A 144,179-nucleotide genomic window follows, 5' to 3' on the forward strand; every position below is an offset into this window, starting at 1 on the left:
CTGTAACTAGCCATGAAAAGTTAGTAATAGAGAGACTTTGGCAATGGAAGGACTTTTATCCAGGGGTAGAGAATCACTGATACTGAATTCAGAGGTCATAAACATTGGACACAGGTATGTTTTCTAATCTTTATCAGCACATAGTACATGGTAACATAAAATTGCCATACCAGATCAGACCACGGGTCCATTGAGTCCAGTATTCTGTCACCATCAATGGCCAGTCTCAGATGTCTCAGAGGAAAGTACAAGAAACTGCAGTAGGTAGCTATGTGATGACCCGTCCCCAGAGAAGTTTCCCCCTACTCCGCCACTCTCAATCTCAGCAAGGGTTATGGTTTTGTAGTTAGGGTATTAACCTGGGACTTGAGGGAAAGGGTTCAATTCCTTGCTCCAGCAGAGACATTCTGTGTCTCTGGGCAAGCTGCTTAGTCTCAGTGACTCAATTCTCCAAATGTAAAATGGAAATAATGGTACTTCATTGCATCTCAGGAGTGTTGTGAGTTTGGGGATTGTGACGGGGTATACCAGAGCCTCTGAGGACCCCTGCTGGAGGCCTCATGACCCTGCCATACCCTGCCCCAGAAAAGGGCAGTGGAGAGGGTCCTCCAAGCTGCCTATAGTGGGACATGGCCAATCAGGGCCCAGAAGCTTAGTATAAGAAGAGCTACAGGGTCAGAAGAAGTTCAGTTCCGTGCTGGAGCTGAAGGAGGGTGGATGGCTGATAGAATTGCAGAACCTTGGACAGGGCAGCACTGCCAGAAGCTGGGGAGTCCTGAGCTGGTTGCGGGGACTCCATTAGGACAAGGCCCTGAGGTAAGGGTGAAGAAGCGTGGGACCATGGGGAAGTGGCCCAGGGAATTAGAGTGGCAGTGTGATATAGATAATGGGACACAGTGGATGGCAGCTATCTATAGGGTCCCTGGGCCAGGACCTGGAGTAGTGGGTGAGCCTGGGTCTCTCCATTAGCCCTGGGGGAAATGTCCTGGACATTAAGGCTCCCCAGTGGGGGAACTGAACTGTAGTGGCCCAGCTGGAGAGGCTCCCAACGGGCTAATGACATTGTCTGCAGGGAGGGAGCTCTGGGGCACTGCTCTCTCCTGGAGCAGGGACAAACAGAGAGAGAGGACATGCATATGTACTTGGCCAAGGGGGTGCTCACGAGAGGTGAGTGTGCCCTGTTATATAAAGGACTGAAGACAATAGTGGGGGCTGTATGAGAGAGGCTTAACGTTAGATTTCTCCCTCTTTGTTGTTTTTTTTAAATGTTTATTATTATAACTTTGTATTCTTTATTAATATTACTGAGCGCAATGATCTCCTGTGGTAGTGAGTTCCCCAGTCTAATTGTACACTATCTCAGGAAAGTATTTCCTTTTATCAGCTTTTAGTTTGCTACCTTTCAATTTCAGTGGAGGAGGTGATGAAAGGAAATGTGGATTCTGTAAAGATTGTGAAGCCACATTCATCCCTAGTGTAACTCCACTGAAGGACACAGTTACCCAAGAGGTAGCCCACATGTCTTCCTTTCTGAAGCCTATTAGCATTTGCCTTGTAGCAGGATAAATCCATGCTGGAGAGAATCAGGACTGTTTCTTTCCAAACCCAAATGTTAGTTTTCTTGACTCCAAGTCAAGAGGGAAAAGTCTAATACAGAATTGTGTCCTTTTCAGATAGCAGATTCAGTAACTGCAAATGCATGAAAAATACCTTCAATGAGAAGACCCCATGGTTAGCCACTGCTTTTGAAAGTCACGGGCCAGTGATATGTACAGCAGAAGAAAATATTCCCTATTGGCCAGAATATGTCTTCAGATCCTTGAAGGTCTTCTTTTAGACCAAAGAATCTAAATCTGATCATTCAGATAAATCCCAGGCTTTACATGTTGGGGAAATTGAAATTTGCCTGTTTTGTTTAGTTTCAAACTGTACTGGGAGCACTCGGCTAGAAGAGGCTGAAAAGTGAGCTTGATGGGGCCTCTAAGTTGAGTTTGGCCCAGTATCGCTCCTGGGCATAGGATGGATGGATCTGTAGCCTTTTGTGTGCTCATTTCCAAAAGGCAGATGCTGTCACTGTCCAATATATATTGACATCTGTGAAAGATTTCAGGGGAAAACTTCCCAGGTGGGATCAGTAGCAAGGCTGTTTGGAAGTTTTCATAGCACGGTGACTGTAGTAACAGTTCTGATAAGGGAGGGATGCGGGTGGATGTGGTGATAGTACCCCTTCCCCCTTTAGTACACATTAAGATGCAGTAGGGGGCATGCAAACAATCAGAGCTAAGAACACAATGTAAAGGGAGCAAATGACAATAGGCATTTCCTGAATAGGAAACTACTCAAGAACTTGTAAAGTCAATTTGACCATTTTCCCCAAAGAGGGGAATGGTGGTTACTTTTCTATCTGAGGCCTGGTCCTACATGGACCTCTCCATCCTTCCCTCCCTCTTGTTCTCCCCCCTGCCCCATTATTCTTCCTTCCAACTTCCTTTCCTCCTTTTTTCCCAACTTCCACTACCAACATTTCTTGTCACCCCCCTTGGCTTTCATTAATGTGAACAAAAATCATTTACAATAAATTGCCACTTTAAGAGCCTCACACTGATCTTGAACATTCAAATACACTCATGAACTTGTGAAAAGCATGTGTCTGTAGCCTCTGTATTTTAGAGAGAGAGAGGGGCTGACTTTGAGGAATGATGAGATTAATCAATCATGAACTTCCCAAAACAGTTGTTGCCCTCAAATCCCACAGTTACAACACAGTGGGCCTGCAGTTATCCCCCCTTTTCATCTCCAATCCTCCAGTGAGTCAATGTGAGCCTTTAAGGGTGACCGCGGCCTTTCAGATGGTAGAACAGCGCTGTCATTGTTCAACAGATTTTGGCACTTTCTGGATATGTGGCAAAAACCTAATCAAACTTGTTTGTGAAAGAGAAAACAAAAAAGGAAAACACGTGTTTTAAGGCAAAAGCTGCAGAGAGTGGGGATAGAAAATGAGACAGAGAAACAAAGCCCTGGGAACAATCAACGCTAAATTGGCTTTGATTTAGCTATTTAGAATGGATTGAAAATTACTTTTGATTGCTACTTTGCTTTAATGACTGGGTGTGTCAGGAATGAAGCTGTTCCCTTCTCTAATTGAGCTAGTGCATCAGGAGGAGCTAGCCACCCTGAGTATGTACCCATCTGAGGCACTGGGCATGTAGGAGGGTGACTAGCTGCTCACACCACTATGCCTAAACTCTAGTTTTAGGACATTGGCTTGATCACAGCTAGCGCTGGTATGTCTCCTTGAGCAGAAATGTACACGTCCAGTGCAACATGTAACTCTAGCCTTAGTCTCTTGCCTCAAGCACTAGAGACTCTTGCCTCTTGTATTGAAGATGCTGGGTTCAAACTCCACGAATGGCCCAAGCAAGATTCGCTTCAAGACCCTGTTTGTTTCCATTAAAAATCCAGGGGACTCTTTGCAAGCATTGGGGGCCTAGCCAAATTCCAGTTGGAATAAATGATTGCAACATTAAGGTTGCTGATTGCTGGCCAGAGAGGAAACCACTGTGCAGTTAGTGTTTTTTAGCTTGTGACTTGGGAGACCAGGTTTCAATTCCCTGCTCCATAACAGACTCCATGTGTGACCTTGGACAAGCCAGGTAGTCTCTCTGTGTCTCTGTTCCCCATCTGTGAGATGAGGACAATAGCATTGCCCCAGAAGGGAAGGCAAATAATACTTTACCTAGATATAAACTGTGAAGAGTCTTCCTGGTGAGTTCTGAACTTACTTGAACTGAACCTTGAGTTTGATGCATTTGTGAGATTCAGCCCATGCTCACAAGTTCTTCAGCTGAGGTGGTTAGTACAACTGGAGAGATAATGAATCTACTTGTCTCCCCCATCAATCTATGTAGCCTCCCTCACAAGAATGCAGGCTTCGTATTTACCATGCAAGACTATGCTGGATGGGGGGCCTTGCAAATAAATCCACTGGCATTCCATGGTGCCAAAGACACAGGTCAGTTGACAGCCTGGGAATGACGAACTGCAGCCACAGAGAGCTGAGGGGCTCCATGCCTGCAGACGCTCCAGGTAAACAAAATGACAATGTATTAGATATTCAATTCAATGATTCCACAGAATTTAAAATAATCAAATTTTGGTGTAGACCTGTTTATAAGCCGACCCCAGTCCTTTGATTCATCACTTTTTTTACAAAAAATATTTGGCTTATGAACGAGTATATACAGTACTTCACAATATACTGTGTCATTTCAGAAAAGAATCAACTTTTCCACTCCTTGGCTGTAAGTCCAGCTCCACTCTTGCTATCCTGTTCTTTGCTTCTTTTTGGCTTGAAGTGCTTCTTAGATTTGATGTTCCTGTGGCTGTATCTCTTTTCACTGAGTTTATCCACACGTGGGGTTTCTTCACCTGATGGGCCTCACTTGTCCATTAGGCACCTTTGAACTGTATTCCAATAGATGTTCAAACTATCTGAACAGCGTGATTAGGTCCTATGTAGGTGGGCTTCTTTACGGATTTCAGGATCTGTTTTCATCTGACCGCTTTTTGGTCCAGTTTCTTTTTCATCGATTCTATTTCCTTCCAGGTTTTTTCCCTTGATACTCTCTCTGGTAGGTCATAGGCTCCCCCCTCCCTGCCTCCTTCCCTTCTCTAAGAGTGCCTGCTCACATACCCAGGTCTATTCCTCCCCCCCCCCCCGACTTGAAACCTTTCTTTTCTTTCTTTCCTTCTCACTCCTCAGTCCCCTACTTTTATTCTGCTGATCTTCTTTTATTATGTCACCTCACCTCCTACCCAGGCTCCAATTCATTCCCTAGTTCAGCATCTTGATTCTTTTCCTTCTCTACCCACCCTATCAGGGGGATTCCGAGTCACCTCCTCAGCTCATGCTGCCCTCTCATGGGCCGTCTCTCCCCACAACAGCATTCAATGTTAGTTAGTACCAGGGTGTGGGTTACTACACTCACATATGTCCTCATTCTCCTCTCTGGGACAGGCACCAGGTGGACTGCATCTCTAATGGTGCACCACGACCATCAACTCCATGATGCATCACCTCCCCTCATCAAGTGTGAGGGGAAGTGCTACATTATGAGAGATGTAGTCTGACTAGGAACCCTGGTTTATAGAGGAGAATCTGAACTATAACACCCATAAGGCACCACTGTTCAGACATTTCCACATTGAAATATTTCAGTATTTTGCAAAAAGTTGAAAGCTTCCATGGAAAAATTATACAGAAGTTTTTGATTTTAATAAAATTGTCTCCCTCCCTCCATTCTGACTATTTATTTCTAATCTGGATTAATCTTGGAATGTATACATGACTATCAGTGGTCCGACTTCCAGTGTGCATGACATCTTTCTCATTGTCCATAAGGGCATGCATCAGCGCCCTCTGTACATTTTCTAAAGACCTGACTTCTTTAAGAAATACTAGAAATGAATAACAAATGCCCCCAGAATATGAAGGCTTTGAACCTTTGGTTCCTCTTACAAACCACTTCCCGCTTAACCTCCCTCTCATTGCAAGATAATTAACCTTCACTTCTGTTGTGTACCCTCACTTTCAGCGCAGGACTCTGCATAGCTCCAGTCATGGTCAATTATCTGGCAGGAGAGGCCCACAACAGTGGGGGCTATTGCTTAATTGTTGCGGGATCCTTATGCAATGTGCAACTGCTGGGGCTCATTTACCATTCTGACACATCCAGAGCACCCTGCATCAGGAGTCCTGTGTACTGGACAAAAGTTAGAAAGTAGCAGTACTGTCCCTGGCCAAAAGATCATTAAGATACACATCTCCTTCTAGTGAACATCACATAGATGACCTAGACAAATCACTCAAAACAAGCAGCACTCTTTTGTTCTGCCTCGTTGAGGCTTTCAGATAAAAAGAATTTGAGTGGGCTCAAAGTGCCAGCTGTGATATGAAGGGAGCAGGTTTAAAATCGCTCTCTGAGGCCACAAATCCTTAATGATGGGATCTTTCATTGGTCTTTAGAACATTTGAGGAAACTCAGCCAGCTAAAATTTTTGTTGATTACTTCAACAGAGGCCCTTTGTTCTTATTAGCATGCAGAATAATTAAGCCGATGCAAGCAAGTCCCCTTAGCTGTATACACAATTAAATGTTAGACTGTGATTAAGCAGACTGTATTGGCACAGAGAGCAACCTATTCACTTCATCAGAGAGCCATCACTGCCTTTAACTTGGTTTCAACCTCAGCCTTACTTTTTGTTTTGGAAAACAAACTTTATAGACAACAGAATGGTCAGCTGTATCAGTTGGCCTAAAATGAGGAGTGACTGCATGTTAGTGACAAATTGCAGCTCCTGTTAACTCTGCAAGGGGTTTTTCTTGGTGATTTTTAAAGGTTTGCATCTCAGAACAGTAAACGGAAAGAACGAAACACCAATGATATGAAAACAGACACTCTAAGAAGGGGATATGAAAGATATTGTCTTCCTTTTTTTAACAGTGGGGGAAGGGGGAGGCAGAGATATAAACACATCTTAAGTGGTTAGTATACAGGGCAAAGACCAAGGTGTGGTCTTTTCATTTCATCTTGTTGAGAAGGTTCACTTTTTCAGTAGCTGCCTCTAACTTCCTCATTCACTGCATGAGTTCATATGCAAAAGACAAATTTCAAAATAGAAAAGTTGTATGGTCATGTGTTACCTGGAGCTTTGTCAGAAACAGACACCCTCTGATCAATCAAATTTCTTAAATGCATTCACAACTTTCTTTCTTTGATTTAACTTGCTAGACTGACCTCACACTTGGTAAAGCACCCCTATCCTTTCATGTATTCATACCTGCTCCTGTATTTTTCACTTAATGCATCTGATGAAGTGGGCTCTAGCCCACGAAAGCTTATGCCCAAATAAATTTATTAGCCTCTAAGGTGCCACAAGGACTCCTCATTGTTTTTGCTGATACAGACTAACATGGCTACCACTCTGAAACCTTTCTTTGTTGTGTTACTAGTCTGAGATCCGGAGGAACATATCTGTCAGTCAGAACTCTTAGTCTTGAGGGATCCCAGCCCTAAGCATCCCTTTTTTAAGGTGGAATTCTCTCCCTGTTCTGGGAATGGTGAGTGACAGTATAGTACTGAGTCTTTCCCATTCAAGATCCAAGAATTCTTAGTTAGACTCTTACTTCATTTTCCAGCTGTTCTAGTCACAGAACCTTGTTCACCAGGAGCAGCACACAGAAGGTAATAAGTACAGGAAGCATCAATAGATCTGGGGATTGGAAGAGGGCCTGCAGGAAGGAACCAGTCAGTAGGAATGGGTTATCCTGATACCATGTCTCTTCAAATATTAGTGCCTCTTTTGAGATTTCCACTTTGGCTATATCTCCTCTAGGAAAAGGGGTGTCTCTCTAATGTGTTCACATGTTGAAATGCTAGTGTGAACATGGAAAGTTGCAGTTTTAACATGTTAGCTGTTCAAGAGTGAGCTCTAGAGGAGAGATTGGATTTACCTTGACCAGTTTACATGCATAAAACTGCAAGAGCTTTGACTGCATTTTCTGAATCATGAATACCTCTCTTATACAAACTAGACATCAACTCATTCATCAGGCCACTGAATTGCCATGAGATCTAGAACTCATCATACTGACCCAGTTTGGATTCAAAGTGGTGTCTTACTCTGTGGCTATGTCTACACTATGGAGCCTACACTGTCATAGCCCCCTAGTGTAGATGCAACCTACACTGGGTGAAGGAGTCTCCTGTCAGTATAGGAAAACCAGCTCCCCAGTGATATTGGCTAAGTCAGTAGAAGCCCTGTTCTGTTGACATAGCTGCATCTATGTTGAGAGTTTTGTCGGCATAGCTATGCTGGTCAGAGCAGGGGTGTGGTTTTTTAACACCTCTGGCCAATGTGGTATGCCGATACAAGTGTAGACCGAGGCCGTGTCCAAGCTACAAATTTATGTTTCACGTTGTGTTGGCATTCAGCTGCTGCAGTTAGTGCATTGCTTGTGCATGTGCATACTTGGCTCCTTGTATCAGTAGTGCACATACTCACCAGGAGCATTTGTATTGATGCAGAGTGTGGTGAACCATGGGTACGTATCCCACTGTGCAACTCGCCACCATTCAGTGCACTGTCTTCTGGGACGTTTTGGCAGTGCATGATGGGGCTACAACAAGTTGTGCAGGGGTGACTGGGATCCTGGTATCAACTTACCAGTTGAGCTATCTCCATCCCATAATGTTATCTGTAGGCCATAATTTTCATGCCTCCCCCCAAAATCCCATGAACCTGCATGGCTCTCCTTGCTAGTCACCATCTGACAGAAGCATGCAGCCTGCACAGCTCTGCACTAATGATCCTGGAGTATTTGCAGAGCTGCAAGAACCAAATAAGTGGAGAAGATTTCTTGGAAGGCAGATGGCTGCAAAAGTAAGAATCAACTCAAGGTGGTTGGTGGCATTCATGGAGCAGTTGCAGCTGGTGGATTGCCACAAACCCTGACTTGTGGGATCACATCATAATGCAGGTTTGGGATGACAAGCAGTGGCTGCAGATTGGGCTGAGCTCACCCCAGCCCTCCGGCACAGGGACACCAAAATGAGAGCTGCACTGAGTGGAGAAGTAAGTGGCAATCTCACTTTGAAAACTTGCAACATCAGATTCCCTACTGAGCAGTAGCAGTTTGGAGTCAGGAAATCCATCATGAGGGTTGTTGTGATGCAAGTGTGCAGGGCCATTAATCTCCTCAGGACTGACTCTTGGCAATGTGCAGGACACAATGGATGGATTTGCAGCAATGAGGTTCTCAAATGGCAGTGGAGCAATAGACTGCGCACACATCCCTATTTTGGCACTAGAACACCTTCAATAGAAAGGGCTACTTTTCTATGGTCATTCAAGCACTGGTGGCTGATCAAGGCTGTGTCACTAACAGCGGTGTAGGCTGGTCAGAGAAGGTGCATGTAACTAGCATCTTTAAGAGCAGTGGACTGTTTGGAACACTACAAGAAGGGACTTTCTTTTCCCAAATGGCAGATTGCCATTGGGGACCCCCAGCCTACCTCTTGGTCCCCGGGCTCACACAGCTGTACAATGGCCCGCTTAACAGCACCAAGGAATGGTTCAATTACTGGCTCAGCAGGTGCAGATTGACATTTTAATGCACTTTTGGTCATTTGAAGGGATGCTGGCTGTCACATCCCCCTGTATTCTTCATGGAAATAAGCTTTTATGCTATGAATATGGCATAACTAAACTGTATTTGAAGCAAGATGGGTCTTGTGAGATCATTGGAAGGGTTATGATTCACCAAATGTGATTATCCTATTTGTATGCATGTGTCATTGATGTATCTGAAGTTAGGAATATAAGCTCTATATCAATTACAAAAGTGTTTGGATCTGGGAAATGTCCACCAGACAGTAGGTAATCGGCCTGAATGGGCCATTAGGAAGAACAATAAGACTTTGAAGATACTAATCTTCTGCGTTCCTGAGAAGCTTCCCAGGTTGCTGCTTTGACCTGACAGGTCAGGTGATCCTGTCTCCTGGTACTAGGACTTCCCCTCCCCCCCCCCCCCCTTTGGCTTTCAATGGGTTTTTTTCATTAAGGGAGGTCAGACTAGGAAACAAAAGATTCACACCATATGTAAAGCCTATATAAGACTGGAGAGTGAGTTAATCATGGTCACTGGTTCTTCACTGAACCCCTGCCCAAGGTGACTGCTATAAACACCTAAGACTCTTCTGGGGAGAAGGACTGGCACCCAGGCTGAGAGAGGTCAGCCCATGAAGGGTAAAACTGGAGATTTAAGCTGCAAGCAGTGCAGTTTACCTTCAAGAAACTCTGCAACCTGCATAAAACAATATCTAGGGTGAGAAATTACTATTTGTAGCCAATTTCTTTAATATATTAACCCTAGTTTGTGTGTTTTTTGTTTGCTCAGTAATCTGTTTTGGTTTATTTGCTATCCCTTATCACTTAATCTGTCCTAGTAGTTAAAAAAGTTGTCTTTGTTTTCTATAAACCAGTTTGTGCAATTCATATGGGGAGCGGGGAGGGGGCCTGTACATATCTCCCTCCATGGGGGGGGGGGGCAAATTTTTTTGATCCCTAAGCTGAATCCTCCCACACAGAGCTGATTTCCGTCTGTCTGCAGTTGGGTGTGGCCTTAATTGTTAATGTGTGCTAGGGAAGGCTTGAGGGCTTGACATAGCAAGGACAGGGTGAGGAATCCCTGGCTGGTGGAACAGGTTGGCTCAGTGGGACCCCAGTACATCAGGTGGCACTCTAGGGGGGTGTCCAGCCCTCACACTGGAATTCTTTACTCACAAGATTGAACCTCAGGGAGAAAAATATCCCAATAGTTATAGCTGCCTGCTGTGTCCTGCATAATATATATGAAGCAAAGGGTGGGAGTGGAATGGCTGTCTGCTGAACTGGAACAGTCAAATATGAGGGTTATTAGAACTCAACGCAGAGTAATATGGCTCAGACTTTGGAAGACCATTTTAACAGTAAGTCAGAATAGGGTGGTGTAAGGTGCTCTACCTGGCCCTGCTCTTTTGTGGCCTGGGAGGAATCGTATGGTTGCTGTAAATGTAGGAATAAACATTGTCATTGCATCTATTTTTTGTTTGTGAATGATCCTCTGAGTTGTGTGACACTGTGCAGTAACAGGTAATTTGCTTTCAGAACAGTTGAGTACTCAGCAGAATATGTTGTGAACAAATAGCAATGAATTATGTTCCAAATAATAGGAGTTTATTCTATAACAAAATCAGTACACAGAAAACCATGCAATTTTACAACAAATACATTTAACCTTAAGTTCTGTTCTCTTAATTTATTATGAAGGGGAAAGAACATGGATGTCCATTCCAGCTACACACTGACCTGTGACAGCCAGGGTTAATGTGAAACTGATTCTTTACTGTTCCTCTGATGCCATGAGGTAGGTGTGTGTGTGTGCACGCGCATATGTATAGGGTGACCAGACAGCAAGTGCAAAAAATTGGGACAGAGGATGGGGGGGGGGGTAATTGGAGCCTATATGAGACCCAAAAATCAGGACTGTCCCTATAAAATCGGGACATCTGGTCACCCTATATAGGGAGGTCCTGATAGAGTACTCAATAGGCTGCAGAAGGAGGTGAGCCTGAGATTGTTGAACCTGCAGGTTCAACAGAGTCTGCAGCATCTGTTATTGACACCTGAGATGGCTCCTTATGTCCTGATACAGCCCCCTCTCCTTTTCCTGCTGGGACTCCAGGGCCTTTCTCCTCTCCACTCTTGTTCTCCAGGTTGTCCTTAGTGTTCATCTTCCAGGCTCTGTACTCATGATCCAGTGCAGCACAGGCTTGCAGGATTTCATTGAACATGTCATCCCATGTCCTCTTCCTTATCTGGCTCAGGCATTCAGTGGGTGTGGAGGGGGAGACACAGATGGCTGCAGTGGCAGCAGCTGAAGAGAAAATAGAGGTACCATTATCAGGGTCTTCACTATGGAGAATGAAACTTAAGATGCTGAACTCGCTCCCCTTGCTTGCCTAAAGGTTTAAGCACTACATTTTCACTTTTGCTTGGGATTGCTTGTGCACAGCAGTAATCACAGCACCATCCACCATTTGAGTATGGCCTGCCAGGGGTTGGGGAAATGAGGAGGTAATTGCTTGGTTGAATGATTCTTGTTATGGCACTGAATACTGGCACCATTTTCCACAAGTGGTGGTGATGAAAGCCAGTGGAAATCTTAGCTTTCTGCTTGACAAGTAAATTTTTAAATGTTTTTGTTAGGATTTCGGTGCAGTCAGGGGATATGGGCAGTGGTCACCATAAACAGGATGGTTATGATAGCTTTGTTTGTCTCTGAGAGCTGATCTCATAACAGACATCGTTGGGATGCGGTAAATAGTTCCCAAGTTCTTTCTAGTCAGCATGTGCTGGGTATTATCTGCAAGCTTAGGTCATGGGAAGTGCCTAGTCTCAACAGCAGGAGACTTGCCAGTGTAGAATTCCTTAAAAAGTGCCTAAGGAAGGAGGAAAATAGGACTAAGAAAAGCTGCTGTAAATTTCAAAGTCGCTATGAAAAGCATTGTTTTGTTTCAATCACTATTTTACATTGAACAGAATTTTCTATTTAATGCTTGTAAAAGCAAGTGCCTCTAGATGGATTTTCTTTGAATGAATAAAAAAAAAATTCATGAATTTTTTTCTCCCTCATGTGAAAATGATCCATGACTTGTACACCAATCCTTGGAAACAAAATAGTAGAAGATTTTTGAATACCAGGGAGTTCTAGCATATTTTGACATAGGAAACTCAAAGAGACTGACTCTCTCCCGTGCCTTGCACCTTGAATAGTCATTTACACTAGTGTAAAATTACTGTAAAACACTGCCATTGTGAATTGGTAATATATTTACACTTGTATTGCATTGGTATAAATGATTCTCCATTCAGGGCACTGGACAATCACGCCCAAGTCTTGTAAATATTCTTCTGAGGATGTATATTGGCGTTGTTCTGAAAGGATAGCACACTGCTGTCTGGATGCATTTAATTAATGTGTATTTTGTGAGGTTCCACTTCTGACATGCACCAATATCCTTCCACCCAAAGCAGGAAATGTTTTCTAATAATACAGAAAAAAAATTGCCCTGAGATATACTTGCCCATGTGGTGGTCTCACAGCAATCAATGGAAGCTGCATGTATGTACCCAAGAGTAGAACTTTTATATTAAAGCTGTATTTACTATTGAAACTTCCTCTTTCTACCAACCTTTTGTGAAGACTGGAGTGGTAATTGAAGTGCTGCCGTTTAGTTATTAGATAGTTACAATGTCTTTATTATAGAAAATGTCCTTCTACTGTGCCAGTGGAAGATATAGCAGAAAGAGCAGAGGGCTCAATATTAATAAAAGTGTCCTGCATTTTTGTAGTGCTTTTCATTCCAAAATATCTCAAATGCTTTACAAAGTATGTTCATAGGAATTCTTTCACTCACCACTGAAATCCAGTCACCTCTTGCTATAACAGTGTGCTGCATCATGTCAGTATCACAAAACCTTCAGGTTAGGAAGTGAAGAATAAATACTATATTTGTTTGAAGCTGCAGGGTTTAATAGGAAAGTCCTATTTCTCCCAGTTAGGAATGTAAGGGGTGAATTTCACCCCTGTGCAGAAGGCTAGAACAAAGCTTAAGCATCACTTAAGTCCCAGCTGAGCCTTGAAAATATTTAAAGACTGAAGTCATGTATGGGTCTTGTACTGACACTCTGTGTGGGGAAGAATGTAATCTCGGATGAACCAATTCCACTAACAGCACTGAGTCAGAAACATTTAGGTAACTGGGGATCTGTCCATAAAGTATGTGGCTTAAAAAAAAAAGTCTGTACCTTCTAATGTCAGGTACAAAATGTAGCAGTACAAAAAAATTTTCAGCCTTTTTTGAAAGTTGAGGTGAACTATTCAGAAGGACTAACACACCTCAACAGAAGAGACTCCCATGCTCTTTGGGAAAGTTGGCCAATAGGATTTGTACATTGTTCTTGCTATAATTTCTGCATCTTCCCTTAAGGCTCAATCCTACAAGGAGTTGAATACTTTGACTCAATCCATCAAAACACATATTGGATTCAAGTGAGGCTATGTATGTGCATACAGTTAAGTATGTGCTTAAGACCTTTGCTGGACTGCAGTTTTGTGGCTCAACTCAGTCTTAGGGCCAGATCCTGCAACCCTTTGCCCCTTGGAATACCCTGTTCATCCCTTACTCAGTTAGTAGTCTCACTGACTTCAATGGGCCTGTGTAAAGAATAAGGGCTAGCAATGAAGCTTCTTTTGGTTTGCACCACTTTGAGAGAAGAATCATAGAATATTAGGGTTGGAAGAGACCTCAGGAGGTCATCTAGTCCAACCCCCTGCTCAAAGCAGGACCAACATCAACTAAATCATCCCAGCCAGGGCTTTGTCAAGCCAGGCCTTAAAAACCTCTAAGGATGGAGATTCCACCACCTCCCTAGGTAACCCATTCCAGTGCTTCACCACCCACCTAATGAAACAGTGTTTCCTAATATCCAACCTAGACCTCCCCCACTGCAACTTGAGACCATTGCTTCTTGTTCTGTTATCTGCCACCACTGAACAGCCGAGCTCCATCCTCTTTGGAACCCCACTTCAGGTAGTTGAAGGCTGTTATCAAATCCCCCCTCATTCTTCTCTTCTGCAGACTAAATAACCCCAGTTCCCTCAGCCTCTCCTCGTAAGTCATGTGCCCCAGCCCCCAATCATTTTCGTTGCCCTCCACTAGACTCTCTCCAATTTGTCCACATCCTTTCTGTAGTGGGGGGGAGGGGCCCAAACTGGACACGGTACTCCAGGTGTGGCCTTGCCAGTGCCGAATAGAGGGGAATAATCACTTCCCTCAACCTGCTGGTAATGCTCCTACTAATCCTGCCAGACACAGACACATCACACTAGTTTAGCTGAAGGTGTGATTTAAAACTGATTTATTTAAATTGGTGCAACTCTGGATGTGCACACTCTTAACTCCATTTAAACCTGGCTTATATATTCGTTTTCCCTATATATTTACAGGGGCAAGCTAAACTGATGTAGCCAGTTTTAAACCAATATTAGTGGTTGGCATTGGTTTAAGCTGGTGCAAATTAGTGTGTGGATGAGCCTCCTGTCTCCTTTATTTTCACCAGTTTATAAGTAACGTGCTTTTCTTTTTCTCCTTTCCTCTTATCACCTCTTCCCTTCCTTTCATTCTTTGGCTGCAGCAGTGGATGTTCGTCAGAATACTAAGAAGTCACTTTTCAGTTTTGGGGCTATCAGGATATAGGTGGAATTATCACCAACACATACTGTGCTGGTTCCTATATATGTGCCTGAGGAGAGTGTGTGTGTTATTTCCGTACTTGTCTATTTCTAAATTGTTTAGCCCCATTTTAATTCAATAATAAGCATCAAATGGTGTGGTTCAGTTTATGAACAATATCTGTCTCTGTTAGGCCCAAATCCTGCATTAAGGCCTTGCAGTGCATTGTCCAAAGAGGATTTTTAAATACGTCTGTTTTTCTAGGAGCTACATCTCATTTCAGTTCCTTACACTCTGCATGCTCCTTGGCTCTCATGTTGGCTTTTCTGCATTCTGTTGTGTCTCTCTCTAAAACATACAATGCCTGAACATCAGCTTGCATAAAAACTAAGCAGACCAGAAAACCCCCGAAAGCAAATATATATATTTTTTTTACTTAGAAAATTATTTCAATTGAAGTGAAAGCTCGTCTGGCATAACTAACAACAAAGCAAATAAAGTTCAAACCGAAATGGCATTTCTTCTTTAGTCAAGGGCCTGTTACCATTTCAGCTGTCTTCAAGCAAACTTGTGCATTATCATAGAATGTAAAAATGATCAAAGTAGTTCTTGAAATGTCGTCTTTTCCCCCACGCTCAAACAAGTTAGTGAAGTGAGACTCCTGTGTGGACTGCAGCATCTCAGCTCTTCCAGGGCTGCCTGCTGCTGGCTGCCAAAGGGGAGAGCTGGTAGAAAATACAGGCAAATATTAGCCTCCCTTTCCTTCTTGCATAAAAATTAAAACTTTAATGTAAACTTTGCTTACATTTTGATCATTCAATAAAGGTGGGAGGAAAACCGCAGGCAAGAAATCACGATAACTTTTTGAAAAATATTTGCAAAAAAATCCAGTGACAATTGCAGCTCTGACAAAGTTTGACTAATTTGTCTTTTATCAGGCATGTCCTATGACTTCAGTGGCCGACTGTATCAGCCCCTTTTAAAATCTGCTCCTATGGAAATGAATGAATGGGAGCTTTGCCATTGACATCAAATGGGAGCAGGAATCAGCCTTTACAGGTAGCCCTACACTGCGGCTGAGAGCAAGCCTCCTAGGCAGACTTGTGCTAGCAGGGCTTGAGCTAGCCTGTCGTGTGCCAAAAACAGCAGTGTGGATGCTGTGGTTCTGGCAGAAACTTGGGCTAGGTGCCTGATCTCCAACCCAAGGTGACGAATGGGCTTGAGAGCCTGAGCTACTATCTGAGCCACAGCATACACGCTGCTATGGTTTGAGCGTTTGCTTCTTGAGCCCAGCACTGGGAAGCTCACGTCCAGCTGCACTGTAGACATGCCTTAACACCTCACTGTGTGGGTGTTGAGCATCTTGGTAAGGAAATAAGAAAGAAAAGAGAAGTCATCTTGGAGAAGAGGGAATGTCAATTCACCCCAATCCAGGAAGAGTCAACACCAGTTAGTGTAGTCTCCATGTGAGACGCATTTAAGCTGCACTGAGGGTATGTCTATGCTTCAGTTAAACACCTGGGGCTGGCCTGTGTCAGCTGACACGGACTCATGGGGGCTTGAACTACAGGCCCAAATTTCTTCACTGCAAGTAAATATCCCTGCAGCCCGAGCCCTGCAAGCCCAAGTTAGCTGTTGTGAGCCTGCTTATGTATAATTGCAGTGTAGACATAGACCCTGAGCTCAAGTGGGTCTTGAGTGGTGCATAGTAGTGCTGTGAACTGTCTCCCATTACAGAATTGAATAAAGGACAGGGGGAATCTTTACTCTGAATGCTATTGCTGCTGTTAGTTGAAAACAAACCTGTCATCTTAGCTGAACATATTGAATTAGTGGCGCAGACATCTGTTGAAACTTATTCTCCCAGGTTAAAATAATTGCTTCATTTTGTCTTGTCTGGTTCATTTTCATGCTCAGTTGTGGTGTGTGGGTGGGTGTTTTTTTTTTTTTTATATATATAAATGTTAGATAAGGGCAGGGTTGTGGGTATATGCTTATGCTTTTGTTCATAGGCATTTGCATTTTCATGATACTGTACCCAAGTAGCAGAAGTTTCCAAAACCTCAGTGCAGGAGAATAAAACCAAAACAAAAGGAATAAATGGAAATAAGGATTAACTGTGGTGATTTTCCTTCCCTCAATAAATCGAAAAAATCCTGGCTTTTATAGCAGTGGGTAATGCAATAGGCATCAAACAGTGCACCGATATTACATAAAGGCTTCATGTGTTATCAATTATTCTTGAGATATTAAAAATCTGGGTTGTGAAATGTCTTTAGCTTCTTTCTTGTTGGAAAATGTATGAAGAGGGGAGGCTTAATACATATTAAAATATTTTAAAAGGGTATTGCAGAACAACACAATAGTATTAAATGAGGTAGTTCCTTCTCCTTTATCCGTCCTGCATGATTTGGGGATGTGAAAGTCAGACAATCCATGTTCTATGATGGGGGAGGGGGTGTTGTGGGGTGTGATAAATCATGCAGCTTAATGTGCTATTGAAAGGTGCTCAGACTACTGTGATGAGGGTGGTTTAAGAACTTCTAAAGAATAGACGAGCGTGCGTTCTAGTAGTTAGGAAACAGTTTCTTTAGTTTTATAACATGGTCCCTTAAAACTAAGGAAAGTGGTTTATTTGGAAATGAATATAAACAGGCCAAATGAAATAAGAATTTTATGAAGAGTTTCCAATGACATCTTAAACCCAAGGTTCGAAGAGTTTCACTATTTTTACCTCTTCCAGGTTTTAACAGTTTACCTTTCCAGGGTTTAACATTCTGTTAACTCACTTCCATGATAGATTTGTGTGTGTCTCATATTTTTTTTTTCTTTTCCCAAAACCTTCTCGTGCTGGTATTTTTAAATTTGGCATAGATTGACTGTTATCAGTATTTTCCAAATGATCTTGAGTTGTAATCACTATGTAAAGAGATCTCTGTCGATCTCATAAATGTCCAGGCCTAGTCAGTTGTTAGTTGGATACCACACATGGATGTTTGTGCTTTGCTTATATGAATTACTCAAAAATTACTTATATGAGTTCACTCAAAAAAATTACTGGTTTTGAGTGAACTGCTGTACTTGCCAGAGGTGAAACTCACCTCTGCAGAAAGGGCTGGTACAAGACCACTGCCCTGCAGTGGTCCTGTGCTGTTCCTTTGCACCAGGGCTGGCTCCAGGGTTTTGGCTGCCCCAAGCAGCCAAAAAAAAAAAAAGCCGCGATCTGCGGTGGCAATTCGGCAGGAGGTCCTTCGCTCCGAGGCAGAGTGAGGGACCGTCCGCCGAATTGCTGCCGAATACCTGGACGTGCCGCCCCTCTCTGGAGCGGCCACCCCAAGCACCTGCTTAACAAGCTGGTGCCTGGAGCCGGCCCTGCTTTGCACAGAGGTGAATTTCAACACTTGTGAACTGGTGGCCTAGCTCTATGAATTGGAGTCCATTTTCAGTCCTCTGCTCTAGCCATTTGACCCAAGGCATATTTTAATTGCTTTGCATTACAAAGCAGGAAAACATTTTTGTCAGGAGCACTGAGAAACCCCAAACAAGGCAACCCAGCCATTTCTGTGGCTTTCTCCAAGAACCATAGAATTCGTGTTTCTATAAAAACCAGTACACTAAGGCCCAGATTTTAAAAGGTATTTGAGCCTCTGAAGATGGAGGTGAGTGCCCAGAAGTATTTTTAAAATCACATTAGGTGACTTGTAGCTTTAGGCACCCAAAAACCTGCCCCTACTAGACTAGCAAATAATGCACACAGGACATTTCTCAGTCCTTAGCTAGGCAGAGCTCTCATAGACATCAAAGGAAGTTTTGTTTAATGCATACTGTAGGATTTGCTCCCCGATTGGCAGACTTTGACAACTTCGACTTTTCTCTTCAAATACAACTCTGCACAGGAGCATGTCCTCTCCGTAGGATAACAACCTTCTAAAAACATACCTGTTCACCTGTCAGATCAAGCCCAGAAACACTGCAGCCAGTTGTGATAGCTGTTCCTCTACCAACAAGTCATGATAGGAACAGAACTATGGCTCTTGAGATTAAGCAACTTCAATGGGCCACCTGTTTGCTGTTTCACCACTTCTAACCACTCCTTAGTTTATCTGTTTGCGCTATCCTGCTTGCTACTATCTCCAGCTTATCTGGTTGGAGTTAATATAATTTTGTCTTCAAAATTCTATCTTTAATGTGATCAGATTTAGCCAAGGGGAAACCTAAGTAATGACAACCTAACATGCTCATAGCCCAGGAGACTCCCTCCTATACTCAGTTGGTTAGGAACCACCACCATTTAGGCAATGTGGTCTAGTGACAGGGCTCTAGGATGGGAACTGGATTTCTCTTACCAGCTCTTACTCACTGTGTCATTAAAAATCCCTGTGCTTCCGTTTGCTCCTCAGTTTTAACCGAAATAAGACCAATCTCTGTAAAGCAATGGTGGTGTAGGTATAGAAAGCACTATACCATTGAGTTATTACGATAATGTATAAATTAGATTTTTCTGGATAATTTCTGCTAATGAATCTCTGAAAACATAGTTGAATCAAATGCCTTCTGCCATGTACCCTCTCACTTTCCCCCTCTTTAAACCCACTTTAGTAAAAGCAAACTGGCCCGATAGCTTCCCCGCCCCACCCCCATCTTCTGTACTTCAATACAATTTAAAGGCTCCAGCAAAGGGCTTAGGGTGATGAAGCAGCATAATGGGAAAATGCAATCACTTGTGTGTAAAATCATATTAACCCCATTCTTTCCGGAGTAATGAGCTGAACTTCAGTTGTAATTGGGAGAATCTAAACTTTAATAGACTTAATTTGAATTGTTTTTACATGCCAGGTAAAATCCGTGTGTACCAGTATAACATCAGGAGAAGAGTGAGATTAGCCACAGTGTAATAGCACCCATCATCGGTTATTAGGGTAATTCACACAGACACGTAAAAAAAATGTGGAAATGGCAGAAGTGCTGAATAACTTTTTTTTTTCCCCACCAAAACATTTATTGGCAATTTGGACATCTAACATAGTGAATGCCAGTTAAAATGAAGTAGGATCAGAGGCTAAAATAGAGACAGAACAAGTTAAAAGTTACTTAGGCAAGTGAGATGTCTTCAAGTTACCAGGGCCTGATTAAATACATCCTAGAATACTCAAGGAGCTGACTGAGGAGATATCTGAGCCATTAGCGATTATCTTTGAAAAGTCATCAAAGATGGGATAGATTCCAGAGGACTAGAAAAGGGCAAATATCGTGCCCATCTGTAAAAAGGGGAATAAGGACAACCTGTGGAATTACAGGCTAGTCAAATTAATTTCAGCACACAGAAAGATAGGGGGGCAAATAATTAAGCAATCAATTTCCAAACACCCAGCAGATAATAAGGTGATAAGTAACAGTCAGCATGGACAAATGTCACATGGGGAGAACCGGTAGATGTGGTATCTCTTGACTTTAGTAAGGCTTTTGATACTGTTTGCTTATGAGAAGGTCAAGTGAAACTAGGGAAATACAACCTAGTTGGAGCTACTATAAGGTGGATGAATAACTGGTTGGAAAACTGTTCCCAGAGTAGTTATCAGTGGCTCGCAGTCAAGCTGAAAGGGCCTATCTAGTGGGATCCTGCAGGGATTGTCCTGGGTCTAGTTCTGTTCAATGATTTAGATAATGGTTTAGAGAGTACACTTATGAAGTTTACAAATCATACCAAGCTGGGAAGGGTTGCAAGTCCGTTGGAGGACAGGATTAAAATTCAAAATGATCTGGATAAATTGGAGAAATGGTCTGAAGTGAATAGGATGAAATTCAATAAGGACAAATGCAAAGTACTACACTTGGGAAGGAAAAATCAGTTGTACACATATAAAATGGGAAATGACTGCCTAGGAAGGAGTACTGCAGAAAGAAAATCTGGGGGTCATAGTGGATCACAAGCTAAATATGAGTCAACAATGTAATGCTGTTGCAAAAAAGGCAAACATCATTCTGGGATGTATTAGCAGGAGTGCTATAAGCAAGACACAAGAAGTAATTCTTCCATTCTGTTCCATGCTGATTAGGCCTCAGCTGGAATATTGTGTCCCGTTCTGGGTGCCCCATTTCTGAAAAGATGTGGACAAATTGGAGGATGTCCAGAGAATGACAGAAATGATTAAAGGTCTAGAAAACATGACCTATCAGGGATGAATGAAAAAATTGGGGTTTTTTTAGTCTGGAGAAGAGACTGAGGGGGGACATAATGATAGTTTCCAAGTACTTAAAAGGTTGTTACAAGGAGGAGGAAGAAAAATTGTTCTTGTTAACCTCTGAGGATAGGCCAAGAAGCAATGGGCTTAAATTGAAGCAAGGGAGGTTTAGGTCAGACATTAGGAAAAACTTCTTAACTGTCAGGGTGGTTAAGCACTGTAATTACCTATGGAGGTTGTGGAGTCTCTATCTTACCTGCTCTTAAAATTACCAATGATAAACACCTATCAGGGATGGTCTAGTAATACTTAATCCTGCCATGAGTGCAGGGGACTGGACTAGAAGACCTCTTGAGATCCCTTCCAGTTCTATGATATATACCATCTATTCATGAGGAAACCTGTGCAGTCAGTAGTGGCTCTTAAATCTCTTCCTTTACTCTCGCAAATGGATTTAGTTAGATGGGACAGTAGCTCATAAGTGATCATTTATACTGTACAGAGGCTTCTGTTGAAGCATTTTCTCGTTGGGGGGGGGAGCGGGGGGAAAGATATTCCAGAGCTGTGTGTCAGATCCACTTCCAACTGTGCTGCTACAGGTTTTTAGTCGTTTGTTTGGTTTGTTTTGTTTTTTTGGGAGGTACCAAGCAACCAGGACTCCAATGAAAGTTGATGTGAACTGTGGATGCCCAGATTCCTTGAAAATCAGGATTTCACTGTTTTTTAGGCTTGATTCTGCTCCACATGAAAGCAGGGATGGCGAGTTATATGGGCCTGTGGTGCCTGGGCTCCCGCAATATTCAGGGTCTGGGGGCCTGGCTTCACCCATGTTTGGGGCCGGGTCTCTCCCCTGGTCCCACCTGCTGCCCCTGAATATCCCCCAGCCCCCCACTTGCTGCCCCCACACACCTGCTCCAGAGCATCCCTGCCTCAAGTCTCCCTGCAGCTCCGCTCCGTGGCTCCCAGCATCAACTGCCACCACAGGGTCCTAGTGCCCCCCTCTGTCGACTAGTGCCAAGGCAGGCTGACCCTGACCCTTCCCTTTTCTGGCAGGACCCTCCCCCAGAGCTTGCTGCTGCCAGCGGGGAGAGGGCTGGGGAGAGTCCTTGTCTCTGGCCCCAGCCCCAGGGCAGCCTGCTTGCACCCCTAACTCATCTCCAGCCCCACCCTACCCCAGAGCCCACACCCACCGCACCCCAACCCTCTACCCCAGCCCTGAGCCCCCTCCTGTATCATGAATCCCTCATCCCCAGTCCCACCCAACAACCCTCACCCTTGAGCCCCTCCCAAACCCCTCAACACCAGCCCCACTCCAGAGCCCTCATATTTTTATATTTTAAAAATATATATCGGCTTACAAGGCAGGTGTGCGGGGGCAGGACTTGCACCTGTTCTGGGCACCACCAAAAATTATACAAATGTGCCACCCCTGCTTGAAAGAGGTTTTCCATTGACTTAAATAGGAGAGGGACTGGCCCCTTAAAACTAAAAGGACAGCAACATTCTACCAGTGCTGACAAACTAGGGCTAAATGATGCCTTGAGAGGAACATACAGGGCTCCTGCTGATTTCGCTGGGAGTCTCGTGTGCGTGCTTTGCACATTCTGATCTCACCCATATATGGTTAGACCAAGGTCTCTATACCCCAGCATCTCCCTAAGGCCTTGATTCATCAAAGCCCTTATGCAGCCCATCAGGGTAATCCACTGGTGGGCCACAAGACAGTTTACATTGACCATCCACAGGCACGGCTGCCTGCCCAGTGGCTGAGCAGCCATTCCTGGCCAATGGGAGCTGCAGGAAGCAGTGGCCAGCACGTCCCTGGGGTCCATACCGCTTCCTGCAGCTCCCATTGGCCAGGAACAGTGAATCGCAGCCACTGGGAGCTGCGGGCGGCTGTGCCTGCAGACGGTCAATGTAAACAAACTGTCTGTGGCCCACCAGCAGATTACCCTGATGGGCTGTGTGCAGGCCACAGGTTGCTCACCACTGGCTTAAGCACGTGCTTAAGTCCCATCAAATTCAGGGGGCTTAAGTAAGCACATGCTTACACCAAAGCATATGATTATGGGCTAGATGAATAAAATAAGGCAGGGCTTTAGGCCCTGATTCATATCTTGCTGTGGACACAGTTTTTGAATCAGAACTTAACTTACTTTCACTGGCAAAGTGTACTCGCAGCTCTTGCGGCTGAAGACACACTCCCATGAGCTAGGTTGCAGATCAGGGTTTACTCTGTTGTCCAAGTCTGCTGATTTGGTTTAAAGGGATAATAGCAGCAGAATTGCAAATAGGTCTAACATTTATTTCTTTAATTCACATATCACATCACTGAGAACTTCTTGTTTTGAACAACTGCAGAGTTTATTAATTTATAAAACCAGGTCAAAGTGATAGAGCAAGTACATAAATAAGTACCACATCAGGCATATATCCTGTGAAGACAGTGAAAAACATGATGATATTGTGTATTTTATTGTCTTAAATGACCAGAGACTGTAAAAATGCAGAACTTCATTTACTAAATGGTGCTTATATTTTTGTTTTTCATAAGTGTTTATTATACAAATAAATACACAATTTGAACCCCACTTGTTCTGTCACAAACACAAGACTGTTTGTCTTCCAAAAAAACAATACAAACACTGTACACTTTTCACATAATCTTTGTTCAATCAGCTACTGCTACAAACATACTGTACCAAGAGGTGAGCCAAACATAGCCACGTGTTTGTCAGCCAACCAGAATACTATGATGCCTCAGGATGCCTTCCACTATGTCTTCATCAGAGGTATGTTCATGTTAATACATGTATTATTAGTGGATTTATAATAAATTTTACATTTCTGCAGTGCCTTCCAACCCAAAGGATCCCAAAGTGTGTTACAAATGGCTGCTCCCACAACTACACTGCATGGCACCCACTTCTGGTGTGGAACACACACCTGTTTAACAGTGCACAGGCGCACTACACCACAATTTTGGACAGGAGGTGAACACGACACCCATTTTAAACACAAAAGAGAATTTAGAGAGGCGAAGTCTCATTGCTGAATTTGGCATGGACACTGGAGTTAACTTACTCTCTTATGAGAACTGCCCTTGCATCATTTATAGGACCGTGTATTTATATTTTGGTGTCAGTGCCTTGTCGGGTTTCTAAATGATTTTACTGCCATCACAAGGATTCTTTTGTTCTTGCCAATCAAACTGGCTGCTGAAGGAGCTCCCTTCTGGCACACTATTCTGTTATGTATTTTAGGCCACTTTGGGCACTGTCAGAGAAGGAAGTGCACTAAAAAAACTGTTCTCTATCCTGGCATGGTGGATAGCTTGCTCTTTGCAGGCAGAACCATGAAGATTTTCTGTGTAGGAAATCATGGGTTTTCTTCTCATCCTTATCCTCACTTAGTCTCCCTCTTCTTCCCTATCACGTTCCCATCTCTCCACTCTCATTCTCTCCTTGCTCTTAGTCGATTACCCTTTCCATATACTCCTGCTGGCTATTGCAAGAAACCCTGGCAGGGATGGATCCTGCGCCACTGAAAGCAGTGAAAGGGGGTTGCCTCTTACAACCACAGCTGCTAGCAGGGAGAGGTGCAAAGGGATCACTATTGTGAACAAGGCCCTACTAAAAGGTTTAATATTTCTTCTACTGGAGCCTGAGTTGGGCCACTGGCATTAAGCACTGAACATCCAGACCCCTTAACCTCTTTGTTAAGATGCACATACCCCTGATGAAGACCTAGAGTGCCATCACTGGAAATGCAGGGCGGAGCAGAGAGCACAAGTTTTGCAAAGTCCCATGGGGACCTCCAAATTCTGGCCACCGCCATTTATTTCACTCCCTTTGAGGACCAAGTGCCTGGCCTCAGGCCACTTTTTTTAGAACTTCATTGCTGTTCAATCACGATAGGAAATGTTCCCGTATGCTTCTGAAACAGAAAATGGAGGGAAAGCAGCCACAGTCAACTTGCACCTCAGGAGTGAATCTAAGATGGTGTCCATGAGCTGGTGTGGCAGGATTTCCTCAGAGAAAGCCATGTTTTCAAAGTAATGGCCTTGTATATCAGAACAGAACTCTTTTTTCTGAAGGCAGACACTGGACAGACACTATCGTTCACCTGTGAACTGCAAATCAAACTGAGTGCCTTAGATTTCTTTTTGCATGAAGAATAATGGTCTTGCTGGTGCTGCACTAACTTAGTGGCTTGATATAAGTGCTCATTAGTTTGCCATTGGAGAAAGTTGTCCTTGAAGTTATGCTTATTAGTTTGCTGGGAGTTGAGAGGCCACCAATTAGAACCACGCAGAACACTCTTATTGCGACAATTACCATTAATAAATTAAGTGATATCACAAGACATTTAATGAGTTATTAATCACTGTGGGTTTAACCCTATAGGAATTTTCATAAATGATTCAAGTATTTTGCATTCTCCTGCTATGTTACTTTGTAAAGGGAGTTTATTGACCGAGGCTATGTGTTAACAGGGCCCACGAGAACGCAGTATTGGGGCAGCATGAGGGAGCTGATATTTCATGTAGAGAAGTGGATAATGGAAACCAAGTGAAAACCACTTAAAAGTTGAACGTTTTCTCAAATTGCTACATAAATGCAGTAATTCCCACTAACACCTTCTGGTTTGTTTATTTACTTAGAGTTTGTTCAACTGCAAGACATCATCCCCAAAGCAGTAGACTCGTTGGGAGTTTTCATTTAAATCTGGATTTTATGGCTCAAACACAAGTACTGTATCGCTTGTATTCTCTCCCCCCCCCCCTTAGAAAAACATGAGTCATTTCGACACCAGAAGTGGTATAAACTCAGCACAGGAAATAATGCTCTCCATAGCTCCTGCACAGTTATTAGGTGTCCTTCATTTCATTAGTTTGAATAACATGCCAAGTATTTTTTTTTTAATTCTGTTTTCTTTTTTAACTTTGCAACTTTACAAGGAACTACAGTCTCCCTTTCCCCTCCCCCCCCACCAATACAGAGCCTCCTAGGAGATATTTAAATGGTTGACACAAACCACTACACATAAAGCAGCAAGTTTGCTGTGCATGATGTGAATAATTACTGCATTATAGTTTTGGTTTTTAGGGCAACTGTTGACTTAAGCAAAATAAGCCTGCAGTCCAGCTGCAGATCCACGTTTTCATAAGTTTTCTTGTTTTCTCCCTCCAGTGCTGTCTCCCTTAACAGTGACCCTTTTCAGACTTTTCAAGGTACAAAACCTTTACCAAATCCTCCAGCTCAGTCCTGCACACTCTGCTTTCACACATTTGGCTGATCTGAGCTTCTCCCTCGCTAAATATTTTCCACTGGCCTGAAAACAAAAACACAAAGCAGAGAGACACTGACTTAGACAGAATGCAGAGAGCTTTAGAGTCACTTGCAAGCACTAGCCAGACAAACGCATTCAAATTGTTGATAGGAAGAATTAAAATATTTTCCTTTGGAAGGTTTGAAAATATCTCAATCACTTAATACATTCCACACAAAACTACATTAAAAGAATATGAAGGACCAGATTCTGATTGAGGGAGTGGGGGGGGGTGGGGGGTTGAGGGAAGGACGCTTTTGTTTGTAGCTGGGAAGGCCCTGGCTTGTAATTGCAGCATACTCTCAAGAGTAATTCTTTCAACAGCCGCAGTTGCCCTGCAATAGTGGAAGTCCAAGCATAACAGCAACTTGCTAGTGCAGAAGAACTGGAGAATAAAACTGACCATAAACAAGTGATATTGGGAGGCCAAGTTCTGTAGCCCAAGCTGGGTGAAATATAAATTGTACTAGTGGTGAAAAATGAATTTGGGTTTTTTAAACAGTCAGTTTTTAATAATCCAAGGTGTTACTAGGGACTTTGGAAAGGCATCTTTTAAATATGATTTATGTGAAAATAACCCTCTAATCATATGTTGCATTCTGATTATTTTATTTGATACTCATAAACTATTGATTCCAGATGTTGGTGGGAAAGTAGCACATTTATTTCAGTTGGAGGAGTAATGGAGGGCACGTTTCAGGGCTGAGGTTATATAGAAAAGTGGAGCCTAAGAAGACAAGACTTTTACTTACTCAGTGTTGTCCTTGTTATCTGCCTGAAGTAGGGAAGTTGTTCAAATTCGCTTTTGGATATCGTCTCAGTGTGGAAGTGACGTAGAATCCCTGTAGCAAAGCAGTAAGAGCATGTAGTTGAAACAAGCTCCTCTGCTCTGAGCTTGTTGTGGTGTTGTGATTGTGTGAAGAATTACTAGCATGTTGAGCCACATTGTGAAATTGTTTTTACCAATAATGTTTTAACCGATTCCATGTGCTCCATCAATATTTTTCTTTTGTGGTTTTATGACGGTAGACAGTATTACCAAGATCTGAGAGTTAGTTCCTCCTTTGCCCACATAGCTTCAGCCTTCCCTGGCATGAATGAGAGAGGATCAGAGCAGAGGCCAAAATCCCAGTGCCTTGGAGAAAAGCAGTTTGTCATGCTGACATTGGACATTGTCTTTTGCCTAACTGCAGGCAGCCAGCAGAAAATGCTCCTGCCAAACCACCAGAAGGGTTTGTGCCCTACTGGGAGCATAGGTCAGTAGGACCCCGTATTAACCAGCAGCCCTTCAGAGGGCTGTTCATGGATCATGATCTGTGTAACTTTAAGTGTAGTTTGCCCTTTAATATGATCTCAACTTATGAAGCTTTTTTTTTTTTTTAAAGGTAGAGACTAAAACCACTAAGTTGACACTGGTCTCAAAGCAATCTGTAAACAAGCCTAGCATTGCCCCAGTAAACTAAGTAAATTTATATCCTAACTTTACAGATCTGTGAAAGTGAAGTACAAGAAGACTGAATGATTTGCCAGAGGTCACGCTGTGTGAGTCAGTGGCTGAGTCAGGACTGGAACCCAGTAGCCTTGACTCCTGTGTCTGCCTATTTGCTTGCTCTGACTGTGTGACGACATTCCCAGATAAAGAGAGACTACAAACAAGTGAAAGTAAAGCTACTTTCATATTTAGCATTTGGACTAAGGCATTCTGAGACAGTGTCATCGCTTAGTAAATGCCTTCATGTAAAGGGCCTTTGAGAAGATAGCCAACATCATTCTTAAGGGAAAGAGAGAGTTGGTTGTAGGAGATGAGCCAACATAATTCTTAAGGGAAAGAGAGAGAGTTGGTTGTAGGAGATGAAGAGAAAAATAACATTGCCTCTCTTTATATACTGAATAACGGATCTATTTACACCCACACTTTTGGCATTTCCCTTTTTGGGTCCCCACTTGTATATTATTTCAGTTGAATTAAAAATATATTATGTAACTCCACTCTTCCCAAAGATTCCTTAAGGGTTTTTTCTTTCAGTAAGGAATCACTTTGCCCACTTTGAAATGTAGCATCCTCAGAGATAATACACTTTCTCAGGATACATAGTGAAACACATACTCTCTTATAGTACATAGCAATATTACACAAGTTCAGATTCAACATAGATTCCATGAACTGTAGGGAAGTTTGGCATTTGTTTGAGATCTAGCTTCTAGATCTGTAAAACCGAGGAGACCAGTCAATTAACTAAAGTAAAAGCTCAGGCTTTATTCATTTGCAGTACATACAACACTGATTATCTGAACTGGTAGAAACATCTAAACCCTTCAGATAATCAGGAGTTTGGACAATTGAAGGGACTGGCCTGAAAGGGTTGGAAGTCTGTGCTCAGGGTTAAGACTAGAGCTGGTCATAACATAAATTCTTTTCCCTTCCACAGAAAACAAGTTTTCTGTGAAAAATCAGAATCAAAAATATTTTGGTCAAAACCTGAAGAATTTTGATTCTGCAGCACCGCTATGGTCAGGGGTGCTGGAACAGTTTGTATCGTGGGGGTGCTGAGAGCCATTGAACCAGACTGTAAACCCTGTATATACAGACACTCCCCGACTTACGCAAGCGTTCCGTTCTGGAATGCCTTCTGTAACTCAAATTTTGCACAAGTCGGATACGTATACCCGACCATTACGCCAAAAAAAAAAAATACAATTCCTATTTCTAGCTTATGGAACTTTTTCCGTAAGTGCGGATTTGCATAAGTCACGTTTGCATAACCTGGGGGACGTCTGTAATGGAAACTACTTCAAGCCAGGGGGTGCGGTAGCACCCCCAGCACCTCCAGCACCTATGGCTATAGTGCTTCATGGGAGCTGTAATTTGGGAGCTGTGTGCTCCTGTTCCCCTCAATAGGCCAGGCTCACTGGTTGGCCTACATCTCCCTTGATGCACCACAGTCTCCCTCCCACCCCACCCCCAATAGGATGGTGGCATCGAACTGGCTAGTGTGTGCTACTTCCCTCTATTGGTCAAAATCAGAACTGCTCAAGTGCATATGATAGACCCCAGACTGCTAACAACAAGGGAGTTTGGCACAAGCATTAGCAATTTGTGCTTTTGTTGTAGGAGGACTGGAGTTCTATCTCTACTACCAGGGAAGTGCCAAATGCCCTAATGTAAAGAATTGGAACGGTTATAAAGTCCTGAGTGGCAAGAATTTGTAAATCTTTCCTGAGGCTATAAAAAGAAAAAAGCACTATTTTAAGATAACTTGATCTACTTACCTTTCCTAATTGTCCACACGTGTATTTCTATTTGAGGTGGCTTTTCTGTTTCCACTGCGATTTTTCTAATGGTTTCTCCTTCCTCCGTGAAAACAGATTCATAGACAGGAAGCATCTCTTCACCACAAAAGTAATCTTTGCTGTCAAAGCTCTGACTTGGCATCTCTTCTGTAAGCAAAACATGATACAGCTTTAATGTTCCTTGGAACTTACTAGATTTGTGCTGCCCAACAAGTTTAGCTTAATTGTAGAGAGGTCCTCTGAAGAGGTCTTTCAAGTCCTTCTCCAGCGGAGTCCAGATTTCTTAGTGAAATTCTGTTTTTGCTCTCCCTTTTTAATGCTCAGACGTGGTAACAATAAAACAATTTGGATTTTTATTTAGTATGTTTTATCTTAACACGCAAGTCAGACTTCAAGAAAAGATCCTGCTTTTTCTTTTTTGATAGCTGTGGGTGAACTTCAGGAGTTAGAGACTGATCTGAAATCTAGATAACAAATTCTTTACTTCTAGAGCATTTCCATCCCAGGTTCCTAGCCAGATTTTTCTGGGTGCCCTCATCTTCCATTGACTTCAAGAGGATTTGTGGATGCTCAGCACGTCTAAATGTCAGGCTTTCACTTCTTTACTTATTAATTGAATTAAGCCTCACAACCCCCCCTGTGAAGTAAAGTATCATCAAAGACTATTGAGACACAGGGCAGTTAATTGAGTCTCCTTACATCACAGGAGTCAGGGACACAGCTGGGACTTGAACCCAGCTCTCCTGTCTCCTAGTGCACTGAACCAGGCTCTCTTCTAATAACACATTGCTAGCAGGTGCTTTGTAAGTGACGTATGCATGTGGCTCTGACACTCGTTTTCTCAGAACGTTTCTGCCAGTGCATCACAGAACTAAACACAAAAAGGGGCTAAACGTGTTGTGGGAAAATTTTAAAGGTACTGATGGGAGTTAAGTTTCAGAGTGGTACCCGTGTGAGTCTGTATCAGCAAAATCAACGAGGAGTCCTTGAAATGGGCCACTCTCATTACTACTTCAAAAGTTATTTTTCCTCCCTTGGTATCCTGCTGTCATTTGAATTGTCTCATTAGACTGACCTCACACTTGGTAAGGCAAATCACAGCTTTTCATGTATTTATACCTGCTCCTGTATTTTCCACTCCATGCATCTGATGGAAGTGGGTTCTAGCTTATGCCCAAATACATTTGTTAGCACCTAAGGTACCACAAGGGCTCCTCGTTTTTTAGATGGGAGTTAGGCACCCGGCAAAATATTATAAGAGAGGTTAGCAAATTTCTAAGTATACCTCTACTCCAATACAACGCTGTCCTCGGGAGCCAAAAAATCTTACCGCGTTATATCGAACTTGCTTTGATCCACCAGAGTGCGCAGCCCCGCCCCCCCGGAGCGCTGCTTTATCACGTTATATCCGAATTCGTGTTATATCGGGTCGTGTTATATCAGGGTAGAGGTGTAGTTTGTTTTTCTTTACACATTTTTACTAATATCCTACAACAAGCTAATCAAGTGATTAGATTTTTCCCACAATGCTATGATAAGCTGTCATAGCATTAGTGCTTATTCTAAGGACCCAGTTCCATTATTAGCACAAATAATGTTATGAGCAAAACTTTTAAAACTACTGCCATGTTTTGCAAAACAAAAGCTTTATTTTAGTACAGTAGTGTAAATATTCTAAGCTAGAAAACAAATGGAAAGCTCAGTGAGGATTGTAAATGGGAAGGGATGGGAGAATGAGAGATGCTCATTGAATTATTGTCGGGGAGATAATGAATCTCTAGTTGGTGGGGAGGGGGGATACACTCTTCTGAAATAGATGTCCAAAAGTCACACAAATGCTAGAGAGAAGAAAAAGAGATCGGAAGGTTGGCCCAGTCCTCAGTGCCCTCTACCTGTGGAAATGAAATGAATGAGATGGCTTGCAAGATTGGGTGCTAGATCTATTATCGTGCCCAGATTTCCCGCTAGACAAAATATAGCAACAGATATAAAGTTGCTCATTTCATCATTATGATCAAAAGACCCCTTAAAATCCATAGCAAAAAGGCAGTCTGTGATCTATTCTTCGTTTTACCTGGACAGACTTTACAGCATTTTCCTTCTATTTTCTGAGGGGATTTGCAGGGATATTGATCCGGACAATGAATTTTCTTACATTCTTGTTTGGTGATGTTGCAGGTACACAACACACACTCTACGATTCCAAAGGCCCGGAGATTAGGATGCCACGATTCACCATGTGAGTATGTTTTTCCATTTGAAACACAGACTATAACAGAAAAGGAGAGAGGAAGAAAATGAATATTCATTGTATGGTAAGGCCCCAACAGATCTATAGTTGGACTACAACTTCTGCCTTAGTGCATTCACACTGGTTTGAGGCAATGTTTCATTCATGACTAAAGGACGCTTCTCTGCTTGGAAATGTATTTTTCACTAGTGATTTCTGGCCCAGCCCTACTTCCATTGATAAGTTTTGTCATTTACTTCTAAGGGAACAGGATTGAGCCTTTGATCACCTTTTTCTGTGCAATTTGGTCTAAATTCTGGCCTCACTTATCCGTGAGGGTGCCCTGGTATTTCAGCGAGTGAGATGGAGTGCAGAATTTGACCACTCTCCTCCAGCATGTGCCCATTTTTGTTGGGGACCATTTACTCCCACCAGTTGGCTTTTATGATCTTAGCTCCCCCCACCCCTACGAACTGGCTCCTGCCCCAGAATTTCAGCCTGGCAACCAGAACAATACTCTAGTTTCCTACTGAACCTCCTGCACAGCTTCTCTTGTCAGTGGGTAAACACTGTTTATTCAAGCTAGCAGCTGGGTGAGTTGTTGCCACCCATACACTTTGCTACTTTCCAGAGGGACCCTCCACTAGATGACACAGACAGAGCAAAGGAGGAGATGATTAGAAGATGGAATTTGATCACTTCCATATTTTTTCCCAAATATACTTTGGGTGTTTGTAGACTTGGTATTTGTAATTTCAAAAAACAAAAGGAGGCTTTAAATTGAAAGGCTGCAGATGATATTGAAATGTATCTAAGGACACCCATTACACCAATATCTGAATGCCTCCATCTTTAATGGATCTATCCTCACTACACCCCTGCAAGGCAGGGAAGTACAGCAGGCAAAAGGATACTGCACAAATTAACAGCTGGCAAAAGCAGACGCGGTTCGCACTGAAGTTAATGGGAGTAGTGCCAGTTTACACCAAGGCTGAATTTGCCCTATGAACCTTGCTTCTTTAAACATTCCATAAACACACTGAAAAATGCAGACTAACCAAAAAAGGTGAAAGAGAGGGCACTGTTTGATTTCAAAAAGCAATTAAAATCAAGCTTGGATATGCTGTAAATATTTCCAATTCTTCCAATATGCCATCATTTTTATTAATGCTTTTATTTGTAAAATATGTTCCTCTTTTGCCTGTAACTTTCGAAAGCAATTTAATTTTTATCTGTAATCTTAAATTTACATCTAACTGGTAACAGATGTGAGCAACTGGCTTATGTGTTACTAAGTTACCAAGATTTATGATGGGTGTTCTTCATAATGTATTGTCTTTCATGGGTGTTATACCATCATTTGGTTTAATAATTTATTACTTTTTAAACTCTTTCTTAAGAGCTGTTTTCATTTTAGAAGGGAAACAGTTTTTCTCTCATAAAAGCAAATGAAGTGTTCTCTGTAGACAAAACAGAATGATGAGAAAAAAGGGAAAATTTACATAAAACGGGATCAGTTACTCTATTGTTATAATTAACCTTCTTACATGCTTTAGCAGTATATTTATACTTTTTTTTTCCTGCCAGAGAGCTCCAAAAGCTTTACAAACATAAATTAAACCTCACAACTTCTCTGAACTGTAGTCAGGGATATGTTGACTATAGATACATTATCCCAATTTGCAGATGGATAAATGGAGGCACAGAAAGGTTAAATAATTAATTAGTCCAAAGTGACAGAAGTCTGCAGTCACTGTGAAAATAGAACCCTAGTTCCCAAATAGCCTGCTTTAACCACTGTCTGCATAGAAATGTAATTCTGTATCCAGGTAATGGCATCAAATCTGCATGTCAGTATAACTATTTTGTTTATTTTTAGATTTATAAAATGTATCTCTGGAAGCATGTGCATTAATTAATAACATTCTAATGGTAGAGAACAAAAGAAAGGACATGATCACCATTCTAATTTCCATTACAGAGATCTCTTAGACTCTCTCTGGCTAGCAAGCTCCTAAAGCTATCACTGATACTAAACGGCCCAGAGAAATGTGCTGTTCATTTGTCTGCTTTTTATCTGCTGAAACAAATCAGTTAGAAATTGCTTTGATGATGTCTTCATGTGTGAACTGGATGTTAGAGATATTGCACTGAGTGGAGATTCCTGTTTCTAGTTTCAGCATAAAACACTGGCATGATCTGAATGTGTTTTCATGGTTGTTCAGGTGGATAATAAAGATCCTATGGCGAACATTCCTTCTGTTAGTTAATACCTTAAAAGATTAGTTGGCTATAACACAAAGGCTTTTAACTCTTTGTGTGACATTCCTGAGTGTGTGCTACTCTGGGTTTTGTATATAGTTGCTCTTCTATAGCTAATTCTTCTATTACTATTTAGGCCTGATCCTGCAGACCATTATTCACTTAAATAATACTTACCTGCTACACAAGTAGCTCTGTTGAAATATATAGGAATTGAGTGCACTCAGCACCTTGCAGCATCATGCCCTTTTGCCAGGACATAAAATCTGCTGCCCCTTTTGAATTGGGGATTTGGTTATTCCCCCCCACCCCTCTTTTTTTAGTATAATCCTTGAGGAACATGGCTTAGTCATGCTTCTATAAAGGTTTTCCATATGAGCTTGAGGTCCTAATGTTCCCATAATGTAATAAGTCCTGTAAGGCTCTCAGAGGCTTAAAGACATTATGTTATGTTACTGGAATGCCTCTAGCTCTCAGGGCTTTGTTTTACATATATCTTTGATATGAAGTATTGATCTGTGAAAAACAGAATAAAAATTGAAGGGGGGGAGGGAGATGAAACTGCTGGCCTGAACACTAGATAACAGCTTTGTTCAACACAGATGTAAAGGGGGAAGTTCCTCTTTGCTCATAAGTGGGATATTTTCTACCCAGGAGATGGCTCGGTAAGTCTTGGCAGTAGCGAACCTAGTGGTAACACAGTAGGGCTTTGTAGCCTGAGATTTCTGAGGTAGCTTAAACACATGCCACTTGCATTCACACGGGTTACCAAATAGGAGAAAGCATGAAGAAAATAACCAAAAGCAGACTTTTCCATTCTCTGGATGCTAGACCAATCGGTGTGTGAATTTAGCAACAGATCCAAAGGCATCAACAGTGGTGTCAGCTGCTCGCCTTCCTAGTCCCAACAGAATAATGTGGTCTTTATATAGTTTCATGTAATACAGATTCTCAAAGTGCTTTAGCAAGCAATGTGGTAGTGCCTATGCGTTGCCTATGCATGGGCAAGTGCAGCATCCTCTATGTGCTCAGACACAATTGCCCTCAGCCAAGATAACTCTCCTGATGTTGTTATATTTTTGCTCTCTTACTGTACTTTTACTTTCTGACTTGCAGGGTTCAGTCATTTGCAAAGGGTCTCCCCTTTTATGTACTAAGAATTCAATATATGTTCCATTCTATGCATCCGAAGAAGTGGGATGTAGCCCACGAAAGCTTATGCTCAAATAAATGTGTTAGTCTCTAAGGTGCCACAAGTACTCCTGTTCTTTTTAAGAATTCTTCGAGAGCTATAAATGGCTGAGACCCGACTCCGAGTAGTATTGCTAAAAGGACTTCTCATTACCTCGTCCGTGCTTATGCTTGTTGTTAATGACGATCTGTACTATAGTTCCTGAAGCTTGCTGGGGGTCAGGTAGGACTCCACGGTTACTCCTGCCACTGGAAAATCTTGGAATGTTGACCACCTGTCGAGTGGAACTGGGGGACAGGTCGTAATGGGAGCGATGGTATGAATGCCTCTGTGTGGAGACAGAAGGAACAAGAATGTAAATGTTTCATTCAGTGAAGCAATTGGAGAGCTGAACTTTGTGTGTAAACTGTCTGCATTAAGGCTCCCTGTGCAGTCAATGTGAGTTTTGCCACTGATGTCAGTGAGGTGCTAAATCTCAAGATTCGCTTCTTCCTTGCTGGAAAGAGACTCACACAGTTGGAGGGATAGCTCAGTGGTTTGAGCATTGCCGCCCCTCCCCCCAAACCTAGGGTTGTGAGTTCAATCCTTGCAGAGGCCATTTGGGGCAAAAATCTGTTTGGGGATTGGTCTTGTTTTGAGCAGGGGGTTGGACTAGATGACCGCCTGAGGTCCCTTCCAACCCTGATATTCTAGGTGCTTGAGGTTAAACTGTAGGTATTTGACCCCAGGCATTATAGCCTTCTGCATCCAAACTACTTTTTACAGCATCCCTGAATATGGACCAAGTATAGTGCAATATATGTAATGATCAGATGCTGCCTGCCCTCCTGCTTCTCACTTCAGTGTAGAGCCAGAGTCACAGACACTCCTAAGGCCAGAGTCAACCACTGTTGCTCCGGATGAGCAGCACCTTGTTGGAATCTAGCTCTAAGTCCATCAGCTGAGAAACCTTGAGAGATCTGTAGGTGAAAATAGCCTATGTGGTGACTCTCTGTTTTTCAAAACAAAGCACTGTTGTTATTTTGGAGGATTTTTTCCAAAAAATACCCAAAGGCAGGACTGAAGATTGTTTAACTTCCTTGTAAGATTACTATTTTATTTTGAGCAACCCTAAGACTTACCATAGACCATGGACATGTATTTATTTTGTGCTCCAAATGCTTAAAAATTCCATGTGCTCTCTCCAAATTTTGTTATAAAAATCAACACTATTATTGATGGTTAATCTTCGCCCTGGAGGCAATAAAGCTGCCCCATAGATTGATCTAGCCTCTGGAGTGAATTCATACACCTCAGGCACGATACCTGGAGAATAAGTGTTATGACTATTGAAAAGCAATGCTCCCGTGGCAGACAAACCATTTATTCAGGTATGGTATGCACAAGTATCTGATCCAAAGTCTGCAGGAGTCAATGTGGGATCTTTCCATTAGGTTTGGATCAGGCCTTAGCTGCACATGTTTGCTCAGTAAAGTGCAAGAGAATAAGTAAAAGCTCCGTAACAAGATCCAGAGACCACCTGGGTCAGTCACATGTGCGTCCTGGTGGCGATGCACTCACAGGGCTAAAGTCTCCTTTGCCCTGCACCTGCTGTGGTTATTTACAAGGGGGCTGCAATATGCTACTGTTCTAGTTGGGTGGTAGTCTGCACTCATTCTGGAGCACTGCAAGGTACTTGGTTAAACAAGGTGCAGAGCAATGAAGAGTTAGACCCATTCACTGGGTCTATCGTCTTATAATGTGGCATTTTTTCCTACTGTTGTAACTATTGAATACTGGCAGATATAATAGTATCCAAACAGCTACAGCATATGACATACGACCTATATATTGCTAAGTATTTACTTGGTATTAGCAATGATGAATTTTCCAACATTCGTACTGCTCTACAGGCAGGGTCCCTGGCTGTTGCTAAGTCAGGGGCCACAGAAATGGATATAGAATTTTTGTCCGGCAACAAAATACACTGTGAACCAAGGAAAATAAACAACGTCCCCCCTTCCTCTGGTGCTAGCTTTTGTTTTAAACAAAGGACACTGGATTTTTTTCTAACAATCATTGTGGGAGATGTTAGACATCAGCTGATCACGGGCTGCCATCTCAACAGTCCATGAACCACAAATGATTTTAGAAGGAAAAGTAGAATAGTATAGTGAATGAGGAGGAGAAGGGATAGCAAAGTGGGAAAGAGGGATTATGGAAAGAGCAGGCGTGACAAATCACTACCTAGGAAATGGAAAACAAAGTATCCTTTTTGTAAGAGATGCCCATTCTGCCTTCATGAGCCATAATTGCTCACTCTGTAGTGCCCTCAGCTCCCTAGCAGCACCTTTTAGTTCATGAGAGCTGACATGTGAAGTGCAATAAATTTGTTTCAGAGCATCCTGTGTAAGTTTCTGTCTAGGGGGCCGGGAGAGGGGGCTCCAATCTATCACAAGAAAATTTTTCTCTGTCATTTCTTTAAGATCATCAGATTTTCAGCTGGGTACAAAGAGCTAAAGGCAAACAGAGGAAGATACAATGGAAAAAGGTATTGTCACTACTATGAATTTTTCTGCCAGGTATTCCCATGCCAAGGCAGAACTGGTGAAGAGTTAGAGTAATCATACCTTTTACGTGTGTGTGTGTGTGTGTGTGTGTGTGTGTGTGTGAATGGCTCAGCAGGAAAACAGGTTTTCTGATTACACAGGGCACACTTACGGCTTCTCTGTTGGCAGGTTGCCGGAAGATATCCCCATCAGAATGTTCCCATGATAATTCTCCATCTCCTGTGTGTGAAGTAAAACAAACAGTCATGGGAGTAATTGTGCAATGCCTTAGAAATGCCTATGAGAATTCTGCACAGCCGAATGAGACCAAAGACAGGCAGAGCTGTAGTGAGGTCACATCTTACTAAGACCCCATTACTTTTACAAAACATATGTATTATTTGTATCACTAAAGCTGCCATTCTGGGCAAAAAATCCATCATGGAACAAAAAGACAGCCCCTGAGTACAAAAAGCTTAAAATCTATGTGACATTTTCCTAGTCTGCTATGAAGTATTAGCCTCAGTCGATATTAAACTACACTTATCATATAAAGAATGAAGTACGTTTTTGTGTTGCATTGTCCTTAAGGGTTGTTTCCCCCTTTTTGCTTACTGTCGAGTTCACACCCTGAGTTACCAAATTTTATTTCCCAAATATTATCCTGAACCAATGAGTTTCTTTTTTAAAAAATTCAACACTCTGCCATTGAAATTATTTAAAAAATAAATGCAAGAGCCACTCTGAGTGCATTACTCCCTGGACACATAGGCAGGAGGGAGCCAGGTGCGGTAACATATATCAGGCTATATGAGAAACAGAACTAGTAGGACTGGCTCTAATGTCAGCCAGTAGATTCCTGTACCTCGGCCAACCATCATGAAGTGTACAGCTCTGCTGTTGACATAGACCAGTGGTTTTCACCTGTGGTCCATGGACACCTGGGGGCCAGCAGACCTAAGATTTCCAAAGGGGTCCACACCCCCATTTGAAGATTTTTAGGAGGTCTGCAAATGAGAAAAAGCTGAAAACCACTGATGTGGACAAACAGCCAGGAGAAGGAGTACAGGTAGATAGCCCTGTCCTCAGGATAGGGTTCATATCACTTAGGATGCTCATAACAAAGAAGTAAACACTAGAAGGAAATGTTGACTTGTGTGTTAGATGAATGTTTGTGGAATCAGAGATATTAGCTGAGACCAGGAGCTCTGGAAACTCCCTAGAAGTGGGGTGGGGGCACTGGCACCCAAACCTTGGCCCCACCCCCCTGTTCTGCCTCTTCCCTCTGAGGCTCCACCCGCTGCCTGCTCCTCTCCACCCCTTCCCTCCCATTGCTCACCCTTAAGGCAGGTCAAAATGGGAAGGCATAGACCTCCTACTTTTAAAAGTAATGGGGCCATGGCCCCCTCACCCTCGCTGTTCTGGTGCCCCTGGCTGAGGCACTTGCCATTTGTGCATTGTGATGTAGGAGGAATTAAAATGCTTTAGAGAAGCAACTAGAGGAACTTCAGAGCAAGGCTTTGGCCCCTCAAAACCCAACACCATGATCTGGGGGAATTTAGAAATGTAAATAAAAAAATCTCAGCTTCCATTTAAGTCTTTGTAAAGACAGCTTTAGAAATTTTATTGTCTAAAGACATGTAAGGATGACTTACAGGAATGGGGCGGGAGGGTTATCTACTGGGGAGATAGATTTGGAATTGAACACCCCCAAACTTTGGTGTTTAGATCTGTCTTTTATTAGATGTGTTATGCAATGTAAGCTTTATAATGGCCCCACATTTGCACCACAGAACTCCGGGTAGCAGCATGTCCCCCCAAATCAGGAGCTGGACTTTTTGGCTTGGAGCCATCTCTAGTCAGTAGGAAAAGGACTAATTTGAAAATGCAGAGGGCTTCGAAGTGTTCCGTTCATAAGTTACTAATATTCTTTGTCCTTCCAGGGAGTAGAAATTAACTAACAGATCCCTCTCCCTGAGGCTGTGCTCATATATCTTCATGCAAACGAATTGCTCAGGCTTGTGCTTCATAAGAATCGCAGGGGAAGGATAAATCAGCATGTGCCAGATTGAAAAGGACAAGGGTAGTTAGAAAGGAAATGTTACTTTTAAGAAAGTATTATAAATAATGAAGCATTTTAAAAACCACCATACAAACGCAGAGACTTTTCAAAGGCCATTGCAGGCTCTGAATCTCCTTTACTGCATAACCTGTCTTGCCTAATGCCTCCTACATCTTGCCCTGAATTTCCTACTTCTGATTAGTTTTTTTCTCTCTAGTGACTGTCCTCTCCTGTTTTAGGTGGCTGACTTTTCCAACATAATCCTAGTGCACTGTGTAACTAAGGCATGATGCTTTGTGCTTTGAAACTCAGTTTGATTTTTTTTTAATTATAACTGGTCAGTTCCAAAGCCAAGTCACCATATAAAGTAAAATTATGTGCTACCATCCCAGGAAACTAAAAATAGCTATCAGGGAACAGAGACCAGGAACCAGATGATTAGCTAATGTTTATTTTATTGCACACTCAACACATTGAATGTTAAATGGTAATCTGCTAGATCGCCTGCCATGAGACAGGGACCATCACCTTTGCCTGTCTGAGTGCAGAAAGCTTCAAATCCAAGTTGCCTAATAAAATGTTTCTATGTTTAGTGGGTAAAAATATAAGAAGCAGCAGCAGCAGCATGGCCTACTGGGTAGGGAACTGGACTGGAACTCTGGAAACCTGGATTCTGTGCCTGAGTTATCCCTGGCTGACCTGCTGTGTTCACCAGTCTGAGTCTCCGTTTCCCCTCCCCCTCTTCTTGGCTGTATAGACTGTAAGCAATATCTGTCCCTCACTCTATGTTGGTGCAGTGTCTAGTACTATAGGCATAAATGAACTACAAATAATATAAAGTATCAGAGGGGTAGCCGTGTTAGTCTGAATCTGTAAAAAGCAACAGAGAGTTCTGTGGCACCTTTGAGACTAACAGAAGTATTGGGAGCATAAGCTTTCGTGGGTCAGAACCTCACTTCTTGCATCTGAAGAAGTGAGGTTCTGACCCACGAAAAATAATATAAATGCTTCTTAATTTTCCAAGTAATGATACTGAGCTGTAAGGGTCAGATATTTAGATATGTAGACCCCTAAGAACACAGATAGGCACTTTGAAAATCCCACTAGGTGCCTAACTCCCATTGGTTTCAATAGGAGTTAGGCACCTAGGCACTTCTGAAAATCCCACTAAGTGATAATTTGCATCTTTAGGCAGCTATTTACCTTTAACAATCTGGTCCATATGCTTAGATAGTCCAGTGGTGGGTGACAAAGAAGCCCCAATATAAATATATAGGTAAGATACAATTATAAAGAAGGCCTCACCTGCAAAATTTGGAAGCCCAGATTTAGGATTTTGACCTTCTCCAGAATTAAGTTCTCTGTGTGTACGTGAGGGCTGCTTTGGGATCTAACACAGACTTGCTAATACAATACCAGAGATACCTGAATGTAGATTGGCACTTAATTTACTTGGGGGAATCGATCGTATCCTAAGAACTGTTTCTTTTTATGATGAGAGCAAGTCTGGGCACTTGCAGGATATATACATATTTCAAAGCTCATCTGCTGGAGAGGTGGCAGATATTTTAATACTTTGCATCCTTGTTTCAAGTCATTATCGTAACGTTGCTTCTGCTGTATTAATTGCTTGTTTCAATTTAGGAAAACAAAACAAAAAATGATACATCTGCTGAACTACAATGTTTAATCTCCAAACTCCCTCTGCAATGGGTGAATGTGCATGCTTGCAGACAGTATCCTTTTGCTTACATAGCGGATTTTACCTCTGCAAACTGGGCAGCAGGACTCTGGAACAGAAACTGGGAAAGAGCATGTTAATTTAGGGCAAGTCTTCAGGCCACAATACACGTTCCCTTCCTGCCATTAAAAACAAAGACAATTAAGAAATGGTTTCTGCATTGATTCATATGGTACTATGCATTTACATTTTGGGCTTGTGCTCACTACCAGGGAGATCCATGCTGCCGCAATCGATGCAGCGGGTGTCGATTTAGCAGGGCTAGTGAAGACCTGCTAAATCGACACCTGAGCTCTCTCCTGTCAAATCCAGTACTCCACCTTTCAGAGAAGAGTAAGGTAAGTCAACGGGAGAGTGCCTCCTGTCGATGCAGTGTGGTGTAGACACCGCAGTAAGTCGACCTAAGCTATGTCGACTCCAGCTACATTATTCACGTAGCTGGAGTAGTGTAACTTAGGTCGACGTACCCCAGTAGTGAAGACAAGCCCTTATATAGATTTGAATCTGGCTCTGTACATTTACATATGTGCCACTCAAGCATCTAGAAACAGGATATTGCACGGAAGAGTATTCCTTAACTGTCTTTCTAAAAACACAAAACATTAACAAAACAGGCACATTTCCTGAGCACTATATTCTGTACAATAACATACCAGGAGACTCAATCCACAAGAGAGGTATGAAATGAAATAGTGGAGATATCCTATCTCCTAGAACTGGAAGGGACCTTGAAAGGTCATCAAGTCCAGCCCCCTGCCTTCACTAGCAGGACCAAGTACTGATTTTGCCCCAGATCCCTAAGTGGCCCCCTCAAGGATTGAGCTCACAACCCTGGGTTTAGCAGGCCAATGCTCAAACCACTGAGCATCCCTCCCCTATATAGGTACAACACGGGCACTATCATAGTGCAAGCTCCCAACTCACTGCCCCACCACTGAGTTTCAGCCTTGACCTGGAGGGACTGCATTGAGCAGTGACCCAGTAGTGTAATCTCCAAGTCCATTCAGTACTTGACCTGTTGGGCCAGACGGCTACCGAGATGGTTCCTTAATGCAAAATTTGCTGATGACTTGATCAAATGAAGGTCCAAATGTGGCCAATGTTTGTCCAGGAAGAGGTGGATAGACTGAACCTATTTCAATTCACAGAGTGGCTCTGAACAGCCACTGGAGGGTGACACCTACTGGTCACTGCAATTCGAATTGATGATCTAGTGGGGTAAAGTTCTCTGGCCCATTGTCAATCCCATGAGCCATCCAGTTCCCACTTGTAGGAATCTTTATTGAATTTAGAATAATTCTGGCCTCTTTTAGAGAGCCAGTGTTGAACTTTCCATAGTCCGGTTGACATAAAACTATATATACTCCAAGTAGCAATATTCTACCAGCCACCTAACTAAGTGTGTGGAGTGTGGGGTCAGGTACAGAATGTTCACAACGGGGTAAATTTCGTCTACTGTGTTTGGAGTAGGAGGCAGAATGGCATTTACCTGGTGCTGCAAATTGGCTCAGAGTAAGCTTTTATATGTCACTGTTCACTACTGACTTTCAGCCTCCACTGCCCAGGTACTACTACGCATTAGTTAAAGTTCAATAAGCTGGTCTCCTAGCAAAGAGAATCTAGCAAAGCATACAGCAGGGTTCAATGAAATTCTTACTTACTGAGCAGCTGCACTGAGCACACTGGTTGGGTTGTCTATTCTGAAAAAGCCCTTCTGCCACAAACATTTCCCCGTGGTGGTAGGTGGTCCCATTGTATTCACAAGATTTCCCAGTGACTTTACTGCTTATGGAGAAAAGTGAATCCTCTGGAACAAATGAGGGGGAAAAAAAACATTTCATTAAAAAAATACTTCACAAGTTGCTCAATCCTGGGTGTAGACAACTGGGGGCTTTGGGAGGCTAAATTGCATTAATAAATAAAAGGAAGACTGAGTTTGGAAACTTGTTTATGACTTTATTGAAAGTGGGCAAATTTAGTCATGGTACAAAACTACTCATTACGGCAATATTAAACAGCTATTTTATTTTTTTTAACTTCAGAACCCCAGATTTAAAAAAAAAAAAAAGCTGACTCTGTCCCTGTTAGTCTTCGCAGATCTATAGTCAAAATGCAATAGCAGCATTGATAGCGTGATTTCAGACTGCTACAGTACTTCTACTGAAGGAGGTGTGTGTCGGCTTTGCTAATCACACTAGTGTTTGCCAGCTAGTGGGACGGGAGGCCATGGTTAGGAACTGACTTAGCAAAGGTTATGTTGTATGTAAGGTTTCTCTAGAGCGGGCTAAATATCTAATTCTTCAGTTCATTGGCAATTAAAAAAAATAGTGTCTTCAAGTTGACCCAAAAGCAAACTTAGAGGAAAAGTTAGGGGTTGGGTGGTGTCTATTTCAAGTCAAATGAAATGTTTCATTTTACCTAAAATAAAACTTTTTTTATTTCAATTTTGAGGATTTTTAATAGTTTTTAACAATAAAGTTGAAAGAAATTTCAAAATAAAGACATTTTGAATTGAAACATTTTGTTTCAAATGTTTTGAGTTTTTTGGAATTTTTGTTTAGCTTTTTTCAATCACAACAACTTGTGAAATGTTTCAATCAATCCAAATCTGCATTTTTTTGGGTGAAAACATGTTTTGAACAAAGAAATCACCCAGCCCTGGTTTCTCCTTTCGAGAGAACCAATATTATTTGCATTGTGGTAATGCCGAAGAGCCCCAGGCATGGACCAGTACCCCATTGTGTTAGGTTCTGTACAAATACAGAACAAAGAGACAGGTCCTGCCCCGAAGAGCTTACAATCTTAGCATATGAATCCACATTAGCAAGGAAGTATAAAGAACTATGTTAGCAACCTGTGGTATAGCTTACCTTCACCTGATCGCGAGGCAATGACACTGCTCTAATGCTGCTGCAAAATCATGTTGTCTACCCTGTGCAATGAGGGCATGGTAGAACTCGGTTACCAGCAAATATGCCCAAACATAGTTGTACCTTGGAAGTTTGTTTCCAGTGGCTTCTATGCTTGCCTCTTTTCCTAGCATTGGCCAAGGCTGTCAAAGTGACACATTTCATCTGAACTAAATGTGCATAATTTTGTTAAAGCTGATGTTTGGTTGCCTGCAAATTATTTTCAAATATTCAAATTAACCCATTACATTTGCATACAACATCACATACAGAGCTGCCCAGAACTTGGCAGCCATGGTCCAGTTCTGGGCCCTGCTGCCTCAGCTCAGCAGAACTATTGGCCAGGTTTTCTTCTATGGCTTGGCTTCTGTGCCAACCCCAACCCCAGCTCTAGTGAAAACAGCTTAGGGGCTGCTCTAACTAATGCCTGTTGACAAAATTCCCAAAGAGGTTGTTGTCCGGCTTGTGAATAGCTGGAGTGTGGCATGGACAGGCTATGATCAAAGTATTCCTGATGGGACTCCCCAATCTCAGAGGAACCCTCATCTGGGGAGCTGTGGGCGGTTTCTGCTTGCGTTGTGCTGCCCGAGTGGAGTGGGGCTGCGACTCTGGCACTATACATTTACATTTGTCACTCTAGCATCCAGAAATGGGCACAGGCATTTTTAAGCAGTAGCTCCCTAGAAATAACAGTGCAGTGATTGTTCTCTGGAGCCAGAGAATCACTTCAGATTTCAAGGAATGCAGCTGACATTTCACTTGGTGGGTTTGGGGTTTCACATAGGAGAAACCTGAGCTGCAACATCATGATTTGCTGAAGCATTTTAGTATCTGCCAGATCGTTTCATATAAAAACCTCTCCAAAATTAGTATGTCATCAAAGAATGTAGGTTTTTTTTTTAGCTGAGCACTCAACCAAAGGAGCAAGAGTTTTTAGACTACAATGGATTTAACTGATATTTAGAGCCCTCCATAAAAGAGTTTGTTTTGGGATGCTGGCACCATTGCATATTGATAATCTTTTCAACATGGGGGAAATTAGTAAATGTCAAATAGAAATGTACTGTGTGCACAAACCTCAATATTTTAAGGTCTGATGTGTTAGTGCAGGACCTACGGCTATGACAAAGGGAATTGGAGGAGGAGAAGCTATGTAAGCCAGAGCACTGGAGGATTTAGTGCTCTTAAATGACCCTTTGTACGTCATGTACACTGAGGATCTTTTTAGGAGATGTGTTTACTATTTGCATTTCCACTCTGTGTAAGGCCACAACTTGCAGTTATTTCAGCTCCACAAATGGCCCCCTGTGATAATGTAAAAGTAAAAGGGAAATGCATGGATACTAGATCCCATGCAAACCTCCAAACTTTCTCTTCACTGGTCTTTCAACGGACTCAAGTTTTATGTCCTTGACGTACTTTATGATGGACGACATGTATGGTTATGTGGAAACTTCTCTTGGTCAGCAATATTCAACAGTCCAGGAGCAGAATTTGCATGTGGCCATAGTCTGGTACCTATTGTTAATATACTTCAGACATGAAAGGTAAATCAGTCTCTTGACTGTAATTCTGAAAGGGAAGGGTCTCTTCCAAAACCTGCTGCTGCTAGAAGTACTGTCTTGGTGGCTGCTGATCAGCACTGGCTTCTATTCCTATTCTGGGAGATACTGTTGCTTCCAGCTACTTGTACCATCTTGGGCCAGTGTAGGAGCATTTACAATATCTAGAACCAAGACCTAAAACTCAATTTCCTACGATAAGAGAGAGAACTGCAAGTGTAGAAAATCACCAGGTTCTATACATGTCCAGAGCACAGAAAGGGGGACCCTGCTAAAAAAACAAAAATGGAAACCAGGATCTGAGTTCTCAATCACTAGCTTGCTAAGATACTGTAAGGAAGGCAAGAAACAACTAAAACCTTAAAGTTTGAAAGGCTAGCGGCCTCTTTTAGAGGACTATGTATGCCTCTGGCAGAAGGGACCCTCTGAGATATAGGAGAGATGTCACTGAAAAGTGGGTGTCAAACATAAGGGAAAATGTAGAATGGGGGAAGCCTATTACCGTACAGTCCACTGTGCCTTTAAAAATTTTTATATTTGAAACTTTCATACAGAGTCACATCTTACATTGTAAATAACACAAAGCTATGACAAAACCCATGCTGATCCAGGAGATGTGGCACTTTGATTGTTGCTGTGTGGATTAATTTTTAATGTGTATTCTGGAGTAGCTCTCTCTAATTAGACACAATCCTTGAAATTCGTAAGAATAATCACTCAAGCCAAAATTCGATGTTGTCTCGTGGTACATCGATACCAGACAAACCACAGCCAGTAGGACTGCAGTGCAGAAAAGGCTACTGGGGACTCTGCCTTCTTCAAAAAGTTGTGCAGGGATAGCTCCAGGGGTCCTCTGCAATTGACCTCATGGTGAGCATAAAAATGTAGCTAAAGGCTTCTGAGGGATGGATCCACATATTTGTAGCACATGCAGCTTTCCATGGAGAATGAATGGTCCACATGCTTCTGACCTGTGCAGCTTTCCTGGCCACACAACTGCTCTGGCATGTAGCACTCCATGCTCTTGTAACATCACCGGAATTTGCAAGAGCTGGCCCTGATCAAGATACAAGCCATGTGTTCATGCTGCCTCTGCAGCATATTGCTGTGTCCATTTGGGAAGTTGTTTTCTGGGCACCTGCCCATCGTCTGCAGTTTGCAAAGACCAATGCATGCACGAGCTCCCTGTAACTTTTTCAGAGTGAGAAAGAGTGTTGGATGCAGTGAATAAATTTTACTGCAGACAACTTATATCCCGTAAGTAACATTGTTAAATAAAATCACCATCACCCCTCAAAACATTGAGTTATGGTCACTAATTATGGTTTTTGGGAGGTGGAAGGGAAGATCTTCTTTGTAAGATAGTTTCTTCTTCTGGAAGAAGATTCTCTCACATGCGGGTCTGTAGAACTATTGTGGAGTCCCTGCAGTGTCTCAGGACAGCAGCAGGTGGGGAAAATCATTCTGCAACTGACAAACCTGCAACTGCATTGCCTCACTAGTGAGTCTAGAGACTGAAGTGAAGACTGACTGTCTACACTGGCAGAGTTACATCGCCGGGAGTTACAGCGCCGCTCAGAGAGTGCTGAAGGGAAACTACTGTTGTGTGTTCACCCTGTCAGCTGCCTGTGCAATAGCGTGTTCACACTTGCAGCAGAAGTATTCGGAGTGGTGCACTCTGGGCAGCTATCCCACAGAACATCTCTTCCTCTTCTGCCGCTAAGAGTTGTGGGAAGGCGGAGAGGGTCATAGGGCATTGTGGGTCCTGTCCCAATGCCCCGTGATGCATTGCTTCGCATCCCAGCAATCCCTGTGCTTCCATCCGCATTTGGCGCCATCTTTCAACGGTTTGTGTACTGTGCACTCTGCCTCTTTGGTCTGAAGGAATGGATCCTGCACTGTTGACCAATATGCTGCTCACTCTCACTAACACGTCATGAGTGGTAGTGGAGTTACTCCTTAAACTACAAAGGCAAAAGGAGTTTGACATTGATCTTGCCATGCGTAGTAGCTACGACATGAGATTGCTTGTGGCATTCACGGAGGTGCTGACCACAGTGGAACACCGCTTTTGGGCTTTGGAAACAAGCACGGAGTGGTGGGATCACATCGTCATGCACATCTGGGATGACGAGCAGTGGCTGTGGAACTTTCAGATGAAGAAAATCACATTCATGGGACTGTGTAATGAGCTCACCCCAGCCCTGCAGCACAAGGACACGAGAATGAGAGTGGCCCTGTCATTGGTGAAGTGCGTGGTGATTGCACTGTGGAAGCTGGCTATTCCAGACTGCTACCGATTGATCGCTAACCAGTTCAGAGTGGGAAAGTTGACTGTTGGATGCGTGTTGATGGAAGTGTGTAGGGTCATTAATCGTATCATGCTCCGAAAGACCATGACTCTGGGCAATGTGTGTGACGTTGTGGATGGCTTTGCACAAATGGGCTTCCCTAACTGCGGAGGAGCATGCATATTCCAATTCTGGCACCAGACCACATAGCCACCGAGTATATTAATCGGAAGGGGTATTTTTCTATGGTTCTCCAGGTGCCTGTGGATCACTGTGGGCATTTCATGGACATTAACAGGCTGGTCCGGAAAGCTGCATGACGCATGCATCTTTCAGCATACTGGCATGTTCAGGAAGCTGCAAGCAGAGACTTTCTTCCCGGACCAGAAGATCACCATAGGGGAAGTCGAAATGCCCATTGTGAACTTGGGAGACCCCGCCTACCCCTTAATGCCGCGGCTTATGGAGCCATACACGGGGAACCTTGACAGCAGCAAGGAGCGGTTCAATAACAGGCTGAGCAAGTGCAGAATGACTGTGTGCGCTTTTGGCCATTTAAGGACCCGCTGGCGCTGCCTATATGGGAGGCTGGACCTGGGCGATGACAATATTCCTATGCTTATAGCCGCGTGCTGTACACTCCAGAATATTTGTGAAGGGAAGGGTGAAAGCACTCAGGGCTGGACTGCTGAGGCTTAGTGCCTGGAGGCTGAATTTGAGCAGCCAGAGACCAGGGCTATTGGAGGGGTGCAGCGCGGGGCCATAAGGATCAGGGATGCCTTGAGGCAGCAATTTGAAGCTGAAAGCCAATGATATTTGTTGCTGTGCTCGGGAGTGCAGTGCTTGTAATGCTAGGAGGTGATTGTGATTGTGATTGGTGCAGATGATGCACTGTGAAGGTTTGAGAAAATTGCCTGTTGCTTTGCAGGGTTCTGTTTGCTTTCAATTAATAGAATAAAGATTGCTTTCAAACCAAAACAATTCTTTTATTAAAAAACAACAACCGGTGGAGAGAGACAAACAAAAAAACACATCAGCGTAGTGGGGGATGGGGAAAGGGAGGGTCTCAGGAGGAGGTGGGGTCCCAGTACGGTTTAAAGATTTGTGTATGTCCAGGTATCATATGCAACCTTGTCCTCTAGAGTACAGTGCAGTGGGTATTGTTCTTCAGCAGGGCTAAACTGCAGAGGGACGGATGTTGAGTGCAGAGGGTACTGGGAGTCCGCAGGGCTGGACTGTGATGGGGCAGGAGTGGAATGTAGCGGGTACAGACTGGAGCCAGGAGGTTGATAAGAGTGTGTTGGTGATGTCTGGGGATTGCGACAGTGGCTGCAGGGGAGGGCGGGTGAGAAGCTGCTTGGTTTGCAGTGCTAGTAGCGCCTGGAGCTCGTCTGCTTGGCGCTCCATAACCTTTAAGAGCTGCTCCGTGGCTTCGTTCTGGCGCGCTGCATTCTCCCTTCAGTCCCTCTTCTCGCTGTCCTGCCACTCCTTCAATTCTTGTTTTTTGGCCGCGGAGTGCATCATGACATCACGCAGAAAGTCCTCCTTAGTTTTTCGTGGCTGCTTTCTAATTCTGCGCAGCCGTTCAGCCAGCGATAACAAAGAGGGAGGCTGGGCTCCCAAGGTCATATCTGTGAAGCCAAAATGCAACATTTTACAGAAGCAGTATTGTTTGCAACACACAGACCACTCATTCAGTGATTTAAAAACACAGCTAGTATTCACATACCTGTCACTAACTGGCTGACCCCAGGCAAGCACACATGAGCCAGCAGACCTCCAAAATGGTGAGTAACCACAGGGGCAGGGGAAATCAGTGTTCCAGGACCGTACTGTACACTGGGCACGTGGCTCTTGGGGAGAGCCAGCTCTGGGGGAGGGGCCTTATAATCATTACTGTCCCCACATTTTCCACAGGCTGTGTCCATTATGGAAGTTATCTCGCTGCTGAGGGTGAGCAGGGAATCAAGGGAGGGTCTTCCCCATGACTGCAGCTTCTGCCCTGGTCCTTATGTGGCTTGCCTGTGAGCAGCAATGGTCCCCTCCCTCCACCCCCACCAGTGATGGAAGAGTGGCATGGGAAATTTACCTTTAATGGGGCAAGAAACAAAGCTGTTCTGCCAAAGAACCTGCAGCAGTGGATGGCCGAGTATCTCTATGAAAGTTTCGTGGAGATCTCTCAGGCAGATTCCTGTGAAGTGAGAGAGTCAATCAACATTCTGTTCCACCGTTCAGACTAGGCACGTGGTGGTACACACACTATACAGGCACAAGCCTGTTTTCTGCAACCCTCCTGCCCCCAACAACTCGCTTCAGCATTTCCCCAAATCAAAGCTACTTACCAGGGCCTCCTCTCCTGTTTGCACTTCGCCAAGCTCCGACCACTGTGACTGACTAGCCTCCTCCAGGGTAGAGAAGAGCTCCTGGCTGCATGCATCTCTGACCTCCGAGTCGTTCTCTGCCTCTGGGTCCCCCTCCACATCCTCGTCCAAGATTTCCTCCTTCTGGCTCGGTCCATTCTCAACTGGCACACAAGCCACCGAATATTGAGTCCAGTTCTTTGTATAACTGGCAGCTTGTGGGCACAGCACTGGAGCGGCGGTTTGCCTCCTGCGCCTTGTAGTAGGTGTTCTGCAGCTCCTTCACTTTGACCCTGCACTGCAGTGTCCCCCGGTCATGGCCCCTTTCTGTCATGCATCGTGAAATCTGTCCGTAGGTTTCATAGTTCCTATGGCTGGAGCGCAGCTGGGACTGGACAGTCTCCTCTCCCCAAATGCTGATGAGGTCCAGCAGCTCGGCATTGCTCCAAGCGGGGGATCGCCTGGTGCGTGGTGCAGGCATGGTCACCTGGAAAGATGCGCTAAGACCACTGAATGCATCACCGAGCAAACAAGAAGGGGACGTTCAAAATTCCCAAGGAATTTAAGGGGTGGGGCTCATGATTGGTCACCTGAGGGCAAAGCAGTAGAGTTCAAACCGATGACTAGAGAGGCAAGAACAGTCATTGTGGGACATCTCCTGGAGGCCCTGTAGCTCCGGCGCAGAAAGCTGTACGCCTTTCGTTGGGGTGCTTTTTTTACAGCACTGCAACTGTGCAGTTTCTGTGCACTAAGTGACTTGGCGTGTGTACACCTTGGGAGGTACAGCACAGAAACTTGCCAGTTTAGACAAGGCCCGAGAAGCAACAATAGCTGCCTTTGCATCTGGAGGAAAGTAGGGAGGTGAGAGGAGAGAGAGGGACCCAGCATTCAAACAGGAAGCTAACACTGCATCTAATCCTGATCCGGACCACATTTTCCAATGCCACGGGCTTGGCTTTCATCTGAAAACCAATCCACAGTCAATGCTGTTTCCAGGCTAATTAAAATGAGTAGATGTCTCTGACTGATGCACAAAGTAAGGAAGGGCAAGGCAAGGTGGAGACAGAAGAGAAGGTTGTGAAGTGATGGGATGATGGACCTCTCTCTGGACCAGCTCAAGACTGCAGCTCCAGCTTGGTTCCTCTAGTCTCCGTTCTCGGCTCAGAATTAAGACTTCTGTTAATTCCATACTGTTCCGCATGAGACTTTCCCCTGTCTATTAGAGCTGAAGCAAAGAGGACAAGAAACTGAATGAGTTAATCAGGAACTATGTGGGATGGGCCTCTACACTCAGCACAAAACCAGCATGGACGTAGTGGTATCTTGGTATCCAGGTCTTAATAGTACTTCAGTTGGGAATTGAATTATTTGCCCCAGGAAGATCTTTACTTAGTCTAGAGCCTGTGCCTCATCCAATTCTCTGGTGCAACTGCAAGTGCATGAATACTCGCTCTTCTCCAAATGAAGCCATCAGATATACTGCTCAGCCATACATCCCAGTTCCTTCAGTAGATCATTTCACACATCTGTATTTCTCCTTAGATCAACCAAAGAAGTTAGGCCTGTAACAGAGAAGCCATAACACACTCTCCTTCATGTGCCTATGAAAAGCCCGTTAGGATTTATGACATAGGGTGAAGTCCTCCCCTGCTTTGAGGGCTTAAGTGGTTCATAAGTCTTGTGCTGACCATAGAGGGGAGAATATGACCTTATGTCTGTGGCTCTGATCATGCATGTGCTTATCTTTTAGCATGAGCACTCCTATTGACTTCAATGGGACTAGTTAGATGCTTGAGATTATGCTTGGGAATGAGGAGTTGCAGTATCGGGGCCTACATTGCTATGACTGCAACAAAAGACATACAATTGAATGTTGGAGACTGCATGTGAGAGTGTGTGTTCCTCCACAAAAACAGCATCTGCCTAAAATTGTAAGGAGGCTTTGTTTATATTGTATGTCTATATTTAACTTCTGTCTGATGCAATTTCTCTCTCTCCTCTTGTGTGATTGCCTTTCGGATAGTAAAACGTGCCTTCTCAATTTTTTTGTGTGTGCCTAATTAGAGGACTTCAGATTCCTTCCTGATATCCTATTCTCCTGCAGAATGTGAACTTAGAGTGATTATGGCTCATTTTAGTAAGTGCCAGTTTGTGTTTTGGAAGAACTTGGCATGAATGTCGATATCAGCATGTGTCATTCCATACCTCAGTTGAGATGTGTGAGAATTGGATTAGATTAATTAGCTGCAGATATACAGTACTGCATATAGCCCATATCTGTGAACCCTGTTTCCTAATAAGGATTGCTCTCACAGCTTTGCATGGCATTTAATGGTGTTGGATATCTTTGTAGTAATTAGTTGCTTATAGAAAATATCAGGTAAATCATCTGTATAAATCCTCTTAATGAAATGGGTTCATTCTGAATCCTCCTTTGTCAGCCCCCATAGTATCAGGGCAGGGGAAGTGAAGCATGGAGGGTAATGTGTTTTGTAGCATCAATGGAAGGAGGTGTCTTTGTTCGTAGGCTTGACAGCCATCCTCTAAGGGTCCAGTCCTATATTAGTGAAGTGAATGTGCAATGCATGGTTTTGCCTGTGACTTCAGTGGTATCAGGATCCGGCCCTTAATTAGCAATATTACCAGTATCTATCTGTTGGCAATTGCGTTCGTGTTAGATAATGCCAAGAGGATAAGATGTGTGACCAGGCTTAACTATCTTAATATGGAAATAAATTTACCTTGAAAACTGATTTGAAGGCTGCATCTACCTATAGCACTCTCAAGTTCAGAAATAGGCGACAGAGTGCACTGCCATATCAAAATGTTCTGTTGGCTTCAAATATTCTCTCTCTTTTTTTTTTTAAAGGAGAAAATTCAACTTCCACTAAAATAAACGAATTCACAAATATCAATGTTCTCCTTCTGCAAACGATGACTTTCAGTCAATACTAATCTAGGTGGCATGTTGTACACCAACATGCCATTTTCACTGGCATGAAATCCTGGCTCATTGAAGTGAAGCAAAACTCCCTTTGACTTCAATGGGGCCAACATTTCACCCTAGATTCGTATCCTAACTACAATATGGTTTGTTAAAATCCATGTAAAGGAATGAAACCATTGATCTGTATTAGGGAAGGGCACCCAAGTTCTGCATAAATTCGAATCCAACATCGTGGGTGTGACAGTTCAACCTGATTGGATTCACATGACACTGTGAAAACCTAAGGTGAAAAACAAATACACTTCCACTTATACAAGCAAAGGGAACCTAAGAAAGGTGGAGCTCCCACTCTGTGTGAAAAGAAAGGGGACAGTGCATTATGACTCTTCCTGGGATCATGTAGAAGACACTGCTTGCGGTGCTCCCTAGTTATTTAGCTGTGGCGCAGTGGGCTGGTAATTATCTGCAGCATGCTCCCGTGCACAGCTTGTGGCAGGGGTGGCTCCAGGCACCAGCACAGCAAATGCGTGCCTGGGCGCGGGGGGCGGCCTGCTGGTTGCCGTGAGGGCAGCAGTCAGGCTGCCTTCGGTGGCATGCCTGCGGGAGGTCTGCCGGTCCCGCGGTTTCAGCGGCAATTTGGCGGCGGGTATGCCGAAGGCGCGGGACCGGCGGACCTCCCGCAGGCATGCCGCCGAAGGCTGCCTGACTGCCGTGCTTGGGGCAGCATAGAGCCACCCCTGGCTTGTGGATTTTCACCAAGAAATCCCATTGGAAATTATTGCTGCTTGAAACAGCCTTAACTTCTGTAGGGTTTTTTCCATGGCAGAAACTGGCCGTTAGTGGGATGGCTCCTTTGGGAGCTCGGCGGTAGGACCACTCATGAGTAAGGGCAGCAGGATCCAAGCCCAGAGGCTTTATTACAGTTAGTAAAGCTTCCCCACTGGGTCTTTCTGTACAGATGTAAGACCTACATGTAGGAGCATTTAACAAGCGGTTTGGTATGGAATGGTTTGAGAACTCGAGCTCGCCGATTGGCAGAACAGTCAAAATAAAAATCAGTTCCGTCACGCTGAATTAATCAGTTGTTTAGTCTTTGCTGCTGCAAGTCCAACCTTATGTATCACTACAAGAAAACTAGTTATCTCTGAATGATTTACTGACCTGAACCATTTTAGGCAGCTAAGCCAAATAACTCACCTTACTCAAAATTGTTCTTCCTTTGTGTCTAGAGATAATACAATCTACTGCAGGTAATGGTGTGAGGGATGCATAGGGTCTTTGCTGTACCAGCGAAGAGATCACGTAACTTGCACTAGCAAGATCTGTAAACGGAGTTCATGGTTCAAGTGAAAGGGAACTTTTGCTGGCACATCCTGGTTGGGCTCTATTCACTTTCTCTAGGTACCACTTCTCTTGCATATCTACTGAGGTACTGTCTTTTAAACAATGCTCCGGCTATTACTATAACAACACTCTTACTATTGTTAGTACCAGAACACCTGTGAAAGATCATTTTTAAAAATCCAAGCCTCTTGGTTTGCCAGCTTAGAAACTATTTTAAACTACAATATTCAAAGTCACTAGTGTCATTTGCGGAGAGGGATGGGCTCTTAACATCAGAAGCACCTCGCAGAAGCAGTAGACACTCTGCCTGGCTTACTTTTTGCAGTTTGTTTGTTTTAGGAACCAGCCTTAAAAAATTCCAATCAAGTACTAAATGCATGAAATTAATAATAAAGTTTAATACCCTAGGAATTTACTATACTGGGAACTGTTCTGTGTATAGCCTCTCTGGTCTTTTAGGGCTTGAGAGATGACTGATCCTGAATTTGAATCCAGGCAGGATTTTTTAAAACATATTTTCAGAATCAACCATAGTGGTTATGCATATAAAGATCAAGGAAATCTGCAATTGTTTCAGAACTCTCTGACCCAGGGAAACAATTCATTTCTGCTTTAATTCAATGGCATCTGTTGCATAAAAGCGGTTCTCTGGCATGCTCTTGTACTTACAACCCTCCTAGGTTCTTGCACTCTCTAGGAGCTTTGCCACGCACTGCATGCTACATAGTGAGCCGTTTTATTTATTTGATGACCAGCTCCAGCAAGCCCTCTCTGAGGCCTTGCCTAGTTGGGACCTCACCTGCTGCTTCTGTACAGATAGCAAGATAGTCCAAATTGGTATCATAACTAGACCCAATGGCATATTATTTGCTATAGCTTTGTAAACCGAGGTAAGGTGTGTTTTATCAGGAGGTGCACAGGTAGATCAGCTTTGGGTGACATTAACTGGAAGAGAACCACAATGCTTGGAAATGGTCAGGTTGTGAGTCCCAACCACACCTAATGCAGCCAGGAGTATGACTGGACAGGAAGAGAACCTCCCTCATCCAGGCAGCTGGTGCTGAAATTTTAAATCTGTGTGAGCAGAATCTCTCTGATCCAATAGCGGGTAGTAGCTTGTGAGGTCAGCACCTGGGAAAGGGGCTGTAAAGCCAGTGGACCTGACCAGTTTAAAATTCCCTCTGCAGGTAGCTGGCCTAGTGACCCTGTGCCCACCCCCTCCCCTGAAGCCCCCAAATAGGGCTTGCGCCCGGAGAAAGGATGTTTGGCTCTGACTCGTGCTATTTCCAACTGATGGAACAGCCCCTGGGGAACCTGGTCGGCCATGTGTAGGGTCAGGCAGGCCTGAGGCTGCTCTAACTTACACCATGGCCTGAATTAGCCACCATTCAGCCAAAGAATCAGAGTGCCGAAAAGGGGCATATAGCCCTTTGCCCCTGCACCCTTAGAGTCCGTGCTGAAAGCAGCTTGATCAGACCTGGGATAGGGCCCTATGGAAGAGTCTTAATCTCAGTACTAGTGTTATTCCAAATGAAAGATATTAAAAATTAGAATCCAATCAGAAACTCTCCAATTTCAGACTCTACCCCACACTGTCCATAAGCCAATAAAATATAACCACCATGGATCAGAATCAGCCTATTCAATATCAGTGACACATTTGTAATGGAAGAATAAATAAGTGCTGAGAATTTGCTCCATACAAATCCAAAACACAGCTGCAGGAGATTTAAAGAGATGAGGATAGCATCTTGCAGCAAGAGATGTATAGGACTTGCTACAAGAGTTGATAGACAAGGCGGACCTGATTTTGATCTGTTATATAGGTGTAAATCTGGAGTGACTATTGCCTTCTTTCCTGAGATGAGACTCTAACCAGGAGTGGATCAGTTCTGGCTTTATTTATACTAGAGACTATCAATATATTGGTGCCCCTCCTAGCCTTGGGAGCTGTTTGTTCAACCTAAAATTTTATTTTAAAAAACATCTTATGCTTTTTGTTTTTTAAAAAAACTCACGTTTATATGGGAAATAGATCAAATAAATAATAGTTTGTGTGTATATATCAAGGCATTTTACTACAAGAGAGAGGGTTAAATTCTGCTTTCATCTCTCCTCTAGCAGCCCCACTGACTACAAGGAACAATGAGAGCAGTAGGGTTGCAAGAATGTGTCTGAGAGCAGAATTTGTACTTAGGGACCCAATTCAATTCATCATTGTCTTTTGGGCTCTTTATACCTGCAGGGCTGGTGCAAAGTGGCTATACAGCAGTTATAAGCGCTCCATCATTCTGTGAATACCCAGGGTGCCACATCCAGACACAGAGCCATTTCTGCCAGCAGCACCTCACCTCTGCAGCAGTGCTGGGTGCATAAGGTCTTCCATGGTGGGTGCCGACCAGAGAGGGTGGGTCAGGAGGGGGGACATAGCCAAGGCAGAGCTGTGCCATGATGATTCTGCCTGCTGGCGAAGCCTTGTAGGGGCCATTGTTTGGCTGCACTGAGGGCTGCCCCCATGCCTGCTCCAGGTGCTGCTTCTCTCTTTCCTTGCTCTGGCACCGGCACCAGATCAGGGATGAAAATGCCCTTACGTATATACACCCTGCACCCTCTATTTTTACAGGCATTACTTTTAGGGCCAGCTGCTGCAGTTCTCACTCACACAGATGCCACACTTTACACTTAAGCCTGAGTATAGGTTGTAGAAGACGTTGCTCAATTGTCTAGCATCTGCAGTCTCACTTCCATTTGTAGAGCTGCCTTCCTTCACCCAAGATGGGATCCAGATCTCTGTCCAGAAGCTCAAAGTCTGGGAAGGTGCCAGGGGTTTGTAACATCACCCCTGAGTTTCTGGAGACAGGTGAGGGTATTGTTGTACCATGGCTGCATAGGTTCCTTCAGAGCAGCTGGCAAACTAGTATTATCCCTGATGACTGGAAGAAAGGAGTCATTCTGCCTCTGTTCAAAACAGGCGATAAAGCTGAAGGTGTCAACTATGTGTTACACGGTTGTCAGTCCCTTGGAAAGTCTTTGCTTCCATGTTAATGTCTAGAATCCATGATGCCCTTCATGGAAAAGGCCAGGCTATTCAGTGCAGCTTTAGACCTAATCATTTCACTGTTGACCACCTGACCTTTACTTTTGAAGCAGCTTTTGGAGAAGACGGCTGATTTTAATAAGCCGTGTGAGGCATTTATTATAGCCTTCCATCAGGTCCGTGATTCAGTGCATCAAGCAATTTTGTGGGATCTGATGAGGTGACCGGGCATCCCTGGGAAGACAGTTTGATTGACAGAAGAGCTCTATAATGGAATGGAAAGCTGTGTTTGAGTCAATGGCAGATACACATCGTGTTTTACTGTCTCCACAGGACTCTGCTGTATCATGGCCCCGTGGTTGTTCAATATTGTCATTGATTAGTTGATAAGCTGTCAGAGGTATTGAGATGACACCATTCTGCTCTAAGATCTCAAATATGCCAATGACATTGTCTTGTTAGCGCAGTTCGGTGAATTGCTGTTGCTGATGGGCCAATCTGGTGGGGCAAGAAGCAGCACACATTGGTCTGGTTATTAATCTGGGATGAAACAAAGTCCCTGGCCATTAGCATCAAGTAGCCTCCAATTCCAGATTACAACCAGCTCAATATTAATCTGTCCAGATGGGACATCAAGCAGGTGGCAGCTGTCAATATTTGGGCATGAGAGTGCCGGAGGATGTGCGAAAGATGTGGATATTTGTATAGCAACAACTGCTGCCATGTTTTGGTGACATCGTGACATCAAGCTTGTCACAAAGCTGTGGTTCTAGCAAAACACCATTATACTAATGCTATTGTATGGCAGTGAAAGATGGGCATTTAGAAAGGCTAAAGAACACCGCATTGAAATTTTTGGTTCTTGTTGTCTTCGTCAAAGCTGAACCCAGCAACGGCTTTCATCGGCCCTGGTTTGGTTTGGTGGCTTTTTCGGCCTGGACATGTTGTTAGAATGGAAGTCCAACAAATTCTGAAGCATATATACCAGGAATGGTGCTAAACAACCAGCAGTCATGTGGTCTCCAAAAGCTTTGGTGGTGCATTCAAGATAGCTAGTGATAGACAAACTGAATATCAAGCCAGAGCACCTTAAGGACCAATCTGCAATGAGGCCATGTCCCTTTGGGATTTACCATGATGATTATGATGACAGATTGTAGAACTTGGCTCAGAGAAATTATACAGACTTTCTAAGCACTCAGAACTCTGCATTCACTCAGTTGCATTTGCTGATTCTCTAGCACTATCACCATCTCTTCTACTCATTCTTAAAGGTGTTTCTGGGCAGGGCCGGCTCCAGGAACCAGCTTAACAAGCAGGTGCTTGGGGCGGCCAAGGGAGAGGGGCGGCACCTGCGGCAATTGGGGGGCAGCAGGTCCCTCACTCCCTCTAGGAGCGAAGGACCTGCTAATGAACTGCTGCCGCCGATCGCGGCTTTTTTTTTTTCTAATTGCCGCCACCGATCGTGATCACGGCTTTTTTTTTTTTTTGCTTGGGGTGGCAGAAATGCTGGAGCTGGCCCTGTTTCTGGGAGGGGAAAAATAGGGCCACATTCTGGCCACCCTGACATGCATGGCTATGTCCTTATCCCTCTTCATGGAGAGGAGCTGGTGCTAGGGACAATGCAAACTGTGCCTTTTCTGGCATGTGCTAAGGCTGCCACCGAACAACCCCCTTCAGTGCCCAGGGAGCAGGTCTTCTGTGCTTCTCTCTCACAATGGCATGATGCTTCTCACCACCGCTCGCTCAGCTGGTGCACCTTCCAGTCCTGCAACTAATACAGCATTGGGTCTGGATGACTGAATTGAGCCCAAAGAATAGGAAAAAGCACCATCATCTTTCAGTACGTGATTCTCTCCTGAGCACTATTTTATTAGACAAGACTCAGGCTAACCTCATCAGCTAGTGGGAGAACAAATGTGTTCGCACCACGATGTCATAAAGGATAAGTGATGCTCCTGTTTTATCTGACTGCAGAGGTGTTAACAGATGGTCCCTTAGAATATGTGCTAACTACTTATGCTAAATAATCTATTCCACCTTGCATTTAGCTCAGAGTTCCTTTCCCAGACCCAAAGAAGAGCTCTGTGTGGCTTGAAAGCTTGCCTCTCTTACCATCTTTGTTGGTCCAATAAAAGATATCACCTCACCCACCTTGTCACAAATGTTTTATAGTCATTTAGCATCAGAGCTAAATCCTGCTTCACCCTCTGTGGGATCATAGGAACCAGAGCTGGAGAAGACTATGTTTCATTAGCACAATGTATCTTCTAATGATTTACACAGTTTAGGTTGTGGTAAGAGCCCTGTGGGGGATTTTTGCATAGGGTAACAGAGCAAATTGATTTTTCTCTCGCTAAAACTTCCTTTTGCTTATTTTCATCTCTTTCCTCCTACTTATAGCCCTTGGTACTATTAGGTTCACAGCATACACACAGAAGTTACATAAAAACGTCAAATACTCAGGCTGGAAGTTTGCAGTATAACACTACTTTATTTCTTAGAATTCAGAAAAATAGCACACAAGAACCTGAAAACATGGACAAAGAAACAGGTGCTCCCTGAAACCAAGAGCCGCAACTCACCCCATCTTACTATAGACTGGCTGTCTTCAGACTGATGCTCCCAGACACTTCACTACAGAGACACATAGCCTGCAAGCAGGACCAGGAAACACCCCACTCTTAACATGATAGCCTGCAACTCCAACACAGTCCTCAGTACACCACAGGGATCCAAAGTCTATTTAACTTAGTGATTTCATCTTCTGAATCATCCTTCTGTTTTATTCATTAGCATTTCTGGGTGGTGGTGCATATTAACTGCATCCCTTTTTCACAGGGGGCCTTATCTAAATTCAGTGGGAGTCTATCCAGTCCATATGCAGATAGCCTTTTCCTGTTGTTCATGTATCACAATTTAATTTTATATAAATCTGAAATATAAATAATGTGGTTCAGGGTCTGGGTTTTTAAAAAAAGCAATTTAATTGTCTTGCTTTTGAGGAGTGGTTGAGGGTGACAATAAATTTCAATTGAAAAGCTATCCACTATCAAACAACTGTGAACACAAGTACTAACAGAATCCATATGAGCAGCTCTGAGATGCAGGTGTCAAAGATATTAAATCACAAAACACCTTATATTAAAGTAAGTTCAATGACTAGGCTAAACTCAGAAAGAACAAGGCAATTCAAAGATGAGGGGAACATTTGGTCTTTAATACAGCCGGCCCGTAGCATGTGTAAGATCACCCACCTCTTGAAGGACCAGCAATGCTTTACCTAGGCAGTATGAGTTTCCATACTGAGCTGAGTTAAGGATGCTCTTTCAGTCTAAATGCTCAAGGATTTATTTTTAACTTTCTTGGGTTAAAGTCAGACTCTGTGTTAGTTTAATAGATTTTTGTGAGATTTAATTTCCTGTATTTTCTTTTATGGTGGCATAAAAAATAGCCCAACAAAAGTCTGAGGGGAACTATTAAAAAAAAAAAAAGCTTTCTCTGTAGCTACATTTTAGTTCATGCTCTAAGGCTGAACCTCCCACTTCTTTCAGGGTGGGGGAAGGATGGCAGGCCCTGAGGCGTGAATCTAAGGGAGGGTGAAACCAGGCTGGCCAACTCCCGGGTGCCCCCTCGTATCCTAGGGTCACTGCCCCCATTTCCCTTTTTTGTACTGTTCAAATATATCTTCACTTCAGGCTTTTTCTTGGCCACAATATCCCTCCTTGGGGACTGGGTTTATTAATCTAAAAATAAACAGCAAATAAAACTCAAAATTCCCAAACAAAATCCATTCCTATGTCCTCACAATCCAAGGTTTCTCTTCTTCTTCCCAGGCCTTCCTCCCTGGGGTCTTTGCAAGTTCTTTCCTGCAGATGTCTCTGCCTAGGGTAATTCACTCAGTCTCAGGGTTTTCCCTACCAGAGACTTTCCTCAGTCTCTGCAGACTCTGCCACAACTTTCCCATCATTGCAGGCACCTGCTGCCCTCGATAGGGAACTACCTGATACATCCTAGGTGTGCCTCATTCTGTAATCAGGGTTGACTAGCCCTGTTACAGAAGGCAAGCTGTCAAATGCTGACTGGGACCTTCGCTTAGCAAGGTCTCCTTAATAATGAGTCCCCTATTTGTTTGCCACTTGTGCCTTCCATATTTTAAGTCTTCCCTTTGGCCTGATGGGAGAAGCTAGAAGAAACTTCCCCAGTTTCATCTTGTGGCATTTCTATTCCCCTATGCTGGCTAGTCCCCATGTAGGGGAAAATTGGGCTTAATGGCAGGTGGGTGGTGGTGGGCAATTTTCATTTTGTTCCAGCCATTAGGAATAGCTTCCAAAGTGCAGGTGACATTCCATTTCTTTTGCTTCACAAAGACTAAATGTCTCAAAGACTAAATTTTAATATAGCCTGTGGCTGAATCCTACTTTGTAGCTGTGGTGCCTTCTGCTGATCGTATTGTGAGACATCAGTGAGAAGGCACTATATCAACATTATTTTCTACTGAATATGACCACACTGAGGGCAGGTCCACACTACAGGGTTAAATCAACCTAAGTTATGCAACTCCAGCAATGTGAATAACATAGCTGGAGTTGACGTAGCTTAAGTCAACTTATTGTAGTGTCTACACCGCACTGGGTCAACAGGAGAAACCCTTATGCTTCTCATTCCAGTGGAGTACTGGAATCAACAGGAGAGCGATCTGTGGTCAATTTAGTGGGTCTTCACTAGACCCACTAAATCGACTCCCGGTGGATCGATTGCAGTGTCAATCCATGGTAAGTGTAGACAGTCTAATTACATGGGAGATATAAGAACTCCTAGTGATAAAATTCTTTTAGAATTGGGTATATTCTGCTCTTCATGTTGGTGAGTTAAACATGAAAAACTCATTACTAGCAGGAGATACGCGTGGACCACAGTGCAAATTGCAGGTCTATATATAGACTGCCACGCAGACTGGGGTTGTTTGGATCTGGGGTTTCAAAAGCAAGCCATGAATTTTGGCTCCAAATCCAAATTCCCACAAAGTTCTCGGTGCTTGGATCCATGTTACTGATTCAGGTTTGTTTCTTCATAGAGAAGATCCTGTATTCTTTGATGTGTTGTTCATAAAGAATTTGGTACAGAGTATTTTTCTTCTAGTCCACTTGAAATCGTCAAGGAGCTAAGGAGTTGAGATTTATTCCTACTACAATTTCATACAGTGCATTGTCAGTCAACAAAGGTACATTCTATATAGGAGAAACCAACCACTCTTGTACCAACAGTGTCAGTTTGATGGTAGGTCAGCTGCTATTACTTTGCTATTACTACTTCCTGTTTTTTTCTCTCTTTCTTCCTAACCTCTCTATTTAGGCCTGACCTTGTTCCCATTAAAGTTAATTAAAACTCTCCTTGACTTCAATAGGATCTAGGCCCCTAATTTGTTTTCCCCTCAATTTAGATTTCAATGTCCCTCAGGTAAGTCATTTACCCTTGAAAGTGGTGTTCTAATCTAGTGACTCTCAAACTTTTTATACTGTAACTCCCTGAATCGCTATTCTTCCCAGCCAGAATATAACTGGGCCCCTCCCATTTAACAGGAGGTGCAGAGCGGTGGTGGCTCCTGAAAGCTTTTCATGACCAGCAGGTCGAGAATCCCTCTTCTAATCCAATGCAACATGCATTGTAATATACACATGTCCCTATATTTATACATAATATGCAAGTCAATGAGAGGTGAGAGCTCTCAGCAGTTTGCAGGATTGAATCTGTATATTTAATATGACTACATATGACTGTTGCAAGAAACCTCTTATTGTGTTGGGTTATGTATTTGTATACCACTGCCTTGCATTTTGCTGTTACAGCTATTTCAATATCTGAATAAAAAAATAAATGAGAAAAGAAACAGATTGAATTCGATACATGCTGAAAAATTATAACACCACAGGAGCCTGAACATAAATGTGTTACTAATCATGAAAGTTCCTGGAAGCCAGTGTGTGTATCTGGGCAGTAAGCTTAAAAAATGATGGAGCCAGATGGGCTGATTCATATGCCAATATGTTGGCTTACCCAGCAAACCATATCTGAAGATGAAAGCAGCAAATGGAATATGGAAACCCTATCTAAAATAGTGAAGTGTACATTTTTACTTCTATTGTAAATTTGCGACACCTCGTATTCAAATATTCACTTTATCATCTTAAACCTTACTTTGAATGCTCCATATTGGAATGACTCAGGCACATTACTCAATGTAGAAAATGTATAGTTTATATTTTAAATTAGTTACATTTATAAATTTTGTTGCCCATAGTAATGTCATGACTGTGGGATTCATCTACATGCCTTAAAAACTAATCAGGGCCCTTTGTTGCCATGAACGATACCATTCAGACAGGCCTGCAGACTGAAGTTCTCTAATTATTAACAGAACCGATCAAAGAGTTGCAGTGCAAGGTTCCCCTATCCCATCCTGCAAAAGTACCTCCATCCTGATCTGGATGGACAAGCTTTAGGTGCAAGTAAGGAGTTCAGATTCCGTGTCTCATTGTAAACTAATTCTTCAGTCATTTTAGATTGCCAGCTAGGGTACCAATTGTTTTGATGCCCTTTTAGATGAGGACATCTGTCCTTCGGTACCTGGGCTCATGAACATGCAGAGACCACAGAAGTTTCCATTGTGTGGCACCAGCTGAAAAGTGATCTCAGCCTTCTGGAAGATCCTTGAATTATCAGCATAATCTAACTCTGGTAATAAAGCAAATGGTTCATAGAGCTGTAAAGGGAGAATAATCTCTGTGTATAAAAGACACAGATCCTGGATTTACCAGCCAAATTAAGACTAAGCCTCAAAGGACAACAAACATGAAAAGATTATGGAAAGGCTTGCCATGAACCTATGGCAGCAGCTGGGAGGCATTGGAGAAAATTAGAAGATACATCGCATGTAATATGTGCATTTGACAATGGGTAAAATTCACCTTGGCAAAGGGAGAGTGGGGGGTGGAAACTGCACCTTTTGGTGCCAGCAGGGACCATAGTGCTTTGGCTGGGGGAGATCTTAATTCCAAGAGGATAGCATTGCCAACTTCCCTCAGAAGGATCCCCCTCAACAACCTATCCCCCTGGGGTTGCTCTGAAATACCAGTTTCCAATTACAGTTCTCGCCTCCTGGCATTACCTCTCTTCATTATATAAGGAGGCATGTATTTGGGGGATGACACTATACAGTGCTTGTGGAGCAGTGGGAGGAAGAGTCTGAAGTCACATGACTCAAGTACGACCCATTTCTGAAATGCAGTTTGGGAAGCTCTGATGAGAAACACATGATTGAATCTTACAGACATTTAAGATGGCAATTCAAATGAATGGCCAATGGCAAAAGCTCCAGCACTTTCAAGCAACAATATTTATTTGGACCACAGAGATGAAATTCCTGCATATCGTGGGATTCTGCACAAAGGACATTGTATCATACTACCACACACCATGAGCGCATAATCTGGATTGAGATGTGTGAGACTAGCACCTCACTTTCCTATTCTTGTCAGTCATGACTAATATTACTGAAGATAAGGCATCCAAGTATGAAATCTACAGTCAATGCAGGAGGCAGAATGCAAAAGAATTACTGAAACCACATGAGCCATCACCCTTGGTCCAAGGTTGGTGCAGATCTATTTGAATTAAAAGTAAAAAGATTACTCATTGGTGGACGACTGTTCACATTTTTAAAATGAACTGTTGCCCAACACATCAATTAGCAATGTGATAAGTCACTGTATAATGAGTTAAGAAGAAATAATGGCCCACCATTCACGAGTGGCTCTTTCTGGCAATTTTTGATCTATCAGTTCGAGTATACCATGTCAAACACTTGCTATGATAGCAAAAGTCAATACAAACAGCTACATTTGATTTGATAAAAGAGGGAGTTTCAAGGGATCCATACTTAGCATTGCTAGAATATTGCAACACACTTTCTCAGGCCTTTTATTGAGATCACCAGTTTATAGAAAAAGTCTTAGAGACAGATAATGCTGAAGTATCTAGTATTCATTATGGTAGCATCAAGGGGCCAATGCCCATTGTGCTAGGCACTATGCAAACATAACAAAGACACTGTCTGCCCCCTAAAAGAGCTGTGCACCAGGATACTAGCAGCAGAGAAATACCAAAAGAATGCCAAACCATTACCTTCATTTGCAAGTGAGAGGAGATGTTCTGTTCCAAACAAAAAGTGGCTGGCAACCTGCTAATGCAACAGTTAGGGTGACCAGATGCTAAGTGGAAAATATCGGGACCGCCACAGGGGGGCGCCTTTTTAATTGTTACACTCACCCGTCCGGGTCTTCAGCAGCATTTCGGCGGAGGGTCCTTCAGTCGCCGATGGTCTTTGGCAGCATTTCGGCGGCAAGTAATAAACCTTGCTGCCAAAGACAGAAGCACCTGCCTTCGAAATGCTGCCGAAGACCCTCAACGACTGACGGACCCTCCACCGAATTGCCACCGAAGACCCGGATGGGTGAGTGTAAAAAAAAAAAATGCCTGAAACAAAATATCAGGACAAATGGCGTCCGTACTTCGGTCGGGACGTGGGACAAACTCCTCAAAATCACCCTAGTAACAGTAGACAAACACCCTAGTAACAGTCCACACCAAGGATATGTGTAATAAACATGGCAGCGGATCATTCCTAGAGAGGAACATGACGTTTAAATGCAGCTAAGGAGACCATCTCTTGAGGACCTCCAGAAGGCTACAGATTGTACTTCTATGCTGACAATGAAAAGCACCAGGAACAGGAGAAACAGGCACACCAAGTGTCAGATGCACCTCTGTGGGCGAAGAGGCCACTGAAGAAAGAACTGGCTTGAGAACACTAAGTGGCCATGTGATCAGAAACCCATTGAGGTTTAAAAATAATTATTGACTGATGTCCAGTAAGAGGCAGAATAATTCCCTCATCTGCCAAGGGCTTCAGGTTGCCTGCCTTGACCTTAGTACTAAAACATGGGATCTGTGCTTTTGTTTTGTATTCATCTGTGATTGGGGTTTTTTTGGTGGATAATTCTCTACTTGCATTTCGTTAATAAAAAAAAATTAGATTAATCACTGTAGGAAATAACGTTACTACAACCTGCTGCAGCAGCTAACAATAAGAGTGTTTTCTCCAAGCAAGGTTTTCTCCCCAGTGCTGGATCCTTGAGGTTTAGGATGCACATGTTGCAGGAAAGCAATCAAAAAAATCTGTGTGCGTCAACCCTGACCCTAACAACTGACCATGGAGCCCTGCCTCCCTAGAGGCTCCTCCCCCTCTGACTACCAGGTGGTTGCTGTTCATTTCCTGACTTACTCCTGAGTGCCTGCAGCCCTGCTGTCATTACTCCACCCTTGTAAACCTGGGGAAGTTCTATGTCAGAACTTTAACTTTCTGCTTGCGGGTATTCAGGTAAGGCCTGCTGCATGTCCTCATTTGTGAGGACCCAAAATCTATTACACTGTGGAATGTAATCTCACAAGTTGAGGGTTGAAAGCCTTATTGCTCGGGATACAAATGTAGCCAGGACAGAGTATTGGAAAACTTCCTGGAGGGAGCAGCCCTGTACTGCTGAGCAGGAGAGATTAGGAGATAGATTTAGCCAAATTAATCAGTTGAGCTTGTATGACAGCTGCAGTCTTGACTGACACAAAGGATTGAGCCAGGGACCACCAGAGCTAAAACCATGAGCTGCTATTGGAGCCATGCTCCCTAGCTGAGAGCTGTAACAGACTCTTATCCTCTGGGCACCATGGGTGGCAAGTGAACCCCCTTTTTGGGGAGGCTAGCCCCCAAACCCCACCCCTTCCGCCCAAGCACACCCCCCCAGCCGCTGGAGCCCCAAGCCCCCACAGCCGGAGGAGTCCTGAACCCCCCTCCCTGCGGCTGGAGGAGCCCCAGCCGGCCCACCCCAGCCGCGCTGGCTGGTTGGCTGGAGCTCCCCAGCCACCCCAGGCCCCTGGCCTGACCCCACCCCAGCTGCCATGGGCCTCCAGCCCGAGCTGCCACTGGCCCAAGACCTGAGCTGAGACCCCGCCGGCTTCGGGGGAGAGGAGGAGCAAGGGCAGGGCCTCGGGACAGGACACGGGCATAGCCACAGGCCTGGGATAGGGAAGCTTAGCCTCCCCTGGCCTTTGATACCAACTGCCCATGTTGGGCACAGAGGGTGACCATGACACACTGGTCAGTGTGTTATGCTTGCATTGTAGCAGGTACTTCAAATATTCTCCTAGCCCTGATGAGTAGCAGATGAGTAGCAGACTGACGCCCATGTTCACAGCCCTCCTCTCACGTACCACCTCTGCTCACACTTTTCAGTAATGGAACGGTTCTTTCCTCAGACAACAAAACTTTCTCTGGAGAGAGCTAAATAAACACCCCTTCTACGAGGGACGGCTCTAGGTTTTTTGCCGCCCCAAGCAAAAACAATTTTGGCTGCCTCCCACCCCAGCCCTGGGCTCTTCCCCCCTGCCCGCTGCCAGTACCCTCCCCCACCCGCACACCCTGCCGCCCCAGCCCTGGGCTCTCTTTTCCCCCCCGACCCGCACCTCCTGCTGCCCCAGCCCTGGGCTCCCCCTCCCCCAGATGTGACCTCCTCGTTCACCACAGCAATCCCCGTTTACACTTGCAGTGGGGATCAAATCGTTTCTCCTATTTTCATTTCACTTTAGTATAAATCTCGCGCCCCCCCCCGACCCCCGCTACCCCATCTTTGGTGCTCCAAATGCACATGGAAGGCATAGGGACTAACTCTTGTACCCGGAAACGGACGGGGATCTAGTAAAGAGGGTTCAGGCTGAGGAGCGGGTGTGGGGGTGCTTGGGGGCTCTACACTGGCAGAGAAGTGGGGTGTGATGTACTCGCGGAGGAGGGTGGAGGAGGAGAGGGGGTATCAGGAGGGTTGCGGGAGAAGAGGTGCAGGGGAAGGGGGAGGTGTGGGAGGAGACGTGCGGGTGAAGGGAGAGTACAAGGGGAAGGGGTTCGGCGAAGGAGCAATGTGGGGGAGGTACAAGTGAAGAGGCTGCGAGCGGGATGGGGGGTGCAAGGGCTGAGGGGGCAGGCGCTGACAGCTGCTTCCCCAGACCCGTGCAGGCAGAGCCGAGAGGACAGACACTGATCCCCAGGTGCCCGAGCCGTGGGGGTCCCCCAGCGCGGCAGTATTCCCCGCTGCCCCGCTCGGAGCCGGGCTCTGCCTCTCCCCACCGCTGGTGCTGTGGGGGCCCGGGGCAAGCAACGCGGGGCTGAGGTGGGGGAGGTGTGCAGCAGGCTGGGTCCGGGGGCAGGAGGGGGCAGCTCCCTGGCACCTCGGGCTGCCCAGCCATTCACCCCATCAGCGCGCGAGCCGGGATCTGCGCCCCCTGCACAGCCCAGCAGCGCCCTGCACAGCCCACTCGGGCGGGGAAACGCTGCGCCGCCCTGGGGAGACTCAGAACAGCAGCGGTGGCGGCAGCGGTAGCAGGACCCCTCCTCCCTCCCTGCATCCCAGGCCCCGCTTCCCTCCCTCCCTGGCTCCTCACACATTCCGGGATCCCCTCTCGCCGCCGCAGCCCGGGCTCGGCTCCAGGGGACGATGCTCTGGCTCTCCAGCGGCAGGGCTCCAGCCAGGGCCGGCTCCTGGCTTTTTGCCGCCCCAAGCAAAACAAAAACAAAACAAAAAAGGGGACGGAGTGCTGCCCCTTGGAAAGTGCTGCCCCAAGCACATGCTTGGAGCGCTGGTGCCTAGAGCCGGCCCTGCTTTCTACAGTGCTGCATAAATAGCCTTTTATAGCTGGAAAGGAGGGGTACCATTAAGAGACAAGCTTGTGGGGAAAAAGCCAGTCAAACCCACCAGCCTTTAGGCCATGTTGGGAATGTTGTAACAGCCTCATGAAAGATTCTGCGTAACCTCCTTCAGACAGTGGCTCTTAACAATGAACGCCTAATAAATGTACAGTCTGCAAGAATTTACTATACAGTAACTAATCAGATTTATATAGTCATAAACTTCAACAGCTCTGTTTCTGTGATTTATAGCAGTCCTTAATTACAAGCTATACTAGGATATGAGATGTAGGACTCCAATTGTACAGTGATGTTATACAATTGCACATTGGTCATAGCGTTTTGGAACAACTACTCAGTAATGCTGCACAATCTGTAAATGACCACTTTAAAAAATAAATCTTAGCACCACTGTCATGCTAAGCATTACAAAGAAATCCCAGAAGAAACCACTGTAGGAAATACTAGGGCTTATTACAACAGAGAACAAGTCTCCTTCCTATTATAAAAGGAGTGTATACTGGGGTTTTCTGCATGAAAGCTTTTCATCAGTTTCCTGCTTCCTATAACCCAGAATAATAGAGTACATTCAAGAGCAAACTATGGTTCTGCAAACGTTCATTACCTGGGCATCGTGGGCAGCACAGCTGTGGCACATGCACTGGGGTAGGGCAGTGTAGGCTTGGACATCTTATTCTGCTGCATAATACGTTCCCATTCTGGGGAAGGAATGCAACAATTAAATGCATGAATTGGGTATTGTGCCCTCTATTCTGCATCTAGGTATTATGGTGAAGACTGTTGTTATGGGCCAGATTCTGATCTCTGTTACACCAGTGTAAGCCTGGGGTAACGCCACTGATTCCAGATTTACACTGCAGTAACTGAAATTAGAATGTGGACTAAATCCACAAAATAGCATAAATGCTTTCAAATAAAAGGGAGCATCTAGAAATGGGATCTCAACAATTTTCACTTGTGTATTCAAGTGTCTTTTGAGCCAAGTTATACTTAGAAACTGCTTTTCCAAAGCTAAGGAATATATGATGGATGATAGGTCTTTGAGGCACCTCCTGTTGAGGATTCATTTGAGAGCAAAAGAGATCATAGAGTCTATAATTTTTTCAGTAAACCTGCAGAGAGTCCTCTGTCCTCTGTTCTCATTGTATTGATTCCCCAATAGGCAAAAAAAACCAGTTGGTAAATAGTTATTTTTCTAAGAAATATGAGCAGGATTTGGGAATAGGATTCATTATTCATAATTAATGTAATATTCTGTTTGACCATATCTAGGTTTGATTTATAATTAAAGCACAGGGAATATTCAGTCTCCAAAGTCTATAAACCATCTATGTTACATCAGAAAAGACTATCCATGTTACACCAGAAAAGACTATCTATTTCAGATTTCCACTTCCCCTCCCTAATTCATACCCTTAAGTTAGCTATGAAAGCTATTAATGTTTGTAAATAAGAAAGACTCTTCAACATGAACACTGATGCTATGCTATGTTTGTGAATGATTGTAGTTTCTGGTGTAGTGTGAAATAAATCCATTTCAACTTCACATGGGCCATCAGAATACTATGAGACTGGTCCAGCCAATCGTTTCCATTCGATTGGGCTCCAACATGCATTAGAATGCCTTGATATAGTCCCATCACTGTACACAAGCAATCCTTGTCGTTGACATAAAGTGCAATTCCATTCTGAAAAATGACTCTAAAACTTTGTGTCTCAATTTTTTTTTTCTTGGGGCGGCAAAAACCTAGAGCCGGCCCTGTCTGCATTGCTTAAAAAGCAGTAAACTTTTAGTCACTGATGGCTGCAGATGTGACTCTGAACACTCACAGGGAGCAGCTCTATTGAGTAAGAAAGTGCCCTGTTTATAGTCTCACTTTTCAGAATAGAATAATGATTTGGTATTTTCTAAACACTTTACTTAGCTGAAACTAACAGTCTTTGTGCAATTCTAACTCTACCTGTCCCTGCCTTGTGGGAGATAATGAGTTCTCTTTAGGTACTTGCTTTATTTTGAACCTGGAAGCACAGCTAAGAGAGAGGGAGCTGAATTCTATTATTCCTTGTTTATCATAATCAGAATTGCTTACTAAAAAAAAAGCTTTTGCTTTTAAACAGGAACATGCAATCACATGAAATACCAATTACTACTAACTTACTGCTGTAATTTCCCCCTTAAAATAAGAGCCTTTTCACTATAGGTCAACATTCAGGTGGCATTTCTTGGAGCTAAATCTTTGTCCAAGCACGAAACTGGAGTAAATGGATGAGCACTGGGGATGTCCACAGGAAATCCTCCCATCCAGGCTGCAGAGTGGCCATGCTTCCACTCCCTAGCTACTTTTGCACCCCTGCAAAGAGGGGGAGGAAGGAATTGGCTGGTGGATCCAGGTAGTCCCGGATCCACTGAGGTGCAGGGCGCCACTTCTGGGCTCTGCTTGGTGGTGCACCTACCCTCTATTAAGCCATGTCAGGAATGTTGTAACAGCCTCATGAAAGATCCTGCATAGCTTCCTTCATACAGTGGACATGGTCTTCTATTCTACTTCCACCCCTCCTATATTCCTTTGCACCAGTTCTGTTGTCATTCAATCCATGTGTGTTTGTGGAACCAGGATTTTCCCAACATGAATCTTATGATGAATGGGTTTCATTGGAACATGGCAGTTCTCCTTTAACTTTAATACCTATGAAGCCTTCCTCATACACAAAATTTGCATTCCACATGCTTTCCTTTTCCTCCAGCTTGTCTAACTTCTTTCTAAAAATCACTGATTGATGATTTCTCTTCAGACACCTAACGTCTCAAATTAATTTCCCCCAACCCCCACAATCGGGCACCACCCTTTAAGCAGTTTAATGAGCATTTTACCATTCCTTGATTCAGAAGGACTTCTAAACATTCATGGAGGGTCAGCACTGAATGGAAAATCCTCATAACTTTAAAACTCTGGAGTGTCACATGTGTTAGTGATTCAAATCCCTGAACCATGGTGGGTTTTCTGAATAGGGAGAAATTCTGCCCTCCGATATGCCCTCCCCCCCAAGCTATCATGTTGCCAAGGGGTCTATCACTGTGGTATCTAAACATAAATCACCAATTGAAGGGAGCCTGATCATGTCCTCAAACCCTATAACTTTAAAAAAGAGACTTTCTCCCCTTTTTGGTTTGTTTCTGAGCAGCAGAAGGAAAAGATATGCACCACTGCCAAGCTTGTGTGCTACTGTTTGTATGTGCGCATGAAAGTGAAGTAGCAGATTCTTTAGGATAAGTGCTGCACAGGGCCCAGTGTTTTATGTTTGCAGGGGAATAAATGGTCAAAAAGAATTTATTGAGCATTAAAGATAGCAGACCAAACACAACATCTGGAGTGTCACATGGTAGTGATTCAAATCCCTGCACCATGGTGGGTTTTGTGTTTAAAATGACTATAAAGCACTTTAAGGGACAAATTCTGCCCTCTGATATACCCCCCGACCCAGCTATCTGTCATATTGCTACGGGATCTATCACTGTGGTATCTAAACATCAATCACCAATTGAAAGGAGCCTAATCATGCCCAGAAGGGCTCATCCTTTCATGTCAAAGCCAATTCTTCCTATTCTCCAACCCCTTCTTTTCTCCTCCTTCATTCTCCCTGCCTTTTCCTGGAGTTTTATAAGTTGTGGCATCCCAGCCTAATTCCCCCAGTGCTCCGAGGGAAGAGATTTCTTTACTGTGGGAATGCTTTATTGGAGAGTTGGGTGTTGCATTTAGACCTCAACACAATCAAGCTTGAGCTCAGTCTAATGTTCCATCCAAAATGGTGAGGACCATATGTGGATGCAGGGTTGATATGAGTCAAGGTTCAATGCAAAGAATATGCAAGGCTGATGCATAGTCAAGGAGTCTCTTGCCTGTTCCATCACTCTAAAAGGCATGCATGAGCTATGTATTTTTGCCAATATTGCCCTTCCCTGTTGAGGCAGCGAATCCCAGCTGTGGAATACCTTTTCTCTCTGCAGTTGCCGTGGAAGCCAATGGGAGATGGACACTATAGGAGAGCAGGATTGGGCCACAATGCCATGTAAATTCAATGTAAAGACTTGTACTCGGTTAAGGACATGCAAGGAGTCACGAGAGCTAAACCTGAATTGACCTACCTCTGAGCAAAGACAGTTAACACAATAAACGAGTCCATAGGGTTCTAGATAGGGATGCCATCTTTCTCCTACACGGTACTTCTTATCTTGAAAGACACAGTATGTCTCTGAATCTGTTAAAATAATATGGAATAGAAAGAGCTATGAATTAATAATCCCTTTCAGTGCAGGAAAGCAGTGGTAGCTATGATATCTCAATTAGGACTCCATGTAAACCCCAGGTAGCTGAGTTTGTTTAAGGTGCAAAGAAATTTGTAAAGAATTCTACTTTTTCCTTTTCTTTGAGAACACAATTAAAAAATTAATGCCTTTGTACTCGATACCAGTTTCTAGCCAAGAAACCTCCCTGGTTCTGATGTGGTAGCTTTCAGACTGGGTTGATTCACTAGTCTTTCACATCCTAGAGACTTGGGTTCAAATCCTGTGTAAATCACAAATGAAAGTGCTTAGTTCCCTCTGCCTAATTCATAGTAAATAAAATGTTCCCATCTCAAAGGTATTGCAGCAGTCTCTGCTCAGGACAGCCGAAGTGTTGAAGGACAGAATGAGGAAATGTGCATTGTACTTATATGGCATGTTCCATAGTTTAAGAACCAGATCAAACAGGAGCATGGCATGTTATTTGATACAGTGTGTTGATCTTATCTATGCAGCAGTGTGCAAGATATTTTAGGGGCCTATTTTTCAGCAAAGGCCTCTAATTTCACAAGTATAGTTTTTCCACTTGCAACTAACAGCACACACAACTGGTATCATTTAGCCATCTACTTATGTGATGCTGCTTCGGTAAATGGTAATGTCAAGCCTCATGATAAATTATCATCGTTCTTACAAACACATCTCGTAACAACACACAAATACTTGGCTCCCAAATGTTAGAATGAGAGTGGAATGTCCTTAGCATTCAGTCTGCTAAAAGCAGGTAGCAAGATGCAGGGATTACTGGTAGCATGTGTAAAGTGATCTGCTTTCACTTCAGACAGCTGCATGGTGAATGACGCTTAGTGTCTGAAAAAGGAACGAGTTGAAGTTGCAACTGGAAGTTGCTGAATTTTCCTGTGCAGCCTCTGGACTGGGCAAGGCTAATTTGCACAGTTCTTTCTTGTGAATAAGCTCAGGAGAGCAGAGAATGCCTTCTTTGGACCGATTCAATTTATGTTTTGCTGCATCCACTTGCTTAGGACAAGAAGCTGGGTTTGAAAGATTTGACACTCTGCCTGTGACTACTCCTTGAAGTGCAAACACTGAGCTCAGGCACAGGCCAAAAGAGCTGGACATGCGGTAGAGAAAGGCACTAGGGGTCTCCAAGCAAGATCACAGTCTTCCTATAGATACTGGAGTGTGCTGTTAATTACTCCTTCCTGTCACTCACTCTTTATGAAATGTGTTAACATCTCCCATGGATCATAGGGCTGCTAGAAATATTTCCTTTGCCTTGTGTGTATTCCTTTCAATATATCGCAAGTTTTTGACAGTGCCTGGATCCTTAATTTTCTCAAAGACTCATCTCTAATCCAGTTCATATGAGGTTTTTTGGAACACAACAGGTCTGCCTTGGAGGAGGTTTACACTAGCTGAAAACCTCAGCACAATAGACTTATGGATGGGACAAAATCCAGATAATCTGTCAGATGTTTATAGAGGTCACTAAAATGCAATTAAGCACACTCTGTATGCAGGACATTTGAAGTAAAACAGATTTGGCAGCTTGATGTGTTATGTTCTTTATGATGTGATGAAAACTGTATGGTTTTAGGGAAATAGACCACAATTTATTTTGATTTGATTTTACTAAATGAAAACAAGCAGACACATTTTTTCTGCATTAGGCTTATTTTAATGCAAAACCGTTGTTAAAGTTCTATGACATATAAAATTTGTATTTGACACGCACAATTGATAGACAACAGGAAACCCCACATTTAGTTTAATACGATAGATGCATTTTTCTTTTGAAGTTTACTTACGTTTTATTTGTTCCGATTTACTTCCATCTATGAAAAGGAGCCAGAGCACACAGGAAAAGATAAATCGAAAGTCCTCCAATCTCCATTTTTTCCTCATCTTTGCCAACAAAAAGGAAAGAAAAATCCTTCAAAGGGCAGAATGTTGAGTTGCTGGGAAGAAAATGTGAAAAGACTTAAGACTGAAATCCTCTGGGACTACTTAAGATGAAGGTCTCCAATATGATTTCAACCAACATGTAAAAATCAAAAGCTGCCAGAAAACAAGACAAGACAAAACAAAACAACAGCAAAAAAAGGTCTGTACAGAGCTTTGTTTAGTGGAAACATTTTAGGCTTGAGATTAAATTGCTTCATTTTTGGAAAAGGGACCACATTCCCTTTCATAAAAGCTGAAAAGTGGGTATTACATCTTATGAAGTCCTTCTCTGATTGCAAAGCAAAGAACTTGCAAAGTGTAAGCAGTCTGAATTCGTAAAACCCTCTTTCACAAGAGAAATAGTTTGTTTAGAAGCTTTTCCATGGACAGAATCAGATCTTTTGTACGTAAAGAAGGAACTATGAATGTTGGTTGTAATGCCTTACCTTTGCCATGGTAAGAGTAATCTGAACCTTGAATATATGTTAACCCTTTAATGTGCATTCCCATTTATTTCACTAGGTTCAGGATTTCACCCCTAATCAATTCATCCCTCATCTCCTCTTATTTTGCGACTCCATAAAATTGATTGTTCAGGAGTTAACTCTTACCGTTACCTTGAAACCTGTCTTAATAACCCCTGCATTCTTCAGTTTTATGCTGAAGGTACAATATGCAAATGACATGCCAGTCTTTATTCATGCAGATCTTTAATATCAACACCCTGTTAGCATGGAGCATAGTCATCAAGTACGCCTTGCCCTGAAAGCTGCATTCATGGTGCCAGAGCGCAAATTCTATTTGCCTTTTGTCTGACATTTTCAAGACCGTCAGTCTCCTTAGAGTGAAAAGAGGAAACTGATCAAATTGTAATTAACATGGGTCTTTTTTAAAAAAAAAATCCAATCTGGAACAATAAATTAATAAACATGTGAACCACAATAAAGAAAATTATTGTCTCATTAAAAGGACAGTTGGGAATAATTTACAGTGTTATTCATGTGGGCTTTTTTAAACAGTCTCAGTATTGGTTTTCCTTATGAAAGTTTGAAAAGTAATTCACTACTGGTAATTTAAACAATGATATAAACTTTTAAAAATATGCTCAAGTCATTTGATCTCTTTAGATAAGTTATCTCCAGATGACTTATCAAAAATTGAACACTGGACCCAGATTTCACAAGGTTTCAGTGACGCATTTTCAAAGCAGAAATATTTACTATACATGTAAATTAAAAAATTAAGGACAATTTAGAGGAATGGAGAAGCACTGAGAAAAAACAACACAAGTTCACCTTAAAATACTGTTTTTCAAATTCTCATTAAAGACACTAAACAAAATGCTTATACAAGCTACAGAGTAATCATTTTAAGTCATGTACTGATCAATACCACTTTTTAAACATCTTCCAGGTAGAACTATTCTTTCTGACTTGGGATTCTGTAACAAGGGGCTGATAATATGGATGATTTGATTTATTATGTATGTTTGTCTCTCTTATTCTATAATTTCTTCCACTCTCAATCCTCAAAACAACACCAGAAGCATGACCATCAACCCTCCCCATTCAAAACAGTACAACCACTCTGTCTACTCATCATTGATCTCTCTCTGGTACTGTATAGCCTCATTCTAAATAATTTAAATACATCTGAGAACATTCAAAAGCATAATGTAACTTTTAAAGGGTGCTCTTTACACAATAGCAAAATAGAATTTAAATTTCTTCTTGGGAACAAGAAATAAAATTTCATTTTAGAAACAAAAGTTTGTCATCATTTTTTCCCTCAAGGTGTTCAGATCTCACAGGACGTTTTCTAAGACAAATACTTTTAAAAAACTTGTTTAAAATGAAAAAAATGCAATTTAGTCTCAGTATAACATGCCAGTATTCATAGCAACAGTAGCATGCCTCAGATCTCTAGAACTGGCAAAATGTGGGCATTTAAAATACTCTGACTTTTTTTGGGTGCTGTCTGGTTGTTTGAGCAAAAAATATTTGTAAATGGAGCACATTACTCCTCTTGGAGTCTCGGGAGCACTTTGATTGTTAGCTAGACTGTAAAGAACTCAGAAATCCTTCCATTTCAAAATGTCATTTCTTTAAACCCCATCTTGCTTGAAATAAGGAATGTTAAATAGTACAATGAAAGAGAGGAATTAATAATGGAAATTAGACGGATTTTTAATCTCTTTAATTTCAAACTTGTTATAATATACCCAAATACAGATACTTTTAGCAATAAACATATTTCCTTTATTTTTGAGCAATATCCTCAGTTGGAAATATTCTGATCTACTTAATTGCAATTAAAATTAACATTTTTATTATCCGTTATTGGTATTCATCAGTGAGAACCCCATCTTTAATTAGCATTACCTAAGACTGAAATAAGGCAGAAAACAAAGACCTATTTTCATGTCTTTTGATTTCCAATAAATCCCATTTAATAGCTAAAAATGACAGAGCCTGGGTCTACACTTTATATTATTGAAACAAAGCAGGAATGTTCAAAGAAAATCTGAATAAATTTTTAAAGATCTGTGACATGGTCAGTGTTATTACATGCAGCTAGACACCAAATATATTCAGATAAACTTTCTCCTAGAAGTTTAATCTGATTAGTGAGCTCAAGATGTAAATTGCAATTAGCTTAAGAAATGTCAGTCATAGATGGAACGGCTTGCTGTCCTTTTGTAACATAGAAATGTACCACTCAGAACATGCATTGTTGTTTTCTCATCGACAAAGTACAGTAGAGGGGAAAGATTTCCTAGGCACTGCATTAGGCTTGTTTTCTTACAATGGCAGCCAATTTTAAGAAAAGCTAGTTTGATGCAGCCCTGGCCAGAGTATTGGCTTGTAGTGGTTAAAGCCCATAGTACTCCTGTAGGCGACTGGACATAGAGAACTGTGTGTCGGTTTGCAGAGTTCTCAGCCCCCACCCATAAGCAGGATGAAAGTTTAGTTCAAGGACTAACTTTTGCGGGGTCGCCTGGGGCAGAGAGGAGACATTTCCGACTCCCCTGGCCGCTGACCCCCATCCAGCCCTGCTCAGGGACAGGGACAAGCCAGCCCTGTGTGCTGGGGAGGGGGTAAGGGGGCAAGCGAAGGGTATGTCACCTCCGGGAGACCTGAGCGCTAGCCCCCGGCCAAGTGGCAAGCGAGCCAGTCCTAGCATCAGCAGCGGGTGGGGGGGAATCGCAAACGGGGCTCAGGTTCTGAGTGGGCCCTGTTAGGTGTGTCTGTCTGTGCCACAGCTCCCTGCTCTCTGGGTGACGAAGTGACTATTCACCCACGAAAGCTTATGCTCCAATATGGTGCCACAGGGCTCTGTCGCTTTTTACAGATCCAGACTAACACGGCTACCCCCTGATACTCTCGGTCCAGCCATTCTCCTGCGGCCGCCTAACCCCCCCCCCCCCTTGGTCCCTGTCTGGCTACGGGCAGAGGCAAGAGACGGGAACAAACCTGCTGAGAAGGCAGAAGCTGGCGGGCTGGTCCGTTTCAGCAGCAGCCGCCGGAGACTCAAGTGGCTCCCCCTGGAAATAGGCGAGGGGCTTTGGTCGGGCTGGAGGGGGCGGAGAGGCAGGGATCTCACCCCCCGCGACTCAGTAACAGTCCCGGAGCCATCGGGGCCCCCGGCAAAGCCCGCTTGGGATTCAGGCTCTGCCTTCACTCCAGGAGCCTTGACGATGGGGCTTGCTGGGTCCTATAACCCCCGCCCCCCAAAGGAGCCGGGGCGGGGAGGTCAAGCCAGGCGCTGATGGAGAGTCCAGGGGAAGAGCTGCCCCGGGTCTGATGCTGCCCTGCTGAGGGGGAAGAGAGAGGAGGGGCCGCTGCCACCTACTTTCCTTCCTCTTGCAGCTGCTCTGTGAAGGGCCGAAAGCCGGGAGGCCGGTGAGCTAGAGGTGGCTCCAGCGCCTCGGAGGATGCTCTTAAGTGATTCCTGCCCTGCAACCCCCGCAGAGCCGCCGGGATACACCGGCAGCGGGGCTGCTGCCTGCAGGAGCAGGAGTGTAGCCAGAGCCCCGGAGATCCGCCTTCCCTCCCCACCCTCGCCTTTCTTTGCGCCCCCCTCGCTTCTGCCTGGCACACAAGTGGTGATTGACAAAAGTTTGGGGTGGAGTTTGTTTGATTTGGGGGGTGGGGGGCGGGGCTGTCTAAGGGAGGCAGGAAAGTCAGTGCGTTAGGAAAACGAGCTCTTTCCAGGGCCGGGATCTTAAGAGCCTCTCCCCTCCCTCCCTCTGAGCAAGGGAGCTTCAAAAGATCCTCTCAACTCAAGCAAACTTCACCCTGAGCTTAAAGGGGCCGCTCGCCCAGATCCTGGGACTAGTTCCCCCCCCCCTGCCCATTCCCAAGCTTGCAGGGGACGGTGAGCCACAGGACAGGATGGTTCAGCTTTAAATGCCAGATACTTCATTTCCAGAAAAAGAAAAAAAAAAAAACATTCTGCCTATCTTTAGGCAGCAACTGGCAATGGTCAAAGTTTAATAGAAACCTATTAAATGTCTATAGAAATTACTCGATACACTTAGATTTAGTAGAGAATGAGATCCGGTCTATGGGGGTTGTAATCGTATAGAATTCTATCACAGCACTAGACTTCACTAATAAATTCTATAGGATGATTTGAAAATTAAAAACCGTAGCAAGGTTCCCATTTTCTAACAAATTGTGTAGGGCTTCCCCGTAAGGCAAAGCTTTTAGTTCTGCTCAGTTTATTAGCGATAGAAATATAAACCAAGCTGGCTCTGGTGCAGGCTTTCCACACACACAGAGCGCAGATCGTTGCTGGACTGATTAAGTTATTGTTTGTTAGGATTTGCCAGGCATCCTTTTCTGATACTCATGGCCTGGTCTGGTTTATTGTGTTAGAAGGTTTCAAGGTCATACTGAAAATCTGTTGGAATTAAATTAAACCCATGACTCATGACATTACATGCTTGGTCAAACATTCTTGTTCGTCTTGTTGTAGCCCCTTTAACTAATAAGAAGAGATCAGCAAACCCTTGACAAATGATCTGAGAGAAAGAGTGAGGTATGAAAAGACATCATGTAGGGAAACAAATTACAGTTTATTTCCCCTTAGTTTTGTATAAGGGTATTTGGGAGTCTAATACTGCTGAGAGGTCACAAGTCTCCTTGGACTTCAGTAAATCCCATAAAATTGAAAACTCAGTGCAACTTTTATTCCATCTATTGTAATACTAGACTAGTTAAAACACTAGACATAGAGTTTATGGAACAATCCTGCATTAGCAGAGGGAGGGATTCGATACCTCATGGCTGTTTTCCAGCTCAATAAGTAACTAGGGCTGTGTACTAATATGATTTTACAACTCTTAGCATAAACCCCCCATGCTCTGAAGCTAAACATTTTGAAAAGATTTTAGTGTGTGCAAACACATCAACACCTCCCCCCCAGTTACATCTCTTTCCATCTGGATTTGGGTGTAAAATGTATTGACCTCACACACATATTCCTATAGGAAGAAAATTTCACTGATGATGAGGAAATCTTAGTAATGAAGGTGGAAGCCAGTGCCGTAGAATGACTGCCAGCACTTCTCTTGGAATGGGTGAGTTGCAGGCAGAGGAAGAAATGTGCTTGCGGAGAAAAACAAATGCCAGGATTCTATCAGGAACATGATCCTAAATCTCATGGGTGGGCAGGAAATCCTACTAACTTAGGCCCTGATCCTGCAAAGACTTATTAATAGAACTACTCCTATTGGATAAACTTAAGCATATGCATAAATCATTGAAAGATTAGAGCCTAAAGTTCTGAGATAAGGATGTGCAACACCTAAGGGATTTGGGCCTTGGAATATTTTGCCTGGTCTGGTAGCATGGCTCTGGCCTATAAAACAGGTTTAATGTGGTGGGTGAACAACTCCTCTGTATGCACTCAGGCCCCAGCTTCTGAGCCAACCACCCAGGGCCGGCTCTGGCTTTTTGGCCGCCCCAAGCAAAAAAAAAACTAAAACATGGGGCGGCCAGAAGGGCAAAGCAAAAAAAAAAAGCGCGGCGTGGCCGGAGCGCAGGTGCAGGGGGACCGGCTGGTGGGGGGAGGGGGAGGGAGCGGGCAGGAGAGAGAGAGAAGGGGGCGGCCAGGGCTACAGCAGGGGCGCTGCCACGCGGCCCCTCCCATTGCGCCGCCTCGTGCCGCCTGCCGCGAGGGCTCCGCTCCAGTCGGCGGGGAGGGAAGGAAGAGGACTGCCCTGCAGGGCGCTCTGGTTCTCCATGCCGCCGCCCCCTACAGGGAGGCTGGAGCGGAACAAAAACAAAAAAAACCAAAAGCGGCCGTGCCGCCCTAGGATTGGGCAGAATGCCGCCTCGAACAATCTGCTGCCCCAAGCACCAGCTTGCTCAGCTGGTGTCTGGAGCTGGCCCTGCAACCACCTATGACCCTGAGAACTTAACTCAGAGCTTGATCCAAAGTCTAGTTAAATTAACTAAAATCTTCCATTGACTTCAGTGAGTATTGGGCAGAGCCTTCCCAGAGGATACCCTAGCCTCTGTTTGCCAGAAGCTGGGCATGAGCAACAGGAGATGGATCACTTGATGATTATCTGTTCTGTTTATTCTCTCTGTGGCACCTGGCACTGGCCACTGTCAGAAGACAGGATACTGGGCTAAATGGATCCTTACTCTGACCCAGTAGGGCCAGTCTTATGTTCTTATACTATTGGCAAGTGGGGAGCCAGTCAGATGTGTGGCCACTTGCAAATCCTACTGCCTTCCCATTTCAGATGATGTGGCCTTAATCTCACAAGCTAAGCAGGAACAGACCTGGAGACCTCCAGGAAATGTAGCAGACACAGGCATAACAAGGTCCAATGGTTAGACATTGAAGCCAGATACATTCAAGTGAAATAAAGAACGAATTGTTAAGTGAGGATAATTAACACTGGAAAAGCCTAACAAGAGACATGGTGGATTCTCCATCACTTGAAGTCTTTAAATCAAGATTGGATTCCTTTCTGAGAGAGTTGCGCTAGTTAAACCAGAGATTGTCGGCTTTCATTTGATGCAGGCATAACAGACTGAAGTTTCATGGCGTGTGTTATGCAGGAGGTCAGGCTAGATGGCCATCATGATTCCTTCTATCCTTATTATCTGTGAAAAAAAATCATGGTGCTGTGGGAAGTGTTGTTGTTGTCAGTTTTCCCTCTGAGTCAGAACTGAACTATTTGCCTGCCTGGTGTCAGGAGGAGCTATGCTGCTAGGGTACCATCTTTCAGATGAGATATTAAAGGTTTCCTGATCAGTGGTGGTGATTAAAGATCCCCAGGCATTTCTTTGGAAGAGCAGGGGCAACTGACATGGTATCCTGGCTGGATTTCAGTATAATATGGTTTAGTTTATCTTCCTGAATTCCCATATTGCTACAGTTGGCTAAGGAATTCTTTCCCATGCCAGGTCTCTACACTGTTCTGTTACCGAAGCTGTTCTATTTTGAAGCTGTGTTCTGCCGCAGAACTAGTTGCATTTTGATGCTGGATTAATTTACCTTTATATATAATATGTCTGTATGGTAGGATTTTCAAAAGTGCCTGAAGGAGTTTGACATCCAGCTCCCATTAACTTTCAGTGGGAGTTAGGTAACTTTTTGAAGAGGCCTATCCATAATTAGTCATTTGAAAAAAAGGAACCTTATAGAAATTAATGTATAGTAAAAATAAAAATGCATTGCTGAGCTTTCTTTTGACTGTGTCTGCAATATCCTTTCCACTAGCTGTTCTTATGGAAAAGTCCAATAGAATTTAATAGGCATGAAACTAATAGGATTTCTATAGGTATTACTCTATACTATATAGTGTAATAGCCAGTGATATTCTTTCAATAGGTTTTTGGAACTGTCTTGTAGAATTCTTTAGCAGAGATGGAATTCTTTATTCGGTTCTAGTGAATGGTTCAAGAAAATCTATGCCAAAGTTAGTATTTTCTATTAAATTCCCATTGTGCCCTGTATTGTGCATTGCATCTGATATGGCCCTGCATTAGAGAGTCTGTGAACATTATATATCACATACCTTATGGACTGCAAAGCACAAAGACTCTCCTTTGCTCTGTGCCCATGCAGTAGGGTGCAATTGCAGTTCCTGTATTCCCCAAAGCATAGGGATTTAGCACCCCTGGGGCACAGAACACCCCAAAGGAGAGAAGGCGCTGGTCAGGTATTTGCCACCTTACACACCGCCAGGAGAATTGACTGGCTGAACATGCAAAGTGACATGCTCTGGAGTTTGGGGAGGAAGGATTTGTGCTTGAAACAGAATATCTCCCCATGCTCCCCCAGGGATGGGTCTTAAAGCTACAAGGATGCTTTAAAGTTTTAAAAAGCTCAGAGATTTAGCCACATGACTCTCATTAAAGATAATAGGACTTGCATAGCTAAAAACCTGTGAAACTGACAATTAGAGAGCCCATCTCCTTGTGCTGTGGATGCAGCTAGGATACTTAGCAATACTCAGTTATGTCTAATGTCTCCATTCTTGTGGGAATAAAAAGAGAACAAGAGCAGCATGCATACACTCAAATCTATTGATACACATTTTTGGAGTTTTCTTAATACCAAATATTAACTCAGTCATTTAGATTTAGAGAGCTGGTTAGCCTGTGGTCAGGTCTAGGAATCTGCAAAATTATACAAGTGTGAAAGGAAGCTTTTGAATTAGTAAACTCCTATGGGTGGTTTTTTTTTTTTTAAGAAATATTTTTCATGCCTATAACTTGAACTGAGTGTTTTGAAAACGTATTAAATAGAAGATTATTCCCCAGATTTTATAATGCTATTTTTAGCCCTGAGTGAATTTTTATGGGTACGATCAACCCCTGACATTGGGATTCGTAATGGAAACACAAGCTTGGTTGTCTGTCCAGCATTTTTTATGAGCACTATATGCTAAACAAAAAAAGGTTGAGGATGAAACATTATTTTGTGATTACAAAAGAAGATTGGAAATCTAGATTCTCTGCTGTGCTGTTCACTCACTGTGTCTTTGGGCACGTCAATCAATACACCACTCTCTGCCTTAGTTACCTGTTTGAAATCCTGGCCAGTAGACGTCAGTGGTAAAACATCAAGAGGGCTAGGATTCCACCTCCTACCTTTATCATTGGTAATTAAGATATTTATCTAACAGGGCTATTGTGAGGCTTAGCAAATTAACAATTGCAAAATGGATGAGAGGCACAAAGAGCAAAGTAATTTCAATAAACATAACATAAAACTTGAAGTCTCAGCTTCCCTGCCTCGAGGAAAAGGCATCAGTGTCTGAGATGTGAGAATGGTTGAAAATATTTTAATATCTCTAAAATGCAAATAAAATATATTCCTAAATCAAAAATAAAATTGTACAGATTGGCTTTTATGTAGCGATCGGTGAAACCCTCCAACAGTCATGGAAATGTAAAGCAAATTGTGACAAGAAAAAGAGTGCAGGAGAAATGTAAGGATAACTTTAAAAGTCACCACACTGCACATGATGTTCTGCCAACCAGAACTAAGACCAGTCTTGCACATGAGAGGTATACAGGCCATTGGATGAGAAGAAGTGAGTGTGAGGAATGCCATCCTGGATATGCCTTGATCGCAAAGTGTTCATCCGCATCTGCCCTCCAATCTAATCTATTTACGACATTTATAAGGTGCCCATCACCATAGTATCCTGGACATAATTATGGGCCTAATCCTACAACCCTTTCTCACAAAAATAATCCCATATGTTGTCAATGGGACAATTTGTATGAATCAGGATTTCTCATGTGAAACAAGAACTGCATAAACGGTAGTCTTAGAGTCAAGGGAGCATCAGATCATACCTAGCAGTCCATGGAAGGCAAAACGCTAATGAGGGCTTTTGTAGTGATATAACCAAATTGAGGAAGGAATTTTAGCTAGCATTTCCAAAAGTGCCTGAGAGAGAGTTAGGTGTCCTGTTTACATAGAAATTCTGTAACGATGAGGGTTGATCCTTGGGACAATTTTAGAATGTCTTGCTTTTTCCCCTCTCAAGTTCATGGCCTTTTCTGAGAACCAAATGGTTGAATTTATACCTGGTCTAATTCTGGACAGGATGTATCTTACTCTCCATACAGCATCTTGCTCTCTGACAGAAATTTTTGATCTCCAATTTATCTTCTTTGGTTGTTTATCCACTGAATTTACTTTTTTAGATACATTTCCCAGTAATGTCAGGATGTTGACTTCTTGTTTCTCTCTAATAATAATAATAATAATTAATCATAAATATTTTTCATTATTTGTTTAATTTTTGTTGAAAGTTATTGGTAGTTAGGTGTCTACATCTTAGGCCACTTGAAAATGCTGATCTGAATCTCCCCTGGATGTCACGTGATGAATGTTTGAATGAGTTAAAACGAACCTTTCCAAGTCACAGTATATGATTCCCATATATATATATTTATAATAATTGATTTCACGTGGTATATGGCTCTTGTACACAGAAAATGTATATAAAACTATAATACTATATGTCTAGCAGTGCTTGCATAATTATATTATATTATATTTTCAGAATGTACTGTTAAAAGTGGCACAAAATCTTCCTTGAAGGACCATTTAAATTCTGTAATGAGCTTTTATACCGCTGCTTTTCTGTGCCGTTGTCATCTGACTCTGAAAATGGCAAGCTCATGTGAACTCAATAAAAGTTCTTCCTTACAATTGAAATGATGGATTAGATACTCAGCTGGTGTAAATCGGTATTCACGTCAATGGAACTACAGCAATGTTCATCAGTTGAGGATTTGGCCACGTATCTGAATAGCAGTGCGGTGGGACTCTGAGTGCCCCTTTGCATTGGTGCAGGATGCTGCCTCTATCTTCTGCTCTAGCACCTCCTGCCAGTGGTCTTCTGTGGCCCAGCCTTGTGGCTAAGTCATCTAAGTTCACATCCCTTCTGGGGTATTGTAAACAAGTTTAAACAAAACTGAATAGTTCTCCTCCCCTCGTGGGCTACTGAAGTCTTTTCCTTTCTACTTACATACTGTATCTTATAGTTTCTCTAGCAGGAGACTACATTACCCCCCTGCGTGTAATGCTCTATGGGTCTAGGGCCCAGGTCTGTAGAGCTATTAGGTAGTTAACAGCCCCAGACTGCCACCCAGCAGCAACTATTACTAGCTTATGGTCTGCTTCCTATGACCCTCTGTGGACACAGCCTATAGGAAGTTCTGCCTCAAGGGTTAGACAGGCAGCAGCCCCATGGCTCCTGATTGGCCCCCTGACCTATAAACCCAAGGGGCATACCAGGAAGTGTCCTGGTAACAGCGTTGGTCTCCTATGGGTGCCATGGCTGCTTGTGTTCTTTAACTCTTGGCTTGTTTTGGACTTTGCCTCCTGACTTGAACTCTGACCCTTGGTATTGATTCCGGCCTGAAACTGACTATGAACCCCTTGGTTACTCCTAGCCTCAGGTTTGCCTCTGCTTTGATCCTTGGCCCTGACTGCCCTTGTTAGTATCCTGACCCTGTAGTGGGCTGCTCCTGTAGGCTTTGTGTACCCTAATCCTGGGCTTCTCTCTGCCGGAGAGACCCTGTTTCCTTTGCTATCTTTCCCCCATCAATGGAGTACCTTTAGTGTACTTATTATTTAACTTGTGCCTGCTGGCTGGGGGCCAATTAGCTACTCACCTCCCCAGGTGCAAAACATGACTAATAGATTGCCTTGGCTAGCCTTGCAGGTTAAGAGTGCATAGAATTATGCTACGATATAGAAGTAGTTGCTGATTGGGGTCTCTTTGCAGCTGAGATAGCCCTATCCAGTTCATCTTTCTAAAGCAATACTGAGTTAGTAAGGAGGACTGAATATGGCCCTGAATCTCAATTGATATATGCTTTTATAAAACCATGAGTAATGCTGCTAGTCTTGTCTCTCTGAGCCAAAGTTGACAACACCTCAAACTTTATGTAACTCTTGCACAGAGACTTGCTGGTGTGAGAGAGCTTTTGAAATTGCCAAAATGAGACGTCTCTAAGGAGAACAAAGTCAAATATTTGCTAGCATGGGCCAGGACCTGCTAGGTGCTGAGCATGGAGGCCAGTGGGACTTGAAAGCACTTAGCCCTTCCCTGGATCATCTTTTCTTTCACGTTAATAACAATATAATGTATTTACTCTAGAACAAAGCCTGAGACACCAGACTTCCTACTCAACAGTGTCCCAGTCTCTCTGATTCTGAGCATGCCCATGTTGTAAACACCATTGCAATTTTCTTCATAGTCTCTTTTATTCCGGTACCTAAGGTTGCTCACAAAGAGCTAATTTTGGGCCAGCTTTTGGAACCAGTGGCACCAGGCCTCTTTGCCCCTAGGGTATTCCTCTGGCCTGGTTTATAAGGCAGTAAGCATTGATCTTCTGCTTGGCAGAAATCTGTGAACCTTGCAGGCAATCAGAGGTGCAGACGGGGTCATGTTTTTAGACCATTCTCAAAAAGCTTCGCTGAACTTTTCAGCTGAGGATAAGTTGAGTGGAAATTTCCAAGGGGAAACTGGTGAAATTAGAGGCACCCCATTTGAGAACATCTATCTCCAGAGAGAGTTTAAAATAAAGGAGTTTTTTTTTTCATCATAAAAAACATTATAAGATATATGGAGAAAATAAACAGCGAAAGACATGGTCACTGGTGGACGGGCTTTTTCAGAGCCTAGCACAACAAGTGTTTCTTTTATTCTTTCGATCCCAGCTCCCTCCTTGCAGGCTCCTGTGTGAATGTGCAGCAGTTTCCAAACTCAAGGCTGCGAAATTATCAGGCCTGGACCAAAGCCAGTACAAACCAATTTATTGGGGTCCAGCAATTAACTAAAACCTAGAAACCTTGATTAATTGTGGCACTGCTCAGCAGGGAATGTTTGGGGGGGGGGAATCAGGACTACACTCCATGCAGTGTCTCTGTTCCACATTCCAATTTACACTATATGTGTTTAAAAGTTTCCTCTATGTAACCACCTAGTTAGTATGTCTTACACATCTTATATATAATAGTCAGTCTCATCACAGCTCGTATCCTGATCATTTTGTTGTCATTGAATTAATATCTTTTGGTAACCCAGACAATGGGCTATATTCTTGACAAACTTTATTCGCTAAACATTTCTCTGGGGAGTCTTCCTGGAGAACTAGTGCTGCATTGTAATGTTGTGTGAGGAAGACTAAGGGTTGGTAGTTGGTCAGGTTTTGCTAGGTTAGATAAACAGGAAGCCGCATGCACTAAAAACAAATTTATCAAAGCAAATGTGTTGGTCTCAATGAAATCTCTGCAGTCTGCAGAGACAGAAGGGTGCCCAAACAATTGGTCCATTTAGAAGCTGAATTAGAAATCTTCTGTACAGCATAAGAAGCAATTGTAAGGTATAAATGAGGTGTTAATTGATTTGATTGTGGTGGCATCAGCAAATATTGTCCATATCATTGTCATAACATCTTAATTGAGAAACAGAACTCTTGAAATGAGACTTGTATTTACTTTTTAGTAAATAAATTACTTTATACAGTGCAGACATCCAGGAAATAAATATTTAGATTCCTATTAGACTGTATTATATATCAACTTATATATAATACAAAGCACTGAATCTAGCTATTCCCTGCTGTGCCTTTTAAATTAAGACTCTAATGGCTAATGGAGAAAAAAATTGTCCAAGGATATAAAAACTTGTCAAAGTAGTCCTTAAAAAAATAAAAACCCTGCATACAGCATGTTTTAGCTTTTCAACAGTATTTCACATCCTATTCCATATCCAACTGCTGCATTTTCACATTCTCATGTTTAAATAATGCATTACAGACAGCACTAAATCACATTAGGCAATGGTGATAACAGAGCCAATGCACACAGCATCCAGGCAAGTCATATGACTGGCTCTGTAGGGTGATCTGGGACATCCACTGAGGCTGGGAAGGGTTGTCTCCTCCCGTTTCAGTGGATCTATTAGGGATTTAATGTATTTTTTTTAAAGATACTTGCAGAGGAAACGGGTTTGTTGGAGGTCATCGAATTGAATCTACAGCCCTTCACAAAGGCTGCCAGAAATGGCTGAGTTGCTAATGTTTAGCTGTGAATACCCAGCAGGCATTCTCTGCAGGGCCGAATACAGTCAATTGTGGTATTTTTGTAAATATTAGTGACTCAGCTGTCTTTGCTTGTGAAGAGTTGCCAGGGTCACAGATGCAAGCAGACATCTCCTCCTGCTCCCCCAATTCCAGGGGATAGGTGAAGGTTTTTTTTTTTTAATTATCACCCTGAAATAAAGAGGAGAGGTGCTGGACCATATTCATTTGAGCTGTTTCTGATCTCCAAAATGGCTGCGTGATACAATCCTATGACCTTGTGATTCCATGCGCCTGATTGCAGTGGGCTAGACTGGGGATTACTTGCCCTCACAAGTAGCCCCGCTGAAGTCTGTGGTGTGAGTAAGGATTGCACAATGTAGCCCAGGAGGAGGTAGCTAACCATTCTCTCGCTGGGTAGCTCCAAAATAACCCTTTGAAAAATTGTTTGTTTAGTATCATGTCAGGTTTTCATTCCGACCTTTGTTGGTCAGCTTGTTGTTTATGAAAGGGAGGAATAAAGAGCGGTGGTTAAAGCAGACACAGCATAAACAGGTTCTGGACAAGATTCACTACATAGGTCTGCCAGTACACGTCAGTCCCCTGCTATTCCAGTCCTGAGCCCCACACGCAGCTTTGCCAAAACATCTCAGTAATCTTAAACTGCAGCATCCATTAAACTGCAATCCCCTGTGTTGTTCTGCTAACACACCTCAGTCCTGACCTGCAGCAGCCAGCCTGAAGCTGGAGGTAGGGAATCCTTAGGGTCCATCTCAGAGCTGGTAAATGGTTTGGGGTAGTGCTCAGAGGCAGGGCGATTTCCTATTTTAACTTTGCTAATTTTTTCTGGCTTTAGGATAACTCTGTGAAGATGGCCAAGCCCCAATGATTCTGATTCCATTACAAATATCCTAATCCAGCACCTTTGGGTTTAATGCTAATAGGTATATTTCCCCTTTAAATGGCTTCAAGCTAGCACTCTGACTGCAGCGAGCATGCATTTAGCAAGCTTTCAGCAGTCTGGGAAGGCTTCTCCTGCATGGTGTGGTGCTCTTCTTCCTCTGGGTTGTTCTCCTCCGCGGTGGGAAACCCACACTAGGTCTCTGGTGAGCCCTCCTATTCTCTCTCCATCTTGCTGAAGCATATACCACGCTTCTGACATGGTTTGCTGGTCTCAGTGTTTTCCAGGGATCCAACCCCAAAAGCAGGAATCAGGACTCTTGTTTTTTTTTCTCTATTATCTATTGCTCATGGTATACTTGAGCAAGTCATTGAACCTTTCTGTGCCTCAGTGTTCCCCATTTATAAAATGGGGATAATGCCCACCCCACAGGGATGGTTGGCTTTAATTAGTTAATGTCTGGATGTGCTAAATATTGGATATTTGTTTCAATAAGAGGCCATAGTCTAGTAGGGTGACAATGAACCCAGTTCAAGAAACCCATGCAAAGCCCTCCAGGCCATTTTAAGATCAATGAAGATTAGATACCAGGGAGGTGAGCACCTTAGAACTGCTACAGCTGAATTAAGGCCTGCACGGAGGGGATAAGTGTTGCTTATTCATTGTTGGCATTGGGGTGGGTTTTGCCCCCAGGGAATGTGTACTGTTAGAATGATTCCTTTGTGAGTCTCTCTTGCAAGGTTTTGGTGACCTGGTAATTTTCCAGGCTGGTGTCTCCTTGTAGGGGGATACATGGTTTGGGGGGGAGGGGGAGCTGTGATTTCATAGGCTGAAGGGGGTGTTGGTTGCCTGAGTGGGTTTTATATTTTCCATCTTATTTTTAACACATTATTACCTGCTTTTCCTTTTATCAGTGAATAATAGTTTTCTCATGACAAACACCTGCCTAATGTAGAAATATTGGAGCTGATTATCCTCTCCCTTATACCATTTAAATGAGGCAGGATTCAATTTCAGTCAGTGGTGTAAAACTGGTGTGAAATCAGAATCTGGTCCACAGCTTTGGATGCTGTTTCCAGTAAAGTAAAAAAAAGAGTAAGGACTATAGAACTGTGTCCATACATATAGATGTCACAATTTAAACACATCCCTTGTAGGATGAAGATCTTTTTAATGCATCAAATACACCTTGTTTTTCCATTGCCACCATAAGCTTTTATAATTTCTGAACAGTATTCTTGGTGTTCCCACCATTTGTAATACTTCACAACTCTTAATAGCTAAATCCACGATGGTTGATCAGTTAGGACACTTACTTTATCTGAGAGGAGAGGTGAGAACTCACTCCTGGCTCTATCACTGAAGAGCTCTAGCCCCTTTTCATTCACAAATATAAATCTCCTATTTTTGACCAAGTATCCCAGGGATGAGCTTCACCATGTAAACAGGTGCAAGTCTACTGATATCAGTGGACTTACAGGATATGTCTACACTGCAATAAAAAACCTGTGGCACGGAGTCTCCAAGTTTGGGTCAACTGACTCGGGTTCATGGGGCTCAGACTGGGACTAAAAATTGCAGACATTGGGGATTGGGCTGAAGCCTGGGCTCTGAGATCCATTCCCTTCACATTGGGTTTCAGAGCCCGAGCTCTAATGTCTATGCTGAAGTGTTTAGCCTCGCAGTTACAGCCCGAGTCAGCCGTGGCAGTGCTGTGGGTCTTTTATTGCTGTGTCAACATACCCACAGTCACTGATGCCATCCATGAATTTGCTCTTTGGTTCTTTTGCTACCATTTTTTTTGACCAGCCGGTCGCACTAGTAGGAGGAATACTTCAGGATCTATGACCCTATAACTTAAGTACAAGGAAATTCTTATGTTGCAGCATATGAATCCATTTGCAGCAATAATACCTAGCTCTTGTATCACTTTTATATCAGTAAATCTCAAGGTGCTTTACAAATGAGGTAAGTTTCGTTGTCTCCATTGTATAGAGGGAAAAACTGAGGCACAAAGAAGACAAGTGATTTGCCCAAAATCACCCAGCAGACCAGGGCTGAATTGAGAATAGAAACCTATCTTTTGAGTTCCGGTCTAGTGCTCTGTCCATTGGACAACACTACCTCTAGTTAAGCTCATTCCATAATTAAGCCCATATTCTGTTCTTAGAGGCATCTGTTTTTTTCCAGTTGATTTCACTATGTCACATGCTTCTGAATCTCTTCCACCCGCAGCTGTGGGGAGGTGAAGCTACAATTTTGTTTGACATCATCAGGTCCTGCAGAGATCTCGCCATTGCCCTCCTTAGAGAGGAAATAAGAATCGGATATTTCAAGTATAAAAAAACAAGCAGGAAAAGTATTTAAAAAGTGATCTGATATAGGAACCAAAATCACTTTTCCATTTTTTTTTCTTTTTCCGTTTGCCTTCAACATTTACACTAGGGAACTTTATTTCCAGGAAAGGATTAGCCCAGACAAATTCTGTAATGCATACGTATTGGAGTAATCTTGAATATTAAAAGTGGAGTGATTTTTTTCTTTAATATGGAGGACAGTCCCAATAAAACCACACGTCAGAGACCAGTATAATGAGATCAAGTCAGCTTTTATCTTACGGGGAAATGATGGCAGCAGGATTTTCATTTGGCTACTTTAAAGCTGCACTCCATTCTTTCACGCTAAAATCACAGCTCCTCCTAGGATTATTTGAGAAGACAGTTTCCCTTGGTTTCTTATTTTCCCCAGTCTTGAACTTGGACTCCTGGTCCTAACCCAGCTCTGGTTATGACTGAGTGCTGGCCATCAATTGAATAACCATGTTTTTACAATCAGATTGGATCCTGCTCTTGTAACTTCAGACTAATTTTGTGATATTGATACTGTAGATCTTAATTAAAATGTCAAGCATTTTGTGTCTCGGGTAATGGACATACAGGAACTTCAAGGTTTTGTTCTTATATGGCTAGCCACCCAAAACATTCAGTATGTGTGATTAAAGTCAGTGAGTTGCACCAGATTGGAACATGGCCCTCTCTTTGTGTCCTTTCCCATTTAACACACACTACCACAATTCTGCACCTGTCTTGCTGCATGTAACCACAAGGACTAATCCATGAGTGGCAGGTAATTCAGGATCCACACTAGTTGAGTTCTGAGCCACTCATTAGTTGAAGCAGCCAAACCAGCTGAAATGTGTGTGACTCTTCAGTTAATTACAGGGCAAGGTTAGATGTCAGGGTGGTAAAGATATCTGTCCAGATTGCACTACAGCCTCCTCTGCCACTATGTTTGGGGGTGAATTACAAGTCCTTGTTTTGCAAGTATAGATACAGATAGAAATATTCTAATCACTGTTCACCAGACCACATCTGTGGCATCCTTCTGGGCTGATGGCTCAATCTGATTTCTTTTTAGTTTGCTAATCGTGTATGTGCTGGGGTTGTGTGAGGAGTGGGATGCTGGTGTTATTGTAATGGCTCTTGCGTTTATTTGGCAAGTTACCAATTTATGTTGCATTTTGGTTTGAGTAAAACTGGTTACAATTTTTCATGAAAAATTGCATTTGGCAACAACTTTTCACAATGGTTTTTTTTGGGCGGGGGGGTGGGACATCTCTTCTTTTTGTTTGTGAAAAATGCTGTGCCTTTAAGAATGTATATGTGTAGTCAACATTATTGAACTACTTACTATGTTTTTTGAGAAATAAAAATGTAAATAACCATTTGACATTGTGCTTTTGACTTTTTAAAAATCATGACAAATTTTGAACTAACTGAAAGTAGGGTCATTTCAAACACTTCAAAACAAACCATTTTGAAACTTCAAAAATGCTCACACGTTTGGACCAACTTCAGATTTTATTTAAATTATATTAAGGCACCAAATGACCTTTAAGGAAAGGCCCCTAAAAATCCTCCACTCTGCCTAAGGTCCCTTTGCAAAGTTAGAGCAGCATAAAGGAATTAAAGGGGCTAGTAGGGACTCCCGCCCCCTCCTCCCCACAGTGCAGAGGCATTCTGGGTTAGTGTAAAGGCAGCTCCTTCCCATTTCTCTATGGCAACTCTGGGGCCCTCAGGCAACAGCTGGTCCCGGGATTACCCATAAAAGGGGGTTCCCTATGCAAGGAAGGGGGCCAGACTGTATTAATTTTCGTGGGAAATTCTGAAGTGGAGGAAATGATGAACTTACTACATCCAGACTCATCCCAGCCTCTCCTTCCCCCATGTACATTTCCAAAACCTTAGTCCTTCAGGGGGTGTGGAGGAGGAAGGAAACAGTGCTGTGGAGATGGCTGAACCTCACCCCTTCTTTGCAGGAGGGATGGGTGCCATGTAGGGGGTCCTTTATGTGCACAGATCGTTAGGGGATGATCTGTCACATTGTTCTTTACACTTGGCAACCATCTTACTAATGAGTTATGTGGGTCATTGGCATTTTGGGAGCACTATCCTAGGAGAAAGGTATGGTCTAGTGCTTGGAGCATTGGACCAGGAACCAGGTACTCCTGAGTTCTAATTCCAACTGTGCCATTATGGCCCAGGACAAGTCACTTGACCCCTCCCAGCTTCCCCATCTGTCAAATGAACATACTAAAGCATCTACCTCTTGGGAATGTTATGAGGATTAATTAGTAAATGTTTGTAAAGTGCTTTGGAGATTAAACATGCTCATTACTATTATTAAACCAGTAGATTCACTCTCTCAATCCCACAAAGAACTTGATTCACTTTTCTATATTTCTCTCAAGGTTTGAATATAAAAAAATCGGTCTCTGAAGATGTGGTTCATCAGCATTGAAATAACCACTCTGAGGTCTTGTTCTTGCATCTGACTAAAACAGGGGTTCTCTATGCTCAGAGCTCTATATTCTCTAATTGTCTGCTGTAGAGAAGGACCACCTGCTCTGTGTCTCACTGCAAAAGCTCCTAGGATACTTCATTATTGTCATAGCACGTTACTCCAGTTCTAGCCATTTTCTCTATGGAGGGCCTAATATCTCTGGATATTTGGGACACGAAATAGCCAGAGGAGGAGATAACGTCTCACTAATTACGGTCTTGAAATAACATACAGAACTTGGGCCTGAATCTGATCTAACTTTGGTCTTATGTCAGTAACTCAGCTATCTTCCATAGAGTCTTACTTCTCATTTGCACCAGTCTGAGAATGAGCAAAACCACCCTCCTAATGTAAATTCTTGGCCTTTTGTAAATTAGCCACAGGCTTAGAGGACACTAATCCCGCTGTGGTTGCTGATGGGACTCTTAGATCTTTCTTAGAACCTCAGTGACGACAGAAGATGGTTTGAAGGTGCATCTGTTTCTTGTATTAATTTGCTTAGCTGAGAGACAGCAATGAAAGAACAGCAGAGTCCCTCATGGAGGGTTATTTACCAGAATATAATATGACTGAGGGAAATGATCCTTCGAAAACTCTGTCCTGTAAATTAACCACTGTTTGGCACCAGTTCTACTCCAAATGAAGTCAATTGTAAAAAATTCCGTTCAGATGTTGTTGGGGCTTAATTTTTTTAAAATTCGTATCTAAATGAAGCAGAAAAGGTTACAGGGAGTTATTGCTCTTTAAATGGGTGAGGGAGATGATAGCTGTTTAATGGGGTTTCATAGCTATGATATAGTTTGAAAAAGAAAATTCGTAGCTGAAGTTGTTGTTTTGCCTTTGTGATTAAAGTTGGAGCATAAACACGTTACTTTCGAAATATGTCCTGCTAAGCTTATAATAAAAAATGTAAAAAGAATTTGATGAAGATGCCTCATTTAATTTTACTGGCATTCTGCTGGTTGTAGCAAAAGTCCAGTAAATGGCTTTGTAATTCACCATATCATGAAGTAACTTATTAAATAAACAAAATATGAAAAGCAAAGCCCCACAAGAATAAAAGGAGGCATTAACCATGAATATTTAAAACTGGTCTCCTGTCCTGAGAGTGGCTGTTCCTACTAATGCAAACACTGACATCTAGTGGTGGAAAACAGATATTGCCAGGAAGCAATTACACAACAACTTGTTCAAGTTAGCGCACACATTGGGGGCGAGGGTCTTTGTTCCCAACTAACAATTACCATCAGAAAAGAGTAAACTGAGTTGTCTTGTTGTTGTACTGTATGGTGTACATTTACAAAAACACAACCAGCAGTGAGCATCGGTGAATTGGCATGTCATCAGGCTTCCAGGATGCATCAAAACCTACAGGGCCTGGTTCTGACCTGTGGCACTGGTGACTCCATTGACAATGTGTTTACTTACAATGTGGGGACCAGATTCCAGGCTCAATTACATCAGTGTAAGATTGGAGTGTCACCCTGGTAACTGAGACTGGAATCTGGCCTCTATATTGTAAACTAACACTTTCAGTCCCTAGAGCAACAGAAAACATGCTTAGACTTATCTGTGTGCAATAAAATTATAAGAGGTTCAGCGAAAACAATGTTTACATGGAGCAAGGAACCTGAACCCTTCCCCTCCCAACACCCTCCAGAGCAGGTGCCTCCAGGTGTCAGATACATTGGCTGGGGCAGTGTGACAGAGAAGCCTGCACTCCTGCTTTCTGTGCTGTGCATGGTCTATGGATAGTCTGAGCATTTCAGTCTCCAGGGCTGATGCTCTGGCACATTTTGCCTGCAATAAATTCACTAACATTTAAAATGACATGAATAACTTTCTTTCCCCCTCATAATGACAGGTTTCAGAGTAGCAGCCGTGTTAGTCTGTATCCGCAAAAAGAACAGGAGTGCCACAAGTACTCCTGTTCTTTCCCCCTCAGCAGATCTAATTGTCTCCTGTTATGGGATGCTGTCGAACTCTTGGTAGTCTATAAATGTATTTAGGGACCCTTTGATCTTTCGAGAGGGGAAATAATTATTCTTTCACAATAGGATTTATTTGGCTCACACCAGACTCCTGGCTAGTTATTTCAACAACCTCATGTAAAGAGTATTACAAGATGATTCAGTGAGAGATTTGCCTGAATAAGGACCCTGTGATGGACTCTTCTTTTCCCCACTTGCTCATGGGCAGTTCCCAGAGGTCTTGCTTTTCCTGAACACACTCAGGACAGCGTGATTCTGTGGATAAACCCTTTGACTGGGACTCAGGAGACCTAGTCTCTGTCCCTTGCTTTGCCATTCTCCTGATGTGTGACTTTGGGCAAGTCACTTAATCTTTGTGCTGTTCCCCTCCACCTTTGTCTATTTAAATGGTAAGCTCTTTGGGGACTCTCTCTTAATATGTGTATATACAGTGGTTCAGCACAATGGTGCTGGAATCTTGGTTGGGGCCTCTAAGAATTACTGTAATACAAAGAATGAGTAAAGATAAGCATGTGTACATGTTTTGCAGGATCAGGGCCTGAAAGAGCAACCATGGTATTCCCCATTACATCTTTTGCAGCTGGTGTCCAGAGATGGGCAAAAAAATCTCCCCCCTCTTCCTTTAGATTGTGAAAAGTCGGCAATCTCGCCATTGCTTTCTACCTCATTTCAGTCACTTGCCATCAGTCTCTCATACAAGTGACACATGCCAAAGGGTGCTTTCAGGTTAAGCCTTGTTTCTTGACTCAGACAGTAACTCTGCTTGGATCCACACACTGGGTTGCCTTCTCTGAATCCTTCATCTGGATTTTTCAGGAGAACAACCCAGCTGGACTGAAGACTCTCTGGAACACTTCCACTTTTGAGCAGTCCTTTCCCACAAGTACAACACTCTGCTAGCTGCACCCGAACAAACCTTTAGTAGTTGACCTGCTGTGGAAATGTGAGTAGCTAACCCATCATTCCACTCACTAACTTAGAAAGCAGATGTTTATTATTGTACAGCATAAGCTAAAGTAAAAATACACGATGGTGAATAAATGCATCATTCTTCATTAAGGATATCAGTAGCATGATATAAAAATTGCCTAACTTTGGGAGGAATTAGTTTTCGTTCACTTTCTTGTCATTATTTCAAATGCAGCAGTGTTTTTTTTTCCTTTCTCTTTAAGCTCTTGGTTCCTAAGCACATTCATTTCCTCTGGGGATTAGTTTCTGTTTTATTAACAGCAGATTGCTTTTCATACTATAGCAAGTATGTGGGGCAAAAATGTAATTTTTATGCCTGGTGACTTTGTATTAAAAATAGCAAATAAAATGTCAGTTGCTGAATTCCAGAGCAAAACATCCAAACTGAGAAAATGAAAAAGAAACAGCACTTCAAAACTGGCAAACAAAACATGAGCCCCCTGTCATGACCTACCATTGGAGGCCCATGACTTTCCATGTGTCGTCAGTTGGCATATGCTACTTGTCCTCATTCAGTACCACCCCATTCGCTTAAGAGAACTCATGGACATTTAATATATAGTTGTATGCTGGGATGGTGGCTTAGTCATTCATGGCTTTCAGTTCTCCTCTCTAGCTAGGAAGGTATAAATGATCATAACGACTAGTGCTCTTATACTGTGTGCACTTTATTATTTGGAATTTGTATTGCAGTAGCATCCAGAGGCACCGGTCAGTATAGGAGCCCTCCGTACTAGTCTATTATATACACACTTATAGGAAGACATAGTCCATGTCCAGACTCTGGACTTTGATATCTCACTGTTAAAACCCTACCTTTTTTGAAGTGACGGTATAGGCTGAGTGCCTAACGATGGTTCTGGATCAGTCACTGAGATGGCGATTGATGTGCTGTGCACTTATGCTGTAACTATTGACTTCACTGTATTGCCTTATATTTCATTGGATCATGTGAGGTAGGACGGTGTAAGCTACTCTTTCTCTGGTTCAATTATGATTTGGTATTCCATTGTTTAAGGTGGAACAACGTCAGTAGGAGATATTGAGGGGAAACCCATATCAGAATATTCCATAGCTAGTGGCTAGGGCATTCACCGGAGAGGCTGCAGATCCCTGATCCCTCTCAGGAGGAGTGAGGACTTGAACCAGGGGTCTCTACATAGTGGGTAAGTACCCTAGCCACTAGTCTAAAGACTAGAAGGGAGGGTGTGGTCAGAGCCTGCCTACCAGATCAGGCCCCCATATGTGACTTGGGCAGCTGAAGACTGATCTCTCCTGGTTTGTGAATTGCTCTGGGGCTTAAGCAGAAGGCAGCTATCCAAGCACATAGTGAGTGTGCAGTCCCAGAGGAGAAAAACTTAGGGATGGAGTGGGTTTAAATGCCTACAGGGCTAGGTGGCAGCTGAGCGGAATTTTGTGAGTTGCTATGGGACTCAAGTGCGTAAGTATCTTTGTGAATCCTACCCTTAGTATGTGTCTGCTGTGGTTGGCGGATCAGTTAGCATCTCTCCCTTTCGGCTTCTGCTCCTCAGCGTATGCATAAAGCCTGTTGAAATATAACATACTGTGTGAGGTTCTGCATATTTATAAGGTGCTGGTCACTATGGAATGTGGGTGCCAATAATTTTTGGAAACTGAGCAGTCTGTGAATGGCATAAAACAGACGACAAAATAGGAGCCTAAAGTTAGGTACCTAATACTCATTTTACTGAGTAAACAGTCTGATTTTCCAAATGCTGAGCACCCAGCAGCTTAAGTGAATGAGACAATTTGAGGGAGTCAAGTTACCACTCAAGTGCTTGCAGGATTAGGCCCCAAATAAATGGTACAAATGAATGGGTCATGTAGCAACTGCACCACAGGATGTCACTCAGGAGCTAGCAGAAGGTATTGTATTTAGCTGTATTTTACAATCATTCCTCCTATACTATTACAGTAATTGCATGTAACTGAATCTTTTTCAACTTCTCTAACTTGCTGCTTCACAAGGGAAAGCATAGTAGGCACAGAAGAATTAATCACTTAACTTTACTGCTATGAGAAGTAGGATCAGGGCCAAAAACAGACATCTGAACCGTTTATCTAAAACACTACACAGGTTTGTACATAAAATGTATATGCAGAGTGTGTAACACTGTTCTATAAAGCAGTTGGATCCTTTGATGACCCTGTTGCAGTGACTTTCAATGAGATGTGGGCTCCTGGGTCACTTCTGAGGATGGGTCTCTTGGGTGTTTCTGAAAATGTAACCCAGATTTTCAGTGGTATTTGTGTATCTTGATTGCAGATAGATGCCTCTTCCCTCTTGGAACGCACTGAAACAATGAGATATAGCACCAAATGTGTCTGAATATGTACAATAGTTTGTGGCTGATTGTACAATTAACATCTTGTTTGCAGCCATATCATTAAACACTCTGCTGTGTGTATCTACCCCTCCCCCTATCGGTTTGTCTGTCTTGTCTATTTAGACTGAAGCTCTTTGGGGAAGGAACTGCCTCTTCTGTGTGTTTGTACAGTACCTAGCACATGGGAGCCCTCTTCTGAGTCGTCCCTAGACACTATCATATATATTTTTGGGAGGAAATTACCTGTGCATCTAAAACAAACACCCAAGAAACCATACAAAGAATTAGCAAGAAGTAGATGGATTTATATTTTAATCATTAATTGTTTGAAAATTGCCCTTCCTATCAATGATTCTCTCTCAGTTATGTATATACAAGACACACACACAGAGAGAAGGGTGTGTTTTTTCTCTCTAACAGCCTGTCACCCAGCCTACTTGTACGAGAGACTATCTCCAGGACATAAGAAAAAGGGACTGGCCTTTGTCAAACAGCTAACGACAATCTCCACTTGTTGTTTAAATACCTAGTCACAGGGGTGGCCTGAGGCTTCAAGTCCTAACCGGGCTCTTCACTTTGCTCAGCGAGGGGGCAGCGGGACAACTCAAAGCGCAGTTAAGCAGCCGGGAAGCGTTTGCAGCCTCCCGATCTACTGTTTGTGCTTTCAGCTCCGTGCCTCACGGCTGGGCCGCTCCTTTATTATTCAGAGCAGGCTGCGGCTGGGGGAATCCCGCTGTCTGGCTGAGACGCGCCCGGCCCCGCTGATCGCTGCGTCCAGCTGCGCCTCCCCGGCCCTGCCAACAGGCAGCCCCGGCCTGGCAGCTGGGCTGTGCACCTGCTCCGCAGGGCCGTGGGGAACGGTGCCTGCTCTTCGCCTGGCAGAAACGGGGCCCTACGTCCTGGATGGGGTGGAGAAGGGAAACCGCCCTCCCCTGCCCACTCACGCTGGGAGCTCAGCCGGCAGGTAGCGGGGGGTGCGAAAAGAGCCCCAAGTCCCCCCCCCCCCATTCCCTTGGGGATACTTTACCCAGGGCAGGGGGTGGCTTCTCTCCTCCTCCCCCGCCGGCCCCACTGGGGCTGGGGTGAAAGGCGGTGGATGGACTGAAAGCGGCAGAGAAACGTCCCCCTTCCCGCCCCTGCAGGGGGCTCGGCCCAGGGGCGTCAGTGCAGCTCGCCACACGCCGCCTCCGCCGAAAGAGGCGGTAGGGGAGCGGGACCCGCAGGCCCCTGGCGGACACGTGCCTGGCTGCCTCGGAACCGGCTCCTGTGAATAACGCCCGAGGCGCTGTTGGTTCCGTAGTGCCCTGTCTGCGGGAAACACCCTGCAATCTACCGTGCCCCCCGTGTGCAGATTGAAACACACACATCCCCACCCTGGCAGGCTCCCGCTCGCCTGCCCTTCGGCGCGGTGCCTGGGAATTACCCCTTCTCTCCTCTCTGCTGGGCTGAGCTCAGAGGAAGGAGGGAGGGGGAAGGGTTTCACTTCCGCCTGGCTGCAGGAACCACAAGCCCCCAGAATATATTATAATAATAATATAGATAATTTTTTTTTTGGAAAATAAAGAATCCCACCGGCCCGAGCAATGTGGAGCAGATGAGCCCTCCGAGATCCTGCAACGCCTCAAGAGAGAGCCGGCAAAGAAACTGGAGCATCCCTGAGGAAGCCTCTGTGCTGCTCGCCTCCTCCTGCCAAGCGGCGCCAGGCAAAGGCAGGGCGAGGAAACGCTCCCTCCCCAGCCCAGAAGAGGCGAGAGAGAAGGTCTGTCATTTGCTTTGTTACCTTGCCAGCTTGCCCTGCAGAGCTCCGTCTGGCGTGGAAAAGAAAGGCAGCTCGTTTAAAACAAAGCCGGGGAGTAGATCTGATGCGGCAGTGAGGGGAGGGAGTCGGGTTAGCAACTGGTCAGTTTCATCACTTGTCAATTGCAAAACTCTCCTTGTCAGTTTCAGCGGAGGGGGACAAGCCTCTCTCTCTCTCTCTCCATGTTTTGCCGGACCTGGTTAGTCTGAGACTCCAGGGAGCAGTGTCAGTGTGAAAAATGTTCTTGCGTGCGCCTCTCTGCTGGCAGCGTCTGCACTTGTGTGAGGAGGACTAGACGGGTGTGTGTGCACACAGATTGGAGGCACTTAAATAAGCAGTGTAACTGGAGCAAGTGCTGAAGGGGGGATGGAGAGCAATCGCTATCAGTGCTTCTTAGAATATACCTGTGGGCCAGGTTGTTTAATCCTGTGTCAGAGTACACTGCATGCACACGGCTGTAGTCTGGGCTTTACCTGTTCTACCAACATTTTGAGAATAATAATTATTTTGGATAGATGGAAATTCCCCGATTTTTTTATACCCTCACTTATTTTTTTTTTACAACTAGACACTCAAGGCTCATTGTGATTCTATTGTATTAGTCACTTTCAGAGTCTCAGGAAGAGAATAATTTTAATGGGTTTCTTTTAAACCCACTCACAACCTAAAACTCTCTCTGTGTTACCAGCAATTTAAAAAAAAATGTTTTATTTTTCAGGTCAGGCAAAAATACAGTATCTTAATCTAACATGACTAAAGTAGTGGTTTAAGATTGTGTTTTACTGTAGTGATGAACAGCATGTAACAGCCAGGTCATGTACAGGGATCATGATTAACCTGTTTAGCAGAAACAAGTAGCAAACTAAACCTATGGGCCCTGTGCTGCACCACTGAAGTAAAGGGGAGCGTTGCCATTGACTGTATTGGGAGCAGGCACTTTACTCTTGTTACTGTATTTACCCAAATTTCTTTTAAAAAGAGGAAACCCAAATACTGTATCTCCTGCTCTGGCCACCATGATGGCCAGTGGTGACAGTGAGCAGGGAGATCGCCTCAGGCTTCATGCAGAAAATCACATACGCTTAGGGGCTGATGCACAGTACTGATTTAACGGGTCTGGAGCAGAAAAATTCTTCTCCCTTTTTCCAGTAGCAACTGATCTAATGACGTACCCTCCCCTACTCTCATGTGGCGCCTAGTGGAAACCTTACTAAGGCTGAAATTGTTCACTTGGCCAGCAGGACTGACAATTTCTTATCTGAGCAAGATGTGACAGGTTCATACAAGGATCCAGCTTGGGATGAGCTTATTTTAACTGAAGGGACCAATGCACCGGCTGATATAATCACTGGTCTGTATTTTTACAAATAAAGAGACAGATCAGGTGAGTTAGCACAGCTAATGCGTTAACCTTTTGAGGAAGAAAGCTCCCGACCATTTCTTAATTTTGGATCAAAAAGGTGCCGATTGCATTTGAATCTCTCTTTCGTTGCTGCTTCTATTTGTTTATTACGGCTGAGAGACTTGAACACTTAGAATCCAGTGTCCTTTGTGTTAGACTAACACCCTGGTAACTGGGTCTTATGAGCGTTGGACTTTGCTTGGAACAAAAGCTTGTAGAAAATCTACTCACTTTATTATTATTTAGGTGGCTAGCCAAGGCAAAGGTAGATGAAATGACTTGCCCTCAGTCGTACAGGAAGTCTGTTACCAAGCTGAGAACGGACCCCAGATTTCCTGATTGCGAGTCCAATGTCATCCCATATGCTCTTGCTTCCTTCCACTTATGTTAACTTTATTGTGGATCTCCACCAGCTCCTTACCAAGTGCAGATGTGGCGGCTAGGGTGATCACTTAATGTCCCATTTTGGCTAGGACAGTCGCTTTTTTTTAAGCCCTGTCCTGTCCGTCCCGACTTTTTTTTGTCAAAAACGTGGGGTGCAGCGTGGTCAGAGGAACTTGTGGGGATGGGGAAGTGGAGATGCCAGCCCCGCGCAGACGGGCAGGCAGGGTTTCAGCATGCGGGGAGGCTGGCGGGGTTTGAGTGACCAGTGACAACCTGAGGGGGTGGGCAACAGGGTTCCACCAAGCAGCCGGGGCCAGCTGTGCGGGGGGCTCTGGAGAGCGGCTGGGGTGGGGGGCTCAGGTCAGCTCTGTGTGGTGTACCATTTTCCCTTTGGGAAATATGGTCACTCTAGCTGTTGTCAAGATCCATAGCCAAAAAAGAAGAAAGCTCATCAATCTCTGATTTGTTGAGACATACAGAACAGGGAAATTAAAGGAATTCTGCAGTTGCCTTTCTGTGGCCCAACATAACTAGTTATTCAACATGAAAAAACAGGGCATTAGAACCTCAATCCAGTTTTTAAGCCAGAAAACTTTCATCTGCGTGCTGTTACATTACTGAGCAACAGCCAGGCCTCTCATAAAGTCACACGGATCAGTGACATACCATGGGAATCTGTAATGGCGTACAGCAGTGTATTTTGTTTTAACAACGGGATAGAGGAAATAACTTTGGAAGCAGTGAGTTGGTGCAAGTAGGAAGTTTTCAACCAGTTACTCAATCTTATGCATATCCCTCAGGAAAATATGAAGTTGTCTTGAAGCTAGTTTACGAATTCAAGTTCTATACCATATGCACAGGGTCCTGCTTTATTTCTAAAACAGACTAAAATGACTATTGTTAGAAGTTCAACATTTGTAGCTTACCCTACTGCCAAACCGATGCTGCGGGAACCTGATTGTGGAGAGCTTTAAGAATGGGCTGTAAAGCACAGCTCCCATTTTTACCAGTGAATTCTGGAGGAAGGAAAGATCTTTCTTCCTTTCTTAGAATAACTTTTCCTGAGCTGATGAATGGTATCCAGAGAAAGCACTGATGCTTGTGTGAAGTTGATTATAGTGTTGATCTTTAGTGCGACACTGGTAAAGAATCTATATTGGGAAACCTAGAAGTTGGTTTAATATGGGTAGAATAGGTTGAAGTGGTATTCTCTAGTGATGATAACTTGCATTTTCCTGAGCTGAAATACATTTTGTTCTTTTCTGCTTGTATTGCTAATCTCTCTAGGACCCTTTTAATATTATTTTTCTGCCCCTAGTGGTGTTTGCCATCTCTCCTTGTTCAGTAGGATTCTGTTAACAGGCTGTTTACTCCCTCTTCTGCAAGTATTCCTGCTGTGCACTGAGCACTGCCTTTAATACTACTGCTGCTATAATCAGCTGCTCTTCCTACAGCTCTTGCCAGCCAATCTCAAGCCCACATTGAGCCTACAGAAGTTGTCACATAGTGGCTCACATCAGAGCAATCTGCCATTTAAAGTGAGCCCATGTTTTGCTGTTAGGGGGTCTGAGCGCAACAGCCAGGGAAGGGGGTGACTGGATATCCAGGGAAAGAGGGCTGGGAGTGGAGCTCTTGACTTGGCTCTTTTAATGCCCATGGCTTCAGAAGAAAATGTAGAATCTGTTTTTATAAATGACCGTCTCCAAGAGGAATCTAGAGAGGAGAGGAGTATTGGGCCCTGTAACGAGTGAGGAGGCCTAGTTTCAGTATGGTTCAGATCTGCTTACTGCTTGATTAGAATTTGTAGTGTGGACAGGACTTAACCATAGCTACCTAATAAGGTAAAACCCTGGGCAGTCATAGAATCATAGAAATATAGAACTGGAAGGTGTGACGGGTTGGATCACAGAAACCGCCTTGGGAGCAGCCACCTGATGTGCCAGGACTACCCCTGCTCCTGTTTTCCCTGCCAGCTCAGGACTCCAGCACTTTGTCTTGCTGAGCCAGACACTCCTGTCTGCTCCAATACAGACCCAGGGTCTGAATTACCTGCTCCAAAGCTGCAGGTTTACCTGAAAACAGCTCACAGAAGCGTGCTTGTCTTTAGCACTCAGATGCCCAACTCCCAATGGGGTTTAAACCCAAATAAATCCGTTTTACCCTGTATAAAGCTTATGCAGGGCAAACTCATAAATTGTTCGCCCTCTATAACACTGATAGAGAGAGATGCACGGTTGTTTGCTCCCCCAGGTATTAATACATACTCTGAGTTAATTAATAAGTAAAAAGTGATTTTATTAAATACAGAAAGTAGGATTTAAGTGATTCCAAGCAGTAACAGACAGAACAAAGTAAGTCACCAAGGGGTATCTCTTCCTCAGTGGAGAGCCTTGTGTCCAATGATTTAGCCTAGTTATGGGGCTTGGTTAGGTCTTGCCTCTACCTTTTAATCATGTTGTAACTCGGTTGTTTGAGTCACAATGGGTTTTGTGTAAACTGAGCCTTCCTAATGATGTAATCAGTCAGTGTCAGTTGCAATAAACCGGGAGATTGGAATTTATATAACTGAAACTTTCTTCTTGACACAGAGTAGCCTTCAGAGTTGATAGTAATAATCTCTTAGGCTAGGTCTACACTACCCGCCTGAATCAGCGGCTAGAAATCGACCTCTCGGGGATCGATTTATCGCGTCCCATTGAGACGCGACAATCAATCCCTGAATCGACGCTCTTACTCCACCAGCGGAGGTGGGAGTAAGCGCCGTCGACAGGAAGCCGCAGAGGTCGATTTTGCTACCGTCTCTACAGCGGGGTAAGTTGGCTGCGATATGTCGAATTCAGCTACGCTATTCACGTAGCTGAATTTGCGTATCTTAAATCGACCCCCCCTGTAGTGTAGATGTAGCCTTACATTTATGTTGTCATTTATCACAAAGAAGGCCAAAGTAATTGGCAGACTGCACTGAAATCACTTTACCCACTACTAAATGCAGCCACCACTGGCGTGAAATGCAGCAACAGTTAAACGGTGTACAATCAAATGATACAAAGGGTTGGGATGGTTTGTAACCTCCACTTCTGTATGGTGTAGCAATGGCCCCCACAGCCTAACAGAAAGCATGGGTGAAACTTTTTTGCATCTGGTTTCCCGACTGCAGAGATATGAATATATATAAAATAGCTTCAGTCAGCCATTGCATTACAAATATATCACAGCTCATTGTGTAGAAGCTAGGAGAGCAAAAATTAAAATAAAAGAATCAAATTTTATTTGCACAATGTGAACACATTTTTAAAGGGGGTTTGATCTCCATAACCAAATTAAATCTGAATATTGGTCTATGCTAGCAGCATACATTAAATCTGAACTACCTAGCTGCCTTGATTGTTTGTTCATATCTTAGCTGGCTCAAACTGTGCTCCTGGAGAATTGCCATTCTTGAAGGGTATTTTCACAGAGGTTTTGGACGACACACACACACGTGCTTACAGACTACAGACTTCATGCTCCCTGGTATTTTTAAACAGATTGTCACTAGCTGGCAGAACAGCTGGGTGGTAATGTTCTGCAGAGACAATATTGTCCCTAAAATACCCCATGGCATCAATAAACATCACCTTAAATTATGCAGATAAACTACATTTAGCTATTCTAAAACACCGATATAAAACCATGAGTCTCCCAATTCTGTGTAGAATTAATAGCACTCTAGGGGCTGTTGACCTAATCAAAGGCTTAACCCCTCGAATGGGGCTAGCTTCCCTGTAAGGTCCTTTCATTTTTATTTCTTTATTTACTTCTGATCATTTTCCTTGTAAATCTTGCTCCATTGCATCAACATCCAGAAGTTCTGTCACTGCTGGGGGTTCTTAATCTAACCGTTGTCTCTGGCTACGGGACCACAGTCTGTCGAGAGCACACCAGGCTATACATGGGAGTTTCCTGAGTGGGTTAAGACTCTGAGTGCACGGACGGGGGGAACATTTGACATACTGTAAAGCTCTCCGGTAGCGATGCTAAACATCTCAGGTGTTTTGCTGGGGCAGTTCTGTCTGTTTTCTTGCTGAGTATTAGCTCTTTGCTCATGCATTTTATTTCACCTTGTCGGTAATTTAAACTCATTCTGGTTTCGTTGCGAGAATGAGGATGGAATTATTGGTGGTTTTGGGGTTAATGTTTGTAAATGTTAATGGAGACGGGGAGTCTAACTTTGTGGAAGTGGAAGCAAGCTGGATCCATACCTGGCTGAAGAAGGTCCAGATTAAGTCCAATTATGATTTGTATGATAGTAGCACTTAGGGGCCCCAGCCAAGATTGGGGCCTATTGTGCTAGGCACTGTATGTATACCTAATAAGAGACAGTCCCTGCCCTCAGGAGCTTATACTGAGAACTCTGATTCTGCAATGACAGTGTGGGTGCAGCTCCATTAAAATCAGTTGACTTCAAGGAGATTCCCCATATTTGCAGCAGTCCGCCCATAATTATGAATTGCAATATCAGGCTTAAGACAAGACATGCAAAGGGTGGTAAAAAGGAAGTATTATTATCCCCATTTTACAGATGGAGAACTGAGGATCAGAGAGATTGTGACAAGCCCAAGGTCATAGAGGGGTAAAAGCTTCCAGCCATCTCTACTTTTGGGTTATACTAGAATGAAGGTGATGCAATGTTGAAGTATCAATCAGAGGTGCCAGGTCAGATAATTTAGGTCCTGCACTTTGCACATCTTTTTAAAGTCAGTCTGTCGGTAAATATACATCTCACTGTATCCCTCTGATTTAAATATTGGTCCCTTGGGCTCTGCAGTTCTTGCAGCTCCTGATGTCTTTCCTACAATACTAGTAAGCCTGAGGATCATGTATTAATCCAGGATCCTGGGTCTGCAAATATTGGTTTATGTTTGAACCTTCATGCAAACCTCCAAATGTATTTTTGTGCAATTATTCAGGGTGGAAATGACTTTTTTTTTTTTTTTTTGAAGACCAATCAGGCTCAGTAGCTGTGGGTCCCCGGTAGCAGAAAGCCCATGGGAAGGGGTGGGAAAGCGGTGCTATGAGTTAGTTGCAACCCAGCTCTGTCCGAGGTTTAAGGTACATCTACACTGAATATAAGATGTTATTGTAGCCTGGAGAGGTGAAGCCACACTAGATTTAATCCAGTTAGCGCAGGTAACAATAGCAGTGAAGATGCAAAGGCAAGATCCTGGTGCAGGCTAGCAACTCAAATATGTTCTCAGCGTCCCCGAGGGGGTCGTACTGGGGTGGTTAGCCTGCACTGACTCCTGTGTCGCCGCATCTTCACTACTAATGTTACCTGTGCTAGCTATCTTAAAGCTAGCATGGGTATACCGACCCATGCTACAATCACACCTTCATTTGCTGGGTAGATTATTGCCCTCCCATCCATGCAGCACAGAAAGTCAATGAATTCTATAGTGTCCCTAGTGGTAGAGAACAGACCTGATTCTACAAAAACAACAACAACTTCTTCGGATGCAAGTGAGGTTTTTACTCACGAAAGCTTATGCCCAAATAAATCTGTTAATCTTTAAGGTGCCACCAGACTCCTTGTTGTTTTTGTAGATACAGACTAACACGGCTACCCCCTGATACTTGAGACCTGATTCTGATAGCCTGAATAAAGGGTCATTTTATATTCATTATATGGGAAACAGGCAGACCTCGTAGTGCTCCCTGGCTCTGGACTAAAGTCTTGTCTACACTGGGTTTTTAGCATTGTTGTAGCTACCGCAATGTGTCTGCACCAGTACAAATCCCTAGTGCAGATATGCTGCACCAGTGTAATTGGTAACTGATGTGGGCTTAACAGGGTCTGATACGAGGGGCTTAGACTGGGTCGGCTACACTGGTGCTATAAACCCTTGCAGACAGGGCCTAAACACAGCCTGAGTTGTCCAGTCCAATCACAGAGGGGTTCCCTAAATCCTGGCTTGGAATATCTGTTCATGGAATGGACTGCTGACCATAGTACGACCCTGGACAGGAGAAGTGCTGAGTTTCCATGAAGCCCTGGCCATTTAAAGCTGCTCTCCCAACACGGAAACCACCCTTTAGAGCAGCTGCCCCAGCAGGATTCGGTTTGTGGATGTGAGTATGGTCCATTATTATTATGGTCCATTATTATTTGTGCTGTGGTAGGGCCAAGGAGCCCTAGTCATGGACTGGGACCTCATTGTGCTGTGCAAACACAGAATGCCCCAAAGAGTTTACAATCAAAGTGTATCCAAGGAAATGCCTAATCCATTAGACAAATTAAGGTAATGAAGAAACAGCTTTGAAAATAATGTATAATATGTAGCCTAAGTTACTGGATAATGTCCCTTTGTAAATATATAAATTAAACCCTGAGACTGAAAAATTGGGGGATTAAATTCTCCTCCCCCCCAAGCAAGTCTTTGCTCCTTCCTGATATTAAGGGCAATTCCTGTTTTGTTAATGAAACCTTTTCCAAAAGCTTTGGCAGGTCAATGAACCTTGACCTGAGCATGGTGATTGAATTTCCAGTAATAATTTCTGGCTAGTCCTCTATGGCTAATTTATGCAGAAGTGCGGAAAGGGCAATAATCAAACACTTTATCTTCTATAAGACAAGAGGTTAGATGGGTAAACTGACCCACTGCCTGGCAGTTGCTGTAGTGATGTTGTTTTTTAAGTCGAACATAAAAATTTCCATACTGGATCAGAGCAGAACTGAGGTTTATCTAGTCCAGTGTCCTGTCTCCAATAGTGGCCAGCCCCACAGGAAGGTATAAAAACCCTTTAGAAGGTGGGTGTAGAACAATCTGTCCCCCATACTAGGTCTCTACTTTATATTTGTTTTTAATACTTATTTAACTCCAATATCAAAAATAATCAAGAAAGGCTGCCTTTGTTAAAACTTTAACACCCCCCACTCTTTCAACTATGATGTAGTGCATAATAAAAATTCTTTAGTAGACCACCCAACCGGTCTTCCAACACAATCAGGGAAGAATAGACTTGACATTAGAGCTGGTCCAAATTTTTATTTTAAAAAAATTTACATTGTCACACTTCTATTCCTGGAGCTCTACAGCACTTATGTGCTGGAAGATCTTATAAATGTGACATTTTATAATTATCTTTGTAGCGGTCTTCCTCCTATTTATGCCTGGAATGAATGTGAAAAGTGTTAGTATTGACATGATTGGATGGCACTTCGCTTACAGCAAAATGTGACCATCACTCTGGAGAGGTGCATTAGCAGAACCTTTGTCTTCTGAAATCACCCTCAAGGAGACACCCACCACTGAGTTAGTGGTATTTTTCCTACAGGTAGTATCTCAAGGCATGGCCACTGTGTGCTACCATAGTTACAATTCGTGCCTGACGAATAGTGCTGAGAGTTGACACGTGACTTTTGTATGGGCTATGTGTGACGTTGTGCAGTCTATATGGTTTTATTAAAACTTGATAATAAGTCAATATAATGTAACTGAGATTGTTTTAGAGAAAATACGGTAATAAGTGAATGTAAGTAACTGGGATATGCCTCATGCAAAAGGTCTCTTGTAAGGTATCATTACAAAGCTTATAATCTACTGAGTATGATCATCTGATTTGTATAAATGTACCACTCTTGTATCTAAAACTAGAAATATAAAATGTAACTCTGAGGGCCTATTGTAATTGTGTAAAGTGTGGACCATTAATGATGGTTTGGAATCTTGATGACTCCCATTGTCTGCAGATGGCTGTATTTACCTGTGAGTCTTCCTGTATATGTGTGTGCTGGCAAGTGAGTAATGAAGTCTTGCAGTGACATGTGATCATGTCACCTGAACTGGAATCCATCTTTAACCTGGTGCTTTTCCAGTGAGGGGGGGTGGAAACCCAGAGAGACAAAGAGTTCCCGCCTTATGCAAAAGCTATATAAAGGGGTGGAAGAGAACAGAGAGGGAGAGAAGCCATCATGAAGAATCCCCTAGCTACCACCTGAGCTGCAACAAGAGCTGTACCAGGGGAAAGAATTGTGCCCAGGCCTGGAAGATGTCCAGTCTGAGAAAAACTTACTGAAACATCTCTGAGGGTGAGATTATCTGTATTTAGTTTGATTAGGCATAGATCTGCGCATTTTATTTTATTTTGCTTGGTGACTTACTTTGTTCTGTCTGTTACTACTTTGAACCACTTAAATCCTACTGTCTGTATTTAATAAAATCACTTTCTATTTAGTAATTCACTCAGAGTATGTATTAATACCTGGGGGAGCAAACAGCTGTGCATATCTCTCTATCAGTGTTATAGAGGGCGAACAATTTATGAGTTTGCCCTGCATAAGCTTTATGCAGGATAAAACGGATTTATCTGGGTTTAGACCCCACTGGGAGTTGGGCATCTGAGTGCTAAAGACAAGCACTCTACTGTGAGCTGTTTTCAGGTAAACTTGCAGCTTTGGGACAAGTGATTCAGACCCTGGATCTGTGTCTGGAGCCAAACAGGAGTGTCTGGCTCAGCAAGACAGGGTGCTGGAGTCCTGAGCTGGCAGGGAAAACAGAAGCAGGGGTAGTCTTTGCACATCTGGTGGCAGCTCCCAAGGGGGTTTCTGTGATCCAACCCGTCACACTATGTTCCATTTGCAGTATTGCCAACTCTAATGATATTTAGTGTTTTTTTTTCTTAAAGCCACAGCCCTGGAGGCAATTGATTGGATGGAGGTGCTGAGTGCCAGTTAAAGTCAATGGGAGTGCTGGATGCTGAGTGTCTCAGAAAATTGGGCCCTAAGTGACTTGCTCAAGGTCACATAGGAGATCAGGGTTAGAACCCAGAAACCTGGTTTCCTTTCCATCCTGTTTGTTAGCCACAAAATCATGTGTCTGTCTCTCTAGACCCCTCACTACGATAATGACTCTTGTAATTCAGTGGTGCTACACCAATTTCACTGGCTGAAACATTTTCAAGTATATTCAGAAACATCCACCAGTACCAGGCTGGTTTCGGTGAATTAGTACTTTTCAACTACTAGGTTAGGAGAGCCACTGCCTAGGAAGGAGTACTATGGAAAGGGATCTGGAGATTAAAATGTATCACAAGTTAAACATGAGTCAATTGTGTAACGGTGTTGCAAAAAAAAGGAAACATCATTCTGGGATGTTTTAGCAGGAATTTTGTAAGCAAAACACAAGAAGTAATTCTTCCATTCTACTCCGTGCTGATTAGGTCTCAACTGGAGTACTGGGTCCAGGTCTGGGCGCCACATTTCAGGAAAGATGTGGACAAATTGGAGAAAGTCCAGAGAAGAGTAACGAAAATGATTAAAGGTCTAGAAAACATGACCTATGAGGGAAGAGTGACAAAATTGCATTTGTTTAGTTTAGTGAAGAGAAGACTGAGGGGGGGGGACATGATAACAGTTTTCAAATACATAAAAGTTTGTTCCAAAGAGGAGGGTGAAAAATTGTTCTCGTTAACCTCTGAGGATAAGACAAGAAGCAATGGGCTTAAATTGAAGAAAGAGCAGTTTAGGTTGGACATTAGGAAAAACTTCCTAACTGTCAGGGTAGTTACGCACTGGAATAAATTGCCTAGGGAGGTTGTGGAATCTCTATCTAACCTGCTCTTAAAAATCTCCAATGATGAACACCTGTCAGGGATGGTCTAGATAATACTTAGTCCTGCCTTGCATGCAGGGGACTGGACTAGACGACCTCTCGAGGTCCCTTCCAGTCCTACGATTTTATGAGTCTAAGGGAAATGAATACTAAACACGAGGCAGAGAAAGTTAGTGTTCTCACTGCTCAGATGGGGCCTCTTGCATTTTCTAGTAATGCTAAAATATTGTTTGTATTTGATAGAGTTAAACTGATGAGATGACTCTGTTAGTTGGCAATTAGTACATTGGCTTTAGAGAACGACAACTGTGTTACACAAGCAGCAGCAACAGCAAAAGATTTTCTTCTGCCCCTTGTGCCAGTTTGTGTTGTGCATAAATATATTACTCTCAGCTGCCTCGCCGTCAGCCTGTGGCTGGGATTGCGCGTGGTATTGAGTGACTCGCCTTCACTAGCTCTGTCAGGGTTTTGTTTAAAAGTAAGGTGTCAGTGGGTTAGGCAAACAAGAATTTAGGGCCTTATTGTCCCAGTAAGACCCCAATCTGTATCCCCTTCCTTGGAATGCCACAAGGCAGGGGATTATTGAGCTGGAATGAGGTAGGGTGGGGGCACAATCCCCTTCAAACAATGCAGAATTTTAGTGCTACTGTCTATCATATGCTGTGGATGCTCCTGTCATAGGGGGATTCCTAGGGTGACTCTTTTGGGTCAGTAATGCTCTATCAGTAGAACTGCTCTGTTGAGGAGCCGGATTGGGGTGGGGCGGGGGGAGTATAAGGCCTCTGTGTGGATTGCCTGGACCTCCTGCTTGCCCCTTGAGCTTGGTGGTGGAAACAGGTATTCATTCTGTGTATTGGATGGAGAGAGAGCTGTCCCCAGACTGGAACCCTGCCCTTCCCCTCCCTGCTGGGTTCCAGTCTGGGGACAGCTCTGTGAAGGGGTGAGATCTCAGCGCCCTTATTTTGGCTTCCTCTTAAAGGGTATTTGACTGACCCGAATGTGAATATAATTTGTTTTCATGAGATATTTTATTTTAAGTTAAAAATGTCTCTGAATATGGGTCCTAGAGGGACTGAAGCATCCCCTGCACTGCAACATTCAAAACCCAATCTGGAAGTGAAACCACCTGGCTGCATGTCACTGCCCAAGTTGGTTTTAGGAGCTGGGCTTCTCACTGCTCTGTGTACCTTTTAAAAGTCACCCTTAAAACTCCTTCTGTCTTACTATGCTAAAATGTTTTAATTGCCATAGAGATGAAGGCACTTTAAAAAAAAATAAGATTTTTATTTTGGCAATGTCTCTTCTGAAATTGCTTTTTGATTTCCGTTGCTGCATGACGCTCCTTCTCAAGCAGGTGCTTTTGGGAAAGAAGGAGGTTTGCAAGATGCTGCATGTGCTTATTGTCTTGGAAGCAGACATGGACACTTTTTGATGAAGATGCCAACTGGTACTGTATGTTATGAATAATATGTTTGCTTATCCTTCACAAACCAGTCCTGGTTTTCTTCAGATGTTTTTGTAAGAATTTGTAGACTAGTTTGGGATGAATGATCTTTGGAAGAGGGGTTATTCATTAAATGTTTGCTAGTCATTCTCTGTAAGGTAGGGGAGCGGGGTGGCCTAATTCCTGTGGAATTGTTTCTGCTTTCTAAGCCTACGTCTTCACTACCCGCCGGATTGGCGGGTAGCAATCGATCTATCGGGGATCAATTTATCGTGTCTCGTCTAGATGCGATAAATCGATCCCCGAACACACTCCCTGTTGACTCCGGAACTCCACCAGGGCAAGAGGCAGAAGCGGAGTCGACGGGGGAGCCGTGGCCATTGATCCTGCGCCGTGAGGACGGGAGGTAAGTTGATCTAAGATATGTCGACTTCAGCTACGCTATTCTCATAGCTGAATCTGCATATCTTAGATCGATCCCCCCCCAGTGTAGACCAGCCCTAAGAAGATGACTTAAATTCCTTTAAACAGGCAGCATTTAACAAAGAATGCACTTTCTGGTCCATCCCCTTTCAGACTAATGGTATTTCAGTTAAAACTCTTGAAACTTCCTAGATTCATGAAAGTTTTTACAAATATCTGGTGGTTTTCGGAATACTTCTGAATAACTAATAGTATGACCCCCAGCCCTGGTCTACACTACAAACTTAAGTCAATGTAACTGAATCGCTCAGCTGAGCAATGCAGTGATACTGACAAAACTCCCAGTGTAGAGGGTGCTGTGTCAGTGGGAGGGCTTCTCCTGTCGACATAGCTACCACCTCTTGGGGAGGTGGAGTACAGAAGCTCTCCTGGGTGTATGTAGTGTCTTCACTAAGCACTTACAGCAGTGCAGCTACAGAGCTGCAAGTGTGGACAAGCCCCCAGAATCATAGAAAACTAAACTTGGGACTTTTATTATCAAATCAGGTAGGTTTGTTTTGTAAACTCTTTTGATCTGCTCTACATAGCTTCCTGTTATTTACACCATGCAAAACTTTCAGGGCTTCATGCTTTCCACTTAAAAATCCTCTTTGACATTATCTCAAATTAGTAAGCCATAGAAGTTACAGAATAGGCAACAAGGATGAACGGGGAAATCCAGAGTGTGTTAACCAGGGCTGGCTCCAGGCACCAGCGAAGGAAGCATGTGCTTGGGGCAGCCAATGGAAAGGGGCAGCACGTCCGGGTCTTCAGCAGCAATTCGGCGGCGGGTCTCTCAGTCCCTCTTGTCCTCTTTGAGCTACCACCGAAGTGCCGCCGAAGAATGAAGCGGCGCGATTGAGCTGCCGCCGAAGTGCTCCCGATCGGCTTTCTCTCTCTCTCTTTTTTTTTTTTTCCCGCTTCGCCGCTTGGGGCAGCAAAAAAGCTGGAGCCGGCCCTGGTGTTAACCATGCCTTTCCCTTCCCTTTGAGGGTATGTCTTTACTGCAGTGTTAACCTGGGCTTTCACTTGGACATTGCCATAACCCCCCTCCCATCAACACACACAAACCTCTCAGCTGAATTTAGCGGTGATTTCAACCCTGGCTAACTGGCCTGGCCTGGTGCGTCAGTTAAAACTCGGGTGTTGTTTTCACATGAGCTGGTCACCTGCCCATTTTGCAGCGGGGACACATACTAAATTACTTTAGTGCTGATAGTCCTCCAGTGCCTTCCCACAATTCCCAGAAGTGCCCAGAAGAACAGACAAATTCTCCCACAGTTCACTGGGAAAGAATCTTAGGGTACGTCTATACTTACCCGCTGGTTCGGCAGCAAGATCGATCCTGGAAGTGCTCGCCGTCAGCGCTGGTAATCCTGCTCCACGAGAGGAGTAGGCGGAGTTGACGGGGGAGCCTGCCTGCCGCGTGTGGACCCGCGGTAAGTACCTTTAAGTTCGAACTAAGATACATCGACTTCAGCTACGTTATTCATGTAGCTGAAGTTGCGTATCTTAGTTCGAACTGGGGGCTTAGTGTGGACCAGCCCACAGAGTGGCTCAGCTTACTGCAGTACAAAGAAACATCGGATGTGACACACAGGTGCATGCAGCACCAGTCAGGACTTCGTAAATCAGGTAGGTGTGGCTGATTACATGTGGGCTAGGCTAAGTCTGGTGCTGATCACCCAAGTGAACTTTGCAGTGAAGATATTCCTGTAAACACACAGGGTTCTGTTGGTCATGAATGGCACTCACGGTTGTTTCAGAAACAGATTCTACTCATGAGTTTCATAATTCACAGTAATAAATGTGGAAGTCAACTCTATAGCGAAAAATGTAAACGCCTCATGATAGATTGCATGTGATATTATAGACTCTGGGACTTCCTGGGAGAGACACCGTGACGCTTTTACTTGTTTGCTGCTTTGTTCATGTTGCTGGGCCTCCAGTGGTAAGTCATGAAAAGTGCAGAAAGTTAGATGAAAAATATTGAGAGTCAAGAATGAAGTTCTAGCCCTTCTGAAGTCAGTGGGAATTTGTCCATTGACTGTTGGGGGTCAGGATTTCACCCCAAGTTTTCAGAGTCCTGAGTCTGGGCTCTATTTTTGTGGCTGCCGTGCATTCTGCCCCCAGATGATAGAATCTAGACAGGTCTGAATTGAGAGTGCAGTCAGGTAGCTGGGTATCTAAACAGTACCATTTGTGCTTGCAACTGAGTGCAGCTGCAATAGACTACATACAGAATTAGAGGCCATTAAAAAAAATCTAATTTAAGATCCAGAGGTCATTTGGCCCTAAGTGTTTAAATGCATATTATCAGCTACTGCTCATTTCCTTTTGTTGTGTGTCCCAGAATTTGAATGATGAGCTTTTAGAGCCCAACTAGTGACAAAGGAAGTGGGCTTCTGTATTGCTTGACTTGATTGTGAAATGAGGTCTCTCTCTATGTAATGAAGCACTGATTATCTAAATTAAAAAACCCAAAACAATGCTGTTGTCCCATTTGGTAGAAGGCGAGAGATTGTGTGGACAACAGAAAGCTTGCTTACAGGCAATCTGTGACCCACTCAATGCTTTTCTTATGCTAATGTGAGAATGGGTATCCCGGGCACCATCTGCTATCCCTGAGGTCCTGGCCTTGGGCATTCAGAATAGGTTTGCTTTATTAGTGTTAGGCCATCCAGAACAGTAGTGTTGCATTCATTATTTTCCGTAATATCAGAAGTTCTAATTGTACAAACCCGGAGATAATTGTCACTTTTAATAATGCAGTAAAATGTGATAGCTACCAATTTTAGACAAAGGCGCCATCTTCCAAGCTGCAGTTGGTTTGAGCAAATTCGTGAAGGGCCTTTCTTAGTTTTTGTGAAAATGTTTCTCTATTTGTCCAACAAAGGAAATTTCATTCTATCTAGGATGAATGTATTTGATTACTGTGTGTTTTAACTTTTGTAAAAGCCCCCCCAGAGGAATGAAGGGATATTTTGATATGAATCAAAATTAATAAATAAATTATATGATATGATTATTTTTAGAAGTGCCAAAGGGAGCAGGCTGGTTAAACCAGTTGAGGTTTAAAGGACACGATCATCAGCTTTATCCGATCTTCTTGGCAAATCAAAGGGCTAAATTCTCAATTGTGAGTAACTTAATAAAGCCTTTTCTAACCATAATTATGCTTGCACTTATTAGTTCAGTGCACTTTAATTATAAAGTAGTTCCTTCCATCCAAGGATCTTGGTACTTTGATGGGTGATAATTAAGCCTCATAACATCCCTGTCATAAAAAGTATAATCCCATTTTGTGATGTGAGAACTACTATCCCATTTTACAGATGGTAAATTGAGGGATGGCTATTATGTATTATTCCAGTAACACCTAGGCGCTCTAGTCATGGAGCAGCCCCATTGTGCCCCATACATATGCCTCAAAGAGACTACAATCCAAACGTAAGACAAAAGACAATAGTTGCATATAAACATTGGGAGTACAAGGAAATGAGACACTATTGGTTAGTATGATAAGCAGTGGTCTCAGCAGCTGTTGTCAAGTTTTTTTGTTTGTTGTAGGTATCACGGCAAAGGAGATTTTCAAGGAGGGATTTGAAGGAAATAACTTGCCCAAGTTCAAATAGTGAATCAGGGCTGAGCTGGGAATATAACCTGAGAGTCCTTGCTCCAACCATTAGGACACACGCTTCAGCCCTTTCCAGAATGCAGAACATATTTACAGTACCCTATTGTGAAAAAGACATAATGATCTGTACATATATAGACCTATGTACATGCACATGTGGTGGTCTGCAGAGCAATAAATTGTGCATGGAAGCTTTAATTAATTTTTCCACTTTTCCATTTCTTTGATCATATGTGAACCAAATAAGAACACTTCAAATGAGTGAAAAAATGAGTCTATTAATTGGTGCAATTAGTTAAACTTTAGAAGAGTATCATTGCATTATGCAGCCAATATTATAAATAGTTAAGAGCAAAAACTACAGTATTTTGATATTGTCTTTTGCTCATTCTTTGTGATGAAGTAAGATCATCTCAAACTTAGATTCAGAATCCCTGTCCCCTACAGTTGTGGTGGGTGAGAACTTTCCAAATCAAAAAGCTCAAGTTTTGATCTGAAATTTTTGTTTTCAGAACAATGCAGTTTTCAATAGAAGTTTTGAAAGGTTTTGTTTTCATTCCATACTGGAATGAAAACAAATTTAGAAACCTTTAAAGTTGCCATGAAATGAAATTGTTGTTCTCCGGTCAGCTTTACTTATATGCACTACCAGGGATTTGCATATGTTAATATTAAAGGAATCATCAGCTAGTACAAAATATTCTGCTTATTGAATGCATAAGTAGTTAGATCTTGGAGAAATGCTTATTGTCATGGACAATGTAGTTCTTTTTCAGTGCAGTAAACCCTCTTCTGCCTACATCTGCTGTACATATAGCTGACTGTGATTAATTTGAGCAAGAGTGTTGTCAAGCTTAAGATGAACAACAGTATTGCCAGTGTTAGACCTAAAACTTCCGGAAACTTTATAGAATGAGCTTTGCAAAATTATCTTTAAAAAGCAAGCTTTGCAAAATGAAGCTACTACTTGTGGTCAAAAGACACCTATAACCAGACAACATTTTATGCTGACTCTTATATGGTATAATAGGTCATGCCCCCGGGTATGGCTTATTGAAACCACCTTTGGAACTTGTGGTTAAGAGACGCTGCAGCCAAAAAACTGATTCCTATGTGGGTTTGATGGGCTAGGCCTTTAGGCATAGGTCATCAAGATAACCTTACCCACAATCAAGGCAATAGCCCTTTTAGAGGTAAGTTACCTAGAAAACTAAGGGAAACCACAGTTGAGACAGTGGACTATATAGAAATAAGCTATCTCCTTGAGCATAACTTATAAAATTAAAACAATAATTGGCTACAAGAAAATAAGTAAGCATGAATTATAGCCAAAGAGACAACATTAAATTTGGCCTAGCCTGATTGGTTGACTTGCTTCAAAACACGGCGGGCAGATGAGATTAAATGTGTAGAACCTCAGGTAGGTGTGTGTGTATCTTGGCCTAAGAAGTTATTCTCTTTGATCGGTCTGACCCGCACCCCCTGAACTGAGGAAACCTGAACTGCACCGACTATCTGCACCTGGCCAATGCAAAGAGCGGTTGACTAGAAAGTAACATATTCTCGGGAGGGTAAGGTTTTAAAAAGAAAAAGTCTGGTTGCATGCAGAATAAGGTAACAGAGTAAAGAAGTCTGGGTTGCTCGAGCTGTTTTGATCTCAAGTTGTACTGACACTATAGTATTAAGAATGGTAGTGTTGGGATAATTTGATCTCAGATTATATTAGTGCTGCAGTATTAAAGATAGTAGTAAAAGTTTAATACTAGTGTTAAATTGTTTAGAAATAGTAGAAAGTTGTTAATCAGTTTATAGTATCTTTGTACTTATGGTTATTAAGAATAGGAATAAAATTTGTAAGGTTAATAGTTAATAAGTAATAATAACTTAGCATGTACTCGTGCCTGTCATCAGTAAAAACTGGCAATGTTAAGAACATGCTTTTATAGTAATAAGTAGCTAATGCATAACATTACCTGTACTTGTGCTTGTTTGCAATATAATTTGTCATTTATATTAATCCTTATTCAATGCTGGTCTTTAATTTTTCTTTTCCTATCTTGTCTGTGTTGCATTTATAGCCGTAAGTCATTAAAAGCCTATCTTGAGGAATAATCAGTAGTTTTAATTTCTTTATACGGACACCACTTAACCACATTACATCTGTGTTGGGTGGTGGGAAGTAGTGATCACCCAGAACCCCATTTGGGCCCTGATGTGTGTCCCCTTCTTCCAATATCTCCGCACTGACGTCTGTAGTTTATACCAATGCATACAGGCAAATTAAAATATTACACAGTAGTAAAACATTACAATGTCCAAATTAGTTCTGATGTTTTTTAATTTGTTTTTTTGTAGATAGATTTTAAATTGACAGGATTGATTTAATATTTTAGGTATGTTTTTAGTTTTTCTTTCACATAAAAATGTGCTGTTCAGTAGAAAAATTGTTGATAGTGATAATTTGTTTTCTGATGAATGAGGGAAGCCAGTAATTGGGCCAGAACTGACTTATGTTAGAAATAAGAGTTAGTACTTAGTTATATCAATATTTTTGACCCTAATGTGCTTCCATCATTCCAGAAGCAGGAACAATAATCCCTTTGTTGTGATATTTCTTGAAGGAGGTGTAGGGATATCTGCCATGATCCACTGAGAGCTGTTGCTTTGAGAAGTTGCCAAGAAACATTTCTGTAGAGGACAGGGATATACTTGCAGAAACTGCCGTGCTGCTAGTCTTTCAAGCCATTTATCACAATGCTAGTAGTCTCCATTTTCAAGGAAGTCACCATAAAATACGGATCAGAGAGAGTTCATCTGTGTCTAGAGAACGTAAGAGGAAAAATACATTAAGAAGTGGGATGACTATGACTGTTAAATTTGGTTTCCTGTGTGCAAGTCTCTCTGGAGTAAGAGCTTTGGTTTGGAAATGCTAATGTAATTGTCTGCATATTGGAGTATTCATCATCCTATTTATTATCATCTGACCTAGCCTCATTTATTACCACATATCATGGATTTCCAGGATCTGTGCTATGCCCTAGCCTGTAATTAGCCTCTTTTAGCATGCCAGACCCCCAACCGGTCACCCTGTTCCACATGGGTAGGTCACATGGCCTCAGACCCTCTGAGATTGAGCCTCTAGGTTCCAGCCCTCCTGTTCCTCACTGTGAGCGCTGGAGCAGACTCCTGGTCATAGACTTTTAATCCCATTGGGGATCAATGCGTTTCAGCAAGTACCTGCAATGACTCCATGAAGCCTTGTCAAAACAGAGTAGGGTTTATTAGTCAAATGGGGTACAGCACCAGGCAGTCCTTAGGTTAGTGTAGAGAAGCCAAGGTTAAGACAAAGTTTAGACTGGCCAACACCAAGGACCTACCAAGATGCTGTAGAATCCATCTTGGCTCTGCCTGTCTCTTTCTGTCCCTTTGTCTTGGTCCCAGGTGAGCGCCGCTCTGTCTCTGTGAGGGCAGTTCTTACCATGGCCTCCTATCACCCCTCAGCCCACTGTCCGCTTGCTGCAAAGCCATGCTGAGTTCATGTGTTCCACCTACTGGGGGCCTCCCGTGTTAAGTGTCAGTTGTTCAGTCATTGGGGCGCCCATTGTCTTTCCGGATCCTCCATTGATAAGTTTTGGTTCCAGCCAGTCCTTAATGACCCATTTATATCACCTCAGCCAACCACAAACACTGCATGTCTCCTGCTGTGCCCCAGGAGTAACATTTTAACCCTACTGCGCCCACTGGGTGCAGAGTCCTACAGATCATAAAAACATTACAGAAAATTCCCATATTCATTCCACTGCACCATACACTGTTGGTTCCTTTCTGAACTGACACTATACATGTTCTTTTCTCATTGATCTGGGAAGAAGAGGTACCAGGAAGGCCAGAGGAGGAAAACGGTCTAATGGTTAAGACACTGAACTTGGACAGACTTGGATTAAATTCCTCTCTCAGCTACAGACTTCCTGTGTGACTTTGGCTTACCCTATCCCGGGCCTCAGTTTCTCATCTGTAAAATGGAGATGGTACTTCCATGGCTCACCAGGAATAAATCCATCATTGATTGTGAAGTGCTCAGATACCATGATGATGAAGGTGATATAAGTAGTTACATAGACAGAACTTCTTTAGTGGCGGTGATTATTTATTATTTGCCCAGTCAGAGATCAGAGCCCCACTGTGCTGGGCACTGTAAACACATGTATACACATGTAATAAAAGACAATCCCTGCCCTACATAGACTAGAATTGTAGCATATGATTAGAGACAACAAACAAAGTAATCCCTGTAGCAGAAGTAGCACATAGTCTGTTACATGGCAGAAGTAGAAGAGATCATCACCATTGCTAGAATATAGGCTGAAAATATCTGGCCATATTTGGATGGCTCTCATTTAGAAAATGAGCCATACAGTCAGTCCTCCCTAATTGTTAGGTTTCTCCTTTATAATATTATTAGGTGATCACTTTCAACCGTACAGATTTAGAAATGTGTCTAGTTTTCTGGCATGATTCACATCCTTCCATTCTTGCACAATTATGCCTCACTTCCTAATAAAGAGGGAGGCTTCTACTGGAATAGAAAGAACAAAACAACAACAGTGCACTTTGGGGGTCTTTGTCCCCATTTTGGTTCATGGACTTTCTGATTGTTACCACTGCTACCAGAACAAATCTCCCTTGCATGCAGCGGGGAGCTACACTCAGCAAGCAGTATTTCTTGGCTCTGTGTGTGTATATGTGTGTGTATGTGTATATATATATATAAGGCAACTGATTTGCAAAGCCTAATTTAAACTGGTAGATCAAAACGCTTGCAGCTCACTATGCACTTCCTCTGGAGAAAGGAATGTGTTCTCATTCCTGTCTTATTTCATATTTCACAGCTGTACTGCAGAGTTTGTCCTTTTCTTTTTTTTTTTCTGCCTAAGGCCCAGTAAATGTTGAGATGCACAAGGGTTTAAAGGATTATATATTTTGGTGCATTGATGCCTGCTTTGAAAAGCCATGTATATTTAGTTTGTTTTACAGAGGGCCGTTGACTGTAGCAGTTTGGGAATTTTTGGAGGGGAAGGAAAGGGAGGTTGTAAATATGCATGTCTATTCAAAATATTCTGTATGAAGATAGGCCTTTCAAATTATGTTAAGCAGGACAGATTGCTGCGGCTTTTGCTCTGCGTTCATTTTTCTTTCTGCTTGGCTCTACCTCTCACTCTCTCTGCCTTATTAATACATTATCTGCAATTGTGCTGCCAACTGCATCTGTCCAGGTTGCCCCACATACTTGTATCTTGCAGAAGAACTGTGTTTTGGGGTCTAAAGATACCACGGGGAAGAATTCGGTCCTTTAACTCCATTCACTTAGGTGTGACTCTAGCCTGAAACATGCAGGGGCTGCTCTTGCAACGCTGACGAATGTGATTATCCCTGTTCGTGCTGGCAGGCACATAGCTGTGGGGCTACTCATGTGAGACAGGCTTGTGGGATAGGGTCCTTTAATTATCTCTGTGCTCCTACTGGTGCACTTCCACGCAGGGCTCTTCTTTCCCCCTCCTCTCCCCTCCCCTTCTCACTCAAGTGCAACGTTTAAAGCATTTTGATCTACCAGTTTATATTAAGCTTTGCGAATTAGAGTTGGTAGGGCAAGTATCAGGCTGAAGGGCAGAGACAGGTCAGGGATCAGGCCGAGGGTCAGTATTGGGTATTGGGGTCTGTGTGTGTTCTGAGGTTCGAGCAGGAGTCAAAGTGCAAGTCAGAGTTGAGGTCAACACTGGGAGTTCAGGAATAGAGTTGTGGCAGCTAGCTAGTGATCCACATTGTGGCCTGGACACTTCCTGGAATGCTCTTGGGTTTATATAGGACAGGGAGGCAATCAGGTGCCATGGGGCTGTTGTCTGTTGAACTACTTGAGGCAGAACTTCCTGTGGCAGTATGGAGGTGCTTGTTGCCTGGCAATTCTGTAGGCCTCAATTTGGAACCCACTGGGCCTTACATTTATTTAACATTTTTATCAGTGACCTGGAAGAAAACATAAAAATCATTACTGATAAAATTTGCAGATGACACAAACACTGGGGGAGTGATAAAAATGAAGAGAACAGGTCACTGATACAGAGCAATCTGGTAAACTTGGTGCAAACAAACAATGTGTTTTTAATATATGTAAATGTATGAGGTGTTGTTGCAGCCATGTAGGTCCCAGGGTATGAGAGAGACAAAATGGATAAGGTACTATCTTTTCCTGGACCAACTTCTGTTGGTGAGAGAGACAAGTTTGAATCTACACAGAACTCTTCTTCGGGTCTGGTACATTTCTCACAAAAAATAACATGACCAGATGACTAGCAAAGTTACCATAGACAATAAAGGGGAAGGAATGCAGATCAGGATAAGTAAAGAACATGTCAGAGATCTTCTGACCAATCTGAATAAATTCAAGTCAGTGGGGCTGATGCTATTAACCCCAGGTTATTGAAGGAATTAGCTGAAGAAATCTCAGAGCTACTGGCAATAGTAGTTGCAAACTCCTGGATGATAGGTGAGGTCCCAGAAGACTGAAGAAGGACTAACGTAGTGCCCATCTTTAAAATGGGGAGAAAAGGAAGAGCCAGGGAACCATAGACCAGTCAACCTGACTTCAGTACCTGGGAAGTTACTAGAGCAATGTATAAAACATTCAATTTTCAAAAACCTTGAAGATGAAGGGTAATCACTAGCAACCAGCATGGATTTGTAATGGAATGATGTCAGATTGGAGGCAGATCTCAAGTGGGGTTCCACAGGGATCTGTTCTGGGTCCGGTGTTTAACATCTTCATTAACTACCTGGATATAGGAATAGAGAGCATACTGATCAAGTTTGCAGATGACACAAAGCTAGGAGGGTTGCCAGTGATTTGAAGGATAGAGCTAAAAATCAGAGGGATCTTGATAAATTGGAGAACTGGGCTATAGACAACAAAATGAAATTCAGCAAAGACACATGAAAAGTGCTACGTTTAGGGAAGAAAAACCGAAGGCACAAATACAGAATGGGGAATAACTGGCTTGGCAGCGGCACTGTTGAGAAGGATCAGGAAGTTGTGGTGGATCACAACCTCAACTTGAGTCAGCAATACGATGCGGTTGCAAAAAAAGCAAATGCTATTCTAGGTTGCATTAACGGAGGCATAGCGTGCAAGTCACAGGACGTGATAGTACCACTCTACTTGGTGCTGGTTAAGTCTCAGTTGGAGTACTGTGTCCCAGGGGTGCTGGAACAATTTGTATAGTGGGGGTGCTGAGAGCCCTTGAACCAAACTATAAACCCTGGATATAATGGAAAGCACTTCAAGCCAGGGGGTGCGGCAGCATACCCAACACCCCTAGTTCCAGCACCTATGCTGTGTCCAGTTGTGGTCACCAATGTATAGAAAGGATGTAGAGAAACCGGAAAAGGATCCGGAGGCAAGCGACAAAGATTATCAAAGGGATGGAATGCAAGCTAGATGACCAAAGGCTGAAGGATGGTTATGTCAATTTTAGTTTGGAAGAAGAGACTAAGGGGGGTGAGGGAACATGATAAGGGTCTTCAAATACTTGAAAGGCTGGCATAAAAAACATGGAGAAAAGTTGTTCTCTCTTGCCACAGAGGGCAGGGCAAGAGGCAATGGGTTCAAACTACAGCATAGCTGATTTAGATTAAATCTCAGGAAAAGCTTCCTCATTGTAAGAACGGAGGGACAATGGAACAGAATGCATAGGGTGGTTGTAGAAGCGCCTTCACTGGAGGTTTTCAAAAGGAGGCTGGATCGCTCTCTGTCTTGGATGGTTTTTAGGCACAACAAGTCCTGCATCTTGGCAGGGGGTTAGACTGGATGACCATTGCGGTTCCTTCTTACCCTAGGGATTGGACTGCAAAGCTTTTGGATCTGTCAGGGTAAAGAGCTGAAACTGGCAAATAACAGAATCCACAAAGAGATTTCTAATGTCTCTTATTATTATGTATTTATTTATTATTTGAATTATCATATCGACTAGGAACCCTGTAAGGGGCCAGGACCCCATTCTACTAGGTACTGCATGAACACAGAACAAAGAGATGATCCCTGCCCCATAGAGCTTACATTGGAGGTTTTTAAAAGCAGTTTAGACAAATGCCTGTCAGGGATGGTCTAGATAATACTTAATCCTGCCTTGAGTGCAGACGGCTGGACTAGATGACCTCTCGAGGTCCTTCCAGTCCTATGATTCTATGAATCTAAATAAAAGGCAAGAGACAATGACTGGATACAGACAGGGAATACAAGGAAATAACGGGTCAGACTAATGATTTTTGAATGCCTGGGGTTTGAAGACAAAGGGTCTGATGTTCATAAGTGCTGAGCACTTACAACTCCAATTACTGCTCAGCGCCTTTCAAAAATCACTCCCAAAGCCATATAAAGAGACATGCATACATTGTGAGGGCATACAGAAGAAAGGCAGATACAGTGCTACAGTATATGCAGTATGTCACGGTAAGAGTGGACAGTCTTAACAAGCATGATCTGCTCCAGGGCAGTTGCATGAAGTAATGAGAGAGGCACGTGCAATCTTTCTGGTCTTCTATAATTTAAAATATTATGAGTGACCCTTTCGTTTATGAGCTAGTTTGGAAATCTGCATAACCAAGATTTACATCTAAGGAACAAACTAGGGGAGGGGGAGGGGGAGGGGAAGAAATTGGTAAAACAAAAGAACATGTCACAGGGGAAGCCAGAAATCCTCATTGCAAAGAATTCTCTAAAATTGAATAATATAGGTTTTTGTCTTCACTGAAAGAAAAAAAAGATGTGGTTTTTACATAGAGGTTACTTGATATAAAATCCTGGTGGAGTCAAGGCACCGGTGTTGTCAGTTCTCACGCTTGTGTCACGAGTCTCACAATATTTGATGGTTTTCTTAAAGCCTCGGTTCCTGGATACCTGTGACGAGGTGAGAATTTCAGCTTTCATTAAAAATAAATAAATCTAACTCTCCTGGTTTCAGTGAAAAGCCTGAAAACGTGGCTCAACTGAACCCTAAAGGCTCAGAAACCAGAAAAAAAAAAGTCTGAAGTTTGTTCTAAAAATCTCATAATTTTTAAGACAGTCTTATTATTTTTTATGCCTGACTCATGAGTTTTGAATGCTTGGGGTTGGCAATACTGTAGTTTTTAATCTCAGTGCAGCTGGTGGAGGTCAACCTTAAACTCTCCTTCCTCGAGTTTACCTTGGCCAGCTACGTTAAGGTCAGTGCTCCATCTACACTACAATTTTACATCAGGATAATAACCGCAATGTAAAAACACAAAGCTTTTTTGCAGTAAATACATAGCCTAGTTTCACACTGCAACAAGCTGAGTGGAGTGCAAAAAAAGCAAGTAAACAACAGCCTGAACAGTAAAATAAAACACAGAAAATGCCTTTAGTCTTAATAATCTTAAAGTTCTGTAATCCAGATCGAGAGAGAAATCACATTAGATAGATCCTAGGAGTCAGTTTTGCATGAAGCATGTCAATCTCCCCTTGGCTTGTTAACAACAAATTCAGGACTCACAAGCTCCACTTTTCATTTTTGATACAACCTTATTGGATTTTTTTAAAAGGCTTTTCCAGCAGGTCCTCTGGGGTTGACGTGTTCTGGGGGGCTTGGTTAGTAAGTGGAGGGGAGAAATCGAGTCGTGGGTGAGGGACAGAGGAAAGGAGACCCCTTAACATTGGTATGTGATAAATACTCTAACTGCTCTTTATCAAATAAACTCATACGCACTGAAAACAAAGCCTGTCTATGTTCAGAGTACAGTCAAACCTTTCTAAAATGGTCCTATCCTAGCCTGCTGAAAGGCCTCCTTTAATTCATGACCCTACTTTGCCATTGAGTTAAATAGGCAAACGCTGTACCCTATACACTTTCCTTTATTAGTGGCCCTTTCTCTAATCAGTCATCAGTGTAGAGGCAGACTGTACACTGCATACAGTAAAGTAATGCCCCCCCCCAACGACAAGCTGCCTTTTCATAGCACGCTGTGAAATATACATAATGTAGCTCACCAGTGTAAAACAAAAGTGGCTTTTTTTTTAGGTTATTCAAAGGAGGGGGTTTAAATTGGGTTAATTAACACTGACCCCATTAAAGTGATGAGGGATGTGCGTGTGTGTGATTGCATGGGGGACAGTTAAAGACATAAATGTATTTGCTGGAACTCTTTTTAGATTTATTTAGACTTTTTTTTTTTATTTTGTTCAGTGAACTGACAATGAAGCCTGACAAATAAAGCAGCTGTTTGCCCCACGATCAGCCAGCTGGTTTGAAATTCAGGCTGAGCCACAGAGCCCATTACACATTCAAAGCAGAGTGAATATTAGCCCCTTTAATAGTGGCATCCCTCCTTGCTCCTTAGAATAAGGATTTGCAACCTGGGAGGCATGAACAGGTGTTCGGGACACAAGACCATCCTCCCCTTCCCGTGTTGCTAACTGGGATGGTGGTCCCAGCTAATGGGAGAAGGATCCAGGTGGGGCAGGAGCAGTGAGATATGCTCGGTATAGAAAAGGTGGTTGCTATATGGAAAAGGTTCTCAGAAAAAGCACTGCGGGGGGGGGGGGGGGGGGGCTGCCTGCATTCTGGAGATCTCACCCTTGTTGTGTATTGGATTCATTTGGAAATGTAAAGCTCATACCAAGTGCCATGGACTGAACCATAATGAAGTTTAAATTAGAGAGAGGCTCCAGTCACAAAGTTTGGAAACATTCCCAAAGTTGGCAAGTCTTCAGATCCAAGATTTTGGTTAGAGCCTATCTCTGGTTTGAACCAGAGGAAGGCAAACCAAAAAATAGCAGTTTTTATATGGCTTGACCAATCACCCAATGAGCTCGCTGCCTCCTCTGAACTTCTGGGCATGGCACGCTCGCACAGATGAATTCAAGAAGATGAATTTTCTCACAAGAATTCTGGAACGTCTTGGTTCCAATTAGGCTTTTGTGGTGGTGTTGAGGAAGCCTGTCTCACAATATAGTTCAGCTTCTAGCCAAAAATAGAGGTCTAGTGAAAACGAAAGAGAATAGGGGGGAAATATGCCAGACTTTTTTGGAACCTCAGGAAGGATTTGAAGAAAGGGTGATTTCTCCTGCTCCTAGCACAAACACACTAGTGGTATGGGGTTAAAGTGTATAACTATTGCAAGAAAATAAATAGATCTGTGGCAAATGGAGCTGGCCTTCTCTTGTCCTGTTGAAGAGGCAAAACTGACAGGGAGGGAGGACATTTGGAATCAGCTCCTCAGAGTGACATCAGGTCGTCCTGAAACAAATGTTACAAACAATGGAATTGCTCTTCTAACCATCGTTCCAAAATAAGAATTCAGGATTCAGACTGAAATTCGACCCCATCCCTATGCGAACTGCTTCAGAGATAGGGGGCCCAGTTTGTATCACAACTTTTCGCTGAGTTTGTGACCACTTTTAGCATGGCTGACTCTAAATACCATTTGTATCTGGACACCACAAGGTTAAAGCACGCTAAGGATTCGTGGCAGCTAGCCGCACTACTCACCAAGCGCTGTGTCAGGCACATACAATTGTCCTGTAGTTGTTTTGCTGTGGTATAGACAGGACCCCTTAAGCAGGCTTGTGTGATTCCAGCCACTGCGGAGAGACTCTTGGCAGATTTCCCCAGCACCTAGTTCAGATATTTAGGGAGCTGGCCTGCGAATTCAGAATGTAATGCAGTGAAATAACCTTCTGAGAAGTTATTTACATAAGACTCTATTTAAGTTTCATTATTCAGTCTGTCCCTAACCAGGTATATAATGCTGTCTTCACAACCTTGCTGATAAGCCATCAGTACTTCAAAGCACAATGTACAAATTTACCTGCTGCTCCCAATCTTTATTGGGGATATTGCCTCTTGGTGTCCTTTATCAGTTCTTCTTCTTGTGATATAATCAGGAGGCAGCAAGGAGTGAAGTATTATTAGTGTCACTTGTAGCTGTCAGATCACTGGGGGTGGATTTATTCTCTCTGTTTTGCCATGTTACAGCAAGAAAAGAAAGGCAAACCTGCATTTCCACAGAAACAAAAGGTATTAAAGCTGCAATAAAACGCCTTGAAGGATGGGTGATGATGAATTAGCAGACTGCGTAAGGGGGCTGTTTTTCCATGGAGGCAAAACATTGCCATTTTTTATTCTTTCTCATGTAGTCTACAGTACATAATAGGGTTCAGTAGCCATCTCTGGGATAGATTTAACTCTCTATTTGGAAAGGTAACACAAACAAGGTCCCTGCAGGACCTACATGAGGAAAAATCCAGGAACCATTTAAAATGTGGGTCCAATGTCTGGGGAAAACTGCAGAAAATTGACAAGCCGTGGTAGATTTTCACTGTGAGCTTTTAAGGGTTGCAGGGATTGTGGAGGTTTGAGGAGCAGAGAGAGCACGGCAGGGTTTGAACGAGGTACGTAAGAGTATAACGAAGACTGGTCAGTCTCTGTCCCTCTTCTTTACCATGCGAGGCCATGGAGAAACTTGAGCTGTAAATGTACTAAAGGGAATTCTTCATTAAAAAGTGTGTAGCTGATTCATGGGATCTAGAGCCACAAGGCGTCATCTGTGTGCAAACTGTGCAGCAAGATTTGAGGAAAGGACTGGAAAACATTCTGAGTGCTAACAGCTTTAGCAGCTTTGCAAGCTATGGCCATGATAAAGGAAATCACAGCTCATGCTTCCGGGTGTAAGAAGAGATTTCCCTCCACACACAAACCATCCCATATAGCACTGGACAGTTAGCAAGGGGCCTGACCCTGCAACCTTTATTTACGGAGTAGTCCTTCCTTTGGTGAGAAGTTTCATTTACTTTCAAGGGAACGCTCATCAGAGTAAAGATGACAGGATTTGGCCCTAGGTTTACTTGGGAGATTGGTGGTGGTTGCTTCCTCTACGTCAGTGGTCCCAAAACTTTTCAGAGTCACGCCTCCCCTAACCCCTGTTTCTCCCCCCACCCCCCACCCACTTCTCCTGCTGGGAGCCAGGGCCAGAAGTGAGGCCGTGGCTCCTGGGGCAGGGAGGTGGAGAGGGGTGAGGGGGCCAGGAGTGTGGGGCAGGGGCAGGAGCGGAGCCGAGGCCGGGGTCGGGGCTGGGGCCATGCACAGGGACAGGAGCTGGGACCGCACCAGAGCAGAGCAGGGGACAGGGCGGGGCTGGGTGGCACTCCCTCCCTGCCCCCCATGGGGGCTGGCCTGGGCCCTGCAGCACTCCCCCAAATGTTCCTCTGTACCTTAGGGGGCTGCATCCCACAGTTTGGGGACGAGGGTTGCCAGGTATCTGGTTTTCGACCAGAACGCCCGGTCGAAAAGGGATCCTGGTGGCTCTGGTCAGCACTGCTGACTGAGCCATTAAAAGTCTGGTCGGCGGCACAGCGGGGCTAAGGAGGGCTCCCTGCCTGTTGTGGCTCCATGTGGCTCCCGAAAGCAGCGGCATATCCCCCTTCCGGCTCCTAGGCTTAGGGGCAGCCAGGGGGCTCCATGCGCTGCCCCCGCTCCAAGCGCCAGTTCTGCAACTCTCATTGGCTGGGAATCACAGCCAATGGGAGCTGCAGGGGTGGCACCTCCAGACGGGGCAGCGTGCAGAGCCGCCTGGCCATGCCGCCACATAGGAGAGGGGACATGCCGCTGCTTCCAGGAGCTGCTTGAGGTAAGCGCTGCCTGGATCCTGTACCTCTGATCCCCCTCCCACCCTCGGAACTCCTCAGCCCCAGCTGGAGCTTCCGCCTGTACCCCAAATCCCTCATTCCTGGTCCCACACCAGAGCCCAGAGTCCTCGCCCCCCCGCACCCCAACTCCGTGCCCCAGCCTAGGGCCCTCTCCCACATCCTGAACTCCTCATTTCTGGCCCCACCCCAGAACCCACACCCCCAGCCCAGAGCCTGTACCCCTCCCATACCACAACCCCCTGCCTCAGCCTGGAGCCCCTTCCCATACTTGGACCCCCTTGGCTCCACCCCCTGACACCCTCCTGCACCTCAAACCCCTCATGTCTGGCCCCACCCTAGAGCCCGCACCCCCTCCCACATCCCAACACATTGCCCCACCCCGAAGCCCACACCCCCAGGTGGAGCCTGCACCGCAACCTCCTGAGCCAACCCGGTGAAAATGAGCGAGTGAGTGAGGGTGGGGAGAGTGAGCGACAGAGGGTGAGGGATGGAGTGAGCAGGGGGAGGGGCCTCCTAGGAGGGGCGGAGCAAAGGTTTCTGGTTTTATGTGAGTAGAAAGTTGGCAAACCTTTTGGGGACCCTTGCTCTACATGTTTGTAGAATAGGCCACTCAAGGAGGTCATTGGGGTAGATGGCCTAATGGTCTGCTCCAGTATGGCAACACTGTGTTACTCTATGTAAAGTCATACTGTATCTAGGACCTGGGGACTACAGTGGACGAGAAGCTGGATATGAGTCAACAGTGTGCCCTTGTTGCCAAGAAGGCTAACGGCATATTGGGCTGTATTTGTAGGAGCATTGCCAGCAGATCAAGGGAAGTGATTATTCCCCTCTATTCGGCACTGGTGAGGCCACATCTGGAATATTGTGAAGAAGAGTGGGGGGGATTTGATAGCAGCCTTCAGTTAAGCTGAAGGGGGGTTCCAAAGAGGATGGAGCTCGGCTGTTCTTAGTGGTGGCAGATGACAGAACAAGAAGCAATGGTCTCAAGTTGCAGTGGGGGAGGTCTAGATTGGATATTAGGAAAAACTATTTCACTAGGAGGGTGGTGAAGCACTGGAATGGGTTACCTAGGGAGGTGGTGGAATCTCCATCCTTAGAGGTTTTTAAGGCCTGGCTTGACAAAGCCCTGGCTGGGAGGATTTAGTTGGGGTTTGTAGTGGGGTGGTCATCCGCTCCTGCCCTGAAGAGCGCTGCAGCTCTGAAACCACAGCTGGGCCATGCCCCAATCAGGCCGCAGCTGGCCCTTATAAGAGGGCAGTGGACCAGGAGCAGACAGTCTCTCTCTGCTTTCAGAGAGAGCGGGGCCTGGCTGCTGGGAAGCTTAGGGTACCTAGAGTAAGGCAGGGCTGGGGAAAGGCCAGAGGGACTGGGAAGCTCCAGGCTGGCAACTCCCCAGGCTGCAGGGCCTTGTCCAAGGCTCCATAAAGGTACTGGGTTGTAGAGAAAGGCAGCAGGTCCAAAACCCTCCTTGCCAGTGATGAGTGGCTTATACTGCAGTCTGCCCCAGGGAACGGGGGCTAGTTGGTGACTGGCAGTAGCCTATGACTGAGGTGAGGTGGGGGTTCCCCTGGGTGGGGAGACCCTGAGGCTGAGGGGTTACTGCCAGAGGGGCAGCACCCCAGAGAAAGGGGCACCGGGGTCGAGGGTGGGATGTGGGGGCCCAGTGGCAGTGGGACACCGGCCTGCAGAGGGCGCTCCAAGGCTGGAAAACGAGCTAATTCCCAGGACACCAGCAGGAGGCGCCGCAGGGGTAAGTCCACCCGCTATGGGGTTGGTCCTGCTTTGAGCAGGGGATTGGACTAGATGACCTCCCGAGTCTCTTCCAACCCTAATCTTCTATGATTCTATTAATCCCCTGCTGTTTGGAAGGATATCAGTTGAGCCGTGTTTCACTACATTGCAGCAGTGATGATTTCCCTGGGTTCTTTCATCCATCCCACCCAAAGTGTTGACTGCTCTCTTAATACAAACGAATTCTGCATGATAAAAACAAGAGTAGTGTGGGCAAGTGACTGCTTGGTTTGTTTTGCACCTTCTGAGATGTTTAAGAGCCTGGGAGAAGGAAGCAAGAGTATGGTAGGTTTTCTTCCTGTGTGCTGAACTAGCTGCTCAGAACATGCTGCACGTTGCTTAATTAATTGATTAACTTTCCAATCTGCATAATAAAACGTTTGCTGAAAAATGCTTAATGACACCGCTAAGTGTCTGTAAGCAGTTTGAAAAGATATTACTGTGAAAGGGAACTGCTCTGAGCCACACCGAAGTCTTTCATGGAACACTTGGGTCATTTCAGGCAGAAAGATATTTCTCCTTGTTAGCTATAACAGGGATAATTTATGGCCTTAAACCTTTGCCAAAAAGTATGAAGGTCTAATACTCCCAGATGAAAAGTCTAAAGTGGGGTATTGTGTTGGTGAATAATTTTGTTTAAAACAAACAGTTATGATCCAATGGATAATTTCAGCAGTGTGAAATTCTTAACTGCACCTTTTTTATTTTTTTTGCCATTAAAAATCTTTCCGAGTCCCTCAAAGGAACACATATATTGCCCTGCACAATGGACCTGATCCAGCAACCATTGAAATTGATGAGTCTTCCCATTGACTTCAGTGGGCTTTGGATTGGTCCCCTAAGTGCTTTAGGACCTATTATGGATGGGAGCCTGAGGTAGAGAATGTTTTTAATCATTTAATTAGAAATTTGCCAAAGATAGCACAATCATTTCAGTAGGGCAGGATCAGCCCCTTTGTCTTCATTTCTTCTACCTTACCCATTTGTCTTACATTTCTTTCATTCCTTCTCATTAGGGCCAGGACCTTGTCTTCTGGCCAGCCTGCCTCCTTCAAGCCACCCTCTGGAGCTAAGTTTCTGGATGGAATTCCTTTGAGTCATGATATCCCTTGAAATGTGGCACTTGGCCAACCTAAGTATAAAGATACTCCTCTCTGTTATTTAGAGATGGGCCTGAGCAACAGGTTTTTGGCTCTGGATCAGAATTTTCCTGGTGTTCAGTGGTGTTTGGATCCAGAGTTTTGGTTCAGCCCAGCTGTAGAGAGCTTGAAATCAGAGCCTAAATCCCCCAGAGCTGTGGATGTTAGTCTCTAGTGTTCTGGGTCAGTTCATTAGTCTGGTCTGATGTCTCGACTTTTTGTCCTCATTCAGAATGGGAAAAATTGCCAGAATCTTGAGAATTTTCAGGGGACAGGAAAATCATTTTCCATCCAGGTCTAGTGGGAAGGTCTGACTGAGAGCCAAACTCCCCCAAAGGTCAGGGTCATCGCGTTTTGGTTTGGGCCTATTTCATAAGTGAATTCTGATTGTAAACTAGTATTTTATTTACCAATCATTTTGAAACTGTCCTCTGGACACTTCTTGTCTGCAAGCTTGTGATTTCGCACCCTCGCTCTTTCCTCGTGCTGGCACAAAGCTTTGTGATAGGAGCAGTCCAATTACAATGCTTTTCTGGTCCTCTAATGTTAAATAAACGTGTAAGTCTAGCTCTGCAGTGCCTGCTGAAGATAGACTACACCATGTCCTCAGTTACTGTGGGAGAAGTGTGTTCACAGTGTCACAGAATGGAAAGGTTACAAACGAGATCGGGGGACATTGATGGGACCCCTGAGTCAGCTGTATACATTTAACGGGAAAGGGATCCAGAGAGCGGATCATTTTGCGATCATGTCTGGCAATGCATTTCCCTCCTTGTTCATGCTGCCAGGTGGATTCCCTTCCCTGATCATTATGCAGCTGCTGTGCTTTGTCCTCTTGCTAGTTTCTCCCTGACAGAAAAAGAAGTCCCCAGAAATTCCATGTCCCAGGGAATGTGAATTTCATGTCAGAGCATCAGTGCAAACGTTCTTGGAAATTACTTTCTGACTTTGTGGTGTGGGAGGATGGGAGACTGTCCTCCCCCAACCCCACTTGTCACTGATTTTTTTTTTTCTGTGATGAAAGAAAGCCAGATATGTATCCAGGGTCACTGCTAATAGAAGGGACTTTACCAAAGGAAAAGTGACCGGCTAAGGACAAACAGCCTCCCTCTAAGATTTCATTGCAAACGCATTTGTTTTTCTATTTATACGTGGGTCAGCTATTTCTATCCAAAAAGGGCTTCCTTTTTGCCTGCCTTATTGATACACTTGATTGTCTGGAAATCTTGCACTGGGTACAGTTTCACTGATAAGTAGGGTGACCAGATAGCAGGTGTGAAAAATCGGGATGGGAGTGGGGGGGTAATAGGCACCTGTATAAGACAAAGCCCCAAATATCGGGACTGTCCCTATAAAATCGGGACATCTGGTCACCCTACCAATAAGACCTATGCATAGAAGGTCACAATGGAGCTCTGATGACTTACACTAACTGAGGATCTGACCATTATCTGTAATTATCGAGTTGTCTGAGGGGGAAGGAGCTAATTTATTTGCAGCACTTCACAAGCTGCAGGCATGCAGCACCACAGAAATGCAGTCATCTCAGTAGTGGCGAGCAGCAGACCGACAACCAGCATACAGCGCCTTGCACAACAGTGGCAAAAGAGGTGTAGTTTGGGGCAACACTCAGCGTGAAACAAGTAGCGCTGGTCGAAAATTTTCAGCCAAAAATGGGATTGAATGGAAAAATTTTCCATTAAAAAGCTCTCTCCCGTCGGCATACAGCAGCTACACAGGAGACCTTACGGTGGTGTAGCTGCAGTGGTACAGCTGTGCTGCTGTAAGGTCCATAGTGTCGACATAGCCAGGGATGAAAGTAACTTAAAGGACTTACCGGTATGCCGGAGTCCTGAGCAGGGGGGGTGGGGCCTCAACTGGAAGAGGTGGGTCCTTTAAATCCCCAAGCTGATTTAAAGGGCCCGGAGCTCTGGCTGCAGTAGCGATGGCTGGGAGCCCTGGGCCCTTTAAATCATGATCAGAGCCCCGTGGTAGCAGTAGCTGTGGCGGTGGCTGGGAGCCCCAGGCCCTTTAAATTGCCGTCTGAGCCCCAGGGCTCCCAGCTGCCACCACTACTCCAGGGCTCCGGCAGAGCAGCTCTGGCAGCGATTTAAAGGGCCCGGGGCTCCGGCCGCTGCCAGGAGCCCCAGGCCCTTTAAATCCCCGGCCTGGGGAAGCTGCCCCCTGCTGGTATGGTCGGCTGTGTACTGGCTCTTGCCGGTACACCATACTGGTCCGTACTGGCTTACTTTCACCTCTGGACATAGCCTCAGTTGTTTCTGTAACAGAAAGCATTTTTACGTGGCCAGGTTGTTAGCCTGACTCACAACTCCCTATCAGGAGGTCCGGTGAGGGTAGATAGGTGATTGATGGAGAAGAGTATGAAAGAGTTGATAGATGATGTCATCTTGGAAATACAATATCTGCTAATGGCCAGCTCACTAAGGAAGTGAAGGCAAAAATGGAGAAAGCCAGTGCATCGTTTTCCCATTTGTTAAACACCTGGAAGTGGGAGCAGATACATCTACACTCTAAAATGAGATTGTGCAACACTTTTGTCCTCCCAACACTATTTACATCTTGGAAAGGTGGCAGCTGATGGAAGTACACAAGAAGAAGCTGAATGAAGCTCCACCAGCGTTGTTTAAGAAGAATCTTGGAAATTCATTGGAGAGATCGTGCAACCAATGTGGAAGCGTTGTGCTGCATGGGTCAGTGGACTGCACAGTCAGCAATTAAACCACTGTAGCTGTTTCTCTCTGGCCATACTGTCAGGCTACCCTGCGGCAGATGCACAAGGTAGGTCTTAGATTGGATCCCACTTAGAGGGAAGAGAGCACTTGGAGGATAACGAATGAGCTGTTGCAGGAGGATTGGAAAGGATGCTGCTATCATGGAGCCAATATATGATGGAGTCAAACATCTTGCTGTAGACAGACAGCAATGGGAAAAGTGGGTTGTCTCATGTACCATTAGGCACAGGAGATTTTCAAGCTAGAAAAAAAAGCTTAAGTGAAAGTACCTGGGGTGCTTTATTCTCCTTGCTGAGCAGCTCGTAGTGTGCTTTGGCATGCTCATCTCCAACCTCTTGTATTGTTGTGGGGAAATGGAGTGGTCAGCGGTGCAATAACTGAATGAATTATTTGTATTTAATCAGGACTCTGGGCCTAACTGATATGTAAACTGGTTAACAAGAACTGAAAAAGGATTAGCTGACAAAAGGAGAACCACTGTGAATTGAATATGACTGGATTGCTCAGCACAAGAAATATTTTTTTCAAACCATTTCCGACTCTTTGTGGGGGGAAGGTAGAGTTTGAAGAACAGTTTCTACAAGAAGAAAAGACCTGGCTTCTCTTGGCCGTTTGATCACTAGCTGACTGGTATTAGATGAAGATTTTGGAGAAATCAGTTGGGCTCGGACTGGTTCAGTGCAAAATTCACCATGGTCGATAACTAAAAACTGAGCTTTGTGTTGAGCTTTGGGAAAGGTGCATGTGGTTTGCTAACAGATCCTCTCTTAAGATCTTTGGAAATTGAAGACGCTCAGCGTTTTGCAAGATCAGGGGCCTTAATGTATTTTGAATGAACTGTACAGAAACTTCTGAAGATCTCCCAATAATAATATGAGTCTAATGAGAGGAGACAAATCATTTTTCATAAGGGGTCCTTGTATGGAGTGCCTTCTGTCTTAGGATCTCAGTTCATCCATGTCTGTAAAGTGCTTTAAATTTCCCAACATCCTGTGAGGGTAGAGTAACTGATGTCTCCATTTGTAAAATGGGGAAACTGAGGCACAGAGAGGTGACATGCCCTGCCATAGGTTATGCAGGAAAGGACAATTGAATTGGCATTGTGCCTGCTTACACTCAGGCCTGGTCTACACTGGGGGGAGGAGGGTCAATCTAAGTTACGCAATTCAGCTATGTGAATAACGTAGCTGAAGTCGACGTACTTAGATCTACTTACCGCGATGCCTTCATGACAGTGAGTCGACTGCTGACGCTTCCCCGTCGACTCTGCCTGCATCTCTCGTTGAGCTGGAGTACAAAGGAGTCGACCAGAGTGCGCTCAGGATCTATTTATCATGTCTAGACTAGACGCGATAAATCAATCCCCCTGGATCGATCGCTGCCTGCCGATCCGGCCGGTAGTGAAGACATACCCCCAGTGAATATGATGCTGGGGCAGCAGTGGGCATATAATCCAGGTCTCCTGATGTCCAGTCCTGTGTTTTAACCACAACATCATCCTCTACTTATTAAGGTATAGAGACAGGAGCAAGGTGAATAACTCACAAGAATAATGTATTAAACTAATTTTCCCATTAATTTTTTTTTCTGTCTCAAGGGAGAGTGATTTCTCTGGAATTAATTTTGTTGTTAAAAATTATTCATTGAATAATCTCTGGGGGGGGGAATAATCTTATTTAAGCAGCTGATTGATGAGTTGTTCATTGTGAGTATTCAAGATAATGAAATATGAGCTGTTTTGATTGAACATGTGTAATAAGTTGGTTAAATTGTTAATGGCTGCCATCAAGGGTGTCTCTGATTCAAAGATCATCACAGTCTTGGGAGCGCTAAGCATCCTTTATTTAGGATAAACAGAGAGAGCAGTTAAGTTTCTTTATATAGTGAGATAGCTGGAAACAATAGAAACTGTGCCCAAGACAAGAAGACACATGTGATGCCTGAGCAAAACCCTAACTCATGGGTTTTTTTGATTGCCAAGGCAGGGGATAAGAGTTTGGATTGGTGCATTAGATGCAGAAAGACAGAGAGCGCTAAAGAAGCAGTTGTGATTGTGACCCTGGGAGGATGCAGAGAGATAGAGCTTCTTGGGCACAGAACTCTCTGGAGAAGGAGTCTTGGGGATTTCTGAGCAAGGAAACTGCCTGCTATTGCTTGGAGGCAAAGAGGAATTTCTGTACATTCTTTGTAAATAAACAAAGTTGCACCAAAAATATATTGGACTTGCATCATGAATTTCTTCTCCTAACAGAAACAACCATGTACAATCCTTTCCATCAGCTAACTGCTGAGGCTCAAGGGACAGCAGTATATTTCTCTTCCTTAATTGGATCAGGATAACTTCTGGAATCAATTCTCCAGCGGAAATACTCACTATCACAAATGTGAATTCTGCTATGTGAAAATTTCGGCAGCTATTCTTGCCAAGAAACTTGTTTGCTAGGAGATGCAATGAAAGTGAAGGCTAAAGTAGTGTGGATACAGCCCAAGTGAATGTATTTAAAATTGAAATGAATATTAACAGAAGTTTGTGTTGGAGCATTTTGCCCCACTGTAGGCATTAAGAACCATAGCCAGTACTCAGCATTTCTCAGAAAGAACTAGTTTTGTTTAAGTTAAGATTCGGTTTTGGAAGATTTATTGGACAATAGACGTATAAACAGGCTAGACCAAAATTGGAACCATTTATCTACCTTCCTCTCCTATCGCCGACATTGTGGGATTTCAGCTAGAATAGGATCTAGATCAAAACCAGCCCCCACTTTTGCCCTTCTCTAGTAATAGCTATGAGTGAACATGATACAACTTCTGTAATTTAATAGTTTCCCCTTGTAAAGTTTAATATATCAGATGAACAGCTCTTTTACTAGCAGAAAACGTGTATCTTCATCTCACACGCCTGACATTAGTTTACAGCTGCCAAGCTTGGGCCTGGTCAAATAATAAACCAAAAGCATTGTGGGAGGGCTCCTTGCCCTCAGATCTTCCTCACTTTCCCTCAGTTGCTATTTCCAGCTCTTTATCCTTCCTCAGCTGTGGTTCCTGTAGAACTTTGTTGCCCTTCAACCTGAAATTTGAGGGACAGTCATGATTTTCCTGGGTCTATGGTTGGCAGAGCTGAGCCCTGTGAAGGGCTGATAATTTAATGTGCCTGATAGCAAAAATTATCTTGTATAGGCAGGCTGTGTCTATGAGCTGGCCATGCAACATCAAGGCATGAAGATAGCAAACATCATGGTACAATTATTTGTCCTTTAGAACAGATATAGGTATGTGGGATTAGCCAAAGTAGAGGCAGTTTTCATGCAGCAGTAGGTTGGTTCATCCTCACTGACTGTAATGCTCTCAACTGAATCTTGGAAGTCAGCCTTGTCAGGGAAAATAAGTAAGTGTCTAGCTAACGTACAGTATACACAGACTGGCATGGTTTTCCCAGCTTATTAGGCTCATTTTAAAAGAAAGCTGCACCTGTTTTGCTGGCATAGCACTCTGAAATCCACGTGATTCTTATTAATAAGGTTTTATTTGAAATTGGCCTTTTACCTTTTCAGAACAGGAGTACGTTAAGGGCTGGTGGAAGTGCTGGCTTCTGCAGCAGGAGTAGCTTTTTCTGCTTTTCTTTTTCTGCCGCTCCACAGAGACACCAACGCTGTTTTGTTGGGACGGACTCAACAGATAAAAGGGGCTTTTCAGTCTCCCGGGCTCCTATTTTGGCCTATCTGCTAAGACAATCACTTCGTGTCAAATGAGGTCCCCAAACTCATTTCAAATATGAACTGGCAACAGATGAGTACCTTTTGGTCACCATCTAGTGTACCTGGATCACACCTGAATCAGTGAATGGTGTGAAATTTTCTGCATCATTTTCATTCTCTGTCATCAAGTTTTGGTTGAGTCAGTGGTTCTCAACCTTTCCAGACTACTATACCCCTTTCAGGGGTCTGATTTGTCTTGCATACGCCAAGTGTCACCTCACTTAAACTCCTTGCTTACAAAATCAGACCTAAAAAGATAAAAGTGTCACAGCACGCTATGACTGACAAATTGCTGACTTCCTCATTTTTACCATATAATTGTATAGTAAATCAATTGGAATATAAATATTGTCCTTACATTTCAGTGTATAGTATATAGAGCAGCATAAACAACATGCCTGCATGAAATTTTAGTTTGTACTGACGCCACTAGTGCTTTTTATGTAGTCTGTTGTAAAATTAGGCAAATACCTAGATGAGTTGATGTACCCCCGGGAAGACCTCTGCGTACCCCCAGGGTTACATGTACCCCTGGTTGAGAACCACTGAGTTAAGGATGGTATTTTACAGACCCAGCAACTGCAAATGGCAAGATCATCATTCTAGGATTCTTTATATAATGTTACCATGAAAAAGCTTAGCTTAACACTGAAGTCATATGCATGAAAGTTCCAGAGACAAACCCCAAATAGGACAAATTATTTTTCTTCAGTTAAATTTATCATGCAACCTTTAAAAGTCTGTCTTTACCATTCCAGCTCTGACATTTAACCTTCAGCAGCTCTGTAGAAGAACTGTAAAAATCAGATGAGGCATGTAAAGAGGAAACAGCAGAACAATACAAATTAGTAAAGCAAAAGTAAGTGGATGATCTTCAATATCTCCCTGGAGTCTCCCTTGCCATGCAATATGAACCATGATTCAACAAATAACATTAATGTATTACTCCAGTGACTGCCAGTGGCTACCTGATTTATCAGACAGATCATGAAAGATGAGCTTAAAAACACAGTGAG

General features: G+C 43.6%; 2 protein-coding genes and 1 long non-coding RNA gene across 4 annotated transcripts in view; 1 reads left to right on the top strand and 2 right to left on the bottom strand.

The window, feature by feature from the left end:
- Positions 1 to 23,361: 23,361 nt before the first annotated feature.
- Positions 23,362 to 80,228, bottom strand: CHRDL1 (chordin like 1). Of its 2 annotated transcripts, XM_034781870.1 has the most exons (12): positions 79,636 to 80,228; positions 76,027 to 76,176; positions 74,060 to 74,172; positions 70,520 to 70,613; positions 43,318 to 43,463; positions 41,682 to 41,775; positions 38,026 to 38,093; positions 35,479 to 35,653; positions 31,716 to 31,910; positions 29,621 to 29,788; positions 27,103 to 27,192; positions 23,362 to 26,353 (listed from the first exon to the last, which is right to left on the bottom strand). In XM_034781870.1, the coding sequence occupies exons 2-12, from the start codon at positions 76,121 to 76,123 to the stop codon at positions 26,223 to 26,225; spliced, it is 1,371 nt and encodes a 456-aa protein (XP_034637761.1). In that variant the 5' UTR covers positions 76,124 to 76,176; positions 79,636 to 80,228; the 3' UTR covers positions 23,362 to 26,222. The 2 variants fall into 2 exon arrangements, with proteins under 2 accessions (XP_034637761.1, XP_034637762.1); XM_034781871.1 differs by lacking the exons at positions 41,682 to 41,775; positions 43,318 to 43,463.
- A 20,606-nt stretch (positions 80,229 to 100,834) lies between these two features.
- LOC117882430 lies at positions 100,835 to 103,378 on the bottom strand. Its single transcript, XR_004647011.1, has 2 exons — positions 103,075 to 103,378; positions 100,835 to 101,261 (listed from the first exon to the last, which is right to left on the bottom strand). It is a non-coding gene; the product is annotated as an uncharacterized LOC117882430 (long non-coding RNA).
- Positions 102,089 to 144,179, top strand: part of PAK3 (p21 (RAC1) activated kinase 3) — a 194,689-nt gene continuing 152,598 nt past the window's right edge. Inside the window, exons 1-2 of the mRNA XM_034780630.1 lie at positions 102,089 to 102,258; positions 102,859 to 103,053. The gene's annotated coding sequence lies outside the window, so the exon portion shown is untranslated. The remainder of the gene's footprint in view (positions 102,259 to 102,858; positions 103,054 to 144,179) is intronic.

The sequence above is a fragment of the Trachemys scripta genome, chromosome 9 (assembly GCF_013100865.1).
Source record: "Trachemys scripta elegans isolate TJP31775 chromosome 9, CAS_Tse_1.0, whole genome shotgun sequence".
NCBI classification, from domain to species: Eukaryota; Metazoa; Chordata; order Testudines; family Emydidae; genus Trachemys; species Trachemys scripta.

What these genes read in the sequence shown, in the direction of transcription:
- CHRDL1 (XM_034781870.1), bottom strand. Translation starts at nt 76,123, where the DNA reads ATGAGGAAAAAATGGAGATTGGAGGACTTTCGATTTATCTTTTCCTGT. An exon ending in AACCTGCCAACAGAGAAGCC is followed by an intron (nt 35,654 to 38,025) that starts GTAAGTGTGCCC and finishes GTCTCCACACAG; the next exon opens with AGGCATTCATACCATCGCTC. An exon ending in CGTGTGGACAATTAGGAAAG is followed by an intron (nt 27,193 to 29,620) that starts GTAAGTAGATCA and finishes GCTTTGCTACAG; the next exon opens with GGATTCTACGTCACTTCCAC.